Here is a 110,867-nt window from a genome sequence, read left to right as displayed (position 1 = left end):
CATCGGTAGACACCTTAAGCATCGTCCGCTCTCACCCGCATGGGATCAAGGCTCACCGCATGGAACCAGGAGTAGTGCTGACGCGACGTGCTATGGCCAGACTAGAAGCTAACGGCAGCTGACTGTCAGCGGGCAACCGCCGTTGGTTTTGTTAGGACTTCAACATCTAAGAGTTTCTGGGAGTCGTAAACGAAGCGTGTGCATTTGGCGTCAACATCTCATAGCTGACGGCATGGCAGTGACCCGTCAAAACTGGTTGCGAAGCTTCGCTGTCACGAGTTCACGCATGGATAATAAGAGCATAAGCCCTGGGTACTAGTTCCTGACGGTATACACTTATAACTGCAGCTTAGCTTGGGTTAACAGGCAAGATAGCAACCATCAGCAGCTGGCCGTTGATTTGGCGGTTGCCGGTGACGGACGACTGATCATAAATTCGTGAGCTAAAGTATCACCAAGAACAATAAGGAGTTGATATAGCAAAACAGCATTTATGCCAGCGTCGACATTGCTGCTGGTCGCGAAAGGCAAAATGCCAATCGATGAATTTGTACGACGTACATTGCCCGTACGGTGGCATTCATGGAAAAGCTTCTGGCTGCGATTAGCACGCGGTACCACCAGCGCTGATAGTCTCTTTTGGTGAAACTTATGGCGAACGTGCAGTCCGCTCTGCTTAGTTGAATTCATCCACCTGTGACAGTCAACTAAACGTGGACCCCCATAGTTCCTGGCCCACTAAGTATGATGGACATAGAGGACGGTTAAACAGTAGAGCTACAGGCGATTCGGCAGCCAACGGTGCTGACCGCCGAACGCACGGGCGGAGCCTGAAGAATGCCTATCTCCTCTCTACGTGGAAATCTGGGTGCAGGAGGAGGTGAGTAACCAAGAAGAAAATTTTGATTACATCGGTTATGTCCAAAGTTTCGTCAAGAGGTTGACGACGAAGTGATCAATGGCAAGTGCATAATAAGCGGGCTGTGTAGCTCACCCTGAGCTTCATAATAAAATATCGTGTGCAGCTGATTACTTTAGGCGTTGGGTCCTTTCATAGGCACAAAGTTGCGGCAGAGACTTCTGGTGTACAGTGCAGAAACCATGTTCAGTAATTTTGGATTTACTAATGAACATAGCATGCTGTGCATTTTTAGCTTCAAGTGCACTTTCGCCTCCACCGAGGGTTGGACCAAGGACACGGGCCTCGTGTGTTCACTGCGCGTGTGGTTTTGAGGGACCCGATTATTAGTGTGGACCGCGGCGGGGTTGAATCAGGGGGCTCAATTGTTGTTACGCATTATAGCATGTAACTGAGGGCTGAAGAAGCGAAGGATCCCCGTTATGAATAGAGGGGGGCGTGTGCGTGTTGCCTGGCATGAGCAGATTCCCAGCATGCCTCCCAAGCCGCAAAGCGGCCCATATTGCAATGCATCACCATGTCTTCCTGCAAGTGAGAGCGGACGGACGGCAGACACAGCCGCTGAAACGGCATGCGTCATTCGACTTCGCGTTCATGTCCGTCGGGATTTTACCGCGTGGGCGCAGGCAAAGAGGATGCTTCGAGCATTTCAAGCGGCCCAGGAGCGGCCCAAAACGGCCATGCCAACGCCGACCCGGGTGTGACGGCGGAAGGGCAGTTTCGTGAAGTTCTAGCGCATACCGTGAAGCCGGTGAATAAGAAGAGTGTGCTTCTGCAAGTCGCCGAAGCGGCGTTTGGCTGCGTCCGAAGTGGGGAGTACGCATCAAATGAAATCCGAACGGCGAAATACACGTTGGTGAGGAGGATGCTCAACTGTGCGTTGGATCCGCTCAAGCTTGTGTCAGCAGTCCACTTGGTTTAATCTGGTTCACGGGTTAGCGTTGGGGGAGCGGTAATTTGGGTCCCCGGGGTTCACCACGTTGCGTGGGATCAGCCTGGCTTGGATGCCTGGGCCAAGGGGGCAGCGTTCTAGTGGAACTCGTCTGTCCAGCGCAATTTCCGTCAACAATGTGGGCGGGGCACCGGCAGGGTGGGCCAATCTTGTGGCAGGCTGACGATGCTTATAGTTCCCGGCACGTCGGCACGTGGGAGGAGGCAGCGGGGGAATGGCAGCGCCACCGGGTTCGGGTCGGACGGAATTACCGCGATGGACTGTGAATGGAAGGTTTAAACGTGTGGTAGGACTCCCGTATGCTTATAGTAATCCGGGTCCTGATCCTTGCAGCTGCCCTATTCCATTGGTGCTGCGGCTGGTAAGGCGCTCTGCTGGTTACTAGCGGGTGCGCATATATCCCATTTCCGCATCCAAGGCTTTTGCACTTCACACAAGCCCAAAGCATCGTCCCCTGTTTCATCACTTTCTGACCCTTGCCCATTCCCTTCTTCTTGCCCTTTCCTTCCCCCTCCGCACTGCCTCTGCATCTCCCGCCTTCCCGCAGCTAACCTTCGTACCGGTGAACCTCTTTCAGCAGTTTACTCGGATCGCCAACCTATACTTCCTCGTCGTGGCTGTGCTGCAACTCATCCCCGGCCTAGCACCAACTTCGTGGTTCACCACGGTGGCACCTCTGGTCATTGTGCTGGCCATCAACGCTATCAAGGAGATTATTGATGATTACTACCGCCACCTGTAAGGGGCCGGTTAGGCCGTTCGAAGTGCTTGGGGCCGGGGAGGGTGGTGCCACCACGTTCCCGGTGCGAGTCTTTGAAAACTTATCTTCTGAAAAGAGCACTTTCGACTGCTAGCCCAGCGCCGTCGAAAGGGCTCTTCTCAGCCAATGTCCCCATGCGCAACTAGCAACATCCCGCCAGAACCGCTCAGCTTGCCCTCCCGGCCAGCAGTTGCCATGCAGTATATGTTGTTGAACCTCTCCAGTGCGAGGTGCATTGTAGAAGCCGGGGGTATTCAGAGAAGCTGGGTGATTTCGGGGATTGGGCATCCCACACCAACTGCTCATGCTCCTCCTCCCAGGACGGGACTATGCTTCCTACTGTCCAACACCCTAGCGGATGCTTCTAGGTTCCCATTCTGCATGTCTAAAAATAATTGGCTTCGCATACCATTCATGCTCACAAGCCCGGCTCCGTCCCCCACGGCTTCCGTATAGCTCTGCTGGAGCCCGACGCGCTCTGCGGGTTCGTGTTCCTTGCGTGGCTGGCAACTTGTCCCGGCCTGGTCTCTGATGTCCCATTTTGTTGTGCCGCTCCCGTTGCCGGGTCCCCTGCAAACGGTGCTGCCGCTGCACAGGAGCGACCGGGAAATCAACGGTCGCATCGCCACCGTGCTGGAGGAGGGCGGTCGTGAGACCCCGGTCACGTGGCGGGACCTGGCTGTGGGCGATATTGTTAAAGTGAGCGGCACATGGGCGCTCCGCTGGACTGCTGCTTAGGCCGTGCCAGGGCACACACAAGGAGAACCGCGTTTAGGATACCGCCGTATACTAGGAAGCCTGGCAGGAGCTTAGGGCAGAAGGGCATGGCGGGGTTTAGGGTCTTAGGGTTTTAAAAAACCTAAAACTCTAGCCACCTCTCGAACGGGGATGCTAATCTAGGGGGTGGGATTAGACGAGCAGCTGCGCCACCGCAGTGCATGCAGCTGAAGATGCGGCCCCTTACACGTCCGGTGTCCGTTGAGGAGTGATCCATGGTTGGCTTGATGCGGCCAGATGTGCCCCTCCTGCCATCGTATTGCGCATAGCACATATGGCAAAGGAAGCAGAGACCGAGCAACCCTGCGTGCGCGAGTGTGCGGGTTGGTTGCTCCAACGAGATGGAAGGGACTGGCAGTATTGGAGTACTGTGCAAGAGCAATTGTGGTGTCTGGGGCGTAGGGATCTGGCGTCTCCGTAGCAGCACAGATTATTTGTGGAGCTTACTCGCCGGCAAAGTCGCCCTGGGATCAACCTAGCTACGTACCGCCAACACACGCAGCCATTGTTTATTTGGTGGCTGTGCTGCAACTAGGATTGGAAACCAATGCGAACTCATTAATCATTGACTAGGTTACGCATTGCGCACCGCCCTCCGAGCCTTCACTTACAACCCCATGGCCAGGAGCCGCCAAAACCACCCAAATGTGTATTCCTCGAAGCCTTTTTCCCTGGACGCCCTTCTGCAGCAATCCCCCGGTACGCGTTAGCCAGGCTCGGCATAAGGCATCAGGCAAACAGCCACCAAAGCGACTCGCCACTTGCTTCCCGTGCAGGTGGCCAATGACACGGAGTTCCCTGCGGACATCGTGTTCCTGTCATCCGCAGACCCCGGAAATATTTGCTACGTGGAAACAGCGAACCTGGATGGTGAGGACACGCCAGCGCGGCTGCTGTATTACCTTTTCGGGGGCTGGCAGGGGCGATATGGGGGCCGCGACAGTTCGTGGAGGAGGTGGTGCTGGTGCTGGTTGGGATAGGTGGGGGTGGCAGTAATGTTGTGACTCGCAATGGGTGGGCTGACGGTTCCGCAGTACGTGCTCCGCTTCTCAACCTTGCATGTTGTGGGACCATGGCATCTGTGGGTTCTTGGAGGGCGCAGGCCCGTTCGGTACAGTACGCGACCGACCGGCTTGGAACACGGCCTTTTCAACGCCTATTTTGCCCAGTGCTACCTAGGTGCCGGCCTCATACTTCACGGTACTTAACTGCTTTGGTCCGTGTCCAGGTGAGACAAACTTGAAAATGAAGAACTGCTTCTCAAAGACGGCCGGAAAAAGTCTGGCGGACGAATTCAACAGCTTCGCTGCAGACTACTCCGTCCGGTGAGCACCGGTTTTCGGCCATGATAATTAACTGCGCGCGCCCTGATTGTGTTCCTTGCGGCATCCCTAACTTTGCTTTCCTGCGTCCCTGAGTGAATTTCCTTCGTCCTTTAGGGTTACTTGATCCGCCCTCTGTGGCCAGGCATCCGTTTTCCTGCATTTGCCCACTTATTTCTGCCTGCCTTTTGTCTCGTTGTCTCTCCTCCCTTCGGCGCTGCCTCCGTAACGTTTCCCATGTATCATACTAGCACGTTCAAACCTCCGCATCTGCAAGCGCCAACCGAACCCCGCTATGTTCGTCGCTTCGTCCGTCTGTATGTCTCTCTGTCCCAGCTGCGAGCTGCCCAATCCTGATCTGTACAAGTTCGACGGCGCAGTGGTGCGCCGGACGGAACCTGACGATCCTCTTGCGCAGCTGCCATTGACAGCCGATAACCTGCTGCTCCGCGGCTGCACGCTTCGCAAGACCGACTGGGTGGTGGGTGTGGTGGTGTACACTGGACTGGATTCCAAGATTATGATGAACCGCACGCGCTCTCCACGCAAGGTGGGTCCGGACACGTACCTCCTGCATCTCTTCTCCATCTCGGTCCACGCGCTCGTCCGGTTTCGGTGCAGCGTTTCTTGACCCATTTTAGCCTTTACGGCTGCATGAAGCCCCGGGGCCCCTCCCTCGTCGAGTTTGCACACGAGTATCGCCCGTATCGCACTTGAAGCCGCCCGGCCGCCCACACTTGCGCTTTGCCGCCGCGCGCACGGGCTTCGGACCTTTTCCTGTCCTGAATGATGCCAGGGCCAGAGTGGCCCTTGCCCGAGCCGCTTTCACGTCCTAGGGATGACGTCGGGTTATCTCGGGGTATTAGTTCTTCCGATCAAAATCCTGAATGCATATTGCCGGGCGTTGCGCCTCGCAGGTGACGCAGCTGGAGAACCACATGAACGTGCTGGTTGGCACCATGTTTATCCTGGTGTTCTTTATCTCAGCGTTCATGTCTATGGGAGTGCAGATCTGGGACAAGGCGCACGTGCGGGAGGACTGGTACCTGGGTTACAACGGGAAGTACCCAGACTACTATCCGGGCTTCGCATCTTGGGTGCTTGGGGTAAGCATCAAGAGCGGCATGCGTGATGCAGGTTATGCTCAGCTGCTCGAGTTAAGTAGAAGGGGAGCGAGCTGAGTTTGGGCGGGCCTGATCTGTCTGTGAGCTTGCGCATGTTTGCAACATTGGGTAGCCACGGAGAGGGCGGTGCGCTTCGAGCAGTGGTGACCACCAACCTTGGTCCAATCTATGTGCCAATCTTGGCATTAACTAGTTGCTATACATATGTGTGTACCGTTTGGGGGACAGACGAAAAGCAGAAGCAAAGCAGCTGGCGGGAGCGCATGACGTTCCTGGATGGTTGGTGATGTCCGTGTCCACCACGCAGGTCATTCGCTGGATGATTCTGCTCAACGGCGTCATTCCCATCTCCTTGTACGTGACACTGGAGATTGTTAAGTTTTTACAGGTGGGCGGGAAGTTAATAGCGAACGAAGGCAGGGACTGGCAGATGTAGGGGCTAGGGCTGGGCAGGAGTGGGCTGGGCGAGAGAAGAAGCACAGTCTCCGTGATGCACCACGCCTGATACACGGTACCTAATCGTGAGCATCCGCCAAAGCACCTGGGTCAGTCAGTTGGATGAAAGTTGGATTAGCTATACGGTTCTGTTCCCTCGAAAGTTATTTTTGTCACCGCCAAATGCCTTGCCACCAAAGGCTTTTCCCAAGTCCTGCGCTCAGTGTGCTTTGTTCTTTTGCGTTCGATTGTGGTTTGTTGTTTGAACGAGCTAGCAAAACCATGTCGCCCGAGAGGATGCAGTTGTTACAGCTGGACCACCCGCGTGTGCACACGGCTTTTCCTGGCAGTGACTTTGCCGCCACGCATTCCACAAGACTGACTGCACATCCTCCGCGGATCACATCGTCCTGTCCCTACCTTGGGAATGTCCCTGATTTGGGAACCAGGCCATTAGCACTACAAACGGTTTGCCTTACATTCATGTTCCAACTCCTTGCACCCCCGTCCCGCGCCGCAGTGCAAAATGATTCTGGACCTGGATCGTGAAATGTACCACGCGGAAAGTGACACCCGCTTCTCCTGCCGCACTACTAACCTGAATGAAGACCTAGGCCAGGTAGGAGAAGAGGAGGGCCGCCGCGGGCAAGCTGAACAACCTGTTCCGTTAGCCCAGGACCTGTTTCTTGTTGCTGAACACGGGACAGTTCCCCTAGCCCATGGTGCCGCGGATGCTGGGAATGCACACGTTGAGGCGAGGGCCGACCACGAATGCGCTGGGGATGCTTACGGTTGAGGCGAGGAGTATCGGTTTCGTTTCTGCTTGACGATGGCGCGCTTGGCCAGCAGCAGTACTCCATCCACACCGAGGCCGCTCTCACTTCCGCATGCACTGGGTTGTCTCTGCTGCCGCCCCAGTGTTACGATCACGAGCCAAACGATTTATGTCAGAAGGTCCCCATTGCGTCATATACCCGACAGTGCTAGAACGTTGCACCCAGCTCGCGCCACCCCTCTTTTCCCGCAACCTGTACCTACATGCCAAACCATTGGCCTGGTGCGTACGCACGTTGTCTGGGCCTTTTGCTGAGTGCAGGTACAGTACGTTCTGTCGGACAAGACGGGGACCCTGACGCAGAACGTCATGGGGTTTGTGTGGCTCTCCGCAGGGGATGAGATGTACGGCAAGCGGGACTGCAGGTGGGTCGGGGGGGAGGGGGTTGGGTGGCCAAATTGCGCCGCGCTAGGGCTTGGTTTCGTCTCCTTGTTTTTTTCACGCCGCCTCAATCTGGACAGAGTGTGGACTTCGTGGCAAGACCCCCCTTCCTGTCTGGACGTGATGATCCCCAACTCCTCAGGGGTGCTGACTTCCCCAGCCCCAGCCACATCGACGAGGCCACCCCGCACTCGGTGTCGCTTGACCCCGACCTGCTGCGGGGCCTGGGATTGGACCTCAGGCTCCTCGCGCAGCAGGGTGAGTACGCTCGTAAGCGTGGGGATGAATGCGGGCCTTGCGATTCCGGAATCCCACATTGTGATGGATCTTAGCTGAGAAGAAGCAAGTAACCTTGTCAGAAAGACGGGGCAAGACCTTAGCATGCTCTCCTGGCACTGCAGTATTGCAGTATCTTTTACCCATTAATCTGCGTTCCGGTGCGGTGTTCAGCAACCTACAGGCTCTCTTGAGCTTCTGTTTTCCTCACGCCTGCATGTTCTTCGCCCTCGCTTGCTCTTTGTCATCGTCACCACCATCACCATCGTCATCATCGTCACCATCATCGCCCAACTAACCATTGCAGCGCCTACCAAGACAAACAAGAGCATGCGCGGCCATGCCGGCATCATCCGCGCCGCCGCGACCAAGCCCCCTGACCCCGAGCTGGAGCGCTTCATGCTAAACTTGGCGATCTGCAACACGGTCGTCCCAGCCATCAGCGACGAAGGGCACTTCGTGTACCAGGTCCGTCCCTCCGTCAGGGGCAGCCTGTCGGGTTAGTCGTGTCCTTTCATCCGGAGCTTTGTTGGCCAACCCTCGCGTGTTGTGAAAGGTCACGGTTGCGACGAGCTCTATTAATGGAAAAGTGTAACTGAACTTGGACCATGGGGGGTTCCACTGCGTTTAGCATGACGTATCTTTCGGCGTGTGCCACACCAGCTATGCTCCTTGCTGAATATGTTTTCGGCACTTACACGTCTCTTGACGGCCAGGCCTCCTCCCCCGACGAGGAGGCGCTGGTGACAGGTGCGGCGTTCCTAGGCTACCGCCTATACAGTCGTACTACAGACAAGGTGGTCGTGGAGATTTTGCGGACGGGGGAGTACCGTCAGTACCAGGTGCGTTGCAGGAACGGGGAGGTGCTGGAAGGGGTCCTGGGCCACACTTGCACTTTGTGTTTGCCGTTCCGGTGCCGTTAGGCTTGGCTTGGGTGTGCGTAGCGGGGAGGAGTTGCTTCAGGAAGAACAGGGTTCGGTTGAACGGGATTTTGGTCGGATTTTGGTCGGCGGATTTTGGTCGCTAGTGACTGCGGGTGTGATATGCTTAACCATTAACTTTGTTTCGGTGTGAGCCGTTGTGGGGCTTGAGGGAAACCCCTGGGGCCCTGTTGTCCGTAGGAATGAATGGCGGGGTGGATATTATTCTCGCGAGCTAGATTGCATCACCCCGCGTTAGTTGGGTTACATACGACATGCTGCTGTATAAATCCCTCAAGTGCAACCCTTACCCATCTACCGCGCCCGCATTCCCCGATTGTGCAGGTGCTGGCGGTGCTAGAGTTTAACTCGGATCGCAAGCGCATGTCTGTCATCGCTCGCTGCCCCGACGGCAAGATCCGGCTCTTCTGCAAGGGCGCTGACACCATGATCATGGCGCGGGTCATGCCCAGGCAGCCACGCAGCTCCAACGTGCGCAACCACCTGGTGAGGTCCGACAACCGTGCGACCGAGTGGGACAGCGAGCGGGTGCTAGCGAAACGCAAGCGATTTGGAGCCCAAGAAGCCAACATCTTAGGGGGGGAAATGCTTGGGCTCGTGGCACCGTTGTTAGGCTGGAACCAATACAGAAAATCGCTCGGAGACTCCTAGCGAGGCTGCTGCAGTAGGGTTTGCCTTGCGAAGGTTTTTGTGCCCGGCCTGCGGGCATGATACCTGTGGAGGGCAGGGTTGTAATGCTAAATATCCGAACGCGCTGTAGGAGCGGGCCGAGGAAGGGCTAGTGTTCATGCACCAAAGGCAGTCGCCGCGACATTTGCCCTGTCTGATAATAACCATGCGTACACCTCTCAGCCGAACATCTTCAGCTTTTTCTTAAAGCTACGACGTGTCCGGCCACTGCCATGAACAACGCGGAAGCTTATTTGGGAACCCAGAGCACTGATGGAAGGGAAGTCAGTGCACAGAGCGAGTGCGCTAGAAAGAACACCGCCACACCGAGTGCGATTTTGTGCGCGTCTCCCTGCGTGTACTTGTGGTTCTGATACTAGCCTTGGGCCTGGGTCGGGCTTTATGGCCGCCTGTGCTGCAGGAGGAGATGGCGCTGGCGGGCTACCGGACTTTGTGCGTCGCAGAAAAGGAAATCACCGAGGCGGCATATAGCAAGTGGGCGACGCAGTACGACGCGGCCTGCGTGGCGCTCACGGTGCGATGAGCTGCGAACTGCCTTCGCCAGCCATATGTCCATCGCGCAATTACGCATCTCCGTGACAATGCCGTTCAAGTTCACGCCTGAACACTCGGACATTGCGGTACCCGGCGCGAGCTATCGCTGCAGTAGTTACCAGCACACTGCCGTCACTTTGTGGCGTTTGCTGGTTTTTATGATACTACCGCACGCTTCAGTGCTCGGAGTCCTGCTGATTTCGCTCTCATTTTCTCGCATTTCCTTGGGACTCCCAAACGCTCTTGTGCCCTCAGGACCGTGAGCACAAGGTTGCGCTTGCCAGCGAGGCAATTGAGAAGGACATGGAGCTGTTGGGGGCGACCGCGGTGGAGGACAAGCTACAGGTGGGGCTGGTGTGGTGCGAGGGTCGGTTACCTTGCCTGCACACACGGAAGCGAGGAAAAGAGGGAGAGGGAGACAGCTTATGTGAGATTGTGACAATTTAGGTTTTGCGCAAGCGCGAGAGGAAGAACGGCATAGTGACCGGGGTTGCATGGCGCGTGTTGACCATGGGCCCAGGCGATGCGAATGGGATGACGTCGAACGAATGCATGAACCCCATAACTTTTGAGGATGCAGAGAACTGCCGACGGTGTACATGACGCGGTTCCCTTCTGAACACGACACTAAACGATGCTGTGCATGGAGTGTTCGTTGCAGTCATGATGGCATTAGGCGAGTCAGGCAACAATTGTACCATGGCCATTCGCGTGTCAAGCCAAAAGCTTATCGATTCAAAAGATACATCGTACGGCGCCAGTCATTTTTCGTACAACCTTCGTCGTGCAGGACGGCGTGCCGGAAGCGATTGAGGCGCTGCTATCGGCGGGGGTCGGTGTCTGGGTTCTCACTGGCGACAAGGTATGGGGAGCCAGGTGACGCGTATGACCCTGCCAGGGTACCTGCAGAGCAGAGCAATCTTTCTGAATGATTGGGTCAAAATGGAACCATACGAGAGAGCAGCCGCACGTGGTCTTGCTTAGCGAAGCTGCTTCGGCAAAGCACACTTTTCACTGTCCTCGCAGACGCTATGTGCTGATGGCATGACCTTGAAATAACCCGTTGTTTTGCACTTCGAATGTAAAAGCGTATGGAGATTGTCATGCTCCCCAGAACTACCCTGGCATCTGCGTTCATGCGTCCCAATAGTCATCGGCAGGCACTGATTTGTTATGCTTACCACGAGGCCTCTCCTTTTCCTTGTTTCGTTTCCTCGACGGCGATGGGGTGACGGTGACCAGGTGGAGACGGCGATAGCCATCGCGATGTCATGCCGGTTGTTTACGCAACAAATGGCGCTGGTGGAGTTACGGGAGCGGGACTTCGAGAGGTTGGATGAGGAGGCGGTAAGGAGGAGGTTGAGGGTGTGTGAAGAAACGGAAGGGGGCAAGACGCAAACCTTCGGTACCTCTTCCCGCTTATTTATTGCGATGCATTCACAGACTTCCAGCCCTCTACCCTGCATTGCCGTCCAAAGAGGGTTTTTCCTTCGGTGAAGGCCCTTAAGCACGCACGTCAGACGACTCCCCTCGTCCCTGTCTGCTCTTTCCCTCACCTCGCGTCACCGTCGCACCTGCCTGTCTCCACTTCCACTCTTTGCCAAGCAGCGTGCTTTGATACCATCTACATATAAAACATTCCTAACGCACGGCACTCCTCGCTCCTCGTCACTTCACCTCTCTGCTCATCCTCCTCCTACGTCCATCATCCGGCAGGTTCTCCGCGGAAAGTACGAGGAGGCCTCCATGGAACAAACTCGGCTCAAAATGGAGCTGGGCAATGACTGCGGCCCCATGGTGGGGTTGGTGGTGGAGGGTGGGGCACTGGCGCGCCTGCTGACACCGGCGTATGAGGGCCGGCTGCTGGACCTGTTCACAACTTGCAAGAGCGTGGTGTGCTGTCGTGTCACCCCCAAACAGAAAGCCGAGGTGCGTGGACTGTGGCCTCGTGGCAGCTGCAGACTGCCTGGATCTGGCGGGTTTCGCTGGCCCGTTTATGCAAATGCCGCAATTCTTCTGCTGCTTTCCGAATGTGTGGCAGCGTGTCCCGGTATCAGGCGGACCAGGCAGCTTGGTGCGGTTGGCCCTTCCTCGCCTTGTGCCCGCCTGCACCAAGACCCCATCCCGCTCTGCGTGTTCCGTCATCCATCATGGCGGACCTGCGTAAGGAACGCTTAGCACTCCACGTCACCTGACTTGCGTGTCCCGGGCGCAGGTGGTCAAGCTGGTGCAGCGCCGCCGTAAGGCCATTGTGCTGGCCATCGGCGACGGGGCAAATGATGTCAGCATGATCCAGGTAGGGCTAAGCCGTGCAGGGCAAATCAGGGTGGCAATTAGCTGGCTGACTTGGGCAGCCTGGATCGTGCGGTGCAGTAGAATGGTGACTACAGGTAACCGGGCTGGAAGGGAAAGGCGGTAATTTGTGACGGTAATGTGCTGACGATGGTGTGCGATGGTTGTGTGCCCGCCTGATAACACTTAACCCATAGGTCCCGCCGCCTTGACCAGCTAGCTGGGTAGGCACCTTACGTCCATACCCCACACACGCATCAGTGATTCGGGTGGGAAAGGCACACCTACCGGGCACGGCACCTCTTCACATCCATTGGACGCATTATTCCGATCGCGTGCTGGAATATACTTGTATTGCTTTACAACGGCGGCTGTTCAGGTGTCATACTTAACCGGGTGGACGCCGCTATCCTTTCCAATTAGAAGCGCAAACTCTCGTTATTGGGCTCTGCTGTAGGCTGCGCATATCGGCTGCGGCATCAGCGGCCGTGAGGGTCGAGCGGCGGTCATGGCATCGGACTTCGCATTCGCGCAGGTGGGGAGGTTGGGGTCGCGGCTCGTGGTTGGGTTCACCATATGCGGTCAGCACTATCAAGCCGAAGGGGAAACGGACAGCAGGGTTAATGCAACGAGAAGCTGGTAGTCTAGCTGGACGGCATTGCGGCGTGGCGCATCGCTAGCCCTGGACTTGGACAGAAGGGAATGGGGCAGCGGTCGTCCATCGCGTAGCTGCATCAAATGCATTGTGTGCGAGGGGAAGGAAGGATGGAGTTTTGGTAACGTCTGCGTGTTGTCCGGGCGTGGATTACCAAAGAGTGGATAACTATGCGTCAGGAACATGCAGACGGATGGAGGGGATCGCCCCAACATAACGTCCTGCGTTCTCCATGACCCGCTCTTTCAGGAACGGTGGACGGCGTCCGCCCATGGCCTTTTCTAAATTTCCCCGGGAACCCGGGCTCCGCAGATGCCTGGCCGGCGCATTGCTTACCTGGGCGATGCGCCGTGCGATTCTAGCTGCTGCTTCACAGGAAGGGTCCTCGCTCCCTCGGACCTTGCCTTCTAAACGTTCCCAACCGCGAATCCTAACCGCAGTTCAAGTACGTGTCCCGCCTGATCCTGCTACACGGCCGTGCCGCCTATAAACGCAATACGGAGGTGGTTTGGTACGCCTTCTACAAGAACTGGATTTACAACCTGGTGCTCCTGTACTTCGGCTTCGTGACAGGTACGGCTTACATATGCGAAACCTAGGGCCTGTGCGTTACCGGGTTCCATTAACGTGGGGGCGCGGGGCCCCAACGAAGGCGGATTTCCTGGGGACAGGCACAAGGGCACGAAGAAGTGATTGCATCTTGCATGCAGTTATTGGTTTCGGAGGTTGGTAGCTTAGGGATTTTTGAGGTGTTATCCGCTGGGGTAGTTGGGGGACGCCCTGAGAGCCGGAGGAGATGATGTGGCCGCGGGTGGAGGTCAATGCTCGTGCAGCCCACATATTGTTCCGGGCGGCGTTGGCTCCGTAGGCGTGGTGGAAACCAGAAGAATCCTGTATTAATCACTTCCATGCCCTCCACTTTCGGACGCGGTGCGCAGGCTTTTCTAGCCAGCCGCTTTTCACATCGGGTCTCATTGCCGTCTTCAACCTGTTCTTTACGTCAGCGCCTACGGTGGCGTTTGCGGTGCTGGAACAGGACGTTTCGATGGTGAGTGCAACACTGGGCCTGAAACAGTGTACATAAAAAGCCCTGCCCGGTGTATCATTGGTGGCGATAGTGAGACTGAAGAAGATTAGGTATTGGAGAAGGGAAACGTGAGCAGGTATTTGGGTGACGTGATGGCATGGTGTGTCCTCTGGGGGCGTCCTTATTTTTCATCAACGTTTCCTCTCCCAGCTAGAGATTTACCAATCTGGCAAGCAAGGTCGCTTTTCGCCTGTCCATGTTCTTTCCTCGCTGTGGGGATGCCTCCTGATCCCCTCTCTCCCGCGTGTTGTGTGCCAACAGGCGACGGTACTGTCGGTACCGCAACTGTACACGGAGACCATGACCGCCACTCGCAAGCAGTTCCTCATGGAGCAGCTGTGGTGGCTAGTGCTGGTGCGTTGCGAAGTTGGAGACTGTTTCCGTGGCGATTCAATCCGTGGCGACAAGCAACGTTCACCTTCTAGTTTACCCACAACAGTACCTGAGTGAAAAGGGGCAGTCAGAAGACGAAAACGCATCAGGGACACACCAGGATACCTTGTCTGAGATTGGATCAAAGCGCACGGATGCATGTGTGTTGGGGCTGCGGATATGGGATAGGGGCAGGCGGCGCCCGGTTAGTATGAAGTTCCGGCCGGTGTGAGTCGCAAGGGTTCAGAATCCCTTGGGTGTGTGTTGGATTGCACGCCAAGCACGATGACCTCTGCATTGCTGCCTGCAACTGATTGCAGCGTTCATTTGTTCACCTGCCACGTGCGTCCCCAGTCCAGCCCATGCCGGCGATCTCGGTTCCTGTATCCCGACCGCAAGTCGGGGTGTTCGGGATACAGGAATCTACCATCCCGACTTGTGGGGCGTGACTTAAAACACATCGGTTCCCCTCCAAACCACGTTCTCCTCGTTCGCAGGCAACCTGGCACTCTCTCTGCATCTACTTCCTGCCCGTATACTCCATGTCCAACCCCAATAAGGACGGCTTAACCTATGACTGGCAGATGGTGGGCGCAACAGTGTACACGGGCATCATTATGACGGTCAACCTCAAGGTGGGTGGTGACATCCTTTGCACCTTTGTCACGCCGATTGGTCGGGGAAGGCGCATGCGGGTACCAGCCATGCGGTCATCGGTTAAGGTGCAATCGTTTCGTCTCCTTCCTGATCCCCCTGCGTCGTTTGATAGCGCCGATTGAGCCAGTTGAGCGAAGAGGCTGCGGAAAGTTGTGCAGCCAGCAGCTATATTATACCGTGCTTGCGGCTACATTCGACTAGAGCTATACTCTCATCTATGCCTGCGCCGCACCCACATCGGCGCCCGCACCGTCGTCGGCCACTTCGTGGCATGGCGGGTGCATCCCTATCCCGCCACGTTTAGCCGGCTCACCTTTGGCAGCCCCCTGTCCTCCCCCATACACCCGTCGGCAGTTATTTCCTTTGCTCCTTGCACGTGATTCTTCCCAACCACATGTGCACAATGGATCGCAGATTGCCCTCCGCACCCGGTATTGGACCTGGATAAACCACGTCTGCATCTGGGCGTCCATTGCCCTCTGGTGGCCTTATGTTATCGGCTACTCGGCATTGTTTGAGGTGCGTGCAGCGTGTAAGGACTACCCTGGCCAGTCCCTGTCGCGAACAGAGAGCACGACAACGGCGATGGCGTGCGGCGTCAGTTCAGAGAGGACGCGACGGATCCTAAAAGGAATTTGGTTCCGAATAGGGACTTGTGTCGCGATCCTCATGGCCCAGTGTGTCCCGTAGGCCACGCTGGGCGTTGCTGTTACACATGAAAACTTCCTTCACCTGCTCCGTGTCAACCCAGCTAAGTCCCGACACCCACACCAAGGTCGGGAAGAACCACTACAGCGCCTGGCTTCTCTTAACTGCCCACTTTTCGTCCAGGAACATGCTTAGTCTCTTACCTGAGGGCCTTCTAGCAATTGTTGCCCACATGCACCCCGCTTTCCCTGCGTATTGTCCATCTGCGGCCCGTCGGATGCCCGCAGGTGGTGCCGGTGGCGGGTGCGGCTGACATGTCCGGGGTGGCCCTGGATATGATGGGCGGACCGCACTTCTGGCTGACGTCGATTATGCTAGTACCGGCCATCAGCCTGTTGCCCGATATCGCGCACATGGCCTTTCAGCGCACCTTCGCGCCCAAGCCGTTCCAGATCTACCAGGTGCGTCATCTTGGGTACAGCCGTGGTGGGCAAAGAAAGGGGGAGTCTGTTAAGCAGAAAGAAAGGAGGTCGAAGAGAGACAGGGGTAAGGCCGCCGCGTGTTGTGGCTGTCGCAATTGGGAGCACGTTTTGCCATGTGCGGTGGCGGCCAGTTTTGCCTTGCTTCGGATATGGCTTTGGCTTGAAATTGCCGAACTGGATGGTGCTGGCGCCCATACTCGATTACTCCAGACCGTTGGCAGGTAAAGCATACGAAAATATGCGCTGTTTGTAATGGGCATACATGGATCCATCGGGCGAATGGGGAGAGTGCGCTTGGCCGTACAACAAAGTCCCTATTAAGGGCTGCGCGGTTACCAATCTTGGGCGGGCCATTTAAGAGATAATACGTCGCTTAATAGGGGCTCCTTTCGTTCCTTTGCCGACTGAGATCTTGAGCTTGCGCAGCGTAATCCGTCGGCTTTTTAATGGCACTGGCTCTGGATAACCATCGCTCTGGATAAATGCAGCATGCTTAGGGCTGGCCCAGGTCGCCCTGGCCCTCTCGCTTGCTTCCCTCCTTTCGCCGACTCCCTACTCTCCTGGGACGCAGGGGAGTTGATTTCGGCCGGTTTTCCCTTGGGTGGTGAATCCGCAACCGTTTGTTTACCACATCACTCCGCGGGTGTTGTTGCCGCTGCTGTTCCCCCTACCGTTGCAACTACAGGAGATCGAATGGCTTCAGGAGCTGGCGCCAGAGACTTCACGCACGCTAGGGTTGTCAGTGCCGCAGCCGGACGACGGGACGGCTTGCGATCCCGGTGTGATGGAGCTCGGGGAGCAGAACACATAGGAGGCGTGCTGAGAACACGCAGCTGCGGTGGGAGAAGCGGTAGCGGCGACTATACCACATGTGGTGTATGCTGGCCGATGTGGACCAGTTTCCTTACAAGGCGCCAGGGCACAGCGTATGTTTTTCGACCCCGGACGGTGCTGAACTGTGTACTCCGAACTGTAGGAGACTGGGGCTGAGATTTTTGATGTGGGGACCTTGGGCGATCGGAGAGCCTGCGGTAATGCCCCATCCCTGATTGGGGCGAGCCGCAAATCGTTGCGTGTATAGGGAACAAGATCTTAATGTTTGGGAAATCTGAACTCGAGGCCTTGAAGAATTGCCAAAATGCTCAACGGGAAAATGTGGGCGTTGTGGGACCTAGCAAGACAAAGGGCTGCGTGACTCAGGAAGCACTGTAGGGTATTTGGGAGCTGTATGTGACAGGCGGCGTCAGGTGAGGCGCGGCAGCAGCAAGGTCCCCCATCGGAAACAGTATGTTTCCTGTTCGGGTCACGCAGCTGACGTGCCACGCCGTTTCTGAGAGGAAGTTCTCCTTGCTCGAGTGATGACAAGCACTATGTTGCTACGTATCGTATGCGCTTGATTTTTGCGTAGCCGCAAAGGTTGCTTATTGCATGACTGCATGGTGCGAAGGCTTGCCTTTGCATGCTGCGGTGAATGATCGTGAGTCGTTCAAGCTCATTCGGGTTCCGAACTCGCGTGATACTTTGTGTGCTCGTATTATGCACTCTGATGAGGGCGGGAATTTCGGAGGTGAACACCGGAGCGTGGATTGCACCTTCTCATTTTCTGATGCGGTCTTTCCTTATGCACGGCTAATGGAAATCTGGTGATCGCTCTCGTGCTTATGTACGACATTTCCCACGCCCCGGAGCGCCTGAAATGGGCTAAGCCGCAGAGTGATACATACGTCATGGCGCAGGTCCGTACAGACACGGGCTCTCTACCTTGAATCACCCTCCGCGTGTTTATTTTGATAGGACGTTTCGCTATAGCTCCGTGGCTTAAACTCTGTTCCGCAGTAACTTAGTCGCAGAAGAGCTATTTTCCTGGATCCTAGACGAACTTAGCTGGAGGGACAATGAGGGAAATGGATTAGTTCGATGCTCCTCTTTCTTCTTATTGGTAAATTTTCATTTAGGTTGACGGAGTTAGTCGTGGCTCTATTATTTTGACGGTTTTAGACGGTATGGTCCTCATTCTTGCGTTAAACAGCTTTCGTCGAGGGAGACCGGTAGTTTAGGTAATCCAGAAGGCCACAATTGGCTAACGTACGGGTTGATACGGGCGAGCACAGTGAGCATTTGCTCCACAGCGGTATGTGACTATCCCGCGCTGCCGGGGAAGATTGGTATCTGGGGCCTTACAGGGTCCCATTCGCCAGGTTGCAAGCTATTTGTATGCAACGCCAAGATAGCCATTTCCAGCCCACGAATCTGAAATGAAGCAAAGCATTACGGGCGCTTAAGGGCTCCCATGTGCTCGGTGGCAGGGGTAAGGATAGGGACCCCTCCAGAGGGCCCCGACTATTTCCCACTACTCTATCCTCCACTCACAGGCTAATCATGTACTCTTTTAATCGACATCAGCATCCGCCGCACGCGTACTCTCTGCTTCACCACGCAGCTGTTTCAAGGCAGCTGTCCGCTCTACAGGAACGAACGTCGCTAACACCCTAGCACCCAGGTGGATGTCCTCCAAAGGTTCTTTGGGAGAAATATTCGCCCATCCAAATCAACAACAATATGAGTTCATTTCTGCCTTGTTCGGCCTTTTGGGTTGCCAGGAAAAGCGAGACCGCTGGCCGCGTAACACGACACGTCACAACAAAAAAAATAAAAGTTTTGCAGGAATCCCGCCAAGGGTCGGGTAAGCGGCCGCTGCAGCTGGACATTGCAATCCTCGAGCTCCGGAAACATACTGCAATGCACGCAGGTCAAGGCTCCCCACCTCGGAGCCTGCTTGTAAGCACACACAGGCCGCGGTGCACAAAAAGTTCCCTCGCTACAGCCTTTGCCCATCCAGCAACCGAATCCCGTTTCCCTCCCTTTCTACGGAAGCACTAAGGCAATGGGTGCCCTGAGCACAGCAGCGACGGCCTCCCGGGACAATCGAAGGTTTACAGCTCTTCTTTCTCGCGCTGAAGCGTCTCCATGGCTAGCCCCCCATGACGGCCACGCCGTGTCAGTGGCTCGGCGCCGCCACCGCTGGCACTATGAATGCCGTCGCCGCACGCAGGCACCGGCGCGGCGGCTATTGTCGTGACGACGACTTCCTCCCCGCTCACAATACCGACCCCTGGAGCGCCTTCAGTCGGCGCGCCAGGAGCTTCGGCGTGTAGGGTGCTGCTTTCCTCTTCGACGCCAGCACCGGCTCCTCTTCCGCCCCTTTCCATCGCGGACGTTCTCGCCCCTGGGGCCCTATTGTACGTACCTGGCTCAACCGGCGTCGCCTGGATGCCGCTACCGGAATGCGTATCCACACCGGCAGTGGCCTCCGACGCACCGCAAGCGCCGGTCGCCTTGTCGGCGTGCGGTTCTGCAGGCTTGCCGGTATCTTCCTTGTTTAGGTCAGCAGCGCTACCGGCTGCGGTCGCATCTGCATCACCGTTGCCTCTCGCCTGGATCGCTTTATCCCCCATGTATTTTTCCAGCATTCGCAACAGGAAAGGAGTCATAAGTTCCACGTGGTAAAAGTCCGCCTTGTACGTCTCCACATCCTGCGACGCTCGGGTGAAGCACGAAAAAAAAGGCAAACAGACGTAACAGTACTTATAGCGGCGCGCATGGCATGGAGAGGCCCCCACCTCGCGAGCACTTACCGTGCCGTTAAGGAAGAGCTTCAGGGTTGGGGTGCGATCCACTCCCAGGCGCTCGCACATGTCTTCGTCTTGCATACAGTCAAATCTGCGCCACACGCCCGTCCGATACCACCTTGTCAGTCGTGCTCTCAGCCGGCTACCATGTTGCAACCGAGCGGCGTACAGACGAAATGTGCGACGTGTTTTTGCCATGCCCGGTCATGAGATTGCGGGCGCATGGCTCCTTTGCAGTTTATCTACATAACGTGTACAAAATGTACGTGTACAAGTTGTAGGTGGCTGTGCATTGTGCATTGTGCCTATGTTCGAGGCCTCACGCCGATTTCTGGGATATGCAGCGGTACCTGGCAATGGCGACGTTCTTATTCGACATAAAGGTCTGTGCCAGCTCGTCGTACTGGCCTACCATACGCTTGCAACCGCGGCACCAGGGCACATAGAACTTGACAAACCATAACCTGCGTGAGTCCGCATGGGGTCAGCAAATATTGAGCAGCATGCGATGTCTTAACACGAGTCTCGCCGAAGGGCGTTTGCCTTTCACAAGGACGGTTGCCTTGTTGAGCGATGCTCGTGCAGCGTCAGCCAAGGCCATGCGACCCGCGGGTCGGACAGAACGCTGCGGATGAAGCTGGCCCAGCAACGAGCAATGGCAAGTCCTCACGCTCCTCTGCGCTCAGCATGATTTTTCTTACGTCACCGCTTGCACCTGCCATCTCCAACAGAGCCGCGGAATGTCCAGATGTTTAGCTCCGTGACAACGGAGCTCGGCGGCATCACTTGTGGGTTGGATGGTGGTACTGAATCAACCAGCTTAGCTGTCACGCCTAGGATGAGGAAGATAAGCCATTTGTAGCGGACGGTCATTTTTGCAACGATGGACCTCGTTTTTGCGAGAATATGTTTGATGATGCTATATAGAGCAGACATCCATCCTGCGTGTCGGAGAGCATGGGGCTGAAAAACATTGGTCTCGGAGCTCCAATGCAATTCTGACACGGAGCAAGCTTTTTGCCTAAAACAACATTCTGCATCTTTAGGTCGTATTGCCCGCTGCGTTGGGTCTCTGACCTTAGCGTACTTTCCACCAGATAGGCTCGGAGAACTTTGGACGGTTGTCGTTCACTTTGCAGTTTGCGTCACCTGCACAAGCGTATCTTGGTGTACATTTACCATTTGTGTAGATTTCGTGTAGCTGCATTGGCGAACATCAACGCCTGTACAAAGCGTTTGACTAGGCGAGGGCCCCGTCCTTAAGGCAACGAAGAGAGAGCAAGCTCCCAGTCTTACCGTGTGTATTCTACTGGAGCCACTATCTTATAATTAGGCTTCGATATGGAAGCGCTACACGCACGTTCTTTTGCCTCGCTAGGCCAGTGCCAGTGGCGCGCGCGGCCACTGGCGGCGATGCCTCATCGACGAGCTTCCCATGTGGTGTTGTCTCTTAACTCTGGCGTGGTTGCGGCAGCGACCGTCGCGGGCGCTACATTGCCTTTAGGCACCGCAACGGCGACTCCAGTGAAAACGGAGCGCGCTGTATGCGAACTCGACCCGAAGAGCTTCTATGACTTTATATCGTGTGATGACCTCTGCGTCGTCGACTACTACACAGGTCGGTGCGTTGGCGACTAGGGTGACGTCCAATCAGCGGCCTGGCTGTCGTGTCTCCAGCATCGGCTCCTTTTTAGCATGTCAGCGCTAGAATGCGTGTGTGAAAAATGCCTGGCGTCACGGATTCACCTGCACCGCTGATGATGTCTAAAAGCAAATGTACCTGACTTCGGTGTGGCGCAGACTGGTGCGGTCCCTGCCAAGTGATGCATAAGGAGCTCGACAAGATGACGGCAGCTTTTAAGGTGAACAGACATGTCGGAGTTTGCGTCTGGTTGACGTCGGATTTCCCGTGGCATGCAAGGACAGAGCGCAAACTTGGCAACGCGTTAGACAATAAATTCAGCGGTGGAATCTAGGAAGAAATCTTTAGTTGCTTGGTCAACCAATCCAACGGAGAAGTGACACTTCGGAACTAAATTAAGAACTAAATTAAACGTTGTGACAGGGAAGGTGCAAGTGTGCGACTGCTGGCGTCCTAGTGCAGCTGGAGTATGCTGAAACTGCCAGAGGGTGAAATTTATCCTGGTGACGGCTGGCTCGCCTTGTGATATATGTGGGTTACACATCGTACCTGGCCCTTGACTGCCGCCAACTTCGCTTCGCCAGGGTGTCAAGTTCGCAAAATTGAACTGCGGAAACTGCCAGGATTTCAGCACCCGTCAGCGCATCCGCGCCTTGCCTACGTTCCGTCTGTACTACAAGGGTACCTGCCTGGATGAGGTTACAGGGGCCAAGCCAATGCAGCTGCGGCAGCTGCTCACGCACTACCTGTGTATGACGACCATCGCGCCATAATTGCAACGTCGTTGATGGATGCATTGCAATACAAGTAAAGGTTTTGTGTCACGTGGCTTGCCATCGCTGGTGCTTAAACCATAGGTGAAGGTTCATTTCGTGTCTTTCCTCGGTCCTAGGGAAGCTGCCGACATGGCGGCGATTGTGTTGTGTTCGAATACAAATTTTCGGTTTTTTTGCGGCCATCAAGCCTTATGCCTTGACCGTTATCGTTGCTGTGTTGACTGCCTTAGCTGCAATCATCTTGGTTATTATGGAGGCGCCTAGTCGCTTTTCCGAAGTTGTGTATGCTCAGCTTACGTGTTGTAGCATTGACTTCGCGGGCTCCTACTCCAATACACGATTGCAAGCTCCGACGCGTTCGACTTGTCGTTGGAACGGTCAAAGGTGAAGGTGAGCTGACGCAGGTCATGCCGGGTGCCTGGGCCGAAGAATGTGCCGTATTTTGCGCTGTGCTGAAGGTGTTTTCATGATTTGATGATCCTTAAGCGTTGATGTGCACGTTGTCCTCATATGTGTTGTCTCCCTGCTGTCCTATCAAACCTATCGCGGCCTTTTAGAACTCCGCCGAGCTAAACCGACGACGAACTCTTCAAGCAGAGGTGGTCAGGCAATCGAAGTGGAATAGCAGCGTGAGGGTTTTGAACTGCAAAATGGCGCATCTATTTCGTCCTCATGTTTGGAGCCGTGATGTTAGGTGGTCGGTTAGGTCTGTTGGAAGTATGCAGGCGGAGTTTGGTGCTCATTTGCATGGTTTATGCAGCTGGTTGCTGTTGTGGTGGGTGGGCTCTCGGCTAGTACTGCAACCGTGTGCTAGGTTGTACGGTGTCGAGCAGAAAACAAGCGGCCGTCGGAAATTGGTAGCTGCGAATGAAAATTCAGGTCGACGACGCTTTGAAAAGTGCTGTCCATATGCGTGGTGGATGAAATGGAAGCTGATGAAAAGATACCTGGCATGGAAGACGTTAATTTTAGACGATGGAGAAGGGACAGTGAGGCGATGTCGAGGTGACGCTTGCCATCTAGCAGCGTTGCTGCACGGCCTATTTGGTGTACGTGCTTTCCTAAGCTTTATGGCCAATGTGCGAGGGAGGTGTCGTGTTGTGAGAGTATGTCAAATGCTTTGTGGTGGAGGTGATGAAATGATGTTCGCTTGGTTTGTCAAGAGGCTGCTTTGCCCGCGCTCGGGCGTTGGAACGCACTGCTCATGTACTCTGCGGGTGTGTATGCATATCGTCTGATCCTGCCATGGCTCGCCTTGCTCTTTGGGCACGCCATCTGACGGAGGAACGTTTGGGGTTCGGCCAAGGAGTACGTCCCATGTGTATCCATGGTGTTTGCCGTCAAGAAATCCATGTTATGTGGGTCGTAGGTGATTTGAGTCGAGCTATTGGAATAGAAGACTTGTTATGATGCTTAGAAAGTCGACCCGCCGTTAATGTTGATGTAGATATGGTGTTCTGCATGCTTGGATTAGGTAAAATATTGTATAGACTGGTGCTGTCTGCTGTATCTGCCACCATCGTGCCGATTGGACAGCGTATTACCGGTGCTTCATTTGGAGACAGGGATGCGCTCTGAGTCGTGCATATCTGACGATTTTCATTAATTGGATTCTTCTCGATTGTCTCAGTTTGAAACGTGTTTTTGGAGAGAAGGCGGATATTTTGTTGTATTTTACATCGGTACGCTACATTGAAAGTACGAAAACACAACGTGGTGTTGAAAGCAACATGGTGCTCAAAAATTGGCCAACAGCATGACGTGTGTAATAAATAGAATTCGAATTACTGCATTGCATCTGCACTATTCCGAATATCACGACCCACTTACGTACCAACTACGTATGCGGTGAATTTGAGACAGAAAGGTTATACGATTACCGTCACACCTCAATAACCTTACACTACAGCGCCCGCTCCATACCACATGACGAGCTGTATAATTCCAATATCCAACAACATTGACATCCAATGCACGTGATCCGTTGATTTCGATTAGCTAAACAAACGCTCATCGCGTACAATGTCATATAGTAGCCTTCAACACCATTCAACTGAAGAAAACTCCCGTGTCCGACACATCAAAATTGACACGGTCATCCTGAACGATGCGCCGCTCCATTAGCTCCTTCACCGTCACCATGGCAGGGTAGCCCCCAAGCTCGCACACAATTCGCTCCGCACCCGGAAAGGCCTGTGGAGAGTACCACCGTGGCGGGTGCCACACAGGCTCGCCGATAAGCAGGCGATCAGGCTCCGCAGATTCGCTAGCTGGGGAGGAAGTTTAGCGATAAAATCCGTGCACGTGCAGGATACTGGATAGCGCTCTTGGGTGCTGTAAAGTGTGCTCGTGTTCACAGTATTTCCTCCGGCAGGTATGGTGGGTAAACTTCGAGGAGGCCAAATAACATGCTCGATGCAGCCAACATTTCTCGCCACCGGGCCAATACCTCGCCTGCATTGGATCAACCCTTTGTGGCATTCAGCCATAGTAAGGCCAGTGGGCTTAATCTCGGCTCCATCCCCACCAGTTTGCCCGCAGCATGCCTCCCACATGCCATGTTCACGCCCACACAGGCACGCCAGTCATGAGCTGCTTAATGGTCACGTTGACATGTGCGCCGTCGCCCAGCTCCGGAACCACGAGCTCGGCCCCGTAAAACTCCTGGAGAGCGGAGGTTGCCGTCCGAAGCACCGAGCTCAGGGGCTTGATGCTGCCTATACCTGGCTGGCATTGGCGTACCTAGGGATTCCATAAATGGCTAAGCTGTTCTGATAGGCGAACAGATATGCCATGCCTGCTGTTGAGGCTAGCTACAACAGACATGCATCCTTTCGCCGTGGTTACAGGCATTGTATCGCCTAAGCATTGAAGGCCCGATCCCCACAGGCTTAGTGGTGTGAACTGATAGAACAGGTACTGTATTCCTACGACAGTGGCTCTTCCGCCCTCAGACACCCACCCACCTGCGACTTGGTGGATGGCGTGTAGGTGATGATGCACCGCATGCCTGCGCCTGTGGCCGCCTGCATTGCATCGGTCCAACAAAAGCGAAAACAATTTAGCGCATATCAAGCCCCAGCCGCTGCAAAGCCGTTTCCGAAAAATACACGACAACAGCTCTAGCAATTACGAGAGAATTGGATGAGATCATCAGCTTCTCATTGGGCAACTATCTTGCCCGGAGCGGGCCAGGAAAGGCACATCGTCGGGTAATGCCCACTGGGGCACATACCACAATCATTCACACCATCCCGTCATGGAACCCTCCGCTCCGCCCACCCCTAGCTATACCTGCAGACCAATCATGCTGTCTTCTACCACCACGCACTCCGCGGGGTCGAGCCCCAGACGCTCCGCCGCCACTTTGTAGATCTTCGGGTCCGGTTTCTTCTTGTCCACGTCATCACCTGCCGAGGTGCGGCGCGTAAGTTCCTGGTATCCGATCAGTACTTAAGCCCTCGGGCCTCATCTGCTCGTTACCCATTACTACTACGAGCACAAACGTGAATTTCGCACAATCACCTGCTAGGAAACAGTCAAGGCCCTGAAAGCGCCCCTCGCCCAGCAGATTTTTTAAAGTAAACACTACGCTGGACTTGGTGGCTGCTGAACAGACGGCCAACTTGAGGCCAGCGGCACGGGCCTCGTCCATTAGACGTAGCACGCCGGGGCGAGGCTCCACTTCACCGCTCCTGCGCATGCCGGTGAGTTCACAATGGCTACCTTGCTTACTATCAGAATGCTTACCAAAAAATGTATGGAGGATGATGCGAAGGACGGAATTTCTCCAGCGGACCTCTCTTTACAAATAGTAGCAGGACACCGGCGAATTATACCCCAATGCGATTAATCACACCATGCATGGCATCGGTTGGCCAAAAGCAGAGGAACCAAGTAGCAAGCCAAAGGAAAACTGTTATACATATCCAACGTTACTTGCCTCCTTTCACCAGCGGATAATGTTGGCATGACATATTGCAACCTTTCCGTACAAGTACACGTTCCTATGCTAGAAGGGCTCCCGCTCCCGGCCCACTCGCACGGGAAAAAAAGGCTCACCCAATCATTTGCTGATACTTCTCCGTTTTCCAGTCCTGCACCAATTTCGGACACGGGCAAAACCAGGTTAACGCCAACTGTCGCCTGTCTGCAGTAAGCGTTTGGGTCTCCGACTTATGCCCACGCGTGGCGCAATGTGGCGCAGTGTACGACAGACACAATAGCGAAAGATTTGTGCGGAGAATGTCCCTAGCATTCTCCCTTGCGACGACGGCCACATGCACTATGGAGTTACGCGGGTGACATGGCTGCGATGCACTTATACGTGGACAGATGACAAAGCCCCGATAAGCAGCGACATGGCAAAGGTGTGCTTGTTGTGCTGCCAATATGCCTCGCCTTAATTCGTCCGCATCATAACAAGCGTAGCTGAAGCGAACCTGTAGCGTGTCAACCAGTCGCGCTTGCTCTTCCTCACTTGCAGGCACCCGGCCATCCAGCACACTGCTGGTGGGCCAGCCGTTGCGCTTAAAGAACCAGCGCATCTTCGGTTTGCCCCCGCCCACCTGCAGAATGCGCAATCGAATCAAAAAAGCCGATCCTAGACCTCCGAGGGAAAACCAGCCCCAGCTATAGGGAGGCCTTCAGCCATAATAGTAGCCATTTCGCGTTCTCGGAACCCAATATCCCCCTCGTATTTTGCTCGGAGGGCCCCATAGGCTGGGCGTTCAACATAGACATGCAGCTTGTATGCGGGTACGAGCAGTGTCAGTTTGACAAGAACAGGTCATTAACAATAAGGGCAACGGAGCTTTGCCAAATGGCACCTACAGTGTTTTGGAGCATGTCGTAAAAGGATTCATCCCAGTCGACGTAGCCCTGCTCGCCGCCTGTGTTGGACAGCAAGGACGTCACCACGGTATGGATTTCGCAAAGCTCCATAACCCTGGCTTTGGACTCAAGTCGTTAATGTCTCGCCCACGTAGCAATCCCCCTCGAATACATTAAGCTACCTCAAGGAAGACTGGGTTCCAGTAACTGGGATATACGTCTCCCTAGCCTTAACCTTCAGAAACGCGCTTTGTGGAGGTTGCGTGCCTTGCCCGATGATTCCCAAACTTTATACTTGGGACGATCAACTTACCGCACTTTACTTTGAAGTGCTTAAAGGTGGCATTGTATGCCCGTCTGTGTAGGTCCTCAGACTCAAGGATGACACCATCACAATCGAATATCAACGCTTTCATAGCTGCATGTGTGACCACTGAATAAGACCGTTGAGACACTTTCACTGCCATGCGGCGTCCTGGGATCGCCCTGTATCATTGCAACAACATCCTTATCCACTTGGGTGCGCTTCCCAACAGAAACTTTCAGTATGCCAGAATGAGGAACCAGCTGTAATACAAATACACACAAATCTCCTGCAAAAGCCGCACCTCGTTGAGGAAAGCCCGGATGTCACACGTTGGCGCATCGTGAGGGCCATAGTCTTAGAAAATATGCGCACCCGTAACTAACCACTGTCAGGATATCAACTTTAGGATGGTTGATGCTGGGAGAGCCATAGCGCAAAGCATGGGCACAGTGTCGTACTACTTCCCCAAAATCCTGAACTGGTGAATGCCAGAGCAGAGGCAGTGGACAAGCTGCTTTCCAATCATATCCAATGCAGTTATGCATGATAGTATGACTGATTACCCTTTCACTGGTAACCTGATGTTGAAACTCAAAATTTTGACTTTTTGACAGCTCTAGAGATCACCATCAAGAACGCAGCTTGCAAGCTTTGAAATGGATTTACGGCGAGCCAGCCGGATACCTGGGATTGGGAACAAAGGAGGAGGAGCTGGGAGCGGGACGGCTGATGTGAAACCTTTAGAGAGCAGCAAAGTAAGAGGCTTTGCGCTATCGCTTAACGTTGCGCATCCTTGATGTAAGCTCCCATCGTGCCACTTGGCGTCTACTGAGATAATCACCGGTGGCTTCCTGCACAGTTGGTGAACGCGTCTGCGGGCATCGGGGAACGGAAGCGCAAGGCCGATGCGATGCTGCAATCCGATGCCGCTCCGGACGCGAAGCGGCCGACGTTTTCGATGGGTCAGGGTGGGCAACGCCCGTCTCGTTCAAACACGACAACGGGTGCAGCTGCCGGTCGGGCAACGACACTGCAACAGGCAACATCAGCGCGGACTGCCCCCACTCAGTTGCAGCCTGTCAGCGAAATAGCACCTGCCGTGGAGGAACTTTGGGAGGATATCATCGGCCGGACGGGCCAAACTGCTGACGACGTTCTGAATAAAAAAATGTCGTTCCCGAAAAACACTAAGCCAGAACGCAAGGTGGAGGCATTCGTCCCGGTGGTCAAGGAGCTCAAGTGGGTCCATACATGCGCGTGAAGAGTCGCACGCCCTTTGTTAGTCATGACTCGTGTGGCATCGTGTGTTCACCTCCTATGTTCACCCAAGGATCCCCTCTGGTAGGCGCCTGCTTCACACAACCCGACTCTTCCCTCGCTGCCAAACGGGTCTGACAAGCATGCATAGCATGAAGCCACTGTCGCCACGCTGTCGAACCACCATCCGATTTGTGACCCAGTCGTTTGCGCTTGAACCCCTGATTAGGGCCTTGGGCCGGTACCTGACCCTCGCCAACCAACGCTTAGAAATGGATGTTGAGCAATGGAAGGTCCATAGCGCGCAGCTGTCTCAGCAGTTGGAGGAAAATGAACGCCAGTGGAATATAAAGCAGCAGGAGGTCGATAAGAAGATGCAGGAGATCGGCGAGCTCCTTGAGCTACAGGTGTGTAGACCGTCACGGTGTGAGCCGCTACACGTGCGTATCCTGACGTTCACCTGCTGGGTTGCCTGCCTTGAGCCATCCCTGTCAGGACCGAGAGGCTTAGCAGCTTCTATGTATGAACATCTGCGCCTGCATGGCGGTTTGCAGGTCCAAGAAACCAATAAGCTACAAGAGCAGCTTGCGGAGAAGGGAGCCATGGTCGTAGCCAAAGAGGCCGCTTGTTCGGCCCTCCAGCTTGAACTGGACGGCGTCAACGCGGAATTAGCACGTACCAATAAGAACCTGGAGGAGGCGAACATGAAGGTGCAGTCATGCATTCCTGCAGGAGTGAAGTGCATGCTGCAGTTTGCATGTGTACGGACTTGAAACATGTGAAACGCCCGGACTGCTTCGGTCTGCCGATATATTCCCCGGAACGTGCAGATTCAAAAGATGGAGGAGAGCGCGCTTAACAACCAGCAGTACATGGCCACGTTGCACACGTACAACACCAGCCTTCAGGCAGATGTCAGGGCCGAGCAAGCTCGGTGTGAAGAATTGCAGCGCACCAAGGATGAGCTGGCGGGGCACTTGGCGGAGCTTGGCGGCAAAATGCGCAGTCTTGAACAGATGCTGGCGTACGAGCGAGTACGTGTCGCATGAGTAATGTTAGGACTGGTGATGCCATGATCTAGGTTGCACGTTCTTCACCATGCACTATGCGCAGATAAGCTTGCGGAGAGTCATGGACTCCTAAGTCGCTGTGGTTGCGTTAGGAGGGGTTAGGATGATGAGCGCCCGTTAATGTTCTGCGATTGGACAAGGTGTCATTAGCCTATCTCCTGCATGGTTGCGCTTTCTTGTCACCTGACTTTCAGGAGCAACTCACGAAGCTGCGCGAGGAGCGCGAGGTCAGTGCACGCGATACCGCCGTGCTGCGTGCAGACCTCGAGGACATGCGGCTGCAACGCGAGCGCGCCTTGACGGATGCCAGCAAAGCCAAGGAGGACCTTGAGCGGTGCGCCTTGATGCAATAAACATACGGGATTTGTTGAGCTACGTCGCCCTGGAGGCCATATTATGCAAGCAGCCATGTTTCGAGGTGCTGCATAGGAGGGCCACAGCATGAAACTAAGTGAATCTTGTATAACCCTAGGAAATGCCAACGCACATGCAATTGTCATGATTTGCAGGCTTCGTGCGGCTGGTGGAAAGAGCTTGGAGGCCCTGGAGACGCTGAACAACGATAAGGCCACCATGGAGGCCCAATTGTCTATGCAGGTCTGGCCGTCTCCCGCTGATCTAAACATCGCTTTTGGTGCAGCACCAGACGTCTTGCTTTCATGCATTTATTCCCCAGGATGCCCTTAAATGACGATCCATGTGTGCGTTCATATTGCCCCTGTCTCCCAGCGCAAGTTAATCGCCTCGATGAGCGAGGAATTGGCTGGCGCAAAGGAGGGCCGTGCCATGGCAGAAGCATTGGCAGAGACCCGTGCTGTCCAGCTTGCTGAGAACAAGGCAAGTATTAAAGTTGGGAAGCTGTGTAGCGAAAAAGGCTGGGAATCCGCTTGGAAGTTTTAAATGCAAGGTGTTCCTTTTCCAGGCGGAAATCGAGAACCTCCAAGCGTCATTAATGGACGCAGAGCGCCGCAATTATGAGGGCGAGCTTATTCGCCGAAAGCTCCATAACATCATCCAGGTAAGTCATCATGCATGTTAGCTGTGTGGTGATCTTTCCAGCGCCTTGACTTGGTCTTACACGCCTCTGATGAAATGTTGCTCCTCAGGATTTGAAGGGCAACATCAGGGTTTATTGCCGGGTGCGGCCCGTGAGCTCTGCGGAGGCATCTGACAAAGCCCATGACTCGGGCATGGCCCTGGACTTCCCTACGGATGGCGACCTCCTTGGCCGCGGACTGAGCGTCGCCGTGACTAGCGGGCAGTCGACGCAGGTGAGTTACTTTTCAAAGCGAATCGAATAATTTCTGTTCCGCTCGAAATGCTGGCCTTGATTGTCCTCCTGCAGAAGCACACATTTGCCTTCGATCGGGTCTTCAGCCCCGGCACGACGCAAGAAAACGTCTTTGATGAGCTTTCCGAGCTTGTGCAGAGTGCGCTGGATGGCCACAAGGTGTGGCGTTTAATTGGGGGTGGATATCTTGAAGCATGGATTGACGCACAGTGCTCGCTTCGCGACCGGAATGCTACATATCCCGCGCCACATCCCGTCCCCTGTGCCTCGAGCTCCTTGCTTGGCATGTTACCGCTGATGGGCGGCTTTCGAAGAAACGAAGGAGAAATAAAATTTGAGGGCTCCAGAATTTAATTGAACATTCCTACGCACAGGTCTGCATCTTCGCTTATGGGCAGACCGGGAGCGGTAAGACGTTCACGATGCTTGGCAGCCGCGATCACCCCGGCGTAATCCCACGAGCCATGCAACAAATCTTCCAGAGTGGCCAGAAGCTTGCGGCTCAGGATTGGCAGTTCAAAATGCAGGTAAGTCTCGTAGCTTTCCAAGTTTTCCGTATGCATACTGATACGGCCTGGAGTAATGAGAAATTGATGCATAGGCCATGCCGGCAAGTGTGTATTCGATCAGCCCTTTTGGTACCTGCGTGTTCAGGCGAGCATGCTTGAGATCTATAACGAGGAGATCCGCGACCTGCTGGTGCGCCGTAAGGAGGACAAGAAGCATCAGGTGTGGAACACCGGAGGATGGTTGTTTAAATAAACCTTGAGTTGTTGTCTTGCAGTCCATGTAAACGTTGCCTCCTTATCTGATTAACCCCAAAACGGAACTCACCGCTTCAGGTCAGCCACGACACCAACGGCGTAACTACCGTGAGCGATCTCACGGTGGTGGACGTGAACAAGCCGGAAGCAGTGGAGCAGCTACTTGCCCAGGCAATGGAGAAGCGGTACGCATCAAGGACAGTGCGTTACTTGGGTTTGGGATTTGCGCTGGGAACGCGTCATCAGGTAAATCTAAGTCTCGTATTACGCATGTTAAGCTGTTTCGTTATGTGGCCTTGTAGGTCGGTTGGCTGTACAGCGCTCAACGAGCAGTCTTCGCGGAGTCACATGGTCTTTATGATGCGCATCGAGGGGCACAACACCATCACAGACGCAAAAGTAAGTCGTCGCCCATGCCCTTGCGTAGCCCTAAATGCGACTGCAGGAATACCATGGAAGATCTAAAGTGACAACACCCTCGCATGCCCATGTTGGAACAGGTCTCAGGCGTGCTCAACCTCATTGACCTGGCTGGCTCGGAGCGAGTCAAGGAGAGCGGAGCCGTCGGCCAACGGCTGGAGGAGGCGAAGGCGATCAACAAGAGCTTGAGCGCTCTGGGTAAGGCACGGATGGGAATGTGGGTTGCGTCATAGTACCTGGTCCTACAGCTGGGTTCATGCTCAAGTGATGCCTGCTGCTAAGATAACTAGAAATGCCGTCCCGTACAGGCGACGTGATCGCGGCCCTCGCGAACAAGCAGGAGCACGTTCCGTTCCGCAATTCGAAGCTCACTTATCTTCTCCAGCCATGCCTGGGCGGCGAGTCGAAGACCCTGATGTTCCTCAACGTCGCGCCAACGCGCGAGTTCGCCAACGAGTCCCTTTGTTCCTTGCGCTTCGGTTCAAAGGTCAACGCCTGTGAGATCAATGTGCCAAAGAAGAAGAACGTGATGGTGCCCCGCGCGTAATCGTCGCGTTCCATGTTACTACGCATGGGCCGCCCAGCCGCTTGAGTTGACGGAATGTGTCTGTTGCGGATTCCTCCTTGACCATGACTCGTCTTGCTGGCCAGCGCCAGGTTCGCTTTGAGGATGCTGAGATATTTAAGTCCACCCGACTTACTATCATTGCACACTTCGGTAAATTTTCATTGATGACGATGCTTCAAAGGACGTGTTTGAGAGGCAGGTCTTTCCAGTAATGTCATGCCTGAAAACATGAACGCGGAGACGACGGGTAATGGATATGAAGAAGCAGACGTCTAGCATGCATCAGGAAGAATGAGGCCGTGCAATCATCGGGTTCATCCGCCGACGGAAGCCTGAAGAGGCAAACGTACTGGTTGGCTAGACGGCATGTCCGGGTTGAAACTCACAAGCCGACTTGCATGGACTCATCTGAAAGTCCACACTAATTGGCCTTGGGGTCTCATGAGCCCTCAGACTTGTGTAAGAGCTATTTAAGAGTAAATCACATGGCCTCACAGGAATCGCGCTGTAGGAACACACATGGAATCGGTGCTCAATCCGTGGTCATTTAGGAAAGATGGTTCGGTTTACAAACGAACGACGAGATCGTCAGCGCATATGTCACACAGCCCTGTCGGAGCTGAGCTGCAAGTAACCTCATTGGACCAAGGGGTCTGGCAGCAAGGGTGAAGGTGGGGAAACGTAGCTCACCGGTATTAGCCATGGGACCTAAAGCCCAATTGAATCCAATCTCATGACTGCGCACGGGGGCCATAGAACTGGAAGCAAACTTTTGTGAAGAGCAAATTGGTCTCATCGGTGCTTCATAAGCAAACGCACATGCACCTGAGGTTAACGCTGTAGCCGAATGTCAATAGAGCACCCCGTCGCAGAATGCGAAGAAAGACGTTCCCTATGACCCAGCTCCCGCCGTCCGTGTGCATGCTTTCCTCCTGCTGCCGCCGTACGGCTTCGAACACCAAAATCGCCTGTCATCCATCACTGTGTTCAGGGAAGTGGTCTGTCTTCGCTCTGCCGGACCACCCTTAACCCACAGGAATAAATAACGAACTGCCGCAAGCTTTAACTGCCCATGCGGTCCTATTGCCCACGGTACACAATTCATTCAAAAGAGCCTGAACGGAAGTTGACGGGTGGCGCGCGCACACCTGGCAGTGCTCATTATGCAAACGCTTCCAATTTCGTTTGCATTTTTCGTTGCATTCCGCTGCTGAGGAAACATTAAATCCCCAGAATGCCGGCGCAGGCCGGCATGGCAAACTGTCAGGACCCAGCTTGGCCTACCGGCCGTAAAATGCATCGGCGAAGCATTGCTGACACGCCCACATGTTGTGCGATTAGCTCTCTGGGGAGGCATTTATCTGAGGGAAGCAAAAGAACACGACGAATCTAACGGGACACAAGAAACAACCAAACCCATGCCTGCCAGCGTACCAATGTGTTACGATACACACCTCATCCGCATGCCGCATTCGCCAACACCGCAACAACGGCATTCAGGCAATAACCCAGCGGTACAAGCCAAATCAAAACACAGGACTAAATCAGTGCACTAGGCCTTGACTAGGCCCCCCGGACCTTCTGAAGCTCGACCAACCTAGGCATCTCATTTGGCGCTTGCATGGACTTACTGGCCATGATATGGTTAGGCACTTTACTTCCCACTGACGTGTACTAGCTTTCTAGCTAGGTGCTGCAGCCAGGATCCTTACGTTGATGAAGCCTTAAGTGCGTCGATTAAGAGAGAAAACGCAACTATGGCCTTACTCCGCTAATTGTCCGCCGATAGAGAGAACCCATTCCACCTCGCCCACCGCCCTGAGGCGAGGGCTAGACCGATTTCTGGTCCAGTCACGACCATGCAGTTGCAGAGGCGGCGCGCCTTCCCAATATTGTAGCCAACCCACTCGAACCGCTGACATCCGAGTGCAACACATTCACCACTGTCTGGTAGTCTTACTACTGCTGCTGTCTGCTGTTCCATCTGCGCTCATGACCGCCGCAACAAACCCGAAACCGCTCGCTGAAAGCACATCATCCCAGAGCGCAGTTTGCCTGCCCAAGCCCTCTCCGACCTCCAACCAGGCTTGTGCCCAATCTTTGGTCTCTTTTGCTGTATACCTGCAAGATGTTTCTTTCTCCGTACCACAAGCGCAGCACAAAGTAACGACTAAGATGCTGGCTGCCTACAGCCAAGGTTTTGTTGGAGAAACAAACAATGACGATGTTCCTGACATGATGACTCGTACAGTCCGCAAAATCGCTGAGGGCATTCTGGAAGCTCCTAGAGACCTCAAGCTCCGATCACGTTCGCTCTACTCACGACCTAATAATAACGGCCAATAGGCCGAGCCACCGTCTAATCACCCCTACAATCTAAGAAACCCACCAAAAAGCCATCAACCGTGGCCAAGCTTGTAATAAATAATGACAGACAACAAAACACGTTAACCGCGCACTCTCGTGCAGAACGCGGCCTGAAAACACGACGCCAAAAAAAACAACCGCCAGTCAAGCTATCAGCATAGCCCACCCGCTGGTGCCCATGACCGTCCGTCACGGTTGTACGGATGTAAGCGAGCAGCCAGCGCAACCCCCCTCCCCGTATCCCGGCGGCTAGAAGCTGAAAGGGTCCGGACGGAAAACGTCACGGAAAACGTCGGTGTCCTCTGTCCTGTGAAGACGTCGAATTCCCACACGAGGGGCATGGAGGTGCGCATCCCTCGCATCCATCGACGGCCTGTGAAGAATAATTATAGTATACGGCAGCTTAGCGCACAGCAGCACAGTGCTTTGGGGACCGTAATATTCCTGATCGAAATCTCACTTATAGGAACCTAGGCGCGGCTCGGCCCCCCGCTGCCATTCGTGCTGCCGGCGCCGCCACCGCTGCCATTCGTGCTGCCGCTGCCGCTGGCATTGCCACCTCCGTTGCCGCCTGCAACGACCCCCTTCATTCCTACAAAACTCTGTGACGTCCGCATCAAGCCACTACCGCCAGCCCCACCAGCGCCGCTATTGTTGCTGCTACCAGCCCCTCCCGGCGCTGTTGTCACCGTCATGGCGGCGGCCGCCGCGGCCGCCGCCGCCGCCGCCCGTACCTTGGCAGCGGTGCCGTTCATTATCGGCAGCGGAGGATGAGGAAGCAGCGGCGACGAAGTTAACGAGGCTGCGGCGGCGCTGCCGCGGCTGACACCGTTGCAGCTGCCTTCCTGCTGTGGCCGATCGGTAAAAACCGGAGACGTGTGCCCCATGCGATCGATGCGCTCTGCAGAGCCCGCCCGGCGCGCTAGAAGCTCTAATTGCGCAGCCCGACTGGCAAAGTTGAGAGAGGAGACGGTTTCGGAGGCGGACGTGGCCTCGGGCGCAATATTACAGAGCAACAGGATCTGAAGATCGGGAGTTCAGGGCCAGAGGGTAGGTAGTAAAGGAATGTGTGTACGTGTGGCGAGGTGTGGCGGTTGCAAAAATGCCGGTTTCAGCGGGTACATAGCCAAGACGTGAAATACGTGCGGCATATGGTGTTGCGGTGCGTCACGGCCGTGTGTGGGGTGGAAGTCGTAGGGCAGGCAGGAAGACAAGGGCAGCGCGGCGGGTAGGCTCCCCCACAACCTTCCCGTCCTGCCCTTCCCTGGCAAAACACTGCCTTGCCGCCCTGGGCTCGGCAACCAACTTGTCGGCTCAATTGCATTGCCGTTTTACAGCCTTTTCTCTCCCACAGCACACCACGCACACGCGCCCGTCCCAGCCTCGGATGTTAAAGCATATACGACACACACACACACAGAACAAAACATTCAGGTGTAGGTTTGTCTACCCACAGCGCCCGTCATCACTTCACTTGGCAAGGCTCAATGAAAGGCAAGGAAAGGCGCCCGCTTGACACTCCCATCCCCCACCTCGGAGTCGCCGCATAGGGAGTCCTGAAGGGCCTGTGGAGCCAGCGGGAAGGAAACAGGGATTGGTCTCAGAGCTCTTGATCAAGGCTAGTAAGCAGCGAACCCAAACGTGCCCTGAGGTGTTGGAGTCTGAGGGAAGTCCCCAGTCCCCGTCCCCTCACGGCCCCTCACCCGCCCCAACGCCTTAGTGCATGAAACGTCAAATGCACGCACACGACCACACTTCCCCAGCGGTCTTTTCTGCTTGCATCTCATCCCAACAAGGCATGACGGTCTGACGGAACACCTCCCCTTTCCCAAGCCTGCTCCGCGTACCGCCGTCAGCGCTGAGTTACGGAAAGGGACGTGGGGATCGCGCCTCTGAAGCGCCGAAATCACATCACCTAGTGCCGACAGAGACCGGCCGGCAATCTGAGCCTCCTGCGGGGAAGGGCGGGGTAAAGTGGGTTTCCAAGTAAGGGCAAACCCCCTCTGAATGAGCCCCAAGTGTGGAGCCCGGCAAGGTGAGGTTTGGGCGTTCGGCATGGTGTGGTAGGGGATCTCTGTGTGAGCTAAAAGAAGCGAGTTAAAGGCTCCCATGGCCGCTTTGCGATGTGTGCTCGTGGGTAGGGACGGATGGTCGAACGGGCCGGGATAAGATGGTACGTGCAGCGCAGGAAGCGACGACGCGCAAGCTGCAGCACGCGCACAGGCCGACAGACGAGCAGGAAGAGAAAGGAGGTGCTTCTGTAAGCTGGAAGGAGGAACACCAACCCGTAACTTCCCGCCACAACAGCAGCATGAAGGCCGAACTATTTCACCAGCTCCCTGTCAACCCGCCCACCGGCCCTCTTCTCCTTATAGCTTGACCGATGTTGGTTACAAACCCTCACACATGCACGTGCACACACATGCACACGAGACGCAGCATGTACACCTATACCCGCACTGCATTTCACTCGGTGCAAGCACTACATGTTACATGTAAGCAAGCAACTCGGGTTCCTGTTTGCATGGTGGGACGCACACACGCACAAAGCGCACGCACGTACAAACAAAAGGAGAACGCAGAAGCGCATTCGTGTACCTTGGATTGCTGTCCGGCGACATCGCTCTTGTCCGCCCGCTCAGATCCTGCAGCGGCCACCACCACCGTTCAAGTTAAGCTGTTGATCCATCAACTGCTGCTGCCAAAGCCGGACATTGCCACCCGCAGTGACTCCGCTCCCATCTGGGACAGCTGCATTGACCTCCCAAAAAGCTTCAGCAGACCCCTCCTGAGCACGCCTCTGCTCCTGGGACCCCTCCCCCTTTCCTTCCCACCCTCATTTCCATTAAGCCCCATGCTCCCAACCTTTCCCTCCCTCCCGGCCCCCTAAACATACATACACACATACATGACACGCGCAGAGGCCCCCCTGGTTGCACCACTTGCTTCGGTTAACTTGCTAATGTCCCATCCTTGCGAGCTCCTGCCGGCGGCTCAGATCATTTTAAAACACGCACAACACACACAATCCTCGATAAACCCAACGGAGCACCTAGGCCCCCAGCCCAGCCTTCCTCACCTGCCAGGTCCACCAAATGCAGCCAACCGACCGCACTGACCCCCTCGGTCCTGGCCCCCTCCGCCACCTCCACCCGCACTGACAGCACCGAGTGGCTGCGGCTGCTCTGGATGCCGAGCGCGGCGGCAACAGCTGCCCGGTTCCTGGCGCACTCCCTCAGCAGCGCCTCCACCCCCTCTGCGCTGGTCAGTAATCGCCAGGTGCGACCCGGGATGCGGTCCTGGCTGGGCGGCAGCTCGCAGGGGCCTGAGTGCGGCGGTGGCGTTGGGCGGGGTCGGGTTCAGGAAAAATCAAAACTGCCGGTTCAAGATGTGATGGCGAGTCCTATACAGAAGCCAAGGACCAACTGCTGACGTCCAACGCACAGTTAGCTGTCGCGAGCCGGGTAGCGGGGTTTACGAAAGGAAAGACACCGACTAGGGAAGTGCTTTCGGTGGTGCAGGGCTCTAGGGTCCGAGGAGGGAGACTGCAGATTTAGAACCAGAGGACCAACAACATCCAGCGGGTTGGCTTCGGCTTGCGCAACGGGAGAGGAGTTTGGATACGACACGACAAGGGATGTCCCACACCGGATCCCAAAAAGGGTTTCCAAAGGGTTGTCTGTCCCCTCTAGTGGTGACTTTGGGGATGAAAGACAAACAAAAAATAAAGAAACGGAGTTGTTTCCCTGCCCCCCCCCAAGATCACCCTTGATCCAGCAGCCCCAATCCATCGACCCGTCCTCCCCCTTGCTCCTCGCCCTTACCCGCTGTCGACACCTCCAGCGCCTTCATAGCATCCTCTTCGCCCACCTCTGGAGCCAACACATCGTAAACCGCCTCATTATATATTTCGCACATGGAAACCTGGATGCTGTAGCCGCCCAGGCTCGCGGGAGCAGTAGTTATTGGTGATGCAGCGGTAGCAGGGGTGGTGGCGGCAGGGGTGGAGTCAGCCCCCGTCTCCAAGGGGGTTGCGGCGGGGATGGCGTTGTCGGCGCCTCCGCCAGGGGCTGCAGCAGTGACGGCGGCGGCAGCAGCGGTGCCGGTGGCGGAGATGCTCTCGTCCGACGCGATGCGGAAGAGCTCCCGCAGCACACGTAGGTAGATGCCTGCGACCAGCGCGGTAAAATACGGCAATATCTGCTTTGCTACCACCAGGACGCAGCTTCTGCGCTTCCAAACCCTTACATGTCCTTGTTAAACCCAAGCTGACGGCAGTTCTTAACCCCCAACTTCCCCCTAAATCCTTCGCTGCACCGTACACAAGTGCCTGCGTACTTCCCATATTTCCTGAAGCCTTTTTTGTTACCTTCAGCTCTCATTTCCACCACCATCCCTCTCAAGCCGAGCTCAAACTGAAACTAGGTAGGGTTTCCACCCCTTTGTGGGGCCCTCCCACACCGCTCTTTGTAAGCTCGAGGAAAGGCAAACGCCTCTATCAACTTCGTGTCCATGCTTCAACTCACAAGATCGCACTCCATATTTCCCAACGCCTCTATCCATTGGAATCCATGCCTTTACCCCTCCAACCATCCGCAACCCAGATGACCGTGGAAACGAATAACCGTAAAACGAGTGAAGAAACAAAAGCATCTACCCAGAAGGAAAACCACCCACCTGGGTCCTCAGACGTCCCTTGCATGGTGTACGACTTGCCGCTGCCGGTCTGGCCGTACGCAAAGACACAGGCGCTGCTGCCGTTCGCCACGGATCGCACCAGGGAGGCCACAGCCTCGTCAAACACCACCGACTGTCCGGCGCAGGGCGGAAAGACGTGGTCGAATTCAAACTCCTGTTGGAGGGGCGAGTGGGAGGAAGGAGGAGGGGAGGGGCTCTATGCTGCTTAACGAGGATGGGCAAATAGGCGGGAAGAAGCTCACGCAGCGGCGTTGTGCCTCTCATGTGCGCGAAGTTATAAGTATGACACGGAATACTGGATTACAGGTATTACAGGAATCAGGGTGTGCACGTGTCCATCCTGTGTATACCGGCAGTAACGGTCGCCAGCAACATGATGGCACACGGGGAGTCACTGGGGAAGGATGGGTGAGGAAGAGGCGACGGGACCAGAACGCCCTGTTCCGGGAGTAGTAACAACCACCGCACCGTCACCGCAGGAGGAACGGCTTTACGGCGGGTAAAGAGAGCAGCAGCAGCAGCAGGCGGCACCAGTGGGGCTGGGCATCCACCGGGGGCGCCCAGTAGCTGCAGTGGTCCTTCGATGTGGAGTACGGATGCGGGGCGGCGGTTTGGGATAGTCCAGAGGCGTCCTCGCGGGTCTGTCCGTCCCTCGCTTCCCCCTTCTCTATTACCTTCTTCCTTCCTCACCTGGTACCTCTTGTCCGGGGGGCTCACCGCCAGCAGCCCCTCCAGCGGGTAGCTCACTATGTCCCGCTGACCCACCTGCACCGGGCGGACCCTGCAGCAGCAACAGCAGCAACAGCGCCCAGGGGTGGGGGTGGGGCGGGTGGGTAGGATGGGGTGGGGCGGGTGGGTAGGATGGGGGGGGGGCAGGGAGCGGTGCAGACGGGTTAGACAGGCGTGCAATGGGGCAGGTGTGTGCGTGTGTGTGCGTGTGTGTGTGGAGAGCAGTAAGGGGGCATGGCACAGCGGAACCCACATAACAATGATGGGCTGTCACACGGGGTTGGGGTTGGGGCCAGCGCTGGCGCAGTATACACGTGACCCACATGCAAGCGAGAAGTCCACGGGAAACAACACGGGATTTTTAGAATTTCCCAACTTTTCGATTAGATTGTAAATGAGCGGATATAAACATAAACACAATAACACAGATGATGTTCAAGGGTGGGGAGGCTAGAGAGACAAGTAAGCAAGGGCATACAGAAAGCACGTTGTTGAACGTCACCATTGCCGGCGCGGACTCTACGGGACCAGATCACACCGCACCATAGCTCATCAGGCCAGACCCGACCAGATCAGACCGCCCAGCCAACAAAGGGGTTACCTCACCCGCCTGCGTCCTCCTCCTTCTACACCCTCCCGAGACACCCCAATCCCAACCCCCAACCCCACCTCCCTCTTGCGCGCCTCGTACCTGCAGACGACCCGTATGTTGCCTCTCAGCTGCTGCAGCTGGTCATGCAACCGCCTGCGCACGTTCCGCTCCCGCATGAAGCGCTCCTGCCACTCGGCAGCGGCCCGGCGGGCGTCATTTAGCTGCGAGGCGGCCGTCTCCAGCTGCAAATTGATCTTGGTCAGCCACTGGATCTGAGGGGCAAGGAGGTGTCACATGACATGCAAAAGGAAAAAAGAGGGGACAAGGAGGTGGGGTAAAGGGGGAAGTGACAGTGAGTTTAAGAATGGACACTAGGGCCTGTAGGGTGGACGACGCGCAGGAAATCTCTTGAACACAACTCATGTAATCAAGGGAAACACGGACTGCTCGCTGATCGCGGGGAAGGAATGGCAAGAGGTGGGGAAGAGTGACGAGGTCTGCGCGAGCGAGGGCCCTGTAGGTGGTGCGGCATTCCGAGGCGACGTGGAAACCCAGAACCAGATATACTGTCAAAGACAGGGACACATGCAGGCAAGGGTTTGTTAGGGGTTATGGTCAGATGCGCCGCAAGGGCCGTGTGCGGCAGCTGGTGGGAGAGCGGATGAGCACCCCCTGTCCCTCGGCCCATACACACCTTATTCCGCAGCTCTTCAGCTTCCCTGAGCAACCTCTGCCGCTCCGTCTCCCCGTCGCTCAGCCGGGACCGACACGACTGCAGCTCGCTAAGCCTGGGGGACGAGGGACACGCGAACGAGACCGTCAACGTTGGACGGCAGGTGTTGGGGACCTAGGGGAAAAGGAGCAGCAGCCGATTCAAGGGAATCATAACAACTACCAAACGTGGGTCTCCAAACCCTCCAGGCATAGCGGGTTGGGGAGTGCTCCTCCATGGTCCGTTCAGGAACGCATCTTAGAAGCAGACATGTTTGCATACCGGCCGCCGCGCAAACCCCCAGTTATGTCCGGGTCCTCCCCCCTACCACCCACCCATTCACCTGTTTGTCAGTTGGCTCCTCAGCAGCGTGTTCTCCTGCTTGAGCTTCTCCGGCTCGCCCCCCTTGGACGAGCGCCAAATGTCCGCCTGGCTGCGAACATTTTCCAACTCAGCCTGCGGGAGCCCAGCGGTGCAGACAAGTGATAAATCGTAGAATTGACAATGTGATAAAGCGGCCCAGCAGCCTCCCACTCTGTAACATTAAAAAGACAGATGAGGAAACGAATTATGGGGATGGGTGAGGACGCGAAAGAACCCAGATTGAGAAGCACGAGGGGCCGCATAAAGCAAGCTGGATGGGCCCTGGATGGGCCCTACGAGCAACCGAGCGATGACGGCGCTGCTGCTGCCGCATGCAGGCCTCGTGCCCCAGCGAAATGGCCCCGGGCCTAGAGGTAGTCCAGGGCAGACCGGACTCCCAAGCCAGAATCCTTTGGTATGCGAATGATGGATGGCCTGTTTCACCTTTCACCGCCTTTGCTGTCCCAAAGATCTGGTACCGGCCCCCTAAGCTTCCTCCCTTCCCTTCCCTTCCCTTCCCGAACCCTCATCCATCCCAAGAGCTGGAAGGAACATTTCGCCAGGAAACTCACTCGCACTTCCCTCCGCACACACATCTCACAACCGAAACCCACCCTTGCAAGGCAAGGAATGCTTCAACTCTGCCTGCAACGAGAGCGATGGAGGGCGCGATCTGCCCGCAGCTACATGGATTCGTGACACTGGACGCGGTCCTGGTTTCTCCCAATGTGTGTGCAAAAATCAATCTTGGCCATGAAAGCCCAAATCACGTCGATGTTCGCTTGTCTTAAGGTTCTTTAACAGCACATCGTTTGCCTCCCATGTCCAACTTCGCAGACCTGCAGGCTGGCTTCAGTCTCCTTTATAGCCTCCAATTGCCGCCGTACGGCAGCCATCTCGTCTTCCAACGCGGCCTTGGCGGCATGAGCGGCCGATCGCTCAGCCCGCAGTACCTCCAATTCCTGTAACGCATGGCAGTTGCAGTGCCGATGAGCTGTCGTACGCGCAAACCTCAAGAAAGGTGTTTTGTGCGCAAATGCGTTTTTTACGAACCGAGCTGTAAGGTATGTGTGAATATGTATGTAATACGAATGATAGACCACCATTAGCGGAGGGTGAAACGGAGGCCCCGGCACGGGGTCCAAGCAGAGGGAGGTGTCTCAGGGAAAGGAACGAAGCTCCATCGCAATGCTACCAAGCTGCATGCTACCGCACCAACTCACCACTAGTTACGAGAGCTCGCAACGGTATTCGCTATCAGGTATTTCCTTGTCGTAAGCGAGGCTACCCCTTCCATTCAATGCCGTCACACGCAGGCCACATGCACAAGTTCCCTCTTTTAACTCCCAATTTCCATTGCGTCCATCCCGAGAAAATAAATCGAGCCCTCGCCATCCCCCAGCCCACTGCTTCTCAGCAAGACCCTTCATTCGCTCAGCGCCACTCCAAAACTGGCGCAGCCTTCCCGGGGGGTCGACAAGGCCTTCCCTCTCCCCCACCCTACTTCAACAGAAATTACTTTTCCTCTTCACGCACGTGGGACTGGCCACGAAGTTCCGTATCCGCCCAATCCATGCGCCTTCACCAAACTTCCTACAGAACGGCACCAACCGCCCCGTCACCTCCCCGCACCGTAGGTCACCAACGCGCCCAGCTCCCCTTCGCGGTGTTCCCCATCACCATACCCTCCTAACTCCCTACCTGTTCCAGCTGCTTGGCCTGCTCCACCTGCTGTTGCAACGCCGCAGCCGCAGCCTGCGCCTCCGCCAGCTTGGAATTGGCCTCCATGAGGGCTTCCGCGGCAGCTCGCCGCACTCGGGCCGTCACCTCCATCTCCGCCTGCACGTCCGCCGGGTCAAACACATAGCTGCAGGCGGGCAGGTAGGCAGGCATGGCGGGCCACAAGGTGGGGAGGGCGCGTTAGCAGTAAGAAAGGAAAGCCCCCGCCCCGGACGAGACCCCATCTTGACACAAATAACAATTGAGATAGGAGCTGGTTGTGGAGATTAATGACAATGAGTTGGGAAAAAGAGATAGCTTAGGGGATCTGCGTAACAGTGGGCCAGGGGGACCCTAGGTAAGCAGATGCATATACAGGGCCACGGGCAAGGCAAGTCGTGTGAGGGCTGGCGTTAACAGTGGCCGCCTGAATGGTACTCAAGGAAAAGAACGTGGTTTAGATTCCCATATCATGCACTGTACAGGCAAGTGCAGCACCGCGAGCATACACCGCCGTGTGTGTGGCATACCGTCAGACGGTAGACGGCGAAAAAAGCCACACCACTGGGTTACCACCTTTTAGTGTGCCACACCTTTTCCCAAAGAACAGAGGATGGGGAGAGTGGCGGCCAGGTCGGGGGCTGCACCTCACGTCCCAGTACCCCTAAACTGGCGAGGTGAGAGGGGAGCCCCCCGCAACATGACAGCCTCCATTAGGGGGTAGGTATCGCATCACAAGACAATCAAACCATGACCAGGAAATACACCAACCAACACCTCGCACCGGTAGTAACGGCCACTAATGGAACTGCCGTCGCCGGCATCGTCTCCGCGCGTAAGGCCCAGGTTAACGCCAGCCGCCAACTGCTCCTCCAGGGCCCTATCACTGAAGGACCCATGAGCCGCTGCTGCCGGCTGCCCGGACCCCATGACGGATTGCCGGAACGTAGGGAAGGGCAGCAGGCTGCCGGCTGAGGCGTTGCGTGTGATGCTGGTGGCGCCGCCCTCCCGTGAATCACCGCCGCGGTCACGGCCCCAATGCAGCCCCAGCTTCGATAAGACGCTACCTGACCACGCCGCAGCGCGCGAAGGCATGCCGCTGCTGGCTTGCGACTGCTGCATCGCCGGAGCTTGCTGAGCGGAGAGCGAGGGGGCCGTTGTGGAGGCGCCGCCACCATCGCTGGCGCCGCGGCTGCCGGACAATAGTCGCAGCGGCGGCAGCGGCGGCCTACGGCCGCCGCCACCATTGCCGCCATCTGCGGCGGCGGTGGCGGCTCCACCGCCGCCTTGCGGCAGCGACGGCGCGGGGCCGTGTGCCATATCCGACGCGCTGCCGCCAGAGGGCTTCGGCCGCAACCCTGCGGTGCTCCCTGTCATGCTGCTCCGGCGGCGCTCGAGCTCTTGCTCCTCTGCCGAGGTATCGTACCCCATCCCGCTGCTGCCAACGCTGCTGAGGCTTCCGCCATCGTCGTCGTCGTCCCCCTCCTCGTCCTCCCCTTCCTCCTCCTCATTACTGTTATTGTCATTATGGTCAGCGGTTCCGTCGTCGCCACCCTCTACGCCAGTGCTGCCAATCAACGTATCGTCCTTGCCGCGGCGTTTGCCTGTCCAGCGACGCCCAGGGGTTGCCGGCGATTCACGGGTCGGCTTGCTGTAATCCACCACCAGATGCGTCGAGAAATTAAAGTCACCGACCTGCGGCAAGGACGCATAATGCATCGTGCATGGTCAAACCACACACTCTTAGCCCACGTAGGAAAGAACCCAAATGCGCTTCAAGTCACATGGCCTTATGCAGCTGCAAATCCCAGCGTTTGACATAAAGCAAAGGTTGATGTGCAACGGTTTTATTAACGAGTTGCGACGCCATCCGAAACGCCTGAGGGGGCGTTGAATACGGGTGCGTGCAGGTACAGGGGTTGTGAGCAGCGGGGAACAGGAGACGCGAGAGATGCCGGGGCTTCATAAACTATGATATGCTCACAGGACAAATCTTGGGGTTTTCAATACCCCTGTGTTATGGGCAGACGGGGGAGGCCGAGTGGCGGTACCACGCACGGTTCCTGGCGGCAGGCCTCCTCACAAACCCCGCGGTACTGGGGATTGAGCTGCCTGAAAACGCTGCACCATCTTCGCCTTATCGAAGCGCCCCTTTATGTCTCGGTACGCTGACCGATTTCCCCGTACAGCAAGATGCGTGCCCACGTAAGAAACAACCTTCTATCATGGTAACACACAGCCTCTGCGTGGGTGAGGCAGGCATGTGCCTTCCGTGCCTTGCAAGTCTGATGCATTGCTTCCCTTGCGACGCAACTGACCGCATCCCAGGCTCTCCTGCAGTAAACCTTCAATATGAACGAACAAACAACGCAGCCCATGCCCCTGCGGATCCAAGTTCACAGGTACCGTGCGGCCGTGTCTCATCTCCCCTCACCTGCAAGTCCTCCGCAGACAACGCGCTACCAAGGGGCTCAACTCCATCAGCATCAGCGGCGCTGCCGCCACCACCACCAACAACAACATCGCCGCCGCCACCGCTCCCGCCAAGGCTGCCGGCCAGCTGGCCCCGTGCCGTCACGGCCGCAAGCTCGGCAGCCGCAGCGGCCGCTGACGAGGAAGTACTCGTCCGTGTCGGCGTTGTTACCAAATCCAAGGACCGCATAGGTACAGCGGCAGCAGCGGCTGCTGCTCCTGCGGCGGCTGCGGCCATAGCGCCGCCACCGCCCCCAGCATGGAGCTCCAATCTGGCCCATGACTCGCGCAAAGTGGCCAAGAATGAGTCCCTAAGCCTCGGGCCCGCCGCCGGCATAACAGGCGCGACTGGCGTCTTCAGCAGCTGGTCTTGCTGCTGCTGATTTGAGGCCGGCAAAGAAAAGCCGAAGGCACTGCTGCCATCGGAAGATACGTGTGGAGAGCGGTAGCCTGTAGCTAAGGCGCGCGTGTGCAAAATGCGAAAGTGCAAAAGAGGGGAAGAGAAAGCAGGCAAGTTTAGCTATGTGGGCGATCCAGTTGCTCACACAGGGTCAGTATTGGTAATCCTATGCTTAAAAACGGGACACGAGGAAAGGATTGCTATGCTGGAAGGATGGTGTTGCCAGGTTCGCAGCAAGGGGGAAGATACGAGCACAGGCGTGAGGTGCGTCTGTGGAGGTAAAAGCATCCGCGGGACGTACCTGCCATTGAAGGTTTGCTGGAGGCCCCGGATGCTAATAATATGACAATGCCATGAAGCTGTCTTTCGCGTGGGGTGTGGGTTTCGTGCGTGAAGAGAGTGCAGTCTCCGTTGGGGCGTTGGCTCTGTCCTATGGTGGCCTAGCACCGTGTAACCGTGGAACGACGTAACCCTCCCACAGAATTGCATAGATGCAGCGCCTGACCTATGGCAGGGGCCTCCAGTTCCTTCTTGTAAAGGCGCTCCTCTAGCTCTGCGATCCGCGCGACGAGCCTGGTGATGAGCAGGTCATTCTCGCTCGGTGTCCGAACCTCTCCGCTGGGAGACGTTGCTCTACGTGCTCCAAAATCCGGCTTCGGTATCCCCTCGTAAGGCTGCTCCATACTTATGCGGGCCACAACAACTTTAGGTGTTGCACCAACAACCAGGTAGACGCCGTGGGATCATTGAACGAGCTAGGATTAATAAAAGTTTTCCATTGTTTCTCCACGCACGCTGCGAAGGGCTTCACTGTGCTCGCTGCGCTCACTTCACGTCGGTTGAGGGGAGCTGCTAGAAAGTCGCAATATTAGAGCGACAGACAGTCCGGCTACGATATGTTCTATAAAAGGTCTTTTACACGCATCGATGCATGCAGCAAGAATGCTTCAAGTTGTCGTCTATCATTTGAAAACCCGCGTGCTGCAGTAGAAGGTTCGCATGCCTGGCTCCGGTTGTGACAAGCTTAGCACTATAATAACTGATGATGCTGTAAGATATAACTGCAAATGTTGGAAAGCGGCTGTATGTAAAACCGAGGAATGGTAGGTCGGTCCTCAGAGGTCATCTGCATTTTTGAGCCGTCCAATAAATGGATGCCAAAATCAACCTTTTCTGATCGTAGAAACTTCCTATTCCAGTAAACATACTCACCGGAGCGCTGGGCGTGGGGAAGACTACAGCCGTCACCCAGTTACTCAGACAAAAGCCCCCCAACGAGAAGTGGGCGCTTCTTGTGAATGAGTTTGGTGCTCTGGGCATTGACGCAGCGCTAGTTGAAGCCGGCATTGGCGTGAGCGCGGCAGAAGGTGGTCTTAAAGGTTCTTTCCGGGGGCAAGGACGGGCCCCCAAGGAGCATGATCGGTGCCTGATCGGCAAGAGGGATTTATCAGCGCGCGAAATAATAGTCGTGAACAGTCCCTGCAGCCACAATGCCAGTTTACACCCAACCTAAGCCGGTCCGACCCGTGGGGCCCTTCATCCCATACGTCCCACAAGCCCGCCGCCAAGCTGCATTCCAGCCAAGCCGTCCGAAATCATATATCTAAACCTTTTCCACTACACACAATCCTCTTAACCGCGACACGATCAGGCGCTCCTCCAAACAATCCCAGTCCTCTATGAACGCACCGCCCCCTCCCTACACCCGTCCACCCGTACCCTGCCTCGCCGTCCTCCCCCACAACTCCCATACTGTTCAAACCCTACCCTACCCTTTCCCTGCTCCCTCCAACCCTCCTCCTGCCTCTCTCCCCGTGCACTGCTCAGGTCCTACCGGGGCTGCACCCCAGGCCCCCAGCGGTGCCGCCCCCAACCCCCTTTCCACCGCGTCCCTTGGGATAGTGGTCCGCGAGCTCGCAGGAGGATGTCTGTGCTGCACCCTATCGGGGCCTCTGGGGGTGGCCATCGCCCAGCTGGTGCGCCAGGCCAAGCCGGACCGCCTCATCATAGAGCCCAGTGGACTGGGCCACCCTGCAGGTCAGAGGGCGGTCAGTTTTTTTTATTGGACCTTTAGGCGGATGTCAATACTTCGCGCGTGAGCTATTTGCGTGCGTGTTTGCGTGCCCAAACATGCAAGGCCCGCGTGGGTTGGGCGGTGCGGTGCCCCAGGCGGCGGAGGCATTGCGGTGCGCGCCGTCTTGGGGTGACGGCGGACCCAGAGCACCTGTAGAGCTCCCAATTTTATGCGTGCCGCGCCCTGTATGCGGACGTATAGACATACAGACATGCACGTGCTTCAGCGACAGATGTGTACTTCAATCACAGGGTTGCTGGACACGCTGTACGGCGAGCACTTGCGCTCGGCGCTTGATGTCAAGGCGGTGATCTGTCTCGTGGATGTGCGGGCAGCGGCGGAAGAGGAGCTGGCGGCGGCGGGGGCGGGTACGGCAGCTGTTGACAGGGGCGTCGGCGGCGGCGCCTCCGCGGCCGTTCCAAATGAGACATTTCAGGCAGGTCCTTTTCCTTGCGTGACTCCATCCCCGTCTCCCCCGTTTTTAGCGGTATGTGCAGGAAGTGAAATGTCCGCAGCAGTTTGCGGCAAACCAATTCATTCATCCGCGTCCCCGGCACCTTGCACAATCACCCGCATATCCACCTGTCCAAATCATGTGCCTGATCTCCCGTGTGTTGCATCCTTTGATTCTTCACAGCAACAACAGCAGCACAAAAACAAAAGCAGCAACATGAAAGCAACAACAACCAACCAACAACATCCTTTCCCCGCATCTTTCCTTACAGGGCCTCATCGTCCCCTCCATGCCGCCCCGGGTTCCACTGGCCCTGACCCACCTCGCGAGGGTCCACACACGGACATATCTCGGCAGTTCAGGCAACTTGCAAATGTGCCCTTCCTTCCGCCCTTCCTTCCGCTGGGGGCATACCTGAACATCCGGCTGTCTTTCTCCCACACACACTGCTTTCCTCAGGACCAAGTCAACGTGGCGGATGTGCTGGTGGGCCATAAAGCCGACCTGGCCACCCCCGACCAGCTAAGTGCCTTCTGGCGCTGGGCAGAGCAGCTCTACCCACCCAAAGCGCAGGTAATTTAGGGAAAAGGCAAAAGCAAACTCCCCTGACAAGAATCGAACCGGAGCGTGTATGCGCGTGTGTGTGTGTGTGTTTTACATGGTTGGGGGTGCGTGACCCCATACCTGTAAAACTACCCATACGAGCCGAAGGCCCAAGGGCAATATCTATACGCCTAAAACCCACGGAGAAAAGGAAACACCGCACATCAGCCCAGACTAGCGTCCAAAGGGGGTAACTGAGTTTTGGTGAGCCCACATACGTTCCAACATCCTCGCCAGACGTACTGGTTCCCATTTCATGGCCTCCAACATGCTCTGTTGATGATCGAATCCCTCCTCAGCACGAATATCACTATAGGCTGGGCATTCCAATAACACGTGTTTTTCATCCTTGATTCGGCTAATAGTACCACAACAGCGGCAAAACTGCTGGCCCCTGGGGACATGGTACTTGCCCCTTCGTGCTCTGTTTGCCTCAAAAGCCCAGCAACATAAACGAAACTGCGTGTATGCAAATGCCCGCGTGGCAAGGTCATCCATCAGGGTCAGGCCTTGTGCCTGGCAGCCCCCTTGAATATTTCCATATCTCGGGGGGCTCTTATATCACCAATTTTGTAATTGGGGTAACGCAACTCGAGAAGCTGTAACCCCCTCGCCGAAGGCTGTACAACGTGTACACACCACGCAGATGCGCCAAACCACATTGCGCCAAAACAAGATCAAACCAGCGCTCAGCTCCCTGAGTGGACACCTTGCCCGGCCAAAGCCGCGCCGCGCAGGCACACAAGCACGCACACAACCATATTACGCGAGTCAGTTAATTGAAACACACACACACACACACATGTGACTGGGCTCCCTCATGCCCGCATTCACCCCACAAAGGCCCCGATCAGGGACTGAGCTTTAGTGCCTCTCTCAGGCCGAAGAAGTCTGGTCTTCGTCCGTGTCCTGGGCTAGAGGGGCCACATAGCCCGAGCCAGAAGGCACGGAGTCCCCCTTTATGTTCTGCTTGCTCTAAGCTCCCAACTCGTTGAGGTCGTGGCCTTGTCCGTGCCCTCCTCATCCGCTATGCTGTCCTGCCCCCCTGGGCTCCCAGGTTCTGGTGAGCAGTCACGGCAACATCGACTGGGCCCTGTTGGACCAGCCCCGGGCACCTGTGTTCAGGTAGGTACGGATCGCGGTACGATAGCTGAGTGGCTTGCTGGGTGCCTGGGAGCCCTGGGAGCATACACGTGAAGATGGGCATGTGCGCTTACTACAGGCCAGCCGCGCTGCTGTGGTGCGCTGAGCCGCGTCACATGAAGCTTCAAACGCCTGAAGGCTTCCTTTTAGTTATCCTTAGCTTACGTGTGTATGCGACTACAGGAAAATCCGTCTTGCGTCGTGCGACCTGTACAGAAACACATGCAGACATACATAACACGGACTCTGGGTAACGCAACCGAGGTGTATATATAACACACACATATAACACGGACATATCCCACTCTTGATGCCGGGAGTCCCCGTCGCCATGCTGTGTTCATCCCCATCTTCCTTTCCCCCTGGAAGGGCACATCCCGCTGGAAGCCCAATGAATTACATCCCATGACACCTCTTTACATTTCTTTGGAACCTTCTTGGCGGTCCTTTTCTCAGGCCGTTGTTCAATCCACAGGCCCACAACAGCCGCCGCCGAGCCGCCCAGCGCGCCAACAAAGCCCCCACCCCACATGCGCCGACGTCACAGCTCCCTTTCCCAGCGGCCTCGGCTGTAGCTCCCTCCGAAACCACGGCCGAAGGTGCAACGTCTTCGGGTAAGTTGAAGGCCGTGGACCCGGCTGAAGGCTACAGCATCGGAGCCGCCGCCGCCGCCGGCGAAGGTGGTAGTAGCGACAAGGCGTCGGTGGCGCCAGTCCTACAGCTACTGCCGGGCCGGCCGCTACGGTTTCCGTCAAGTCCTTCGGGGGTCCTTCGGCTGGGAGCGCCGCCGCCTTGGCTGCCGTCCCAGCCGCCGGCGCCGGCGCCGCAGCAGGCGCAGCAACAGCTGGTGGAGGGAGTTGAAGACGCGGAGGCAGTTGGTGATGAAGCGGGGCTTGCGGGGCGGCGGGAGCTGTCCTGCGGCTGGTTGTTCAGCTCGGAAGACGTGTTTGATCGGAGCCGCCTGGTAGAGGTGCTGGGGGAGCTATGGGGTTCAGCGGCGCGGCTGAAGGGCATCTTCAGGTCGGTCCGGAGGGTGTTATGGCGATCGGGGCGACCGTGGTGGCAAGGAAGTGGCTCAGGAGGCGGCCAGGAGGAGAATAGTGAGGTTCGGACAAGGCCAGTAGTAGCAGTGTGTTTGGCGGGGAGCGGGGGTGAGAGGAGGGGGGTCATGAAACAGACGAAAGCTAGGGGCCGCAGGCGCAGGCGCCCCCTCCTAGGTCAGGGAGTCATAGGATGCCGGACCCAGATGGGGTCCAAAACGCGCAAACGCTGGGAGAGTTTGGTTCGTGGTGGGCACGCAGCCGGTGGCATAAGAAAGGCGTGGGTGGCGCAGGGTTCTCACAGTGAGTACAACCCTGAAGGTGGCACGGGCGCGTTGGGGGAAGGGAACGAGGGTGAAGGGAGGGCGCGGTCTGTGTGCTGGAGATCGTCCCGGGGAGATGTTAGCCGATGGCGAAGCAGATGGTGAGGGGGGGCTATCTCTGTCAGGGTACAGTTTTGCCTGCTGCTTTGCAACCGCTCCGAACCCGCCAGAAGCCCTGTCGTCTCCATGCTGGGTGGGACTTTTCTCTCGCTTAGGAGGGGGTTTCGGAGCGATTTTTTTTGTCATATGCCGCAACCCGTATTACTTGGGCTGTGTTCTCCCCAGGGTTATGGGTTGACTTACGGTCTGTCGATTGTCGCCGTGGATGGTCCTCAGGGTCGGCAAAGCTACGTACGTGGTGCCGTACTTGCAACCGGCCGGCACCATAGAGCTACGCCCGGTGTCTTACAGACGGGAGAGCCGCCTGGAGGTCATCGTTCGGACAGACGACGGCGGCACCGGCGGCAGCGCCGCCACCGCCACTGAAGCCGCCGCCGACAGCGCAGTTGCAGCTGCCGAATTGGCGCCGGGCGGCGGCGGCAGCAACTGTAGTGGACGCGGCGGTGGCGATGCTGGGTCGGGAGGTGATGTTGCAGCGGTGGTACCGGTAGCGGCGGCGTGCTTGGGCCTGGGGGAAGCACTGAAGGCTACAGACTGGGATGCTGTGGAGCGCGCCCTCATGGCCGCGTTGAAGCTGGGTCCTTGAAATATGGAAGATAAGCCCCAAGTTGGGGGTAATTAGACCCCGCTGGAAAAGCGGTCTAAATCAAGTCTAACTACATTTTGGGGTTGGTACCATACATATTAAACATAGCCAGCCCTCATTCCATTTACAGGTATTACTGCAGCTCGCCGTCCGTTAGCCATTACCACAACAGGCACCGCTTCCCGACCTCCCATCATCCCCTTTAATGTGCACAAGTGAATGGAGGTGGGGACAGTCCTGGCTGTTGCTCCGCAAGCAGCCCTACAAGATGGCTGAAAACGACCTTACTTAGGTGCACTTGCATTCCCGGACAGAACAGGCGGTCCCCCCTCTAGGCCAGCAGCGGTCCGGCCGCATGCACTACCCGAAACCCACCCGCCACACGACAGCCCGCTCGGTGGATACGTATAGGCCGCTGTCCTGAGGGGGAGAGGGGCTGGCCTTAACCATTTATATCTGCGCGAGGGCATGCAGGCACTGCGCGTCTGAAACAGATTGGAGTATCGGCACCCGGTCGTTTGTCGTCATATACCCACACACATGCGGTCAGGAGCTACAATCAAGTCGTGAAATGAGCTTCCATTTGTTGCAACGAGGTTCCATTTCTCCATGTCCTCGCCATATTCTTTCTGCCACGTTAGTGGGTGTGAGCATTAACCGAAGCAGCAGGATGGAAACCGCGTGTGAAGGGCCTCTTGCGTCGGGAGTGAGCGGGGATGTAGAACATTGTTGTCCCCTGGTAAAACATCCTTTGGTAGCTGTTTGCTCGACTCGACTCGGCGGCGCTTGCTGGTGCAGCTTAACGGTTGGAGAGCAAGTCCGGATGGGGACGGGGTGGGATTGCAGCCGGGAAGGGGATCACGGGATTGCTCTTTCCGTTACCATTACAGATCTGTTGGGGCCCCCGAGTTGGGATGGATGGCTTCTGCAGCTGTGTGTTCGGCAGCCTGTAGCTCCGCAGCTGGGCAGGTAGCAGGATAAGCAGGCCTTAATGCCTGTTTATCCGACGCAGCCACAGGCGCGGTACCACGCGGTGAGAAGGCTTGGAGCGTGTTGTTTTTATTGGGAGGTGGGCTTGGAAGTGCTGTGGAGGTACAGCCCCATGGGAGCTGAATCCCGGGACACGTGCTTGCACAGGAAGGGGCCATTGGGTTTCCTCTAGTGGCTGCGAAGGAGCTGTTTTAAAGGCAATGCCCGGCTGTACACGTGAGCTGAGTGATCTACTGTGTCTCCATGTGAAGGTGGTCATGATTTAGCTACAGCATGGGCTGCTGAGAGGTGGAAGGAGGATGCCTGCGGGTGAAGAGGGCGGAGGCTAGGCGGCAGGTCGCGTGATGAGGAGCCGGAGGTGAAACGTGCAGGGACAATAAGAAAATGAGAAGCGCCAGCATTCCGTGTTTCTCAGCTTAAGATTTTTAAGTTCAGCGACGGGCTGACGGAAGGAATTATAATCGAGCACCGGTGCCATATGTGACGCAAAAGGTTTTGTGCACGTGCTTCGGGTGTTTGGGGGAAACAACACTAATATTGTTACTTCCACTGTCGAGAGACGAAACCAGATGTTGGTTTTTGATAATGGACCATTCTGAATGCAATACGGACGCCGCTGCCGGCAACGTTCAGACGATACGGCTCGTCGTACTGCGGAAGCGGTGTAAGGCAGGTCCAACTTTCGGGGACGCGTTGCTGAAGTTTGATCGGTTAGCTACCTCTAATACGCATAACTTGCATCTCTCCACATAGAGCCTGCGCTTAACCCGGCGGCGCTGAAGTTGACGCAAGCGCTTTGCAAACAGTCGCGACTAAATTATATGTTTTAGGGGGCAATTACTTGGAATTTAGGCATTATAGGGGTCGTAATGTCACACCCGAAGCCGCAGAGCGCGGGCGGCATTCCTCCTCTACCGCCTCCAAGCCCCGCTACCCTTGAAAAGAAAACTCTTGCAGAGAGCAGATTTTTACGCTTCGTAAACGTCGAGTACAACAGGCCAGGTGACAACGCGAAGGTATAAAGGACCCTCCAAGCTGTTCATATGGCGAACCCACTGATACACGAGCTTTCACATAATGGACGTAATCCGATTTGTAGGCTAGCTGGCAGTATGTAGAGCGGACAACTCGGAAAGGTGAAGTTGACGGTAAGACATTTCGTTATAATTCTGACTGGTCGGGTCCAAGGACTCGGATGTCCCATGTAAACCTGACACCTTTTGGGCTTCAGTGTTTGTTCCTGCTGCATGCTTCCTGAGGCTGCTACTCACACGTACATGTCCTTGTCTCCTCATAGCTGTCAACATTTTTGCAATACTGAAGAGCAAGGATAATAACCATCAAGTGCTGATGGTGAAGCAATACCGCCCGCCGCTCGGGAAATTCACGATTGAGCTGCCTGCCGGTAAGGGTGGCGTGATTCCCTAGTCGGCCTCGCCGGTCCGCGACGCGTCAGGGATTCCCATGGTGATGCTACGTTTTGGTGCATATGCAGGTCTTGTTGACAACAACGAATCACCGAAGGTAAGCCAAACGTTCCTGGCGTGCCCATCTATCCCGTCTCGGTCCGTGGACCCCTTTTGAGGCCCTTCTGCGGCATACGATGCGCACTCAACAACAGGATGCGGCTCTCAGAGAGCTTAAGGAGGAGACCGGCTACGTTGGGCATTTCATCGGGTCTACGGGTCAGCAGTTCCTCAGCCCCGGCTTGACAAACGAAAACATGGTAATTTGGTTAGCAGATGAGCAGGGAAGAGAAGGCCGCACGATTAGCTGGCAGGTGGTGGGGTTCTTGTTTAGCGGAAAGTAGGCGGGCCGTCGTGTTCGGGTCGACGCCATTTGTCAAGCAGGGTATTGTGAGCCCGACGGTGGCTTTAAGTAGAGCACCCTCCCCCAGACCAGTGCCTTTGCCTTTACCTGGGGTCCCGTCGTAAGCATCAGTATCGCACCCTCACGACAGATTTGGGACTAAGAAGCTCTGTCATAACAAATCCGGCATGCCCACGTGCGCGCATCAGCTCTGCTTGTACCCTACGCGACTTGGATTTCCATGTTCTTTGCTCACTGTCTGGCTCACGCAGCCCCTCCTCCGATAGTCCTCCATCGGCAGTGGCGTCCAATTGGGGCATAGATTATGTCGCTGTTACCATATTGCGCTGTTGCTGTCCGCTGGCAGCTTTTCCTTAACAAATAATCCCACGGATGAATGGGGAGGTCACTTTTTCTTTGATGTCTGGTTAACATATGCCTTCGTTTGTTTCTGCCACGGCTATTCGCTGACGGTACGGCGCCGCGGCGAAACACCCTAAATTGTCCAGGTCACAATCTTTGCTGAGGTGAGCATGCAGTTCGAGCTCTAGGGGGGAGGGGATACGTCCGGTCGAGCTGCAGTACACGATGCGCAGCTGGACGGGACCTGGTGGGCCGACAGCTGTTCCCTTGGGGAAAAGCTGGTGCAACCACCTCCCAAGAGTTGGAGGGGGAGCGAGTGGGTTGATGCAGCCACGTGATTGGGTCGGTGCGTTAAAGGCATGTGTGGAGGTCATGGGCCGCCGGAGTATCCAGACTAGGGAACTGGTGCACTAACGGACTGGTCCGGGTGGCAGGAGTTTAATGACCGGCTCCCTTTGGGATATGAGCGCTATGTTCTGCCCGGGGTCGCTTCCCTGGGGGTCTCTATGCTCTGTTGCGTGTACATGCTCCGGGTTGACCCCCGGGGCCACGAGAATTGGCTATTAATGCGACTAAGGGCACGTGGGAGACTTGTGACATGATCCCTGGCGCCTAGGTGCGCGTCACGCACAAGGAATTTATCGTGGCCGGCCTCGGTTTGGGCTTCCGTCTTCTCCTGCGGTGATAACGGCCGGCACCCCATTCCCATCCGTGTTGGAACCCCAGATCGACCCCGAACTCCCGGAGAACCGCAACCCCAAGCAGAGCAGGGAGGACCGTAAGATGGGCATCACAAAGATGTGGCTGCCGCTGAAGAACCTGCACCACACGTTGGCCAACTTTGAGGCGCAGGGTTGGGGTGTCTTCGCAGGTGGGTGGGTTGGCGTGTCCCGCATGGGGGTGGCGTTGTATTGCCATGTGACGGGGTTGTGAGCTTCACAGAACTTAACATGTCGTGGGTACTGGGCATGGTATATGTTTTGACTTAACCACACATTACATCGGCAACTCGGCTGTCCAGCGAAGTTCTCCGAGCAGCCTGCTTTGTCTTTGCACTTTTTGCTACATTCCGGACGTGGTCACTTCTTGCTGCCGTCGAGTTGCTGCTTAGTTTCTGGTGTCGCGCATCTCGTCACTTGTTTGAAGCAGAGAACCTTCTTATTCACGTGCAGGTCTGTATGCGATTGCCCATGGGCTGTACATAAAGGAGCGCATGGGTTTATGAGCGGCAAACGGCCCCATTGCGCCCAGGCAGGTTGGGCAGTGGCGAAGGTGCAATATAAACATTCCTTTTCTGTTCCGCGCGACGTATAGCTTGAAGTTATGCCGCCAAGCAAGGGCACATGTGGGCAAGCTGGCCCTGTGGCAGCAGCTTTCTTTACCGCGACGGATGGCCGCAATGCTGTTGCGGGCGTACTTACACAGCTTTTACCTGACTCGTACATCCTTGTTGGTCGTTTCAAACGACTGGGCTGAGCGATGTGATTGCTAACTGACTTTCTCCTTTCCCTGGCTCAGCTGGATTCGGAACTATGCCTTACTGCGCGGACCCATAACAGGAAGTGATGTGTGCGTTGGTGACGGCTGCTAGCGGGTTAATGGGCAAAAAGGGATGATGAGTCCTCGCGGACATGGAAAGGGTTCCGGTGGCATGTACGTGGGGCCATGCGGGGGGCTTGGGAGGATCAGCGCATTGGTACTGAGGCTATAAAGGATTTGGGCGACGAACGTTCCAGGGCATGTGGGTTTGCGTGCGCGTCTGTCAGCCCGGACAATGCACAACACGATGTGACATCATGCGACCGGGAAGGTTTGGCTGGCGGGAACTAACACAGCACCACGTGGAGCTTTGACGTATGGTGTTGCGGTAAGGTTAGTTTTAAGGAGCGGGGGACTTTCTTGAATTACTGCCGAAATGGAGGCGGCTTTATGAAGGTCGTCGTAGGTGTGGTACATGCCCTCTGGCGGGCTTGTCAGTCATGACAGCGACTAGGGAGCACTGTTGGCGTGTTGTCCTCATATCTTTCCTATTCACGATGTGTGCACCTGCCGTCTTTTGTTGGATTGTGGGGCTGGCTTGCAGCGCCATGCAGAAGTCCAGCTTATGGCTGGATGCACTCGAACACCTTTGGCATTACGCGCGAAGCGCCCCAGGGTTACACAGCGGGCAATCTCTTGTCTACAAATCATTCACAACTTGTAAGCCGTTTTGCATGCATAGGACCAGCATTCACGCGTTGGTAGTAGCTCGGTCGCGGCAGTACATGGATGCATGAGCGCCGGGGAAGGCCAACGGATTCGGCAGGGAGGCCAGGGGACACACTTGAGGGAACTGTTGCTTGTCCTAAAGGGTTAAAAGGCCGTAATAGGGTTGGATTTTACTATCGGCTCTAAAGCAAAAGCAAGTGCCGTTCAAAGCCCCAGTGCTTCTAGGACACAGCCCTCGCGCACCCAAACGCTTATGACAGCAACGCACATACCGCGATGCGATACCCTATACCTCTGATTCCCCCATCACCATCACCTTGCATCGCACAGCCAAACGTCTAAATCCATTCATGCACAGCAGCGCGCCTAGTTCAGGTAGCTCACATGTACCTCATACATTCGAGCGGTCTAAAGCCAGCAGCCAACACCTCCCTGCATCTGGTGCATCCGAAACCCGCAGAAGGCACACCTGCCCATTCCCTTTTGCCCTGATCAGTATGCAAGAACCCTTGTACGGATAAAGCGCGCACGCACCAATAAGCACAAGACTCATCCTCCAGCGCTGCATGCATATCGTATTCCTTGCTATCGCAGTCAGGAGAAGAAAATATACTAATCAAAGCAGCTACAGCACGCAGGTAGATGACTGGGGATAGGCCTACTCACGTGCAACACTCGAAATCCTGATCACCATTTCGATTGTAAAGGACTCAAACCTTCAGCACATTAACTGTTCCATACGTTCTAGAGCCAAAACGGATAATAGCGCTGGGCTGTTTCCTGCATTGTGACGAGTATTCTTATTGCCACCAGGCTCGGTACAAGGCTCCAACGCCAGCTGCGCAGGGCGCACCCACAGCTGTACGACGCTGGCATGCCCTATGGCCCCTAGGGTTCGCCACCTGCCAATCCGGCACGCTTGTAAAGAATGGGGCTCTTTCCCTCTCGTTGGCCGTTCCCGTGTTCACAATGATTTACTCGATGCCGCATTTACTGCTAGTACGGCATCTTGGCCATGTCTGCACAATCGACCATGCCTACAGGGCCGTCGGGCCCCAGGCACCAAGAGCCCCAAAGCGCAAATCAAGCTCCGATCCTCCGCTCCAAAGGGCCCTGGACTCTTTGCCAGGTCCAGGGTAGTGCGCTTTAGGTCCGCTGCCTCCTGGGAGCTTTCCCCGCGCCGAGCCTCTTCTGTTGTAACGGTGGCTTGGGGGCCGAGGAGACCAACCCGCAAACTGCCGCCGCCGCACCAACTGAACTGCGGCTGCCTCCAAACAAGCACCGTAATCGCCGCCGGCGCTGTGCCATTCTTCGAAAGCCAGGCAGCCCAAGCTTCGGTGGCATGGCCCCAGGCATGCCCAGTGCCCACGACCCTAAGCCGTGCATCCAGACCCAAACGCCTCGCCAGACCAGGGCCCAGCTCCTCAGCCACCCATGTCGCTCCACGCGCTGCTGGGAGCTGGCGCCGTCTTCTTCTGACGCGAAGAGACCGAAGCCACGGCGCACAGTAGGGTAGCCCATGTGTGATCACTATAATCGCGTAAAAGCCGAAGCTCAGTTAGTGATCATGCAGCACGTGGTGGTGCTCTCGGGATACCGAGAGGATCGGACATGGAAACCGGGCCGGCCAGTCCCGTGGGCCCAAACCCGTGCCGTCCCATCGTTCAGCCGTCACGCGCCGGCCCCGGCAACAGAGGTGGGCGGTCGCGAAACGGGCAGCAGCAGCTTCCAGGAACGCGCGGATTCAGAACAAGGCCTGTTAAACCGGACCCAACGGATACGACCCTAAACTCTCTACGCCAGCTTAGTGTAAGGAGCCCTCAATGACCCGATGTTCCAGTTACACCCTAGGGCATATCCAGGCCGGGCTAGACATCACCATAGGTTCACAGCCACATTTCATTGCGCTGGATAGGCCAACCAGGCCGTGGGAAGGCTATATGCGGAGCGCAGACGGCGGACTACAGCGCAGCGCACAACACGTAAAAGATCAGGCGATGTGCCTGCCGCTTTGAACACGTCTTACCTGCGTCGTATCCACCGGGGCAACGTACGGCGCTAAGTTGAGCTCTTCAGCCAACCCGGTGGCAGTCTTGAAGTCGCCTGCATGCAAATGTGTCACATCATAATCACTATCGACAAGCAGCGTTCCTAGCACATGTGTTCGATGTGCGCCCCAATCCCTGCCTAGTCACTGACTGTTCAGTCACTGAAAACATATCATCGCGGCAATGGCGCAACGATGTACGCAACAACAGGAGAGATCCAGAATGATGCCAATTGGAGCTGCCAGAAAGTGTACAGTACATGCGGCTCCACTCAGACCCGGCCAATGACCGGGACATGCGACAGGACTTCTTTCTCTGAGAACGTAGCTGAGGATTCGCCCCCTGCATCCTGTGTGGTCAGTACACCTACCCACTACCAAGCACTCTAAACAAGCAGTTCCTTTTCTGTTTCACGGAATACTGCCACTGCCTGAAGCCCGGAGTCCTGGATAATTTTTCCTCCCTCAAACACGTCGTCTCACGGCGGCTTCAGATCGACCTGCTCTCCTCCTCGGACTCGCGGAATAGCCGGCTCCCAACCCCAACCCTGGGCGGCCCCACACTTACCATCCGTGAACAGCACAATCCATACCTCTTCCAGCGGCGGTTTGGCGTCTTTAAGTACTGTGAGAGACACCTGCAAGCCATCCATGTCGTGCCATAATCACATCACTGGCTGTTTCAATTTTGCAGCCTCATTCCTGCTCCAGGATCCATCAAGGCCCCACCATGCAACTTCTCACCTTGGCAGCGTCCTTAAAAGGGTAAGCGTACACGCCGGTAGAGATGGCGGCAAACGCAACGCAGCGCACGCCCAGGTCCTGTGCCTTCAGCAACGAGTTCCGGTAGGCGTTGGTAAGGTGCTCTTCGCATTCCTGGTCGCGCTCCTTGGCGTAAACTGGACCGCAGGTGTGGATGATGTAGTCGGTCTTGAAGTTGTAACCCCTGAAGACATCGGGACAGGCATCGCCAAGGGCAGTGCACGGGGGCAAGTATAAAGGAACGCTGTCATGATGCATGGAAAGGTCTAGAGCATGTAGCTAGCTTTTGGATTTGCGTGGTTGGAACCGCGGGTTTGTGCGTTGGCCGCATATGTGTCGGGGTTCGGGGGAGCCATCGTTCCGATGAAACGATAAGGGACTCCGCCGACGGTCATATCCGGCAAATCCGAAACCCATCCTTGTCGTTTCTGTTGGACTGTCCACGCCACGCAGACAGGATTCGATTAAGGTGCACATGCTCCCCTGTTCTCCGGGATCGCTATGCTTGGCGAAGGGGAAAAAAGCGGGGGAGTTCTTCAGCATTCCATTACCAATCCACACGTACTTGGTCACGACGGCCTCTCCGGTCGGGCATCGGATTCCTGGCCGGACTTCTGGCTTGCTTAAGCACTCTTTAGCAAGTTCGGGTCCAGCTTTACTATGTATCACTGCGGTATTGAGGAAACATGCGGAAACCAAACTGAGTTGCTCCCACTGGTTCAAGAATTGCCAAAGATTAGGTTGCCATGCTTACTTCCATCGACGCCTCCGCCTCCGCATAGCCGCTGATTCGCTGCAGTGCAGGTTTGGCACAAGGTTCAGCAATGGCATGTCTTCCGGCCACCTTCGGTCAGCGTCCAAACGTTTCTTACCGGCATTCACAACAGCAACGGGTGTTATCTTATCTGGTCTTTCTTGCTGCATTTTGGGCCAGTCGGGTATACTACCTTTAAAAATAATGAGCTTCGGCCCGGCTTTTAATTTGTACTCCTTCTTAACGACTGTTGGTTGATTGCCTGACGCAGACATAATTACTGGGTAGCACAGCTAGTTAATAACTATTGACAAGAGAGACTATCTTCACCAGGTTCGATGATAGTATATCTAGTCAGATTCGATGCCTTACAATGAAATGAGCATCATGCGTGCGTTCTGCATATCGAGTTTCTTTTGTAATGTGCACTGGTGACGATTTGTCGTACATGGGTTCTGTTGACACCGAAATAAGTGGTTGTTGGCCAATCTGCTTGTTGCTGCAATCTTTAGATACTTCATTAAGCGGGTTGATACGCTAGTTGCCCGGCATGCTACTATCTGGTAGGGCGTGTTATCATCATGGCGATACAGGCTTACTAGTCCAGTGCATGATCCAGTGAGGCAACAGATGGTCACGTGTCAAGCTATATGTGAGATTCCCCGCGTGACCGAGAGCCACCCTTCAGAGCGCCAGTGTACAGCCAGGGACGAGCAGTGCTTCTAGCCTGTGCTGAGAGGCACCCAGCATTAAGTCAAAAAGGAAACAGATGAACTTGGTGGCAGGTGTTTCTTGGGAATACAGGCCATCGTAAAGTCGGTTATGGTCGCTCATGCCCATAACCCAGCCCTATACCAGCGCCGCATAGCGCCGCAAGGGGAAAACGAGTTGGCTCCAATATTGCACAGGGATTCAGTAACTTCTGCAGATTTTTTGGCATGAACTGAGGGTGACAAAAGAAGGAAGGCCGACCTACGGCTGACCAAAAGCATCTACAGTTCTAGGTCGGTTACTACTGGTTTCGAGCCCTAACCGGTAGCGCTCCGGTGAGGATTGAACTTAATAAAAACGTTTAAGCTTCAAATAAAGATAGGTTGATATAAACATTTGGTGAAATACGTTTAGCTTTAGAACTCAATGCCTGGTTCCTCTAGCTCTGCTCGGCTTCGGCGCTCCGAATACAAACATCGAACAATCATCCATCCATATGCAGCAAATATCAACGCACTAGAGCTTTGAGCTGCAACTTCTGGAGGGGCTGAAGGGTAGAAACCCTGCTCCATACTTGTCGTAGAACTTCATACATTTGTAAGCCATCTCTCGTACAACTAGACGAGCTATAAAGCCCGGAACCCAATTGTCAATCTAAACAATGAAATATTAGTATAATGCTCTGCAATCAGACAATTTCATGCTGCACTGTATGTCAAGCAAAAGAGCTCCGGCGGTTCGGACCGACCGCAACCGGACCGACCGCACAAGCTCGGTGCGGGATGACAGAAGTGGTGAAAATTTATCAAAAATGTCTCAGGTGTGTATGTGTGGACGAAGCTTGACGCCGTTTGCACGGTGTCGTGGTGGGCGAACGGCGAACCCAGATTGCCGGAAGCTCGCTGTCTCAATGGATTTGTGATTGAGTCTACTTCAGGAAGGGGTTAATCTTGGATATATGGGATAATGCACCTCCTATTGTATAGTGTCGTAACGCTGGTCGTCGTCGCTGGACGCGCAGCAACAGGTATTGCGGCCTTTTCACATTCTGGGATGCTGACACAACACAAATAAAAAACATGTTGTGCAGGGGGAAGACAAGAAAACTACTGCAGGGATGCCGCCTCCGGAGGCGGAGATGAGCCTCGACGCAGCCCTGGACCACTTACGCCGCCTAGTAAGCAAGCATGGACAGGACACCTTGCCAAGGTGGAAACTTTAGCCACACACGTGAATATTGTAAGACACCTGTCTTTCCGCGCGTAAGGAAGCATGACTTAGAAGTAACGTTCATTGTGGAGTCGAATTGCCACAACGATCCAGCAGCAAGCTGGAAGCTAGCATTTAAGTTCATGGTGCACAGGTTAAGGCTGCAATACTGCTTGGGGGATTTTGGCACAGTGTGTAGTGAGTACCTTGGGTGTCAGCCGCATCCTATATCCGCGGCGCCATACTGAATTCCTTGCGTTTGACCATAATCCCACTCATACAAATGTAGATTTCTGACCTTCAAAGCGACGTCTTGCGCCTTTCGGAAGCCGCCGAGGTAAGCAAAACCGGTCAACCTATGGGCCGCCGCCTTGGTCGAAAGGTGGCTGCTGGCCGATTTGTCAATTCCATGCCTCCGGCATCGAAATGCACTTCGCAGGCCATTCATCATTCATTTTCCCCGCATTCCCGAACTGTTGTCAACAGCAAAGTGCCGGACCCCCCCGTGTCCTATTACTGCTCTCACATTACGAGTGTCGGTCATCCTCCAACAGCCTCCAACACGGACAGCTCCCAGCGTCTAGCGATCAGGAATGGGTTGCTCAGGGCCCTCCCCTCGCATTCGGACGCGCGCACAGCGCAAGCTCTACCACACAACGCGCACAACAAACAAAAGCGGTTACGTAGCTTCTCGTAGTCCGACCAGATGCGCAGTTTTTTGTTTGTGATTACAATGCTTGTGCTGCATATTGTGCCAAAAAACATTGTGTTGGCAGGGCCCGTCCCGTGATTTTCTATGTTCTTCGTAAGGGATTTCCAGGGAGCAGCCGTTCCAATATACTTGCTTGATTTATGCTACTGTTAACCCTGGTTGCAGGCTAAGGAGCTTGCCGCGGAACAGGGTGCCGGGGATGCTGCAGCATTAGCAGTGGAGCCAGAGGAGCACGCGTCAACTGCCGCAGTACGGCCAGCCACAGACGCGGCTTCAGGACAAAAGAGGCGGAAGGCGGCAAAGGAGGTTGCGGCGTCCGTGCCGCCGTCCCATGCGCGTGACGGAGACGTGACGGTAGCCGGATTCCCCTCCTCTGCCTCTTTCACGTCCGGCAATGCGATTAGGGCAGCTGGACGCCATAGCGGGTCCACCGTGCTCGGCTCTGTATGCGCCAGCGAGGGACTACTAAGTCGCGCTACCAGCACGAGCTTCACCGGCAGTGCCGCCAGTCGCCGCCGCACATGCGATTCGCTGCCACCATCCTTCCACGACGAGTTTGAGCAGCCGCCGGATAAGGCTGCTGGCTTACGCTTGTCATCGTGCACATCGAGTCTGGAGGAATGCCATCTGCGGCACATTCGGGGGCCGGCGGCGAGCCCCAGCTGGGAAGGTGTGCCGGCGCGGAAGGCACGCTTGCAGGCCGCGGCGTCGGGGTTGCGGCAGCAGCATCACTGGAAAGGCCCGGGACAGCTGTCAGTGGCCGTGACGGAGGCGCTGCCGACGATATCATCGGCGTCGTCGGCAAGCGGTAGCGGCGCCAGCTCTGACGACGAGGCTTCCTCGTCTCCCGGCTCGCAAGCGCAGCACCGTCGGCAACGTGGTTCAGCTGGCCTGGTGGCGCAGCCCGCCGCTGCAGCCAAACCGCACACCACCGGCAGGTCGCATCCCACCAGCCCGTCTTGTGAGGCCGCCTTGCCCTTTTCGACATCATCTCCACCATCTGCATCACCAAAGACCCGTGCTGGTGGGACGCCGACATCGGGCAGCTCATATCGGACCCCGCGGAGCACGGGGCATGGGGAGCAGCAGCAGCAGCAGCAGCTGCTGGCCTCTCCATACTCCCTACGGATGCCCTCCAACATGAAATCTATGCTTCGCGGCAGATCCAACACCGCAGCTGGCGGCAGTGTTGGCGTCAGCAGCATAGCTGGATCCAAATCATCCTTGAATCTTTTTTACGGCGAGTCGCCCTTCCGCACTGCCAGCCAAACGCCCTTCGACCGCACGTGCGAGTCTTCACCCGCCCTCGGCGCTCCGGCCCACTACGCACCGTTCTCTGATTCCACCTTCGACTTGCGGGTCATTCCCAAATCGCCCGCGTTCGCCACAGCGCGTGAGCAGTCGGAGGCCACCGACGGCACTGGCACGTCGGACGGTGAGGTGATGCGAGAAAGGCACATTGGTGCGTCAGCGGCAGAGGCAACACTCGAGGACCGAGTAGTGGCGGCAGTAACTGCAGCACCGCGACGACCTGTTCGGGGGCCGGCACCAGCTGACGCTGCAGCAGGAGCAGGTGTAAGGAGGGGTGGAGAGCAGCAGCAGCAGCAGCAGCAGCGGAGGACGGCACCGGCGGCGCTGGGCTTCCGTCGGGGGCGCCCCCTCGCTGCAGTGGTCCTCTTCAGGTGTGTTTCAGCCCTCTTCGCGGAGTCGGCAGTCCCACAGGGGCAAGCAGGGAAGGCAAGGGTTGCGGAACGCACTGACGAGTAGCGCTCTGGGTCCGGCCCCTTCTTGACCACGCCTTCAATGTAGCAGGCGCATCGGGGTGTGTGGAGAGCGGTCAGCAAGCTCTCTCCACTGCTGCCGACTCCTCTCTGATTGTGCACTCCACTGCCGCCCCCGCCAGTTCTGATGCCGTCCTGCTGCTGCTGCTGCTGCTGCTGCTGCTGCTGCCACTACTGCAATTCTCGCTGCTGTTGTTCTTGCTTCTCTTGTTGTTCGGTTAACTCTGCTATTACAGCCGACCTGAAAGGAAGCTCATTTCTTGCTGGCGGTCGCATGTGTCTTCACGTGATGGCTGTACACGATACGCAGATATTGCCTACACACAAACGCATTTGAGGACGGAGAGCAGTGCACTCGGCTCTTCGACCGGGTCTTCGCAGCTTGGGAGCAGCAGGTACGGCAGCTATACCGTGTCTGCCGGCTCTGTGACTTGTATCTGGAAGGCTGAGATGGCTTACGTGGTGCCTTGAACTCGGTTCAACATTGCATGGTCCTAAAAGACCAGGAGGGCTGGGCCGGAATTGCTAGGGTTGTCGGATTAGGGGTCGCGCTGGGGGGGCCGCTGGGGGGGGCCGCTGGGGCGCCAGGGCGGTTCGGTGGATGCATTCTGCGTAGGAGACACGATGCCAGGAATTGCCCCCGCTTGCCCGTAATCTACAGCCGAGGCAGCCGTTGTTCCCTGCGCCGCTACAAGGGCTCCGTACATGCACATACAACAGCCTTCGTACATGAAGTGACATTGGGTGTTAAAAAGGAACATTGCCGCGTACAGCCTAACCACCATCTGCGAACAGTACTGACGGGCTGGTGGACACACATGGAGGACATGCATGTGTGTGCCCCTGGAGTATGCGCGGTTCGTTTTCTATGCATGTGGCATATGCCCCGATTGCAAGTGTACATATATATGCAAATGTACAGTTGTGGCTCAGCGCACAACCAGCTTCCCATTCATGAGGACAAGCTATTGGCCGCCTTACCACATCCTGGGCGTGTGCCTTGGCCGTGTCCTGCAGGTCTCCAACGGTCGATACGACATCAACTGCCTGTCGTACTGGCTATCCGTCAGCGCCGCACTGGCTGGAATGCTGCTTGGATGCGGAGCTATCAGCCCATCGGCCCACACCAGTCCAGGTAGCTGCGGTGGCGTTGGCAGCGGCTTGGGCGGCAGAGGCGCGGCCGGTGGCAGTGGCTGTTGCCAAGGTGTTGAGAAGGGGCTCACACGCCGGCACGGCGGCGGCTGTGAGGGCTCCGCAGATGGTGGACGCCATGTCGAAGATGCGGACACCGGGGATGCTGCGGCGGCGTTGCGGCAACGGCTTTTTGCCTTTGTACGAAGAGTCTTCATGGCATTGTACGACTTTGTACGGCGTGAGATTTCCCCCAGTCTCCATGGCTGCGTCCGGGGGCCCAGCGTGTCCGGCCCCCCGTCCCCCATGAGCACCGCCTCTGTGCATAGCTGCTCCAGCTTCTGCAGCAGCTACAGCTACGACACGGATTGCAGCTACTGCAGGTACTGCAAGGAACATGGTGATGATGGTAATATCTCCGCATCGTACGACAGCGAAAGTGGCTGTAGCTATCAAGGTGCGGGGAGCGCGAGCACATTCCAGGTTTAGGGTACGTGCGCAGGTCAAGGAGGGATCTTTTTGGAGTGCTTGGAACAGGGCGGCACATGGGCCGGGTTGGGACTTTGCGGTGGGGGGGACAAAGGAACGAACTTGGCTGCGACAACCCGCAGCCATTGTTTCGCTCCAACCAACAGTTGAGATGGGGAACCGCTCTTAGCTACAGCTCGGAGCACCGCTTGGGACTTCCCTTGGCGGCATGGATAGTCCACACTTGGAAACTTGCAATCGCCAAAAACTATGCTCTTTTACCCCGTAACCCCCTCACCATGAAGACTCGGACGTTGGGGAGGAGCTCGAGGATGGAGATGGCTCTTCCCATCGGCCCTGGTTGGAAGCGCTCAGTACGTTGGATTCGTTACTAGCTGTAACGGTCGCTAACCATGTACCGTCACCGTTAGTCCGGGTAAGCGGACGCAGCGATCTGGGTGCGGGAAAGGAGGGCGGCTTCGGGACGAGGTTGTTCACAGCATGGCTAGGGCCAAGCATTAAACAGACCGGAGAGCCCCGGACGGGGCCCCGGACGGGGGCTGGGACCACCAGGGTTTCAGTGTAGGTAGGTGCTGTGCTTTTAGGTACGTGGAGTCTGTATGTCAACAGAGGTCCTTTGGGGGTAGTGGGGGGTTGTGTGAGGCCCTCCAGGAGGTCGGGAGTGCGGACGGACATCGCTTGCTGTTCCCACTGGATTGCTGCTGCTTCTGAAGCTGCTGCTACTGGTGCGCGAGCTGTTCCAGCAATTGCAACTTGCCCAGGTATGGATGACGTTGCTGCCACTTGCACCACTCTCCGGTACCTACACGCAGGCGCTGCTCCGGCGGCTGTTGAGCTACGTCAACGTGCGGATGCTCAACACGTTGCTTCGCCACCCAAAGACGTGCTCCTTCACCAACGGAGTGTACTTGCAGACGGGGCTGAAGATGATGGCAATGTGGCTCATGGGGCGCGCGGGTGGCGACCGAGGTGGGGACGCCGCATGGGACGAGCTGCAGCACGTACGGCAGGTGTGACGGGCCATAATAGCGGTGTGTGGCTTGGTCGTATGGCAGCTCTTGTGGGTTCCTGTCAGCCAGACTGCCTGCAGGCGTTTGCGAGCTCTGGAGAATGCCGAACCGAACCGTTTATGTAATGGCTGCTGAGAGGCTAAGTAGGCTGAAAGCTTTTATGGTTCCTAGACACCCGGACAGCGGCTGCGGGGGCAGTACCTGCCTTAGGTAAAATGCCTGTATGAGCTGGAGTCATTGTGGGGTATGCTGAGCTGAAGCATGTTAGGTTAGGCATCACGACATGTATGCGTCGATAATATTGCCCAAGGGCGGTTCGGCACGGCGGCGTGCTGCGTGAGAGGATTGCTGCCGACGGGAACGCAGGGTGGAGCTATTGGCGGAGACCCCAAAACTCGGTAACATCTGTATCCCTTGGGTTTTTGCCAATCGTAAAATGAAAATGTCACCAGGCCGCCACGTTCATCGTCTTTCCGCGGCGCAGCGGCGAGGTCATCGTGAGGCCCGTATTGAGCGCACGGCAGCTTCTCCATCTCGCCATGTCGTACAAGGATGACCTGTACGACGAGGACCAGGTGGAGCGGGAAGTGGGGCTGCAGTTACGGTAGGCTTTTGCTTAGGAGGACCGAAAGCCCCAGGAGCATATGGAAGGGAGGTCACGCGTGGTTGTCGTAGAAGCCTCGGCGGCCGGTTGGAGGAAGGGATAAGGGGCTAAGAAACCACCTTAAGGTTGAGCTATGTAAAAGATTCATGCACGGAGAACGACAAGTGCCTGCCTCCGCATTAGCCACCTGGCTCCCTAGCCACTTGGAGCATCGCGGCTATGCTCCTCACCGTCGGCGATCTCGCTGCCAGCCGCAATACCCGCATGGTTCTGGTTCTCTAACTTATCCGCATACCTGCCTGCTTATTTGTCTGCCTGCCTGCGCGGTTACCTGGTCCTCAGGTCCTGCCGGATGCCTTAGAGAGCTTGGTGGCGGAGCAGGACTCAATCAACAGCGACAATCCCGACGACGGCGGGTCTCTGCCTCTGCTGAACTGCGACTTGCCCAGTCTATCCACTGGGGAGCTGTCTGAGCTGCTAGGAGGTGGTAAAATGGACAACAAGGTATGCCGTACAGCATGGAGGCGTGTTCGGGGAAGCTGCTCAGGCCGCACGCACAGCGTCCTGCGGATTTGCAGGAACTGGTCCAGACCAGAAGAGTGATCTCGGCTGGCAGCGGACGGCGGGGGACGGGAAGGATGAAGGCAGCGCGCAATCTGCTTTTAGATGTTCTCTATTTTACCTTCCACGTGCTCAAGCTGTGTGATCTGGGATAGTTGGGATCTGTGTGGAGAGGAATATCTGAGTACAACCCAATCTAGGTTTGCACAAGAGCGTGTAAATATGCGGAAGGGGCGAGACCGGGCCAGCTCCCCCGACCTGCTGAGACCGCACAACATGTCATCCATGGAACCAACTGTCGACCAGCAAGAGGAAACGCCCCGCACATATTGCCCTTCATATATAAAACCCTATATATAATGTTCAACCTGTACGTGCGCAGGACTTGTACGGCCGCATTGCCATCCCAGCGGCTCTGCTGGAAAGCAGCCACAGCTGTACGGCCTCGTTCGCTTTCCTCGAGGAGGAGGTGCGCCCCCTAGCTGCGGTAGCCTCGGCGCCATCACAGGCCCCGGCGCTGCCGCCGGGCACTGCAGAGCCACTGGCTTTGAGCCCTGCATCACCGTCACCACCACTGTCAGGGCCGAGTGCAGCGGTGGCGGATGCTGCACAGAAGCCATTGCAATCACCACTGCCAGCGCCAAAGGAGGCACCAACAGCACCAGCAACGCCAGAAACGTCAGCACCGGCGGCACCAGCAACACCAGCAGCACCAGCAACACCAGCAACACCACCATTGCCAGCACCAGCACCGGCACCAGCACCAGCACCAGCACCAGCACCGGCAACACCACCATTGCCAGCACCAGCACCAGCACCAGCACCGGCAACACCAGCACCAGCAGCTCCGGAGCCAGTAGCTGCGGCGTGTGCGCCTATTCGGACGGCAGGGGAGCGTCCCCACGAGGAGGCTGTCGTACTTTCGGCAGAGGGTACTGCATCCTCAGGGAGCTCGGACGGGAGTCCCAAGGCTGCCGCTGGCATCGCCGCCAAGGGTGCTAAGGGAGCTAAGGGAGCCGCCAAGGCCGCCAAGGCCGCCAAAAAGGCTGCGGCTTCCAAAGCTGCAGAGGCCCGCACTGTCGCTGCTGTCGACGGCGATGTGCTACCGCTAGCAGCTCCCACCGCCGCACCCATTGAGGCCCCCCAACCAGCGGCGCCAGCAGCCCTAATAGGCCCAGCGCAGTCCGCCCCACGGACTTCGGTTCCTGGCAGCCATCTCCCCGCCTCGCGTGCTGTTCCCCCGCCACCCCTGCTGGCCTCCGTTGCGAATCTGCGGTTTGCGCGCCCTGTGACAGCTGCCGCACCTCTGACAGTGCACCCTGCTGCCCGGCCTGTGCATTCCAACAGCGACCCTGATCTTCCAAAGGCAACCACCTGGGCCGCCGACGCCGCTAATGCTACAGCCGACGGCACTACAAAGGCAAGAGCCAGCACTACAACCAACGGCGCCGACGGCAACGCTGCAGCCGCTAAAGCCGATACTGCGGCCGCCGACGGCAACGCTGCAGCCGCTAAAGCCGATACTGCGGCCACCGACGGCAACGCTGCAGCCGCTAAAGCCGATGCTGCAACCGCCGACGACAACGCTGCAGCCCCTACAGCAGCCGCTAAAGGCGATGCTACGGTCGCGAACGGCAACGCTGCAGGCGCTAAAGCCGATGCTGCGGCCGCGACGGCAACGCTGCAGCCGCTAAAGCCGATGCTGCAGCCGCCGACGGCAACGCTGCAGCCGCTAAAGCCGATGCTGCGGCCGCCGACGACAATGCTGCAGCCGCTAAAGCAGCCGCTAAAGGCGATGCTGCGGTCGCGAACGGCAACGCTGCAGGCGCTAAAGCCGATGGTGCGGCCGCCGACGGCAACGCTGCAGCCTCCAAAGCCGATGCTGCGGCCGCCGACGACAATGCTGCAGCCGCTAAAGCAGCCGCTAAAGGCGATGCTGCGGTCGCGAACGGCAACGCTGCAGGCGCTAAAGCCGATGGTGCGGCCGCCGACGGCAACGCTGCAGCCTCCAAAGCCGATGCTGCGGCCGCCGACGACAATGCTGCAGCCGCTAAAGCAGCCGCTAAAGCAGCCGCTAAAGGCGATGCTGCGGTCGCGAACGGCAACGCTGCAGGCGCTAAAGCCGATGCTGCAACCGCCGACGACAACGCTGCAGCCGCTAAAGCTGATGCTGCAGCCGCCGGTTCCGACTCTACAGCTTCTAATGCAGATGCTGCAGCCGCCACAGCTGAAATCGCACATTCCAGCGCAGACTCTGCAATAATCGAGGCCGATGCCGTTGCCGCGGGTGCTGCAGCCGCCGATACTGCAGTTTTGGGAGCCAACACAGCAACCTCTAATACCGATGCTGGAGCACCTGACGCCGACGCTTCGGCCGCCAACACAGACGCCAACACGGACACTGCAGTTGCGGAAGCCGATGCTTCTGCATCTGATGCTGACACAGCAACCTCCGACCCCGATACTGTGGCCGCTGACGTCAAGGCTGCAGCTGCCGATATCGATGCTGCATCCACCGATGCCGACACTGCAACCTCCGACACTGACGCTGCGGCAGCCGATGCCGAGGGCGTAGTTGCCGATATCGATGCTGCATCCACCGATGCCGACACTGCAACCTCCGACACTGACGCTGCGGCAGCCGATGCCGAGGGCGTAGTTGCCGATATCGATGCTGCATCCACCGATACCGACACAGCAACCTCCGACACTGACGCTGCGGCAGCCGATGCCGAGGGCGTAGTTGCCGATATCGATGCTGCATCCACCGATGCCGACACTGCAACCTCCGACACTGATGCTGCGGCAGCCGATGCCGAAGGCGTAGCTGCAGATATCGATGCTGTGGCACCCAAAGCCGACATGCCAGCTACCGACGGTACAGACGAGGCTGCTGCAACGACCGAGACCGCCGATTCCACAGCCGGTACTGATGCCGCATACACTGACACCGACTCTCTAGCCGGGAACAGTGACGTAGCAACAGCCGATGGCGGCGCTGGTCCGGACGCGAGCATCGATGTCGTAACGTCGCACAAAGGCGCTACAGCCGCCGAGATCCAGGCTGCAGCCATCAACGCCGACGCCAAACCTTCTGACACTGACAAAACGTCTGACACTGACACCAGCACTGCCGACACTGACACCACATCCGCCGATGCTGAGCCTGCCGACTCAGCAGCAGACGCAGGAAAGGGCCGTAACCGTCAGTCCCAGAAGGCGGCGGGAAAACAAGGACGGAAGAAGCAGAAGTCGAAGCGTTAATGGTACCGTGCAGCTGGCTCGGTAGGCGGTGACGATGACAGCATAAGCATTTGCATCAGCGTCGGTGCTTCCGCTAAGGGCTTGCAACCAACCATGAACAAGGCCCTTTTCAGGGGCCCCACTGGTACCGGACGGCAACGATTTTTGGCAACACCGGCGGCCCCGGCGATTCTGGTGGCAGTGGAGCTGTCCCCCAGACGGACAAGGACTGCGGCACCCTCATGTCCCAGAAGTACCTCAATCTGGAGCACTAGGGCCGCTGTTCCTGGGCGAGCTTGTTGAGCCCTATTGAGTCTGGATCTGCCGTGACATGTCACGGCAGGAATGACATGCAGCCAGTTCTTACTTCATGAAGCCCGCCTTTGCCAGCAGCGACGGCTTATAGTTCGTGTGCCGTTGCGGCTGCTAGGGCTGGTGGTGATGAACCGTCCTAGGTAACCGTCCGCGCTCACGGAATGTTAAAATGCTGGGATAATTGATGGCAGGAATCATTATAGTGGTTAAAGGGTAATTTTCCGTAATTATAGCTTTGGGCCGGTATTGGGTACAAGGGCGTAATCTTTGTTGGCGTGGGTTTCACTCCAACCCACGCTGCCCTGGTCGGGTGGCAGGCTCAAAGACGCCACGCTTCCGCAGGCTTTAGGGCTTCTACTGGCTTACACCGTGTTTGCATCGGTGAGCTGTTCGAATTCACAGTAGCGTGATTCATCCATTTTTACAGATTGTATAGTCCGTTTCGCTTCCGGGTTGGCTTGCGCTTCGGCGGGTATAAGGATTGAGGGCTTGCATTAGGAATGTGCAGTGAGTCTGGCTGTAAGCGCCTGTTTTGTGGAATGGTAGGTGCGGCTGGGCTAGATTTTGATGCGGTTGCATCCTATACGTCGAGGAAATTGTGGGGCCGAAGCAAATGGTACGGTAAGGCTCATGTACGAAGGGAAGATTGATTGATCATGCTGTCCCTAGTAGCCATGTCCTAGAGCTTCCTTTTGCTGATTGGCAGGGAGATTCGCTAGTTATTCATGAAGCCAATGCCTTTAAGTGGACGAACAAATAGGTCCGCGCCGCATGCAGGTATTGCTGAGCAGATATTATTCCAGTAACCCCGATGGTTTGATACATTGTACACGCATCTGATTGCTACAGGTACCCGAAGCGCGGCAGATTCTTCCGTGTTATTATGCGTGATTGAAGTTGCGGGCACTTCATGTCTTGACATTGTCTCCTTGGCGGACCTTTAAAGTCGTAGCACCCACGTAAAAGCTCCGGCGGGGAGACGGGAGTCATATGCGTGTTATCCTCGTGTATACGTTATCCCACGTTTCCTCGTATGCGGCTAGACAGGCGGCAGATGCCAAACCAGTGAGAAGAAGACCAAGCTGATGGAGAGAAACTCGGCAAACGTTCACGACATTCTACCCAAGAGTGCCACCACGGCCGCCCTCGCTACCGCACACACGGGACATCACAGCCATCGAAAAGCGAAAGGCAGTACCCTTCCACACGTACGTGCAGACTTGCCACACTCTATTAAAAGCTTTTCCCCCAATATGCACATGGTTCAGCTGAACTCTTAACTTGTCGATGCGATGTCAAAGCGCGTTCGACACAATACCACTCATAAACGCGTCCCTCGGGCGAGAAGTTCCCCATTCGAACACATTGCCTACCTTTGAACGCTGGGAGACATCGACAGACATCGCCAGGACACTACAGAACCCGCATTGCTCACAACAACATACTACCTGGACACAGACCCACCCCCACACTCGGCCCCACCCATTGAAACCTAATGGATCGGCACCAGCTCCTACATCTCTTACCCAAGTGCGTACTAAAACAAGGCCCACGACTTTAATACCCTTCAGGGTACACCCACCAAAATAACCTCACAGTCCCCTCGACTGTAGCATTGTAGCATTGTTTGGCCTGTCACCTTCCTCGACACTGTCCTGATAGGCGTCCTGCTGCACATGCAGCTGTTAACCCCCATCAGTGGCAATCAAGGCTCAAACCCGTGCCGTCAAAAAAGCCTTCACAGGAAACGCCTTTCCCATCCCTTTTGTTTGCCAAAGCTTATGTACACCAGCAGCATTGAAAAAAAGCGAATCGACACGGCTGCATCTCGCGTAACACTCGCTACCCGCCACACCCGCCATGAACGCCGCAGCTGCTGCAGTTGCACGTGCTTGACCTCCTGCTAGCGGTGCTTCCATTAGACACACCCCCTCTCATCACTACCTACGTCGTCTGGTTATGCATATTCGCGAGCCTGGCATGTGCTGGCCACGACGGGAGTCACTTATCAAGAATGGTCACCGTTTCAGCCTGACGACCGCCGTCCCAAGCCAGCACCAAGGCCCAATGCAAGCATGTGCAAAAGTTACCGCTGCGCTGACCCCACAAGCCGCTTGTAAGGTGAAGTACTCCGAATGCTGTTTGCAGCTGCCGGGCTACGTCACTGCGGCGACGGTGCGGCAAACCGCAGCTCCTTCTCAAGGAAGGCGAATGATGCTGAACCGTCGCCGTCTTGCAGCACCTCCGGTACAGGTATGCCACCATACAAGTCCTGCGCGATAATTGATACAGGCATGTGGAGTGCCGTATACAGGCGCGATCTACAGTGAACTGCAATCCCCACTGGCAAAGACCCCCCCCAAGCACCCTCAGCGATGCGTCGAAAGTGGCCCAGGCCATGGATGGCCCAACGCACCTTGTCGTCCATATTCGCTAGCAGCTCCGCCGCCTGGAAGGGTAGACTGGAGTCGTCATCCAGCAGGAACGAGTGGCTCGCGGTGCTGTTGGACTCCACCATGGCCTGCTTCATGCGGCTCAGCACCTCGGGGGAAACCTGGGTGATTAGGACGGGCAAGAGAAGGGCATCCTTTAAGAGGAGCGGAGGTGGATACCAGCAGTGAAATCTCTCACAAATAACTCATGTAGCCTTTGGGTGTCTTTGGGCTCCCCTAAAGGGGAGACCTGAAAAAGAAGCCGACAGAAACAGTGCATATAAACCAACACGTGTGTCCCTACCCGTGGACAAAATAGTGCGCGTGGCCAGCATGACAGCGTGACTAGTTGCGTAAGAAAGGCGAGCGACGCACCGTCTCAGTGTTGTACTTATCGTCCCAGTACATCGTGGAGATGCGGTAGAGCTGCTGAATGGAGAGAACGGGGCAAAGATCCGACGTGATCTCCTCCAGGCTCTTCTTGGGCTTGTTGCCGATCACCAGGAAGGTCACCGCCTGCGGAGCGATGGGGATGCGCGCCAAACCAAAACCGCCACATATTGTGACATTGCGTATCAAATTGAGCCCAAGGTAAGGAACGTATTAGCTCAGCACTGAATGTCGTCCACGCGTCTGGCCGCGGAAATGCCAGGGGCCCTGCTATAGGAGGGTCACGTGCGGAACGCTAACCTACGTGACAGGGTTATTACCCGCGGATTTGGACCACAAAACTCGTATTCATGCAACAGACGCGTGTCCATTCGCCAGCCCCCATGCACGCCGTTACCTGGCGGAGATATTTCAGTTCCTCCCACGAATCTGCGATGTAGTCTGCGCCTGCGCCGTTGATCCAGTGCGCCACCTGTTCCAGCCCCGTCTTGACATACTCGCCGTTGCTGAAGGAGCAGCACTCGCGCCGCAGCAACAGCTGGTTGAACAACTGCACGTTGACGAAGCGGAAGAGCTGCTTGAAAAGCGCCTGCGCAAAACGCAATGGAAAGGAGTCAGGTGGAAAAGCCATATCACGGAAACTGCGTGCAGCCATACAGTTATAGCTAGAAGCTTCGCATGTTCTAACCAACCTTACGGACTGAAAAATCGCTTTGAAGATTGAAACGTTTTTTTTCATTTTTTGCCTGTCCCCCCTTCGTGGTTCGCTCACCTGAACAAGGACCTTGGGCACGTAGTTTGCCTTGACCAGGCTCAGCAGATTGTCCAGAACGTGCAGGATGTCCGTCCAGGACTTGTGCGAAGCGGCTTGCTGCGCTGAGCCACCACCTGCAGTCGCACCAGGCGGAATGGAACGCACGCAAGGTTGTCCAAAAAAATCCACATCTCCTAGGTATTTAAACAACGGGTGCATCACACGAACTAACGCTTCAACACTATGCGGCTTGTTCCACTCGATAAACACTTAAGGCGGGTGTGGCTGGCAGAGGTTAAGGCCTGACTTCTGCTCCCGGAGTGTCCGAGTTCAAATCCGCCTGCCAACCCCTCGGTGTGTGAGGGGTGTTGAATTGGGAGGTGGCCCCCCATCTTGTGGACGGTGTAGGACGTGATTATATCAACTTGCGAGCTGACCAGGAACCGTTGGTCTGCGCCGTTGATCCGCTAGATTTGGTTGGATGCTGATGGTGAGTTGCGGAACCCAACGAATACATTCTGAAGTCGGATGGGGTGAATGGATTAGGGTGCCCCTCTCGCAGGGGAGAGCAGGGAACTGCCTCGGGAAAGGGGGCCGCTGGTGAAGCTATACCACCCTGTAACAACATACATACGTAACGAGGGTCAGATTAGCTTCCCTGCGGCTGTTGCCATGACCAAGTCGAAACGTTGACCCGCCATTGGATCAGTACACACAGTCTTTATCTGCATGTTCGTACCTCCGGCCCTGTCGCCTCCACTGGGTGCTGAGGCCCCCGGGCGGGCCACAGAGCGGCCAGACGCCTTAGGAGTGTGGATGCAGTTGTTGAGCATTGGCGAAATCTCCTTGCGCACATTGTCGCGGATCATGGGAAAGATCTTCTGCACAAACGCGTCCAGCTGCTGTTTGAACAACAGGGCTGGGTACTTGGCCTCGACCTGCTTGAAGCCGCCTGAATTTACGCCAGCAAAATGCAGAAGAGCAAGATGAAATTTAGGGTGTTAGCGCAGCAAAAAACAGGATCGTTCCTATGCCATGCCATAAGCAATGAGTGTCACGATTGCCGCAAAAGGGGATTGCAGCAAACGAAGTTACCCAGCCTAAATGCGTTGCGCCAAGACTGGTAACGGTGCTCCCCACTTACCCACGCCGCCGCCATGTATTGACGCTTCCGTGTGTGACAGAGAGCCTGGCGATGCGCCGCTGCGGCTGCCAAACATCGCGCCTAGCACGGAGCGCGTCGCGGCGCCTACACCGCCTGCCGCCACACCACCTCGCGCCTTATTCATGTTGCCGGAGGCGGGCTTAATGTTTTTGTTAAGCATATGCAGCAGCGTCACGGTGTTGGACAGCCAGTAGGCCAAGCAGTTGTTATCATCCTGGCCTCGCTCGACCTGCGTGCGCATGGGCGGAGGGGAAATCAGGCTGGTTAGGGCATGTACAGACTCCAGGTCGGCTCCTCAATCGCGAGGTAAAAAGGTCAGAATAAAGGCGTGCTGACAGAGCGACACCGGGGGAATTCCCAGCATTCGACAGATGAGTGCGTGGCCTTGCAATCCGTATCCTGCACTCCTGGCCTGCTAGAAGTCAAACTCCTGCAATTTTGATTCTGCCTTAGATCCGAAGTCAGCGCTGCAGGAAGGGCAAGGATCTAGAAGCATAACGTGTGCAGTTGATAGCGCTCACCTGCTGGCCAATGACACCCACAATGCGATCGAATATTGCCGTCCGGTCCGCCTGGAAGGCACGGGAGTGGAGGCAGTACCTGTATGCAGGAAGACAGGAAGGGTGTACAGGTATACAGGAAGACAGGACTGTGTAAAGGAAGGACCCTTTCAGAGAAGGCAACGCCTCGATCCACTGCTGCTACCCGCGACAGCGGCACAGCTAATGTTGCCCCGGGGCAGTTACCATCGGGCACCAAAACCCGTTAGCGACAGTTAAAACGCAGCTAAGCTCAAGTACGATTGTAACTTTTACCCGAGCTGTATTAAACACTAGCCTGTTCCGATTGGTCGGTAACGAAGTTTACTATCGCAAACTGCCTTTGCTACAAGCGATATGTGTCGTTCTCGGCTAGCTCGGCCCACGAGTACGAGTTAATCGCGCGCTCGCCATGACGCACTTGCTCTTGTACTGCAAACCCACGCAAGCCTGCAAATACCCTCCGGAATCACAGTGCATCCGATAAAAGTACCTAAAAACCCGTTCTTTTAGTCCTTACCTGAAGATGACGATGGCAGCCACGGGCCGCCCCCTGTGGAAGCCCATGCCCACTGTGCCGGTACCCTCTGGGTGTTGGCCACTGCTCGACGTGGGCAGCGGCGCTGTGAGGGCGGCCAACAACCGGTCTTCTTCTGCCTTGCGCTTCTCGGCCAGCATGGCCACCTGCTTCATCTGTGCCTCTCGCATGCGTCGGTCCGCCTCGCTCTCAGGGCCCGCACCGACACTGCCCTGGATGCTGCTGAGGACGGGTGACCTGTGGGTTCAGGCACAACAGCATCAAAAAGGGAAAGTCATTGCGGCACGCACATCACTTCAGTTGAATTGTGTATTGCTTGGTTCCCATACGGATGCATTGTGTCCGTTTGAAATAAACAAGTAGGACGAAAAAGCTGTGTAGGATAACGGCCTTAATCCAATATATCCGGACCGGGGACGCAAGAAACTGGCAACTTTACATACGCCGGTGTCTTTCCACAGGCTTTTCCATTATGCTTTCCATAGGCAAAACCTGTGTCCGAGCATGGCTCTAAACTTTAGGCGATTTGCAACAAGCGGGAGACACAATCGACCCGTGTTGCCTCTCAACAGCTGACCATACCGCATGTCGTCCTCGCCAACCATGACGCCTGCTCGTGGAGGCGTCCGCAGTGGCGTGTTTTCCTTCGCAAAAAGTCCGCTGATGTTGTCAGCCACATTGCGAGCGTACCCTGTATGCAACATGCAAGACGCACAAGAGCAGCAGAGACGTATTAACGTTTATTGCCTTGCCCACAGATGTTTAAAGCCTTCATGCACGCGCCAGCAGGAACAAACGGCATCGGCTCTATCCACGAAATGCGCACATCCACTTGCCCCATGCACCTGGGGCTGTTGCTTGAAGCTTTTGGAACATGTGCTGCATCGCGCTCGCTGCTGGGGCAACCGGGGTACCGGCAGGCGATGGCGAGGCTGCGCCGGCGGCTGGTGGCCCGACTGCCGACTGTAGCGTCTGTACAGCGACGGCCGCTGCGCTTGCAGCCGCCAGCTCCTTGTCTTTTGCCTGCAGAAATCCGACGTAATTATGGACAGCATGTTGAGCGGTTGGCCCAAATGGCAAAGAGTCAACGGCTTGCTACAGAGCATCGCCATAAACGGGCTACACGACCACCACACAGGCGGAAACACGCCCAAAACTCTCATGCTGCAAAGACTGCACAAGAGTCGTCGGTGTTCCTACTCGATGTGCACCACTCATACGACAAAGCGCAGCTTCAGTCACCAAACAAAATCTCTACTACTGGGATCTCCAGCCATCCCGTTGACAGGGTGAACATGCCTAGTGCGGCCAACATGCACCCGATTCGCCTGTACCTGTAAAGCCTCGGACAGCTTGCTCATCTCGTTTTCCAGCTCCAGCACCTGGCAAGGAAATCACAGTACAATTTAAGTAAAGAGCCGGTTAGCACTATAGCTGGCTGCCATACACATTATCTGTTCAAGAGCAAGCACAAGGGCCCAAGCACATGGGCATTCGGCTGGCAAGGGAAATTAGGGCATGGAAGCGGCATTGTTGCACGCCCCATCGCCGGGGCCTCCCCCTTGTTTGCGGTACTTCCTGTGGAGCGCTGCCGCCCAGGCCGCTTCACAGGGAGGCCTTCGGAGCATTGACGCAGAATCCATTAACTTGCGGCCTGCACTCACTGACATCCGCTCCCAACACTCGACGCCTCCCACCTGTGGCTGGCATGAGCCCGGAGCACACAAAATAATCCCATCCCCTGGCCGCAACGCACCCGCCCGCGGGCCTCGTCACGCTGTGCACAGGCATTCTGCAGCCGGGTGATGAGGTCGGACTTCATCTCGTGGAATTTCTTGTCGATCTGGCTTCGCTCGCTCATAAGCTGGCCGATGTAGTCCTGTGCCTTCTTCAGTGCGGTCGCCATCTCCTGTGCCTTGCGGTTGGCCATCTCCTCTGAAGCGGCAAGCCGCTCCTTCAAAGAAGCCATTTCCTGTGGGCATACCCCACAGGTTTCACAGAGAACGGATACGATGCAGACGTTATGGGTGGCAAGGACGCAGAAAAAATCCGGTATAGAAATGTAGATCACATACCTGGCTCCTGTAGACCTAAGCAGCAATGTAGTCGTGACATTTTCCGCACCTGCTGTAACCTGTCGTTGTCTTGCTGCGTAGCTGCCTGCTGCTGCTGGGCCTCCTCTAGCCGACTGAGACTGGCCACCTCCAGCTCCGCCTTCATTTCCTCCACGCGGCGTTCCAGCTCGGCACGGGCCGCCAGCTCCTCCTTTACCTGTTTTGGCATAATCACGAAGGACTCCAAAAGTAATCGAATGGGCGCGTGAAACAGCAGCAGGGGCAGACAGACGGAGCTAAACACTTTAACCTCATGCACGGCAAACAGCATATAGCGCCCAGCCCTTCCATGAGAAGCTTCATGACACGACCATTTTCGCAAGAGTGCAAATTCCATCTCCCTCGGCAGCTGGGTTCTCCTTTCTGACCTGTTGGCGCAGCTCATTGCGCTGTCCCTGCACCGTCTCCAGCATGGCCTGCAGCTCATGCACCTTCTGCTCCAGGGCTTTCTTGTCCTCCAATAGCTTCGTGCCCTCCCGGGCCTGCTGTCGCAGGGCGCGCAGCTCGCGGCGGGCAACCTGCGTAGGTGACGCAAAACCATTCGGCGGGCGCCATAGTGCTTAAGTGATCGCGCCTAACTCCAGTCAACGCTAGGTAAATAGCAATCGGTCTCAAAACACAGGATTATATAGGTCTTTGCCTCATAAGCCGATCTCGACACCTACACAACACGGAGTTGACCAGTGCCGAATCGATGGGAACATACCTTTACCCAAGTTTGAGTTCAGCACCCCGATTCATTAGTGAAGCACGCCGTAAGCATAACCCGCCAGTTTCATGACAGATGGCCGCAGACCACACATCAAAACATGGATACAGTTAAGCTTGCTTCCTCACTTACCTTGATCCTGAAGCCGCTCTGCACCGCAATAGCTGCCCGCCGTGCCTCCAGGAAGGCGCGGCGCGCCTTAAAGCCCCGCCAGTAGCGCTGGATAGTGACGGCTGCGCCCATGCGGCGCAGCTGCGCCAGGCGCTGGCGGGCGTTGCGACCACGGAACATGGACTGCACAGCCATGATAAGGCGTCGCTGCTCCAGGTAGGTGGAGCGAGCCTTGTAGCCGCGCCACATACGCTAAAGGACAGAGTGGGCGGAAAGGGTTCGTGGTAGGGGTTGCGCGCAACGTAAGTGGGAAAATCGCCAAAGGCCAGGCCTACGATGGACAGGGGCAAATGGCAGCATGCCACCTCACCTGAATCGTAAGTGCCGCCTTCTCACGCCGCAGCTGCGTTGTGAGCTTGCGGGCCGACCATGCACGCACAGCACACTGAATTCTGAGCACGGCAGAGCGCGCCGCAACGAAACGCCAGCGGGCCAGGGTACCACGGACGAAGCGCTGAATTGTGATCGCGGCACCGTTGAGCGTGTCCGTGCGCAGCTTGTCGAGCTGAGCCATCTGGCCGGCGCGCATGAACACCTGCGTTAAAACGAAACGCAATCCAAGGCGATTTGTATGGACACCAGTGCTGCTGAACGGCAATTGCATCTACACTGGTATCACCACACGCCCGCTCCACCTGGCATGCATGCAATCTCGCCTTCCTGGAAAGCGGCGTGTGCAGAGTGCACAGAGGCCCAAACTTCGGCAACTGGATGAGTCCAGCAAGAATGCCAATGTCTGCAATCAAAAGAATGGAGTCTTTTGCATACCTTGGTAAGACCCAGCTGGTAGCCTGTGACGCCCGCCTTCGCCAATATGGCCTTTGTGACCTCTTTGTCGTCTACATCCGTCTTGAGCAGGTCAGGCGCCAGCTGCCAAAAGTGGTCCACGAACTCGTCGTAAGGGCGCTTTGATGGAAATCCTGCACGTGTACGCAGGCACACCCAGGCGAAGCAGCAACCCATTATGGGCCCGCATTTGTCACGAAGCGTTGACGAAGATGTGAGTAGGGCCGCGACATCACGATAACACAAACCTGCAAAACAAAAGCTGGTACCGGTTTGCGATGAATGCACGGGCAATGCAACCAGCAAAACAAGTGAATAGCATGAGCCAATGACGGACGCAGTGTGCAGGCTTCTAGATGACCTGAACGGGACGCGGGCATGGGGATCACCATCTATGCTTCGACGGCACGACGTTATGATGCCACAACTGCATAGCACGAACGTCATGTCACGCCGTACGCACGTGTTTTGTTCGGTGCTACAGTCATGTGACGCGACAGTCATGAAACAACGAAGCGCCAGCTTACCAGCACAGCTAATGCGCACTGCCTCCATGACACCACCGCACTTGAGCTGGTGCAGGACATTCTTGTTCTCAAAAACACCCGGCTGCGAGATCATGGTACAATAGGGACAGATGCGCCACCGGAAGGGCATTACACGTCGACTGGCGAGAAGTGGAGGGCCGTGAAGCTGTCCAACAAGTAAGGCAGTCCCTAGGATGGTTGGGCCCAAGAGCGAATACCAGGACGCGCGCAACACAAGCTGGGTAACTCTTGTGGTAACGTGCATCTTTCCCCACTTGCAGGGTATCATCTAGTGCCGCCGATCTTGGCATCACATGCCTGTAGATAGGGTGATCCATGCCCGTACCTGCGCGCTTTCATTGGGCTTGATACAACGGATGTAGTGCGGCTCCATCGCATGCAGTTGAACCATCAGCTCCGCCAACTGCTTCTTGAATTGACTGCCGACCGAATTGAACTTGACGCCCTTGGCGCCGCCACGGCGCCCAGGTGGCGTTGGAGCCGCTGCAGCAGAGTCCCCAGCCGCGTCCGTGTCCGTGAACAGTGCCGCAATGAAAGGCTGATTGGAGCTGCACAGCAGCGCCTGGTGCTCAGGGACCACGAAGTCTTTGTTCTTCTCGATGAAGTTCGCGGTGTCATACTTCACGGGGCCGGCGTAGTGATCGATGATGAACTGGGTCATGGAGGTCTTTGGCTTGGAAAAGCGGCGTGACTCCTTGCATGTTGTAGCATTGTACAGTTTCTCTGCGAAGTCCTTGCCTTTAGCGTCCACGAATCTAACGTGCACGTGGGTTTCAAGGGCAACAAATCAACCAATAAAGCTTGCGTTAAGCCGCTTAGGTCGGGATGCGGACAGGGTCTTGTATTAAAGGCAAGATGATTAGGACGGGTGTAAACAAAGCGTTACAAAGCCAACCAGGGCCGCCCAGGAAATGTCGCACCTGCAGACCTCGTCTAGAAGGTCCAGAATGCCAATTCTGCCCTCAATCAGGTCAAGCACATCTTGGTTGTCCACGAACTGGATGTAGCTCCAGTCGATCTGCTCGCGCTCGTATTCCGCCTGCGTGGGCGCCAAGCGATGCAACGCTCAATCCGTCGGGGTAAAAAACGAGTGAAGTAGGCTTCCAGCTGCGCAATAGGGCCGCGGTCATTGCTTGCCACTGCTTCTAAGCCGCGAGGCTGCGAACACCTCCAGCGGATCAGTGAACTAGGATGCACGACGAAACTGTAAGCCATGGAAACACGGGATGTACTGGCAGACATGTTATAGTACAAATGAGAGTGAGAACCAGTGGCAAATCCCATAGAAATTTGGCACCCTGAACCCACCTGCTCCATCTTGAAGACGTGCTGGTTGAAGTGCTGCTGCAACTTCTCGTTAGCAAGGTTAATGCAGAACTGCTCGAAGTCGTTATACTGAAACTGCTCAAAACCGTAAATATCCAACACGCCCACACTAGCTGCGCAGCTCCTGAGCGCCATGGAAATTATCGCGGGTAGGCAAATCAGGACATATTACAAGCCAAAGAAAAGCGCCGTTGACGGGGGACAATCCCTTGAGTGTGACTAGGCCAGGATAAACAGGACAGGTGCGGGCCGCGTCACATATCCGATAACAGGCCGCTTATCTCTTCCCCAAGCCTTATCCTCAGCTCCCAAAACTACTAAACATCATTAAACTGCGCACGACATTCATATCATTGCATGGCCGTTATACGAGGCGTGAATGGCCTTGGTCACAGTAATTGCCCATTAAGTTGTGCTTAAATCCCAATAAAACGAAGCCCACTGCTACCCGTCTCACTTGTCTTCGCCAATGGCTGCGTTGATCATGCGCACCAGCCAGTCGAACATCTTGGCATAGACGATCTTTGCCAGCGAGTCGCGCGTCTCCGCGGCCGCGCGTGCGTCCAGCGGGCTGACAATGGGTCCCTCCGGCGTCTGGCGCACGCGTGTCGTCAGCGCCTTGCACAGGCCCTCCTTATCCACGCCCAGCAGCACGGCTGCGGATACCCAACCACCGACACATTAAACCCCCGGCGCGGTCACATTTCCGGGCAAACGGTACGGTGCCACACAAGCACGGCGTGACTGCTTCACCCGGGATGTGCAGAGCTGCTAAAGTGCAACCCTCCGATGAAGTTGACCCAACCCGTTGTCAAGGTATGACTGCTTAACTCAAGTCTCGACGTATCATGAAATGCAGAGTGCGTTTTTTACCAAGACAGCGGTATTACTAGGCCTGGACAAAGCGCGGAATATGCTCCAACCCGGCGTTGAAAGCTGCAGCAAATTGAACATGCAGATTGGCTAGTTTTCAGCTCGATAAGAAAGCACATAGCATAACAACGGCAGTAGTGTAGGGCCTGAAGGGCCTGGAGACGGATGGGGGGCAATACTTGGGGCAACGCTCAGTAGCACCGGTGATCATCAGGCCTTCGCGAGCAGAAGCCACGGAGGTGGCGTTGCTAGGCGGCTTCCGTGCTTACACCACTGGCAACCTTGAAGCCGTCTTATCGCCTGGCAGTGCAACGCAGGGCATCACCAGCCTTACCGGTCGACTCAAGGGCATCTTCCGTCGCGGGCGTCACCAACGAGCTGTCCTCCGGTCCAGGACTGTAGGAAAATCGGACACAAAATAAGCAATCCTAGGTGAAACAGGGCACATCCACCAGGATGACCTGTCGCACAAAAAGAGAGTGCAATGCAAAGATTGCACATTCCTTCCCGCTCTCTGTGGACTAAGGATAAAGCCACAGGACAATTTTCCCAAGAACCTGTCGCATTCATTCTCCATATAGTTCCCTACCCGGGGAACCCATCCTGCCGCCCCAGCATCGGGGCCCGCCGCTGCCGTGACAGCCCGCGTGGGCGGCGCAAAGTGTGACTTTTGGCACGCGGCCTTCGCTGGTTACTTATTTGACCAAAGCAGCGTCGAGCGTATGCAGAACCCAAATCGAGCAGCTATCGGATACAACTTCCCACTACATAAACCAATAGGTCCCGCAATGGCGCAGGGACCGCTTCGCGGCTGGAACGCACAAGTCAACACTCTACTCCTGTCTGGTACGAAAGAATGTTAGGCAAGCCGCGCTCCGCTCAGGAACCGAAAAATCTCGGCATACTTCAATCATGCATGATTCGCTGACATTCTCAAAGCATGTTCTGCGGTAGATCCTTGAATATGGCATGGTCGATCGCCATGATAGTCCATTTCGCGCTTCACCCTTCTGTCGCCTCTTAACATACTATAGGGCAACATGCCATGGAAAGCGCTGAACTACCTACACATACTCACTTGAAGTTGATGTTGCCCAGGTGCAGGATTGCGGCGACCGTGCGAAAAATGGCCTCGCGGTCCGCGGGGGGAATGCCCACTCGCTCCATGGCGTACACGGTGCGCTGCAGTACGTGTGCATGGAAGGCACAAGTGGTAGCATGCGACGTGAAAAAACGACTGAGTTTCATGGCAGCTGCCTATGCCTTGATTTAACATGTGCCGTGAAGTGTAATAGACCTCTCCTGATCTGAATGAGCATCCGGAAACATGGGACATGTTACGAGGAACCCGAAGGCAATGATACCTGACGGCCAGATCGCTAACCAATACGCTGGCATGCATATGTAGGCCCGCAATCCTCTGTAGGGACGGGCCTGAAGCCGATACCCAATTCACAGCAGCACAGCAGCGGTCGCAAGCGAAGGCCAGACTAGCCACTTGCCGATCCTGTTCCGACGCCTAACTGTTCCATCTTCATGCTTCCTCTCCGTGCGCTTTCGTGACCCCCAACTCTATATCGTTAAGCGGTGCATGGCTATAGTTGTGCAACCCAGAGCACCTTAAAATCTTCCGCGTTGTCCGTGCCCGGTAGCTGGAAGCAAGTGGACTGGTTGAGGTACCTGTACTCCTGCGCGCCCTTCAGGCGCAGCTGCGCCCGCTGCTCCGGGCTCGCACCGTCGCAGAGCTGCACAACAATAGGAGCAGTAAGCAATTGCAAGAGATTTCCGTTTTTGCAAATGCATTCGATAAGAGAAAGGGTGATACGAGTTGCAATTTACCAGGCCAGGCTGGGCGTTCTCCAAGGAGCGCATAGGCCTAGTGCAAGTCACCAGCGGCCGCTCGCGTCTGCCGGTAAGTCCAAAACGTTGGCACCAGCCGGCATGCCTCTAGCATGGAACAGCTCTAGCATGCGACCGGACCTGGTAGAAGATGTGGTAATTTCGCTCAGGGTTGTTGATCGCAACAACGCGTGAGCGCTCCAGCAGGTACGTCCTGATGGCCGCGCCGCTAATCACTCCTTTATCGTTGAAGTTAATCTCCACGTACTTGCCGAAGCGCGATGAGTTGTTGTTACGGGTGGTTTTGGCATTGCCAAACGCCTCCAGCAGCGGGTTGGACTCGAGGACCTATGTGGGCACGAAAATAGTCGCTTCGTAGGGAGTATCGGAGCGCTGTGTCCACAGCAAGAGGGCGTATTCGGCTTAAATCACTGACTGCGGGAGGTGTTTCCCATCAAAGCAAGTATCGACCACTGACTTAAGTAATTGCAGCCCAGGACGATGAGGAAACCCTTTCTTTCTTTCCCCTGGCCGTAATACCGTGCTTCTGCCAAATGCACTGCCCAATTCACAGACAAAACCGAACAGATGGCATGAGTAAAGCGTTTCCGATGAGCCTCCACAGGTGCCGGCCTAAGCTCTATGCAACCGCGGTACAATTTTCCCGCCCTCGCTCAACAGACTCGCATTTTTAGTGGCCGATCATGGAAACTATATGCGGTGCCAGTCCTACACATAACATGATGCCAACATGAAAGGCCACCGACACGCACCTGTTCCTCCACGCTGCCACCACTGCCAGTTCGCTCGCCCGAAGCTGAGTAACCGCCCATGTATGCTAGGTACTTCATGATTAGCTTACTGGTCTCCGTCTTGCCGGCACCAGATTCACCGCTCACCTTTCGCAGAGTTCCAGAGGGGGGGCACTCCATCGTTAGAACATCCAGCTGTTAGTCTGACATTGTGGCCACCCGACACGGTTGATCCCGCCGCGGTTATGACGGCCAGCGAGGCCCAAGCGGCAATTATTAAACCGTAGAAGCTTCTCCAACTGAAAGACTGCAACCGGTAGAGCTGGAACAATGGCTTAACCCTGGCTAAGCTAGTCAAATGTCGTCTGAAACAGGTATACCTGCCAAACATTCTGTGCTGAGCTTTGCCGGCCCAGGGTGTCTTTTAGCAGTCAAGCTCTTCCCATGACACCCCGCACGGCAATGCGCCGACAACATTGGGTGCTAATTTGTGAGACTCCGTACAAGCTGAAGTATGCTACTCCTGTAATCATGGCTGTGGGCCACCAACAGACACGGCCAAACCCTGTCCCTGGCCCATCCCCCAGTGTTAACTTCCCCTCACGCACCAGGATGCTCTGGCCCTTCATCTCCTTCCTCATCTGGCGATACGCGGCATCAGCAATTGCATAAACGTGTGGGGCATAGTCGCCAATCTCTACGCCCCTGTACTGATTCATCATGTGCTCGCCATACAGGTGAGGGAGGGACGTGAACGGGTTGATGGCAATCAGGATTGTCCCCGTATACGTGTAGATATCATCGTAAGCGTAGCGGGTGTTGAGGTTCCACAGCACCGCTGGCTCGTGCAGGTAAGACAGCCTTGTCATGTCCTGCGCGCGAACGCAACAGGCGTTTAACTCATGCGCAGCTAAGCAAATGCCAGGAATGCCGAGAAGCTTCTTACATCCACACCCCTATTGTTATGTGGATTTTGCAGCGGGGCATCTTCCGGCTTGCACTTGACCTCGACGCCAGTAGCCTCCGTTCGAACCAGCACATAATCCTCCTCAACCCTGACAACTTCACCCTTTATCCATGCTTCCTTTTCATCCCTGATCCACACCCGTGTGCCCACGGTGTGGATAATCGTAGCATCCATCCTTGGCGATAGCCACTCCTAGGGCTGTAGGTGAATGCCTACGAGGGGGCACAGCCCCCGGTCAGAAGTCCTATGCACTTCGCAAGCCGTACGTGTGTTGCAGCGCTCTGTGTCCAAGGAAAGATCGGAAACTGCGCTCCCTAAACAGAGGTCAGCGCTGATGTTTGAAGTCGTTGCGGCCTATTGCCGCGGCAATAGGTAGTAATTACAGACTGTGAAGGTGGAACTTTGGATGCCCAAACGAGGGTTCCGTCTACTTCCGTACGCTGGAGAAATCAAAATTGCAGCTGGACTTGGGCCAACTGCGTTGTGAGGGGCTAGGGCATCTGCAAGTCTTGATAGTATTTCACTTTATTACAATTGTATATAGTACTGTGCATTAGAAGCGTTCTTGCGTCAGCTGCCCAGTGGACTTGACGAACCCGTGAGGCCATGTCGATTGACATAAAGGAGTTACAGGCAGAGCTTGTTTGTTCACGTAAAAAAGTTTCTGAGTGGTCAGCATCACGCGTACAGTTCATGACGGAACTCAAGGACCTGCATGCAACGCTCCTGCGCGACCAAACCGGTGAGCAATCCCTAAGACATCACACGGTCCTCAAGACAGTTGTAATACTCTTCTTTATTTTGACTCGATACCGTTGTGGCCGCAGAAAAAATCAACAACTTGCAGGGCGTTAAAGCCCAACTCCAGGTTCAAGCAGGACAGATCAGCAAGCGTAGGTTTCAATTCCTTGGGGGAACAGCGTGGGCGCGTTTGTAGAATCCAATACGAAATGGGTAGGCAGAGTGGAGTGCCGTTAAATCGTACCCAGGACAGGGACGGCGGGGCAACTTCCGCACATCAAAGTTTGGCAAGGGGAAACTGGCAAGGGGCCCTTCATGCAGCCCTTCCGCAAGGCGTCTATGATGCAGCGTGCTTGCAAAAAATCGTCATGCACCAACGCTGCTCCTTTATGCAAACTTGCGTGAACCCTTGGTAGTCCCTTGGTGCTGCAGGGCCCCTACACCTCGCTGGCGAATAGTAATTGACGACCCCTTTATTCTTGCGCTTTCCCTTATCGCACATTTCCTGTACCGTTCCGGTGCCCTTTAGGCCTTCAGGATGAGGAGGAAGAGGCAGTGCGCACAGAAGAAAGGTTAGCTGGGACGAAGGCGGAGGAAAGCACCTTGAAGCGGCGGCTGGAGGCCGCGCAGGTGCATCTCAGGAAGCGGCAGGAGGTGTACCGACAACAGTTGGAAGGTGCGTCTGCATACACTGATGCAATCGCGCTTAAATAGCGACAAGGGACTTAGCGCTTTCCGCAATTACACGGCACTGCATCTCGCGTCGAGGACCAGAGCACTCTAATGAAAATCCACGCAAGATCTTAAGAATCGCATAACATTAACAGCCGAGCACGGACGCTCTCTTGCCTTGGTGGGCGAGTTTGCCCACTAAGAATAACCTAGTACCTCCACGATTACGAACGCCCAGAGCAACCCATCGGGTGGAAACTCCTAATCCCGACTGTACGGGGACTCATGATATTCAGATGAGTCCTACATGGGAGGAAGATGGCTGGAAAGTGCAGCCCCTGAGGCAGATGCAGGTGCTAGAGGAAAAGGGTCCAGAGAGCCTAGTTGGCCGATTGGAGCCAGTCTGACGCCCGTCAAGGAACCCGGGCAGCGTAGCCAACGCCACCTTTTCCGTGGACTAGCGGCACATTTCGAATGGCGCCATTGCATAGCCGGCAAAGCAAAAAAACCGGTTGTTGGGCAAGGTATCTTCACTCGCAACAGGCATGTCGGCCTTGGTCCGTGCATGTTCCCACTGATTGAATATGTACCTAGCAGTGGGGACTGCAGCAGAAGCGTGCCAGTCCAGATCCTGAGACGGCGTGCGATTGCTGGGTTGCAGGTATGGAAAGCGTTAACAAGGAACGGCAGCAACAGCTGGACAACTTACGACAGCAGTCGGCGCTCTTTGGCGAACGTTTCGGACTCCATTTCCGCACTCGAGTACCCGGTACGATCCGGCCCATCGGCACCTCATAGCGCCAGGTTTCACTTTTTGCATGTACGCACCTGGGTATGAGAGCACAGCACGGACGCTTGCCAGGAATGCACGGCTGCACTGTATGCCGTGCGTCTTACCTGGCATTGTAGAAACTTTGGGCGCCTCGTTATTGAAAATCCGGGTGTTGAGGGAGGCTTCTACTCCTGAGGTCTAGGCCACCGTGGTATGAAATGTGCCCTTTAAACATGCCTACATATGAACGCCACGCCAAGCGCTTAAGTATGCTCGTCCTACACAAAAACTATCTGGTCAGCGATCCGCTTGGACGCACCTGGGCCCCTCGCAGGCGAATTCACCGTGGTAATGACCTGCATTGACGCGCGAGACCCAGACAAGGAGTTCTGCGTGGCTGTGCGCATGGCTCTGGGCGACGTGTACACGGGTAAGACATAATTGAGGACGGCATGATGCAGCACAGGCCGCTGCACGGCGCCTCTGTGGGAACCCTAATGCCCTTTCCTTTTGGCTATTACAGTGACCAAGTGCGAGCCGCTCGTCCCTGATCTGGATGAGCTCGTCGATCAGGTCAACCGGACAAACGACTTTGGGGCCTTCGTCAAGGCAGTGCGAGCGCGTTTCGTGGCCATCGCCCGGCAGTCGTAGCTCGTAACTGAAATTTGTTGTATTGCAAGCTGGGGAAGTACTGGGACACATAATATATTAACCATGGTGGTATGTATGTGAGCCGAACGGACGATCTTGCAATGCTGCAAAAGGCGTTAGCGTGGCGAAGTTCGGTAGCTTGCGGTTTGTACGAGAAACGGAACGGAAGCTGGATAGGCGCACTGCGCTAACCAAATGGCTTGCACGTGCCTTCAAGCGACTTGAATTGTAGTTGTATGAAATACTGGTAGCTTGTTGACCTCATAGCGTGTATACGGTATTTGGTGTGTACTCACCTGGTCATAGGGCGCATCGCTGTGGTAAGCAAAGAGCTTTACCTTCACCGAATTTTCATAACAGCTCCAGTCACCTTACAGTACTAACAAATGCACTGCGGGATGTTAAGCGCTTGTGGCAGAGCGCCGTCAATTGTTCCCTCGCGAGCCCTACGGCTTGTGGGCTTACCAACCTCATCAGTTGTAATACAACCATTTCGTTCAGCTCTTACTCGAGGAAAGCAGCGCAGATGGACTCGCACGCAGTCCTCAGTTGAATTCGTGGAAGGGATAAGCAAGGAGGAGGCTGCTAAATTTGAACGGATTGCCGCATCTCTGGTCGCAAGGTTAAACGATGTGCAGGATTACGTCGAAGGTGCGCACCGTCCGTCGTTGCCGGTAGTACCGCACGACAACGACAAAGAGGCGGTATCCTTACCTAGCAAAACTCGGCGGGCGAATGGCACGGGACCATCGCGGCAGCCAGCTCGCGGTGGTTGTGGGGACTACCGAAAGCAAAACATATCTTAACACTGCAACCCTACTCAGCGTAGGTGTCCTTAGCACGCTGGTGGCGTGCGCAAGCGATGTAGATACAGGCGCCACCAGGGAAATGCCGGCAAGGAAGGGGACCACTTATGAACTCAAGGGTCGCAAGGACAACAGGAAAGACATAACAGTCACCCTGTACACTTGCTACGACACACAATCTAGCCAACGCAACCTCGCGAATGCCTGTCGCCACTGTTCCTGAGCGCGCAGAGGATTACAATGATGACGGTGATGACAGCCTCGTGCCGTTCGGTGCCTCTCCTGAGGAGATTGCAGCCCGGCAGGCGTGCATCGCGCAGCGTAGAAGCGGCGGCGTCACTGGCAGTAGCAGCAGTAGCAGCGGGGGTGATAGCGGTGCCCTGAGGCTCGCAGACGGCCCCAACGGCTATGTTCCGCGCAGCAAGCGGCGGCGGCAGATCCCAGATGAAAACCTACCCAAGGTAGGCAGTCGTCAGGAGCTAAAATCCTGCTGCAACACCTTTATCTCTAGGCCCGCGTGCTCTCCAAAATGCCACGACAGTATCGTAATGCTGCACGATTTGCGCGACCAACTTGCTCGACGTACGTGATGGTTACTCAGTCTACAGAGTTACCTCGGCGACACCTATGACCTATGATAGCTCAGCTCCTACGCGCGCCCGGCACATGAAGCAACTCGTTTCCCGCGCTTCGAGTGCGCTTGGGCGTAAATGCCTGGGCAGTAACTGCTGCTGCAACTAATCGCTCCAATGTGTTGGGTTATGCTCTTTGTGGCCTCACCCGTCCGTGTTTCTTGGGACGCGACCTTGGGCTTAGGCTTCTTATGGTTCCAAAGGGGGGGGGGTGAGACCAGCAGATCGGCCTGGGATTTTCGCAGTTGCAGCAGTCGATGGAGGACAACGCGGGCGCTGCGACCTAACCCCAACCCAGGGCGAAGCATGTCCTGTCCTGAAACCCCCGTGAAAGCAAGTGGCACGATGCTTATCGCACGCCTGTGTGCCTCTGGCAGGCAGGCAGGCCGCCATCGTCCCTGGCTGCATATCACAATCTCTCCATCACATCCCGCTTTTCCTAAGCATCCGGCCCGCGAGCAGCTGCCCAAACTTCACACGGTTGTGCTGTGCGGCGCTGCCGTCTTTCCGCGCCCGCACGCGGGTGCCGCACACAGGTAGCCATTGTGGGGCGGCCCAACGTGGGCAAATCTGCGCTGTTCAACCGCATCGCCGGCGCCGCCGTGGCGGTGGTGTACGACCAGCCTGGCGTCACCCGCGACCGGCTGTACACCCGGGCCTTCTGGGGCGACAAGGAGTTCATGATGATCGACACGGGTGAGGCCATGACGGCCTTTAGGGGGGGCTTGGTTGAGTTCCGAGAGAGGACTAGACACATTCCGTAATCGCGTTTCAGTTGTTTCGGTTGGATGAGTTGTCGCGGCGACACGAAGGTTGGCTGCGAGGATCAGGCCTGTAGACAGGCCTTCCCAGGTGAGAACGGGATCTGCCGGCCGTCCTGCTGGTACCCTGGGTTAGGCTGGGTGGAATTGCTTATTGACCGGCACCTCCACCACGCCCGGACTGCTGCAGGCGGCCTCATGTCGGACGCGTCACGACTTCCTCCTGACGTGCGGAAGGCGGCCATGAGGTCCATTTCGGCGGATGGGCTGCCTGAGGCGATTGAGAGGCAGGCAGCGGCGGGTAAGGGGGAGGGAAGGGGACGGAAGGAGAAGTCAACGAACGATGTTGGTGCATGTGTTTTCAGAAACTGGGCCGTTTGTGTGCGTGTGCGTGTTTTCGTGTATATGTGTGTGACTCTCCCTGCGTGGCCCCGTTGTTAGTACCTGTTCCACGGTGGGAAATGCTAGCCCGCACTGAACGGCGTTAGCTGATTAGAGGTGCTCCATAACGGGGAGCGGCGTACCCTCTGCACGAGTGTGTGTGCGCGAGACCTACAGCACCCCGCACCTAGGGGCCCGGCTGGCCCTTGCTGCCTTCAGCACACATTGCGCCGGTTCTGCATGCGCCACCAAAACGCACCTTCTCCCCCTTTTCTCTTTCTCTCCCTGCGCAGGTGTGGCCGAGGCGGATGCGGTGGTTCTGCTGGTGGACGGCCAGGCAGGGCTGCAGGTGAGGGGGTGGGGATGAGGGCGGGGGAGAAGTGGCGCAGCACAACGCAATCACATCTGAAGTGGGGCTAAGGTAAGTTTGAGGGTTGATGCGCAGTTGGATCGGGCCGTTGGGCGCTTGGCCAGCCAGCTGCCGGGCCAGGTATTCTCGACCGTGGGGGCCCCACCTTTCCAAGGAGGAACTTGCTTTTATAAAAGGGACTTGGAGACCTCTCCATCTCCTCTGACGTCCCCTCTGACGCCAAACCAGGCCTCTGTCCCGCCCCTGTCCTGTGCTTCGCTCTCCTTCAATTGCTCTGCTTCTCTTGGCGCCTCCCTCCTTGTGTTGGAGTCATTGGAATAATGGGCTTTCGCTTCCATGTGTGCCTTTTTTCGCGATCCGACACCTCATATTCCGTTCTTTTCCTTTGTTGGGTCCACCTCCTCGCTCTTCCTCAGGCAGGTGATGAGGAGATCCTGGCCTGGCTGCGCGCCAACCACCCCGCCAAGCAGGTGCTGCTGGCAGTGAACAAGTGCGAGAACGTCGCGAAGGCAAGTGCTTACACTGCCGTGCGGCGTACTTTGTACTTGCGCAACATCAGCAGCGGCAGGACCGAGGGGTGCAGTGGTCGATACGTCGATTCAGTACCATCCACCATAGTGGTGGTTAATCGGCGTGTATTGGAGGGCGGCTTGGGGCTGTGCTCTGGGACACGTCAGATCCTGGAGCTGGGTAGCGGTGGTGGTGCTGGTGCTGGTGGTAGTGGCGGTGGTGGTAGTTAGTTTGCCTGCAGTTACTTGCATAGCTGGGCTGGCGTTGTCTGTAGCTGATGTGACATTTACCCGGTTCCTGTGGTCTTGAGATTCCCATCTTCTGGAGCTTGTTCCTTGTGCTCAATCGGCGAGAGGGTGCGTGCATGCGTGCGAGCTGAAACTGGAGTCGGTGATAGCACCCTAGCAGCCTAGAGCACCTGCAGCAATATTAAATTTCCGGGTCGCCGGCCTTGTCTCTGTCTAGGACTTGGCGACCCTGTGCACCAGCACAGCTCTTGGGCTTGTTCGTTGCATCGCAGTCATGTCAACGTGATAAGCCTTGTAGGGAGGTCGTTTGGCTAGAGGACATGCATTTCTGTGCGTTCGATTGATCATTGCAGGCCGACCAGATGGTGGCGGATTTTTGGGTGACGGGCCTACAGCCCCACGCCGTCTCTGCTATCACCGGTACCGGCACGGGCGAAATGTTGGATGCGCTCGCGGAGCTGCTGCCGCCGCCGACTGGCCTGGAGCAGGACGACGCGGAGGAGCAGCCCCTGGCGGTGGCCATTGTGGGGCGACCCAACGTGGGTGAGTTTGGTTTTGTTGATGTAATTCCGGGGAAGTGTGTGGAGCAGGCGTGAGAGTACTTGTGAGAAGGGAGGTGCGGTTGCTAAGGGATGGCATGGGGAGGGTGGCACGTAAGCAGTTCGACGCTGGTGTGGGGGTTCACACTCTGACAAAGCTGCCCTAAGATCGGGGCCCATTGTACAACTTATCCTCTCGCACTTCTTAAAAACAGCAATTGTATTCGGCATGCAATGTACCATCGATGAGTATTTTAGGAAGGATCTGTGAAAGGGGGTAACGGCCAGGTCAGCACGGAAACACGAAAGGGAAAAACATTTTGCTCAGCAATAAAGCCTCAATATAAATAGTTTCCTTTGATGCTTATCTGTTGACAAACGACTTGGCAAAATGAGGTGCTTTCCAGTGCCGTCCACCTCAGCGCCATCTAGTGCAAACTTGCCACTCAGAAGGAACGTATCTCTGGGCGTACCACGTTTTGCTCAATGCACGCAAAAGCATCGAAGCCGATGGCTTGGCTTGCAAGTAGCTCTTACGGAAGGCGAGAGTGTCGCAGCGGCGCAGCAAGAACAGCAGCCAGCAGCAGTGGGCGATGACGTCCTAATTGAATTTCATGACGTTTACAAATCTTTCGGAGAGAAACCTATTCTTCGTGGGGCAACCTTCCAAATTCGCCGCGGCGAGGCAGTCGGTATAATTGGTGCCTCGGGCACTGGGAAATCCACTACGCTGCGGCTGGCAGCGGGTCTATTACAACCTGATCGGGGTGTGATAAAGATTCAGGGCAAGGAGCGCAAGGGTTTGCTCTCTGATGAGGCAGATGAGGGCCATCTTCGCGTGGGCATGGTCTTCCAGAATGCGGCACTCTTCGATTCCCTTACCGTCGGCGAGAACGTTGGCTTCCTGCTCTACGAACATAGCACATTGCCAGAAGAGAAAATTAAGGAGCTCGTGGCTGACAGCTTGGCCAAAGTTGGTCTGCGTGGTGTGGAGAACCTTTATCCCGCCGAACTGTCCGGCGGCATGAAGAAGCGCGTTGCGCTGGCCCGCGCAGTTGTGTCCGACCTGCGCAGTGACACGGAGCAGGTCATCATGTACGATGAGCCCACGGCAGGATTGGACCCCGTGGCCTCCACTGTGGTTGAGGATCTCATGCGCAGCTTGCATGTCACCGATGCCGACTTTGAAGGCAAGACCAGCGGTATCTCCAGCTACATCGTCGTCACGCATCAGCACAGCACCATCCGCCGTGCTGTTGACCGAATCATCTTCCTCCACCAGGGCCGGGTGGTGTGGGAGGGCTCTGTCGAGGAGTTCGACACAACCGACGAGCCCATTGTGCGACAGTTCGCAGAGGGCAGCCTAGAGGGCCCGATTTCTTACGTCTAGATGGCTTGGCTTTGAGAAAGGGGCTTGAGCCTTCCTGCCTGCCGTTGGAATTGTCGAAAAAACTTGCGCTTAACAGCAGACGCGGCAGCAACAGCTGGTTGCACGCTGGCAATGTTTTTTGAACGGGGCGTATTCAGCGTGGGCTCGGGTTGAGTGTTAGGGAAGGGAGAGCTGCACCGTGTCGGTGGACCCGTCTGCGAGAACCATGTTTGCTCTGCCACCATAATGGCAGTGAGTTCAGAGTCGCATGGCTGTCTTCCTTGGCTGCTTTCCACTTAGGTCGTCATCACCACCCCATCCCGTTCAGTCGCAAAACTGTAGGCTTGGGATTAGGGCCTGTAAAGATATAGATTTTAGGCAGTGAGGCGAGTGTAAGTAAACTCAGGAGGTGTACATGTGTACATAATGTACAAATACGTTGTACGCTCCGTTGGCGATGATGTAGCCCTCGGTCTCCATCTCCGCCTGGGGGTGCGCACGCTGTATGCGTATGGACAAAAGAACATGGGCTGCCACGCGTAAGCGGCCTTCTACGCAAAGCTCGTATCGTCCTTTTTACCCTGCTGTGCTGAGTGTACTGAACGCAAAGCCAATACCGGTAATGCGCATCCCAAGGCGCACGCCGTGCTGGTGCTGCCGTGCAGCCCCGTGAGCGCGGGGCCCCTTCGCGGTTTATTGGTTCTGGTTGCCGATTGTCTTACCACGTGGAATGATTATACGTTGTCGCGGAATGCAGCATGGCCGGGCATCTTGAGAGTTTAGCACGGGTCTTGTTAGTCTCGGCTTATTTCAAAGGTTTCTTTCGCAGCAGCGCGCAGAGAAGGCTGATTGAGAGTGTCGTTTAAGGTTGCGTTGTCAACGTGACTTGAATATGGGATAAGTGGCACACGTAAGGTGTGTCAAAGGCTGGCTGGAGATTTCATCGACGGGCGCAGCGAGTTCTCGCTTGGGCGAGATGACTTTGCTGCGGGCTTGCGTCCCATTGCCGTACCCTCGCTCCTCTGCACGTGGCACCCATGGACGATGCGCTCTCCTTGAACTTAGAAGATCGGGAAGTGATGGCTTGATGCGTGTATACTTTTGTAGCAAACGGCTGTGTGGAAAGCACTCGTTCAGTGGCGCGGCAGGCGCAGAGTGGGGGCCCAACCCTGATGAGGGGCTGGTGACTCTTGGGCCAGCTCTTGTCCTTCCGGAGTCCGGACTTCCGACTGTGTGCAGCTTTCCCTTTATTTTGTTGAAGCTTGGCCGCATTGGGGAACGGGGCCCGGTGGCAGCCTATCCACCTCTGAAGACGACCTGCTAAACTTACAGTATTTCCTATCTCGTTTCGGCTGGGATTGTCTTCTCCGCCTGTCTGTCGTGCTGGTGCAAGCGAACTTTAACAAGTTAAGATAAGCACTGTCCAATGTTTATGGGTTTAAACGTCAGCGGAATATTACGCAGGTGATGAAGGTTGAAGCCCGTTAGTTGACACAAATCAAGCAGTCTAATAAATCAGCAAAACCGACAAAGACTGCTCCTTTTAACGTATAGTTTTCGCCCTACTTATGTGTCATCAGGCGGTTGTGACTTCGCTGCCGCGAGGTCCGGCCCATACACCCCATGTCTCGCTGCAGAACGTACGTCCTTAGCACGGAAGGCGCTCAGCGGGGACCCCAGTAGACCCTGCGCCTAAAGTCTAGGTTCAAAAACTGCAGAAGATCCCCTGCCTTTTGCACAAAAGACCGAGGTGTAACACACACACACACGCGTACATATGGGTTCTCCAGCATTTTGCAGCAAGGTCCATTATGTCATGAACGTCGGTGCCAAGAGCGTACAAGAGCGTACAACGCACAAGCCGAATGAAGACAAGTCCCCCAATTACGCGCCCAAAGCCACCTTTCACAATACAACTCCCTGTCTATCACATACCCAACCTTCCCACGCTTTCCCCACCTTCCTTCTCCTCTTTCCCCCATCCCTTTTTCCTCGTCTGCGTCCTGCACAGGTAAGAGCAGCCTCCTGAATGCCATTGCGGGGGAGGAGCGCTCCATAGTTTGCGACCTCAGCGGAACCACCCGCGACGCGGTGGACACACGCGTGACTTTGCCGGGGGGCCAGCGCTTGACGCTCATTGACACGGCGGGTATCCGCAAGCGGTCGCGTGTGGCGGACAGCCCCGACGGTGCAGAACAGCTGTCGGTCGACCGGGCCATGCGGGCGGTACGGCGAGCTGACGTGGCGGTGCTGGTGATTGACGCGGTGGAGGGAGTCACGCAGCAGGTGGGCTGGCTACGCCTACAGGGCGGGCGGGTGGGGAGAGGTTGGATTTGGCTTAACGGGGTTCCTCGAATGGCCGCGACCCTTAGCGGCTGGTGGAGACGGACCGGCTGACACTGCACCACCTAGCAAACTGCGACGCGAGCTGATGTGTTCTGTAGTAGTACTTGGACTGAATGTGTTTGAGGGAAAGGCAAGTTGATCTGTGGCTGGTTCCTTTCACCACCCCGGCAGCCGCACCGTGCAGGCCTTGGGCTCCCTTCCTCCCTGTTGAGATGCACTTATTGCGCATACCGCCTCCCCCCCGCCGCCGCCGCCCGCGCACTCACCGAGTCCCGTCGCTTAACCAATGTGGCCCCGGCCCTGCACCTGCACATCACCTCACCTCACCTTACCAAGCAGGACTTCCGTCTGAGTGAGCTATTCGCGTCGGAGGGCAAGTCAGTGGTGGTGGTTGTGAACAAGTGGGACCGTGTGGATCCCCGCATCTGGAGTGTGGAGAAGATGGCGGAGAACGTGAAGACCCAGCTGCGCCACGTTAGCTGGGCGAGTGTGGTGTGCACCTCCGCCATAAGCGGTGAGCGAGGGTGGGGTGGGTGGGCGGGTAGTTGATGGTGGTGAGTGTATGTGCTGGATGGCGCGCCCGGGATTTAAGGGGTAGGGACAACAAATGCACCAAAACCGCGCCCGAACGGGCCCTAGGCTTGATGGGTTCAGGCTTGCTGGAGTTGCCGTAGAACTTTGCATAGTTAAACAACAACATCATCAATATGTACTATGCGGATTGAGTTAACCTTTTGTGAGAGACATACACAGCCGTACCCCACTCACCAGCCACGCGGTTACCGAACCCCCCTGCCCGCGCACGGCAACCCCCCCTCATACACACACGCGGCGGTCAGGTCGACATGTGGAGGACGTATTGGAGGCGGTTCTGGACGCCGGTAAGCAGCACCGCCGCCGAGTGCCCACCGCCACCCTCAACATGGTGCTGCGCGAGGCCACCCAGTGGAAGGCGCCGCCCACACAGCGGGGGTCGCTGCGGAAGGGCCGCATCTACTACGCCACGCAGGCGGGCACGCGGCCGCCCTCCTTTGTCTTCTTCGTCAATGACGAGAAGCTCTTCCCAGATGATTACCGGCGCTACATGGAGAGGCAGCTACGGGACAACATCGGTGAGCACAGGTGGTCCGGAAGGGGAAAAGAGGGACGGGGGGGAGGTAGGAATGAAGTACAGCTGCTGTATGCTGTATATCCTCCGCGCCGCGACGCCAAGACCATTTGCCAAAGCTTTACGCTAGACCACTGGGCGTCGCTGGCTGCACTGGTGCATTCCGACGTGCGCCTCCTCCTTGCGCCCCTTCCCTAGTCGGCAAGTCACCGGGTCACTCTCGCCGCCGCCCCACACTCCGCAGGGTTCCCAGGCTCGCCGTTGCGGCTCTTCTGGAGGGGGAAACCGAAGCGGGAGCAACGAGCCAAGCCATCCGCCGCTGCCGCTGCCCCGGGCGGTGCTGCAGCCGGAGGAAGCCGCCGAGGTGGAGGTGCCAAAAATTGATATGACACCACACAGGCTGGGCTACGAGAGGAGAATGTCAGCAAGGGGTGTTTTTTATCGGCAGCTGCTTGGAAGGGAGGAGGAGGAGGTGGTAGCACGACGACGTGAGGGCTACAGGAAATGGACGCGGCGGGAGGAGGCTTGATGTGGTGATGAGGGGTAGCCTTAGTTATTGGCCGGAGTAGGTGTGGTATTATACATTTTTAGCGACTCGCGGGTACATGCGGGCGAAGGCTTCTTTGTGTGCGCGTGATTTTAGTTTGGTTACTTCGTTCCAGCTGTCTGTGCCAGGCTTAGATAAGGTATAGGAGATGCCTTATGCGTTGTAACGGTGGCGCGTGTGTGTGAGGGAGCTGCGATTAGGGTCGCGTGCGCATCGTCATGCTGCGACCTTTTAAGAGTTGATAAGATCAAGGGGGGCGGGGAACCAAACAACCAAAGTCGCAAAAGAATTACCAGGGATCACCGCAACCGCAGCAGCCCACCCAAGACCGCATTTCCCAAACGGCTGCACGCACAATTGTTGTCAGCGTTGACACGCAACACAGGCAAACAGCACCCTGAACGCGATGCCAACCCAGCAACACCCTGAGCTGGATAAGCTGCCATTAAAGACCTAGCCGAAGAGAACACCGCATCCCAGGCGAGGGTGCGCAAGGAAGGGCGCAAGACTGCTGAACGAAACCCGGAATGCGATTGCGCCGACAGCGGAAAAGTGATCCCCACAGCGGAGGCGCTGAACTTCCCACCTCGCTGCAGCCCCAGTGGGGCCCAAGTGCAGGTGAACGATAACGCCACACGCCGGGTACAAGGGGTTGTGGACCGTGATCCGCTCGACCCCACTGAAACTCTTTACCTCGCTACCTCCTTGCCCTTATTGTTTATTCGCACATCCGACCATTCGCTGTGCTCTGCCGCTGTGCTGTGCGGCCCCAAACACCCCCTCAGTTATCACGCACTCGCACTCTCATACTCGGGGGCCAGCCCACACCAGTTCGCACCACTCATAAAAAAAGGTCCCTCATCACTCCTAGCAGCTAAGATCAGCTGAGACAAAGCTCACCAGCAAGGTCAATCTAGCGCCTTAGTCTGTAAATTTTCAGCAACGCAAAAATAACATAATGAAGACCGCCACTGTCCATCGCTTAACGCAGTACAGGGGAAAATAAAACATAAAAGACCTGTCAAAGTGGAAAATTCTTCCGATGGTGGAAAGTAAAGTGCCCCTAGTCGATGGACGGTGGTGACCTGGGATAAAGTTAACTTGCGAGCTGACCAGGAATGGATCTGAGCCGCCATTGATCCGGCAGATTCCGTTGGATGCCCCGGTGGTGGATTCGGAACCTGAGCGATTCACTGAGAAGTTGACTGTGGCGACTAGATGAGGGCGCCCCGAAATACCGGGGAAGGCAGGGTCTGCCGGGTAGCGGCCGCAGGGTGAAGACATGACCCCCCCCTGTCCCACACATCATAAAAGTACAATATTAACGATTCGTTCACTCCGCAACCTCGTATACACCTCATTTCCTACCGCCAATCACGCAGAGCCAAAAGAGTTAGCAGCCCTACAGCGCTGCGAGAGAAATCTCCACTCGTCACCTCTCCACTCGAGGAGGTGAGCACAGCCGCCGCAAAAGCGACACGTACTACCACCGTGTCTCAGATAGTACTACCCCCTTCCCGTGACCCTCCCTGAATCCATTCACCACACGATATAACATATATAACCCTTTCCAACCCCTTTACAAAGGTTCTCACCTAATTTAGCCACAGCAACCGGATTTGCAGCCTGCAACCCCAAAACCTAATCCGACCTTAACAATACCTCCTAACCTAGAGGTCGAACTACTATCCGAAAACCCCAAAATTTCGGGCGGCTTCTTGTTAAGTTAATCTACTTCGGCGGACCTTCCGCCCACCCACCGCCCCAAGACTCCGGACAGAAATTAAATTACCCCCCCGCTCAAGATGCACCTCGCATCAGCTGCACCGCACTCCATACTCCTCCCAACCCCCCACACCGCAACAACATATCTGTGGTCCCCGTCGCCTCATACATATCTTATTTCCCTGTCATTAGCCCCCAGCCGCCTCCAACCGCTCCAGGGCCCCAACCGTCTCTCGCAGCACATCCAATAACCGCTCTGGGGCCTCTACGTGTACGGCATGCCCCACACCCTTTAACCGTACAAGTGCATGGCCGAGCTGCTCTAGCTGCTCCGAAACCGACATAGCACTGCCTGCCCGGCCGACGGCCTCCTGCTGCTGCTGCCGTAGCTCCGGACGCTGTCCCGAAAGAGCCATCGCCGGCGCCGGCGCCACTGCTGCTGTTGCATGTACGGAAGAAGTTGTAGCAGCGGCTGTAGCCACCGCCGTCACCGTGCGTTGTCGAACCAGTCGCGCTAGGGTGTAGGTGTTGATGTCGACGAACTTGACATCCAGATCTCCGACCGCCAGCACCACGGGGGGTCCGACCCATGGGTCCAAACGGTCCCACAAGGGAGCCTGAGATCACACACACATACAAACACATATACAAACACATACACGGATTAAACCCAACCGGTTGAGGCCATCAGGGGGACGGGCGACACGGGGGTTAATGGTATTTCAACGAGGGGTCCTTAAACCGGCCGAGATCTCTCCAAACAACAACACCGGTACGGCCGGTCGCTCCTACAGACGACTGCGGAGGTCGTCATGTTAGGTAGCTCTGGCCACGTCACCATTGCGCACATGCCGTGACCTGACAGCCACATCCCCACCCGCACACTCACACTCACCATGCGGCCGGTGCTCATGCCGCTAAGGGCCGCCGCCAGCTGCGCCGCAGCACCCTCAGCCGGCACAGCACCGCTGCCATTGCCGCTGCTCGAGGACTCGCGGGGGGAGCTGGAAGCGGCGCCGGTAGGGATAGCGGCAGCGAGACGGAGCGACAGCATACGTCCAAACGCTGGATGGCGGCGCAGGGATGCCCAAAGAGGCTGCTCGTACCACCGCCGTACAAAGTCCTCCAGACCGCCGTGGACCAGTAATTGCGCGAGGCGGTCGTCGTTGGCGGCTCTAGCAGCGGCTGTTGCGGGATCCTGGAGGGTTTGAGGGTTTGAGGATTTTAGGATAATTGAGGGTTGGCGTTTTTGGGTGGGTCGGTGAGGTCGGTGGATGTGTGAGATTGCCAAGCAGGGCGGCCTAGGTAGCGGGGTAGGTAGGTAGGTAGGTAGGTAGGTAGGTAGGTAGGTGGGTAGGTAGGTAGGTAGGTAGGTGGGTTAGGTGTCCACAGGTAATCACATCACCATCGACGCCCAGCTGCCGAGGTCCAATACCCCCCTCCCCCCATAGATAGGTTCACACCACACGCTACCAGCGGACCCGTCCCGATCGTACCTTGATGCCTGGAGTGCCGGACACGAGTACGACACCTGACCACAGTGACCGTGCTGTGCTACTGCTTCTGCTGCTACAACTGCCACTTCTGGCCGTGTCGATGCCGTTACCGTTACCGTTATCCTCATTGCTGTGGTGAGAGGTATCTGCGCCAGGTGCAATCGCCGTCGTGGCGCCACCGTCCACTGCGGCCTGCCGTCGGCCGGAGGGGATGGGGGGGGGGGTCGGGGGTTCGGGGTTTCATCGGTGGGCACGCGCGAGGTAAACTCGTGGCATCACGGAGCTGTGCGGGCGCTGTGTGTGGCGGAGAGGAAAGGAAACCCGGAGGGGGTCGAAAGCAGCTCAGGAAGATGCAGGTGAGTGGTGACGTAGGGCATAAGAGTTGCTGCCTGCGCACTCCGTCACTCCCTTTTCCCACCACCACATCATCATCACCACCACCACCAACAACAACAACAACATCAGCTGCACACCAACCCGCAACCACAAAAACCGCTTCAAGCCCCAAAAGGAGGCCAGGGCCCGCAACCGCACCACCGAGGACAGCCCTTGTCACGTACCAGCCACCCCCCAGTCTCCCCCTCCGCCGCCCCACACCCAAACGGGACGACCGCGGAGAGGGCAGGGGAGGGCCTCATCACTACCACCATCATCATTGCTATTATCATTCAGGCCCTATCACGTGTGCTCCCATCACATCCACCACCCATCCGCATTCCCCCACCCCACCCCACCCCAACCCACCCGGCCTACCTGCAGCGCCACCCTAGCTCCGAGGCTGTAGCCCACCAGCACAGCCCCCTCCACACCTAGCTGCTGTACAGCCGCATGCACACAAGCTGCGGCTCCAGGGATGCTGTGCAGCCCCGTTTGGGCCCCTGTAGCAGCACCGCCACCGCCGCCGACACCGCCACCGCCAGCGCCAGCGCCAGCAGCGACCGCCACCTCAGCATCGCCGTGACCGAGGGGCGGCAGCGTGCCGCCATGTCCTGGCAGGTCGATTGCGACGCAGCGGTGCCCCGCCACCGCCAACGCGCGCATCAGCGGCAGCCAGTCGGAGCTGCTGCCCAGGAAGCCGTGAAGGAAGACAAACGGCCGCTTGCGACGGTCATGCTTGCCTGTGCCGCAGCTACTGCTGCCATTGCATGCAGCCTCCTCCCCCTCCCGCTTCTCCTCCTCCTCCTCCTCCGCCGCCGCCGACGACGACGACGACGACGCCAGGCAGGAAGGCGGCCGTACCTCCAGGCCATGCACCTGCACGAGCGAGATGCCTGCCGTGGAGCCCGCCCTCGGTGCCATCCCCACCTCCACCTCCAGGACGAAGGGGCGCTCCAGCACTCCACCGTGCGGGTGGGGACCGACCCATGGGTCCATCTTGCTGGTGCTGGTGCTGGCGGCCCTGTGAGCCCCACTCCTAGGTCCCCCGGGCAGCAGGACCTCCTCTCGCAGACCCCTCCCTGCACCACACGCCTGCGAGTGGCAGCGGCCGTACATCACACCCCGTCAGGAGCACACAGCACATTCAGCCACACCTTCAGATTTAGGACACACAGAACCCATCGCACCCACGCAAGGCAAAGCAAGGTGATGGTCAAAGGAGGGACAACAATCAAAGGCGCAACAAACCGCCACACCAGGTGCGATGAAGCAGGCAGCAGGTAGAGCCGGGTAGTGTCATAAACCGGCTGAAGCTGAAGCCCGGGCTCCCCTCTTAGGGTTTATACGGAGTGGGTAAGTGTGGCGCACACACGCACTTCCCTCCGTCTGCAGATGTGAAGCAACTAGGGAGGAGATGGACATGCAAATGCACGCACCAGCAAAACACGGTCCGCCTGCTCAACCGTCCCACACACGGCCTGGAGAGGGAGGAAGTCCCCGCCAGCCGCCGGCCCGGCCGCCGCCGCAGCCGCTGCGGTAACGGCGGAGCTTCCCGGGGCCGGCGGCAACCCCGGCGGCAGCAGCTGCGGCGCCATCTCGACCGGCTCGACGGCAACGTCGCTAGCAAACCACTGTAGCGTGCCCAGGCCGTGATGTACGGCAGCATGGCCGCCGATGCCGACGCCGCCAGCGGCTGCGTCCACTGCCGCCGCCAGCTGCATGAGGGCCGCCAGTCCCACACTGCTCTCAAACGCCGAACTGATCACCACCTATGAAAGGAAAGGGGGCGGGGGTTCAGGGCGGGAGGGCACCGAGTTATAAACCACGTGCGGGTCAAGGTAATTGGAGCCGGAGTTACACATACACATACACACACACACACGCACACTCTCTCTCTCTCACGCGGGGAGAGAGGAGCCGGGGCTCGCGTGTGGGCTAGGGGAAAAGAAAGAGACCAACCGTGCACAGCGGAGCGGCAAGTAATGGATGTTGTACACAAGGATGCCGTACATGTACGACATGAAATACCCTTTGCACGCCCCCCTTACCTGCACCCGCCGCTGCTGAGCCCAACGAGCCGCCTCCATCGCCGCCTCCAGCCCCCCCAGCACCGCCGGCTTAACCACCACCGCCGCCAGGCCCGACATAGGGTCCGTCGGCAAGCCGGCGGCGCTGTACGACCCAGCAGCAGCGGCGGCGGCGGCGCTGCCGCGACCCAGGGCTCCGGAGCTGCCACTTCCAACGCCACTACCACTGCTGCCATTTGCGGCAGTAGCAGATGTCCAGAGGAGCCCTTCGTCCAGTGACTCATCCGCAGCTACCGGAATACCTGGTTAGTCAGTTCGTTAATTAGTTAATTTAGTTAGTTGGTTGCACGTTATTCAGTAAGCTATAGTTCAGTTATTCAGTTAGCTATAGTTAGCTATAATCAGTTAGTTATAAATAGTTTGTTTAGCCTACTTGGGCTAAAGTTCATTCATTCCGTTAGGGAGGAGGGGATTCAATCCTGACGTCACCACCCAGGGTCTCCGCGTCACCGCACCCGATACCACCCTCAACTCCAAATTCTCTCGCCAGAATCCTCCTCCTTCGCCTTCCCTCCCACCTCCCTGCTATTAGTTGCCTCTAACCTGTCTCGGAAAAGAATGTTGCCATGTCCCGTGGGTCGGCAGTGGGCTCCTCCACGTACTGCACCTCCACCCCGGCCGCCGCCAGCGCCCGACCGAAGGCGGTGGCCGCCCCTGGAGCAACCCAACCCCGGTTGGCATCCGCCCGCAGGACCACATAGGGCCCCACTGCCCGGCGGATAGCCGCCATGACGAGTGCGTCGGCCTCCGGCTTGGGTCTGAAAACAGTCGAAGGGGTGGTGGTGGTGGCATTTCTTGTCACTGTTGCTGTTGCTGTTGTTACTGTAGCTTATTACTGTTGGTGGTGGTTTTATGGTGGTATCTGTTTTAGAGAGCCAACAAACAGTGGCGGTGTGTGAAATGAAGGTAAAGGGGGGGTAGGTTGGGGGCCCAGGGGGGTTGAAGAAACACGGGGGGGATGTGTGTGTGTGTGTGTGTGCGGGGGGGAAGGGGAATTATCTCGGGGGTTTTCCCGGGGTGGAAGTGCGGCTGCCTAGATGCGTGTGTTGTTCCCGCCTCGAAGGGAAACCCCCAAAGTCCTAGCACGAGCCAGTCGCTGTCCCCAGAATCGGTAGAATACAGTAATCCGGTAGACAACATACTAGTAATCATCACGCGGACAGTTTCGCCACGAAATCCCCGGGAAGGTCATCGAGGTTTAACATTTGGAGCACCAAACCCCCTTTCCCCCCCTGGCCATCCTACACCCCGCATACCTGCGAGCCACCTTGACCTTGATGGCGGTGTAACCCTCCGAAACCAGCCGTACGGCAGCTTCCGCCGCTGCCGCCGCGTCTGCGTCGTCGTTGCCGCTGACAGGCGGAGAGATCAGCCCGTTGACCAGCACCGTCCCCCCCGACCCCAGGGCGGAGCCAACAGCTCCGCTATTGCTGCAGCTACTACTACTAGTAGTACTGCTGCTGCTAGTGCTAGTGCTAGTGCTAGTGCTAGTGCTAGTGCTAGTGCCCCCGGCGCCGTTGTCCAATGGCTGCGGGGGCACTAGGAGGTCGGCCAGGGGAACCTTCATCGCAGCGGCGAGGGCGGACAGCAGCGCGCACTCCACGCCGAATCTGCGGTGGTGGTCAGCAGGCAGAGTGGGAAGGGGGGAGTGAAGAGGGGAGCAGTGAAGAGGGAAAAAGATAGCAGCCGACTCAGCGAGGCGGGGTGAGGCATGTGGCGCGGAGAAGGACCAGGACCAGGACCAGGACCAGGACCAGGACCAGGACCAGGACCAGGACCAGGACCAGGACCAGACAAATCCGGCTCATACCGCTTTGCAAGTATCATCCTATCTATACGCACAACCCGATCATCAGTTTGTGGAGCTTCACGGGCGGCTACATCGGTTCCCCATGATCAGCCTCACCCCCTCCCCAGACCTGGTCCAGGCCCCCCTATCCCCCGTTTAAGATGATAATAATAATAATAATAATAATAGTATCATTATAATAACAGCAATATAATAATAATAATAATAATTATTATTATTATTTATTATTATTATTTATTTGATGACTCAATTCGGTTATCATAATAGGTCTTATATCCTAGATGAAGTAAATGTCCAGGTTACTTCACTACGTTAACAAAAATTGTCCTATTCCCCCCACCTCACCTTACGGAGGGCAGCAGCCAGGCGGGGTCCACCCCCACGCGGGAGCCCAGCCAGCGGCCCACCCGGCCCTCCAACAGCGCCAGGGAGGACGGGACCTCCACGCCACCCGAGAACAAACCACTCAGCACGGCAACCTGGAAGCAGTGGCAGTAGCAGTACCCGTACCAGGTGGTTGTGCAAGTGGGAAGTACGGCATAGGAACACGTGGCTGAGGAAACCGCCAAGGTCACCAAGGTTGGGCCATTTCGTCATCTACTGCATCTATACACGGTCTTGGCGGGAGCGACATCCGCGACGTCCTTTCTGTACATGCATACATACAGATGCACGACACAAACCCGCACGTGCTTACAGACGCACACGAGCACACGAGTTCATTCCTCGCTCCGCTCCCCCTTGCCTCCCCGCTCCTCACCTGCACCTCGGCCTGCTCCAGCGTCTCTCTGTGCAGGCCCGGGAGGGGAGCCACCTCCCCCACGCCCTCCCCCGCCACCGGCCCGTCCGGCCAATACAGCCGGAGCCGCACGATCAGCCCCGCACGCACACCCCCAGTAACACCCTCAGTAACACCCCCGCCCGTCCCAAGAGGAGAGGAACTGCTACTGCTACTGCGGCTGCTGCTACTGTTGGGAGTGGTGGGGGTGGTCAGAGGCCGGGCTAGAGGCAGGCTGTAGCGCCGCCAGTGCAGCTCGCCAGTCGCAAAATGGCAGTAGCCGCAGCCAGCGGCGGCGGTGGCGGCAGTGGCGCCGAGGGAGGTGGCGTACCGCGGGTGGGGTTGGTGGGCTGATGACGGCCGAGGGGATGAGGAGGCGGAGGGGGGGAGGTGGAGGAACGGGGAGGAGGTGGGGAAGGAGGAGGAGATGGGCCATGCCGCTGCTGC

General features: G+C 56.4%; 13 protein-coding genes across 13 annotated transcripts; 8 read left to right on the top strand and 5 right to left on the bottom strand.

The window, feature by feature from the left end:
- Window positions 1-837: 837 nt before the first annotated feature.
- On the top strand, window positions 838-16,950 carry VOLCADRAFT_95397 (uncharacterized protein; the record flags this gene model as incomplete). Its single annotated transcript, XM_002954520.1, has 29 exons — window positions 838-880; window positions 1,546-1,775; window positions 2,419-2,609; window positions 3,228-3,330; window positions 4,185-4,278; window positions 4,637-4,733; window positions 5,067-5,280; window positions 5,648-5,836; window positions 6,162-6,242; window positions 6,810-6,908; window positions 7,386-7,489; window positions 7,648-7,763; window positions 7,966-8,249; window positions 8,498-8,623; window positions 9,047-9,208; window positions 9,813-9,926; window positions 10,202-10,291; window positions 10,737-10,808; window positions 11,189-11,293; window positions 11,663-11,875; window positions 12,162-12,242; window positions 12,696-12,773; window positions 13,334-13,466; window positions 13,832-13,941; window positions 14,242-14,334; window positions 14,850-14,987; window positions 15,424-15,528; window positions 15,945-16,118; window positions 16,825-16,950. The coding sequence occupies 29 exons, from the start codon at window positions 838-840 to the stop codon at window positions 16,948-16,950; spliced, it is 3,765 nt and encodes a 1,254-aa protein (XP_002954566.1).
- Window positions 16,951-19,072: 2,122 nt separating this feature from the next.
- VOLCADRAFT_118770 (uncharacterized protein) lies at window positions 19,073-20,641 on the bottom strand (the record flags this gene model as incomplete). Its single annotated transcript, XM_002954454.1, has 4 exons — window positions 19,073-19,672; window positions 19,775-19,859; window positions 20,119-20,232; window positions 20,484-20,641. The coding sequence occupies 4 exons, from the start codon at window positions 20,639-20,641 to the stop codon at window positions 19,073-19,075; spliced, it is 957 nt and encodes a 318-aa protein (XP_002954500.1).
- A 209-nt stretch (window positions 20,642-20,850) lies between these two features.
- Window positions 20,851-22,183, top strand: trx7 (thioredoxin; the record flags this gene model as incomplete). The annotated part of the gene is made up of 3 exons (XM_002954519.1): window positions 20,851-21,386; window positions 21,569-21,630; window positions 21,995-22,183. Exons 1-3 carry the CDS (start codon window positions 21,110-21,112, stop codon window positions 22,181-22,183), a joined length of 528 nt encoding a protein of 175 aa, XP_002954565.1. The 5' UTR covers window positions 20,851-21,109.
- A 979-nt stretch (window positions 22,184-23,162) lies between these two features.
- VOLCADRAFT_109931 (uncharacterized protein) lies at window positions 23,163-27,708 on the bottom strand. The gene is made up of 9 exons (XM_002954453.1): window positions 27,628-27,708; window positions 27,333-27,505; window positions 27,020-27,078; window positions 26,629-26,754; window positions 26,249-26,283; window positions 25,712-25,881; window positions 25,481-25,596; window positions 25,153-25,212; window positions 23,163-24,379 (listed from the first exon to the last, which is right to left on the bottom strand). The coding sequence occupies exons 1-9, from the start codon at window positions 27,675-27,677 to the stop codon at window positions 24,236-24,238; spliced, it is 933 nt and encodes a 310-aa protein (XP_002954499.1). The 5' UTR covers window positions 27,678-27,708; the 3' UTR covers window positions 23,163-24,235.
- A 477-nt stretch (window positions 27,709-28,185) lies between these two features.
- On the top strand, window positions 28,186-35,042 carry VOLCADRAFT_127417 (kinesin-like protein; the record flags this gene model as incomplete). Its single annotated transcript, XM_002954518.1, has 18 exons — window positions 28,186-28,294; window positions 28,337-28,565; window positions 28,813-28,990; window positions 29,138-29,293; window positions 29,414-29,617; window positions 29,848-29,987; window positions 30,163-30,250; window positions 30,383-30,502; window positions 30,576-30,671; window positions 30,760-30,924; window positions 30,999-31,103; window positions 31,319-31,471; window positions 31,599-31,673; window positions 31,787-31,893; window positions 32,011-32,107; window positions 32,209-32,326; window positions 32,437-32,660; window positions 34,782-35,042. Coding segments are annotated over 18 exons (2,625 nt in total), but the record flags the coding sequence as incomplete, so codon positions are not given.
- VOLCADRAFT_95391 (kinesin) lies at window positions 34,034-47,056 on the bottom strand (the record flags this gene model as incomplete). Its single annotated transcript, XM_002954452.1, has 18 exons — window positions 34,034-34,057; window positions 35,230-35,319; window positions 35,798-36,085; window positions 36,596-36,628; window positions 36,911-37,015; window positions 37,662-37,708; window positions 38,143-38,388; window positions 38,888-39,133; window positions 39,741-39,915; window positions 40,452-40,542; window positions 41,182-41,354; window positions 41,777-41,870; window positions 42,138-42,250; window positions 42,997-43,119; window positions 43,859-44,024; window positions 44,661-45,571; window positions 46,311-46,798; window positions 47,050-47,056. The coding sequence occupies 18 exons, from the start codon at window positions 47,054-47,056 to the stop codon at window positions 34,034-34,036; spliced, it is 3,420 nt and encodes a 1,139-aa protein (XP_002954498.1).
- A 792-nt stretch (window positions 47,057-47,848) lies between these two features.
- On the top strand, window positions 47,849-53,091 carry VOLCADRAFT_95390 (uncharacterized protein; the record flags this gene model as incomplete). The annotated part of the gene is made up of 9 exons (XM_002954517.1): window positions 47,849-47,851; window positions 47,932-48,115; window positions 48,576-48,785; window positions 49,074-49,190; window positions 49,548-49,849; window positions 50,526-50,649; window positions 50,937-51,004; window positions 51,570-52,042; window positions 52,797-53,091. The coding sequence occupies 9 exons, from the start codon at window positions 47,849-47,851 to the stop codon at window positions 53,089-53,091; spliced, it is 1,776 nt and encodes a 591-aa protein (XP_002954563.1).
- Window positions 53,092-54,796: 1,705 nt separating this feature from the next.
- VOLCADRAFT_121322 (uncharacterized protein) lies at window positions 54,797-58,469 on the top strand. The gene is made up of 8 exons (XM_002954516.1): window positions 54,797-55,097; window positions 55,181-55,229; window positions 55,379-55,486; window positions 55,577-55,605; window positions 55,703-55,807; window positions 56,400-56,417; window positions 56,980-57,124; window positions 57,426-58,469. Exons 1-8 carry the CDS (start codon window positions 54,951-54,953, stop codon window positions 57,476-57,478), a joined length of 654 nt encoding a protein of 217 aa, XP_002954562.1. The 5' UTR covers window positions 54,797-54,950; the 3' UTR covers window positions 57,479-58,469.
- Window positions 58,470-59,885: 1,416 nt separating this feature from the next.
- On the bottom strand, window positions 59,886-62,299 carry VOLCADRAFT_106437 (uncharacterized protein; the record flags this gene model as incomplete). Its single annotated transcript, XM_002954451.1, has 7 exons — window positions 59,886-59,936; window positions 60,488-60,564; window positions 61,077-61,146; window positions 61,253-61,454; window positions 61,836-61,938; window positions 62,025-62,063; window positions 62,143-62,299. 7 exons carry the CDS (start codon window positions 62,297-62,299, stop codon window positions 59,886-59,888), a joined length of 699 nt encoding a protein of 232 aa, XP_002954497.1.
- Window positions 62,300-63,546: 1,247 nt separating this feature from the next.
- myoF (type XI myosin MyoF) lies at window positions 63,547-73,496 on the top strand (the record flags this gene model as incomplete). Its single annotated transcript, XM_002954515.1, has 15 exons — window positions 63,547-63,555; window positions 63,826-63,912; window positions 64,234-64,281; window positions 64,822-66,338; window positions 66,748-66,832; window positions 67,455-68,025; window positions 68,342-68,472; window positions 68,771-68,818; window positions 68,870-69,067; window positions 69,520-69,642; window positions 70,014-70,175; window positions 70,615-70,701; window positions 70,741-71,461; window positions 72,142-72,210; window positions 73,042-73,496. 15 exons carry the CDS (start codon window positions 63,547-63,549, stop codon window positions 73,494-73,496), a joined length of 4,311 nt encoding a protein of 1,436 aa, XP_002954561.1.
- A 2,455-nt stretch (window positions 73,497-75,951) lies between these two features.
- Window positions 75,952-90,054, bottom strand: myoA (type XI myosin heavy chain MyoA; the record flags this gene model as incomplete). The annotated part of the gene is made up of 30 exons (XM_002954450.1): window positions 89,673-90,054; window positions 89,335-89,598; window positions 88,748-88,873; window positions 88,116-88,322; window positions 87,755-87,880; window positions 87,214-87,317; window positions 86,470-86,531; window positions 85,720-85,918; window positions 85,245-85,386; window positions 84,857-84,975; window positions 84,262-84,691; window positions 83,916-83,997; window positions 83,371-83,522; window positions 82,913-83,137; window positions 82,564-82,794; window positions 82,091-82,240; window positions 81,733-81,879; window positions 81,365-81,580; window positions 80,943-80,990; window positions 80,454-80,631; window positions 80,191-80,299; window positions 79,591-79,845; window positions 79,053-79,131; window positions 78,511-78,760; window positions 78,106-78,318; window positions 77,385-77,500; window positions 77,010-77,201; window positions 76,598-76,738; window positions 76,207-76,344; window positions 75,952-76,062 (listed from the first exon to the last, which is right to left on the bottom strand). Exons 1-30 carry the CDS (start codon window positions 89,865-89,867, stop codon window positions 75,952-75,954), a joined length of 5,007 nt encoding a protein of 1,668 aa, XP_002954496.1. The 5' UTR covers window positions 89,868-90,054.
- A 132-nt stretch (window positions 90,055-90,186) lies between these two features.
- Window positions 90,187-93,796, top strand: VOLCADRAFT_121319 (uncharacterized protein; the record flags this gene model as incomplete). Its single annotated transcript, XM_002954514.1, has 8 exons — window positions 90,187-90,435; window positions 90,521-90,586; window positions 90,964-91,110; window positions 91,768-91,875; window positions 92,213-92,308; window positions 92,402-92,490; window positions 93,072-93,180; window positions 93,567-93,796. Coding segments are annotated over exons 1-8 (981 nt in total), but the record flags the coding sequence as incomplete, so codon positions are not given.
- A 2,103-nt stretch (window positions 93,797-95,899) lies between these two features.
- VOLCADRAFT_121318 (uncharacterized protein) lies at window positions 95,900-101,508 on the top strand (the record flags this gene model as incomplete). The annotated part of the gene is made up of 5 exons (XM_002954513.1): window positions 95,900-96,006; window positions 96,591-96,780; window positions 100,157-100,431; window positions 100,831-101,005; window positions 101,331-101,508. Coding segments are annotated over exons 2-5 (807 nt in total), but the record flags the coding sequence as incomplete, so codon positions are not given.
- Between the last annotated feature and the right edge of the window lie 9,359 nt (window positions 101,509-110,867).

The sequence above is a fragment of the Volvox carteri genome, assembly GCF_000143455.1.
Source record: "Volvox carteri f. nagariensis unplaced genomic scaffold VOLCAscaffold_43, whole genome shotgun sequence".
Classification (NCBI taxonomy): domain Eukaryota; kingdom Viridiplantae; phylum Chlorophyta; class Chlorophyceae; order Chlamydomonadales; family Volvocaceae; genus Volvox; species Volvox carteri.
This window is presented reverse-complemented; position numbering and strand designations above follow the sequence as displayed.

Bases quoted from the DNA above. Each gene is read 5' to 3' on its own strand.
- VOLCADRAFT_109931 (XM_002954453.1), bottom strand. From the start codon at position 27,677: ATGGCCCTCACGATGCGCCAACGTGTGACATCCGGGCTTTCCTCAACG. The intron at 25,882-26,248 runs GTGAGCCTTTTT...CGGCATGCGCAG, and splicing joins AAGTATCAGCAAATGATTGG to GAGCGGTGAAGTGGAGCCTC. The intron at 25,597-25,711 runs GTGATTGTGCGA...GCACCTCGGCAG, and splicing joins CCTTGACTGTTTCCTAGCAG to GTGATGACGTGGACAAGAAG.
- VOLCADRAFT_121322 (XM_002954516.1), top strand. From the start codon at position 54,951: ATGTCACACCCGAAGCCGCAGAGCGCGGGCGGCATTCCTCCTCTACCG. The intron at 55,606-55,702 runs GTAAGCCAAACG...ACTCAACAACAG, and splicing joins ACAACAACGAATCACCGAAG to GATGCGGCTCTCAGAGAGCT. The intron at 57,125-57,425 runs GTGGGTGGGTTG...ATTCACGTGCAG, and splicing joins GGGTTGGGGTGTCTTCGCAG to GTCTGTATGCGATTGCCCAT.